Here is a 144179-nt window from a genome sequence, read left to right as displayed (position 1 = left end):
TATATTACAATTCATCTCAGTGTTGACCTTTCTAAACTGAAAAAGATATCTGTTTTCCTTTGGCTGTTTTTTCACTCCTCTTAAATTTACAAGTGCTAAATTTCACTAACTCAATCTTGAGTATTTTGTGTTTTGGCAACAAAGGTCTGCATAGAGGCATTTCTATTTGGTTTGCTATAACTTTTCCACTGATGCCCGTTCACTTATCTTTTGTAGCTATAGAAACACACTATGTTCATACTCTTGACTCAAGTTCCTCCTGCTTCGGTGGTGGAGGTTTAGAACTCATCATGTTTACAATGTTTTAGATTTATATTTTACCTTATATCAATTATCTCAAGTAGACCACTTTGGTGCCCACCAACTCCTTTTAAGTTCCACCACAAATACTTTTGAAACCTTCCTGAAATCTGTATCAGTCAATTTGGAAACTTCATTCCCTCTTTCTAACAACTTATTTGCAGATTTTGCATTCGCTCCTACCAAGTCATTGAATCCAGCAGGAATGCTTTTATTTCCCTTTCCTGAAGATGTATCTATTCATCTTTACCCCTTGTTTCCTGTCTCTCGCCTTGCTCCTCTCCAAGATAAAACAGTAACATAGAAAATAACATTTAGTTAACCCACTATGCTTTACAGCGATCTTTAAAGCACATTATATTAAAGCACATGAGGATTCTGAACTGCATACTGACAGAGCTGCAGGGAAGGAGGATGGGAGCCAGCATAGTCCAGTGGGAAAATTGCATTGGAAAGGAATAGAAAACCACAGAGAAAATCCAAATAAAACAAACTGGAACATGAAATGGAAACCTGAGGGAAGTGGAGTGGAAGATGGCAGAGGACAATGATACATTTCAAGATAAACACACTATAAGAGACTATATGAAAAAAAATCATAGTGGAAGTGAATGGAATGGAGAGAAGCCTAGGGGAGTTGACTGGTAACCATCAAATTTTGCAAAGAACAGAAGAGCAAAATGCAATCTAGCGTCCTGAGGAATTCTGAAAGAAGAAAGGAAATTGCAACATGGGAAGTCTAATTTCACAACTCAGCAACAGTTTCATTAATTTCATATATAAATTAATAAAAATAATTTATAATTCATATATAAATTAATAAAAATAGTTCAACATCAATTGGGGATAAAATAAATAGTTATAAAACAAATTCCCTGGAAATTATTTACCCAGTTCAGGTTTTTCATGAAGGTATTTTATTGGGTATGTAGGTGTAGCGGCAAGAAAGGGTCTCAACTCAATGATGTGAGACTTAGAAGACTCGTGTTTAAAATAGGTGCTTCTAGAGGGCAATGGTAATGTCAGTGCTTTGTGTTGTGTTTAAGTATCCAATATATTATATAAATTCAGTAAATATTCAATATTGAAGAAAATGATGATAAAGACCTTGCTTCTCCCTATAATGTGCTCTATAACCAAGTCAATCTGCCACATGGGTTTGTTACAAGGATTTATAACACACTTAGAATTCCTTACAAGATGAAAGATGCCATAATACAGGGCATAATGGGACATAAAAGTATGAGCTGCATAAAGACTGAGAGCTGGAAACTGCCTGAGGTGGGAGTGGGGCTTGGCAGATTTCTAGAGACAGAGGAAGGGGGCAAACCCAGCTTTACTTAGGACAAAGTCCAATCAGGAAGGGCACAGTATTTGGCGAAAATAGGGACAAGGCAGCTCAAACAGCAATGATGAGAATAATAAGAGCAGCATTAGCAATTTTTATTGTGTCTGCCCTGTTCCAGGCACTATACCAGGTCCTTTACATATTTGCTTTTGTTTAATCTTTATATTGTCCTGTGGTTAAATACCATTTGGGTAAGTGCTATTCCCATTTTGCAGATAAGGAATTCGAATCTCAGAGAAGTCAAGTAAGTTCCCCATGGTCACACAGGTAGTAAGCAGATTCAAATCCTATTTTGTCTGCTGGGTTAAAATCCCTTCCCAGTGCCCACTTAACCCGCATCGTGCAATCTTCATGTGAACCTCTTTCATAGCTCTAAAAGGGTGTGGGTGGAGATGAAGTTAACTCTAATTGACAAAAACAAGAGAGAACCACCAGAAGAACTGAATGTTATCTCACAGAAAGGAACACCATCCCAGTATAGTTATTGTTGGTTAAGAGGTCCAGCTTTGAAATCAGATGAGCCTTGCCCAAGTATGATCTCAAGGAAATCTTTAACTTTCAAAACCTCTGTTTCCACACCTGTAGATTGGAGATAATAATAGTGGGAATAATTCCAGAAAGTAAATATACATGGAATGCTCTCACAGTGCCTGACATCTCGTAAATATTCAATAAATAACAGCTTTATTCTTGCAGCTATTCATGCTGCTACTGTTATCAACGTTACCCTATCTAGGTTATCTGTGCCACTCCAAACTTTTCTCCCCCAATATGCTTATACTTTGGAGCTCATCTAAGGAAAGAAGAAATTGAGAACTAGAGGGGCTAGTGACCTGCAGAGTTAGGATGCAAACATGGTCAATAACAAATTCCAGAAGAGAATCTCTAAAAGTCACGTTGCCCAGGGCTCAGTCGTGGACTTCTCTTTTCTGGTTACCGAGGTCATCTCATCCAGTCTTGTGGTTTTCATATGCTGATTACTCCTAAATCCTAACCTGCAGCCTTGACCTTCCCCTTGGAATCCAGTCTCATATATCCAAGTCTTTATTTGACATCTCCACCTTGATGCCTAACAGGCATCTCAAACTTAACATGTCTAAAATTGAGCTCCTAGGCTCTTCAAACCTTCTCTTATTCCTCCCCATCCAAGCTGATGGCAAATCCATCCTTCTGGCTGTTGAGGTCAAACACTTTCCACCTTCACTGACTTTCTGTCTCTCACACTCCACATTGCTTCTGCCATGAGCTCTTGCTAGCTCTACCTTAAGAGACCTCCACAGTCTGATCACTTTTTACGACCACCACCATTGCTAGCACCCTGGTCTGGATCAGAATCTGCTCTAGTTTGAAATATTGGAATCATTTCCTAACGGGTTCTCTGCTTCTTCCTTGACTTTTACTGTATCTTCTTTTCATGTTAACCAGAGTGGTCATTTAAATATTTAGGTCAGAGTTTGTCACTTGACTACTCAAGACTTCAGTGGCGTTATATTCAACTGTCACCCTATCAGGGAGGTGACTAAAATATTAGCCAGGGTATCTGAAGATTATCCCACATCTGATTATGTCTGTGCCCTTCCCTTCAATATGTGTTTTGTTTTTTACCCTCATCACTCCTAACATACTATATAGTTTATTTTTTATTGTTTTATTTGTTTTCTTTCTCCTTTCTTTAAAATGTAAGCTCTTTGAGGGCTTTCTTTTTCTCCGCTTCCATCACTGCTTTTCCTTTTGCATGTAGAATAACGAATGAGTGAAATAATTTTAGCTCTGAGACTTATTATCACTCTCTTCAATTCTCTCCATATTTAGTATTTATACCATTGTCTGTATATCTGTCTCCCAAAAGAGGTTTGTTATATGTGCATGTACATTTGCATATGTGTATATTAAATTATAAGGTCTTCAGTCCTGGGGTTTGTTTAACTGTCTGTCTCATATGTATTGTGCTAAGAATAATTATTCTAAATGCACGTAATACTTAATAAAATGCTTATAATTGATTTTGATGAATCAACTACAAGCCAACTTCTTGATTGTGTGATATATGCTCCCATTCTCTCTACAGAAAAATGAGTAGGGTAAAAACCATGAACACATTGTCCCATTAGTCACAATGAATAAGCCTTCACATTTGCCTTCATTTTTCTTCTGTCTCCTCTCTCGTTCCGTTTGCTTTTTTTGTTATGAAACTTGTATTTATAGCCAAGGCAGGGCTGAGTAAGATGCAGTGATTATGGCTGATTTTATCACAGCTGTATTACTTAGCTGCAAGGTGAAGCGCCGTGGTAAAATGGATCATGAATCCCTGAAATTGACTATCCGTCACCTTTATAATCCTGATGGAAAGGCAGGTCAGATCAGGCCTGACAACTTCTCATGCAAACGAGAGCACCCAAGCAATGTTCCTGACTCAATTTGTCTGGAAAGGTAACTATTGAACAATAAGATAAAGAAGAAAAGGAAGCCGCAAATGTGATTGGGAGCATTATGTAGAGTTTACCCCAATACATGGACAGGATGAAAATCATCTGAGTTATAAAAGTGTAGACAATTTGGGTATTTAAGACACATACATTTGGAATTGCCTCAGACATTATTGATTCCTACATTTGCAATTCTTGTCCTAAACTCGGAACTTCTATAAAATTTTTGAGTTGAATATATCTTTGATGTTTGTAGCTTAACATCCCCTGACACATAAGCAGGAGCCAGATAAATATTTGTTAAATAAATGCATGGCTGAAAAAAATCAATGAATGGATATTTAACAGTCATCTACTCTTTGCTTTATCTTTGTAGTGATGAGGAGCTCACCACTTCATAAGAAAATCCAGTCCATTATTGAAGAATGTTTTAATTTTTAGTATATTTTTTCCTTATGATGAACTAAAATCTTCTTCATTGTAACTTCCATTAGGAATCATCATGGCTAGGAGTCAATAGTTTTGATTTGATTATCTCTTCCGTACACCAGTTTATTGAATTTCTTACTACAGAATTGTCTGGTAGATTTTAAATTCTTTCTTTCTGCACTTCATGGGATTCATCCTTCAAAAGTTTGCGAGAAATACCACTAGGGTAACTCAAGGTCTCATAGCTACTGACTGGAATGGGCCTCAGTTAGGGAGGGCCTCTCCAGACCCCTCAATAGTAGAAATTTTGTGCGTTCTTTCTTCAGTTGTGTGGTACTACATTCTTCCTCCCCCTTCAGCTGAGATTTTTGAGATGTGCTGCATTTCTACTTTAACGTTCTCTGGAAATTCAGTTCAGCATTGAGTGGCAGGTGTGTATTTCAACAGTGAGCAGTCTCTAAGAGCCCTAATCATTGCGTGTCTATTTCTGAGTTTTTCTGCCTTTGTCTTGGAAATTTTGCAGACATTAATCCTCATAATCCAAGGTTTGTTTATGCTTATCTGCTATTCTAAGCCTAAGATATTCCTCTGATGGAAATTCATGGAATTTCTGAGCCAATAAAAATGTTGTAGGTCTCAATCTCATCACATTTATGAAGTATTACAAGTTTGGCTCCATTTCTTCATACTGAAAAATTTAGAACTCTGTTATGTGATTGAATCACCAATTACTCAGAATATAATCTATTCAGATAACGATGTAACAATGAGCCCCATTACCCCAAAGGTACCTTTCATTTCTTTGTTCTTCCTTATGAGAAGATGGTTTGGTTCTGTTCTCTATCCATTGTGTGTGTGTGTGTGTGTATGTGTGTACGTATGATTAGCTGTCTTTGCAATCCATTTGTTCCTTGCTAATGAAGCCTCTGCGTCGTTAACAAAGCAGAAAATAAAAAAGGTAAATAGCACTCCCCAGAAACAATTTGTTTCTTGTTACATGCACTCTTGTTAAACACCATCTGAGGGACTCTCTGCAGAGCAAGGAAGAGGAAAAGGCTGCAAACACAATTAGCTGAGTCAAAAAGAAATAATAATTGCAGTCACAAAGCAGTCAAATGGCTATTGAGACAACATGTGTGTGGGCCAGGAAGGAAATGGAGCATTGCAGTCAGGGACAGTCACAGCAAAGATGATATATGAGGACACACACAGGTGCTGATTGCCAGGAAAGTCTTTGCACTGATTTTATTAAAGATCATAGGGGAGAGCTGCTCCTGACCTTCACAGCCAACCAGCTGAGGTCAAACCGACCTGGCATAACGCTCAGGAGGAAGAAATAATTGCTTTAAAAATATTACTGAAACATATTTTTTACTGAACAACTACTACATGCAAGGCAATGTACTGAAATGCTAATGACAATATGTTAAGATAGCAATGCACTGGAAAAAATGAATCAGATAAAGTAGTTAGGATAGATCTGATAACAAGCATTACATTCCTTAAACATTAATTGAGAACTGATGGCAATTCACCATGTTTGGCTGAACACAATTCATAAACTCTCTTGAAAGCAATTGAAGCAAAACAGCCTTACCCTAAACCCTGCAGGAGGGTGAAGGGGCAATATGGATGCACACTCATTATGCCGCGTTTTCCCATTGGTCACATACCCAGAACAGAATCTTTTAATGGCTGGAAATAAGAGACTAACGTTCTATTACGTTTGAGGTGCTGTATTATAGCACCAGTTTTAAAAACTACAGTGATCTGTACCCATCCGCCCATGTTTGGAGCCATGACTGAGTTATAATCTCTTAACTCACAGGGTGGAGAGCGGTGGTAATGAAAAACCTTCACTCCACCGAGGGGCACAGGGACCGCCTTAGTAGGTGCTTGGCAGTGGAGGATGTTTGTAGTTTGACCAAGATTCAGGAAAGATTATTCTTCATCCTGTATCTACTTTGCTATAAAGTTCTGTAATTGGAATCCATCCCATGAAGGTTGTGATCTGCTTCATAGAAGGCATAATATCTTTTTCTCTAGAGCTTCCACAGTGCCTGGCAACTAACATGGGGTTCAAGAAATATGGGTTAACTGAAATCATTTCTGCAAAAATATACATGGTTATTCACAGCCCTGAACCACACCATTTTCCATATTGTTTTTTTAAATGCGTGCTTCGTGGGAATCTGTGAAGTGAATAGTTCAGTCTCTGCTAAGGCTGAATAAGCTGAATGTATAGCAGTGGTTTTTAAAATCATCCAGACAACAGAAGAACCAAACATGTCCTCTAGATTAAATTCTCAATAGGCATCTTCAAGATTGATATTCTTGAGAATTCTGTTCCTGGAACGTTCTCATCTCAAACCTTCCAGATCCCTTCTTCCAGGATCCACCAGCCACTTGCATGATAGAGCCCACTGGGAACCCTAAAAATGCAATAGGAGATCTAAGCTAAAGTCCCTGGCCAAGAGCTCTACAGCACATACAATGAATGCCTTGCTAAACATCTACGCCTGCATCGTCCTGACAGATACAAGCTGAAAGTCTGAAGGAAAAAAAAGCTATATTTCTTGGACTCCTTTGCAGCTATTGCTTGTTACCTGCATCACCAATCACACAAAAATTTGAGACTTTGACTGGGGACTGAGACATGTTGAAGGAGTGAGGCACAGGGTATCCGTATTTTTAGTAAGGATCCAGGTAGAGAAAATGTGGTTTGAGTCAATCATTTTAATGGCAGCTTCCTGATGTCACTACTTCCTCATCAAAGCAGACTGGAGGCAGTTCTGGAGTTAGTGGCTGTGATAACAGCTTCTTAATTGCGTGGGTGGCTTCCTGATTCAGTGGCTTTCTAGAATCTAGATCATGGCAAAGCCAGCAGTTCACTTGGTGACCTAGTTCTATGGTGTGATTTTAGAAGTTATTCTTGGGAGTTCGGCCTGGAATTTGTTTCTTTGGGGTTCTCAATGATTCTGAGGTATTTCTATCTTCTAATAAATTCTTCCACACTTAAAAAAGGTACACTGGGTTCTATTGTATGTAAATAAGAGTACTCGTCACAACATACAGTCCATTTTTCTCTGTTTGCCTTGGTGAGGGGGCACTCTATCTTCTCAGATATGTCTGTAGCGATATCAATTTAAAAAATATAATAAATATTTCCTGCAATATTCTGGCCTGACTCCAAGTCTCTTCTTTGAAAACCTCTTTGCTTTTTTAGAGGATTGTAGTTGACTCTTAATTTGGTATAGCCTCAACATAGAGACATACATTCCTACATTATAATTATTGCTCTAATCTCTATTTTTGGAATTTCAGAAATCTAATGCTGATTCAGAGAACTAGCTCAACCTCACTTAAATTCATTATTGGGAAAATAATATCATACACAGAGTAGTAATTATTCATGAAAGTTAATCTTCTAAAATGGCTAATGGTGAATTCAAACAAGAATATTATGGATTACCCACATATCCAAAAGAATTCCTGATAACCTGTAAGAAGATGCCCAAACGATGAAGAATGTAGCACCCACATATCTGGCTCCAGACAACTGATAGCTTTCATACATTCAAGGGAGATTCTCAAGAATTTCAACTGCTGTACACACTGTCCAAATTTGTTTAATATTTGCTGAACTCTCTGCTTCACTGTTTCTTCAGAGTTATGTTCATCTATAGTTTCATGAATCCGATTTGCCCATTTAAGCTAAGCATAGCATTTGTAGAAAGGGCTTAGAAAAGATCACCATCTTGAGATTTCGACCCTTTTAAACCTGATATTTAGTGACTTTTGGAATGGATTCCTCTTCCGCACATACCAATGGAGTATTGACATTTTTGATTCAGGCAATTAATAATTGGCACAAGAACCAACCTAGTGCCTGATGTCACTGCCTTTCTGGACTTAAGGAAACATAAAATGTTCAACAAACTCTTCCTCTAGAAGGGAAGGATTTTTTTTTTTTTTGATAATTATATTACCTATGTAGTTGTGTTCTGCTTTTGCAAACCATTCCAACATGCCTATACATGTTCTTTACTAGCACTTATTATCAGTAAAGATGAGCATAGAAGATGAGAGGTGTTCTTAATCTACTTCATAAAAATGCCATTTCAACAATAATTGGAAGCTTTGATATCTATGTCCCCTGTTGATATTTTGTTTTACCAAAAGTTATTTGGGCTATGGTAAGGTTGGCGAGGTCATTTCATTGAAAAAAAACAGATAACTAACAGAAATTCACACGAATTTAATAATGTTTTATTAAATATTTTTTGAATAACTAAGTGTTGAGCTTCATAATTGCAGAAGCAAAGTTATGTTAAATGTTTTCTTGTTTAACCTGTTGAGGTTGTGGTCCATACATAGAACATAAGTTTTCTTCATCTCTATAACAGAATAGACTTTTTTTATTGCTAATTGTACTTTCAGAGAAATACTCCAATGCCTTACTCCTTGAAAGCAGCTTATGGCATATGTGAAATCAGATGAACACCTTCTTTCATCCTAGCTGTAGTTTCCCTTAAAATCTCTTGGGATTTCCAAGAGATTTCTTTAACCAGATTTGTTTCCTATAAGATCTTAGGCTGTGAATATCTATTCGATTTGATTCATTTTAATGAATGGTGTGGGTCATTTTAGTCAAGCTTGTTGTATTAGTTAAGGTGAAGGCTAAGCGGTTGTTAAAAAAAAAATACCTTACACAGTGGTTTAAAGAACAAAAGGTTTGGAACTGGCCTGTGGCATAGCAAGTAAGTTCCCACGCTCTGCTTTGGTAGCCTGGGATTCACGGGTTCAGATCCCAGGTGCGAACCTACACACCACTTATCAAGCCATGCTGTGGCAGGTGTCCCACATATAACATACGGAAAGATGGGCACGGATATTAGCTCAGGGCCAGTCTTCCTCAGTAAAAAGAGGAGGATTGGATGCGGATGTTAGCTCAGGGATAATCTTCCCCAAAAAGAAAAAGAGAAAAAGATTTGCTAATTGCGCACTGAATAATCCCAAGGTAAGTGGTGCAGGTTTGGGGGCAGCTTTGCTCCTTGCAAACATTCAAAGATTCAAGTTACTTTGCCTTTAGCATCCTATCCTCATCTACATAGTTGACATGAAGTCATGGGCACCTCCATGTTTTCTCTTGTGGGAAGAGGGCAGAGAGAATACTGGACCAATGTCTCAGGGCAGAGACTAAGAGTTGACACTTACCACTTCCACTGATATTCCTTTGGCAAGGACTTAATCACTGAAAAAAGAGGGGAAATAATAGGCTCTAAATGAGCAACTATGGATCCAGCTACATCTCTATTACTACGGAGGAAGCAGGACATGGATTTTAGCAGACAACTAGCAGCCTCTGCTACATTTGCCAACCTTATCGATCAATTGAGTTCAGCTAGTTCACCTCAATTAAGGGGAAGAGATATTTTCTAACTATTCATGATTCATACTTGGATTTCATCCTTTACACTTTCCCCACAAATGTGCTCTACTGAGGGATATTTAAAGACAGCCCTTCAGGCTTCTTACTGACTAGTTAAGAATCTGAATAGTTCTTATTTTACTGACTAAACATGGAAAATAAAGTTAAAGGATAGAGTTAGGGGTTAACAATTTTTCCACCACCTCCCTATAATTCATAATGGCTCCAGAGAAGAGAAGCTTGATGTGAAAAAGAAAATCCCTTAGCGTAAATACATCAAAAGTCTAGCTGGCGGGGCCAGACTGGTGGCACAGCAGTTAAGTTCACACATTCTGCTTCAGTCGCCTGGGGTTCACCAGTTTGGATCCTAGGTGTGGACCTACACACCACTTGGTAAGCCATGCTGTAGCAGGCATCCCACATATAAAGTAGAGGAAGATGGGTGCAGATGTTAGCTCAGGGCCAGTCTTCCACAGCAAAAAGAGGAGGATTGAGAGCAGATGTTAGCTCAGGGCTAATCTCCCTCCAAAAAAAAAGGTCTAGCTGGCCTATGTCATACTCAACACTGACCTTTTGAGTCTTCAACCCACTTTATAAAGGTTATCAAGGACATACTTTATGAATTTCTTTATAGCATTGCAAAATTTTTAATAACAAGGCAACCACAACCATGCTATTAAAAATAATTAATACTTCACTTGGTCCCTATTTAACTCACCATGGCTGCCTAACTTCACATAAAGAGATCAGGCTTCAGAGGTGAAACAAGGCATTAACAGGTGTTGCAGGATCACAAAGGTGATTTCCCATTAGCCACATGGTAAATGTTCTGGAACCAGCAGCAGGAACGCTGCAACTCAATGCTGCCGATGCATCAAGTCGTTATGTTAAATGAAGTCATTATTTTGGTAAATAAATTCCAAGCCATTATTATAAACACATTAATTAAGGTTTATGGTGTAATGAAACAGGTTTACTGATAACTTCACACACGTTACATAGGTGGAACCTGGAACAATTCATCTCTAATAAACGCCTAAAAATGATGCTTTGAACATTAAAGGGCACTGCACCTGAGACAGAAATGTATCTTCTCTTTGCATAGTGTGAATGTCCAGATCCAGAATTAGTAAGCTTTTGCCAAAATAATTTCACACAATGATTAAGAGCACAGGCTTGAAAATGAGGATGTTTCATTTTTGACTAGAGGCTCTGTTGCTTATTTCTGTATGACCTTGAGCAACATTACTTAGCATTTATAAACCTTAGTGTCAACATCTGCAAAATGAGGGTATTAGTTGTTGTTTCTTTATACAATTGTTGCAAGAATTAAATTAGAACTCCTATGTTAAGCACTCTGCATGATACCTAGAACAGTAGAGGGCTCAATAAATATTAACACTTATCCTTTGTATTATTATCCTCAAAATGTTTATATTGCCTGCCCACTTATATTATTAAACATCGGAACTTATGTTTGAAACAGAGGAAGAATTGTATGATGTTGTACATAGTTGAAAAGAATAATAAACATATTTTTCCAAGGGGAAACACATTTCAACTGTTAGATACTGGAATGGAGGCATAAGTAGTATTTGAAAATGGAGATTAAAATGGAGGACATAAATGGATGGCACATGGGTGAGAGTATGGTTTGAGGAACCAAATTGATGATTTTACAAACTATCAGAAGAGATATTCTAGAGGTTGGTGAGTAGCTCTTCACTTTTAAATGAGAGCTGAGGAAATGAGTTTTAAACTACAACTGAATCATACATATGGAGAATAATTTTGTCTGTACATCAATAGGTATAATTGGAAAGAGGAAGAGAGTTTGGATCATACATGTTCGGCACGTTTGAAGTAATCATCTTTGTGAAATGCCTTCAAGAACTGACCTCACTGAAAACTTAAATGAATAAATAAAAGTCATTGAGACTGTTAAAAAATATATATATATTGCCCCTGGGTTTGCTATAAAAGGATCTCAGGGGTTATTACCATCTTATCAAATATTCCATTAAGACTAACAGCCCTAAAAGAGAACTGTCATTTGCCAAAATTTCCTCTGAGCTCTAGGAATCCTTTTGTCAGTGTCATGCCTGGACTGGGATTCAATATAGAGAAGAATGAAGTCAGAACCTGGTTAATATATAATTAGCAATAAAAGAAGTTGGGGAATTTGAATAATACATCACATGGTCACATGAGAAGAATACCAAGAAAATGGAGAGAACATGGGCTACAGATAAATCATGTATAAGTGGTCAGAAGGGAATTGGATGACAAGTAGAAAAGAAATGACAGCAAGTAGGGATAATGTCTTCTATTTGTATCTATTCTTTCTTAAAAGTTGTCCCATGTTAATACTTACATCCTCTGTGAGGGAAGCCCAGAACAAGTACCAAATCCTTACTTTGGAAATAAAATAATGAGGATGGCGAAGTGACTTGCATAGGGCTTCTCTAATGAGTCAGGGGCTCAGCTGGGACTTGTCCTCAATCCTGTGCTATAGCCATTAAGACATACTGCTTCTGAATAGTCACGGAAGAAACATAAAATATACTCCCATATGCAAGCACACGCATGTTCCTTCTTATCCGGTAACATCGAGGTGATGTCAAAGTTTAGAGGTCCCTGTTCACTATATCTCCTTGCACTGGAGGTCCTATTGTCGCCCCAGAATGGAGTAAGTGTTGCTCTAAATCTTCGCTGACGTGATCTGAGAACCAGCAGCATCCATATTATCTGCAGCTTCTTAGAAATGTAGAACCTTTGATCGTGCCCTCGACCTCCTGAGTCAGAATGAGCATTTGAGCAAGATTCCCAGGTGCTTTCTACGCTCTAAACCACTCTCAGCCAGTCTTCCTTTGGGTGTACTATTCAAATTGCCTCAACTCATGTTTCTCTATTTTAGTTTACTTTTACTCATACTGACACCAGGCAGAGAAGGAAGAATATATTTGATTTTTTTCTTTTTCTGAGATGCTTAAGGGTGTGTCAACAACAGCCACTCAGTCTGGCACAGCAGAGCCCCACAAGAGTATTCCTACCGATGCTTAGAAAAGTCTGACTCGATGTTACTCCTTCTCACGCTCCACTACGTTCACATCTCCAAGGCTGCCCCAGTAACAGAGGCCTTGAAGGGCAGAGTTGAGAGGGAGGACACATTGAAAGTGCTTCCCTACGCCTCTCATCCTACACCTGCCCCCCCGCTTATCACCCCCAGTTCAGCAAGGAGAGTAACTTTGTAAGTCTTCATTTTCGAACAAGAACAGTAAACTTAGTGATTGAGATAGACCAAGTAATAGGTGAGACACCCTAAAAGATACATTTATGGAGTAGACTGAGGAATGGCCCGGCCTGAGCATTTTGCACTTCCCTCAATGAAGAGGATAAGCACAAGATTGTTATTTCTCAAAACTCTGGAAAAAGAGAGTGGTCTGCATAACACATCACAGTGTTCTGAAAATTCAAATGTATGAGAGCAAGTTACTATGGAAATTCTAATGATACAAATATAAGTTAGATCAGTTTGCAACTTGAGTGATTCTGCTTTCAAGGAGTTTAATATCAAATTTGAAACCAGAATGTAAGATTTCATACATGGCAAGCACAATAGGTATAAACAGAAGCACAAATAAAGTGCGATAGAAGTTCAAATATGACTCATGTTTGAATGAACTCTCTATAAATCATTCAATAAATCCTCCTATAAGTCTATCTAGCCCATTCTACATCATCAACCCAGGCTCAGCAAGTAACATTCTCTCAGCATGAGAATGAAGGAGATTAAGAAGATAATACTCATATGTAACTAAATTAATTAATAAAACATTTATTGAGCAACTGCTATGAGTGGGCTCATGCTTTCATAAATGGACGGAGGAGGAAAAAAAATCAGTCCTGAAATTAAATAACAATAGTTATATAAGAGTGTATCTAAAGGTACAATGATAGTGAGCACACAACACAGTGCCTTACTACTAATGGAAAAAAGAGTGGAGAGAGGGATTATTTAATAAATCTTCTTTGTGATTGCTTTTAAGTCTATCTGACCTCTTACCTGCTGTAAGAGATGTAGGCAGAATGATGGCCTCCCAAAGATGTCCACGTCCTAATGACTAGAACCTATGAATATGTTACTTTACACGACAAAAGGGATTTTGCATGTGATTACAGATTTTGAGATGAGGAGATTGTTCTAGAATATCTGGGTGAACCCAATATAATCATAAGAGCCATTAAAAGAGAGAGAAGAGAGAGTTACACAAGAGAAACAGAAGGATATTAGACTATAGAAGAGGAAGTCAGAGTGAGGAAATGTGAGGAAGCTTCAACCCACCATTGCTGGCTTTGAAGATGGAGGAATGAGGCCGTAAGCCAGAAAAGGCTAAGGAATGGATTCCAGGGAGCTTCTAGGGAGAAATGCAGCCCTGCCAGTATCTGATGTTAGCCTTGTGTGACCTGCAGCAGACTTCTGACATACTGTACAATAATAAATTTGTGCCGTGTTAAGCACCTAAGTTAATGATAACTTGTTACAGCACTAGTTGAAAACTCATACATTTGCTTAGTCTATTGTACCAGCATTGAGAGGGCTCTTTCACCACTTTCCAAGATCTAGTTGTCTGCTTCAGTTAAAAAAAAAAAAAAAAACAAGCAGGGGGCAGATTGTAAATTTATTGATACATATTTTTCCTGTCTTTACTAAGTGACATCAAGGTTTGTTAAAAACACGTACACAAAAAGGACATTTATTTAACAGAATTCGTAGTCAGAAATCTACATCTTGTTGATCTACATCTAGAACCCTCACAAGTCATCAAAACAATGGTGTCATGTTTGAATGAATATGATGACAGAATGAAATTGTTGAATACCAAAGATGACATACATTACCCCACTACTGTAAAATGACTTTCTCGTCGCGTGAGATTCCCATGAGGTTACGCGGCTCTTTGAGATTGAACCCTCTTTTCTGCTCTGGTAGGCCACAGCTGACTAGTTTACACTGCAGCAGATTCAACCTGGTTTGGATTGATTCGAAATGTAAAATTGTTTTAGAGAGTGATTAGTCTTGTGGTGCCCCTGAGAAATCCACAACACTCAGCAATCGAGATGGCTGGAGGAACACATACTCAAGTCCTTACAGTACTCCAGGGAGGACTTACAAGCAAGGGCCAATTTGGGACCAGAGGAAACCTTGCAAGGATACGCCAAACTGAAGCAAGTTTCTTGAGCTAATTCTGGTCTGAATTATACTCAGAGGAACTCTGGATGAAGCGCAGGCAGCAAGAATGACTAAGTCTAAGAGAATTTTATGACAAATCTATTTCTCTTAGTTAATATGCAACGATTACTGCCTTCAAACTACTAGCTCCTGCCAAGAAATCAGTAACATTTCTATAAACAGAGACAGACACATCAAATTATAGATCACAACACAAATATTCTGACCATATTTCAGGCAAAAGTAAATTGCCTTTTAGCAAAATCCCAGCAATACCTGATCCCAGCACATTTTCTGTGAAGATGGAGCACACAAGAGTGGTGCTATGACAAAGCTAAACTGATTAGAAAGCCCATCAATTATTTCAAATGTAGTCTCACTTATGAAAGAAAACACTGCAAGGAAATGATATAGCAGAGATGAGAAGTGAAATTTCATATGATACAGAAGTTTATTAAATGTCATAAATGGTGACACCCTCAAATTTTATTTAAGTAATCTTCAGTCTTACAGCATATTTACTAGTAGCTAGCACATTCATGACAAATTTTTGGAGCGGTGATAGAAGAACAAGATCTCTCCGGGGTTGAGTTAAAAAAATGCTTACTTTCTTTATACCAGAAAAACTCAATTTAACAGAAGCAATTCAAATTAGAGAATATCTGTTTCATCCAGGATGCCCATAGCCCTCCATAGAGTAAGTAACATCTCCCTGAACAATATTTTTGAAAGTCAAACTTCATAATGTATCGATTCATTTTAGAGTAGAAAGGTAATTTCTGTCATTTTTTTTTATTTATGAAATTCCATTATTAGAGTCAACAGCAATTTACAAACCAGGCTAAAATGGGGTTATAGAAAGTGGCCTTGACCAAGAGGAAGACAGAGAAAGTCTTCATAGGAACGGCAGAGCTTGTTCCCAATTGAACGTCTTTTAAAATATCTTTGCTGATTTTTTCATTCAATTTTTTCATCCTCTTTAAATCATTTTTAGTGAATGGTTGGTTGGTACAGATGGAAAAAATGCTTAAAATATTTTAAAAAAGACACTTTTGTCAAGCATATTTTTGAAATGTTGATATAACTTTAAGGACGTCTGGAGTGAACTTACACTGGTTTCCTCCAGGAGGTAAATGGGGTACGTGTGCGTGTGTGTGTGTGTGTGTGCACACATGTGTATCAATGCTTTATGTCTTCTGTCCCTATTGCCCTCCAAAGATTTTTCCCCTGGTCTGATACGCTATGTAGTCCTGCTTAATTTCCATCTTAGTGTCTTCTGTATCATCTTTAGCATCAATAATGAATATTTACTGAGTGAATATTGGAAACATTGCACGATTCTTGTACTAATCTAGTCAGAGGGCCCAGTTCTAGATAGCAAATTTTATAAAAGAACAATGTTATACTTTATTAGTTCCATGGTCCATTCCATTCTGCAATTTATCTCTGAGAAGAACACCAAAAGGCATGTGAAAGCAGGCCTACTAAGACCCGTGACAGACCCAGACTGCAAACACACTTCGCTTATCCTAAACAGTTTGAGCTATAAATAACAACAACAAAAAAATTAACCTAGGTAGGGTGGCATATGAGAACACTAATTTGACATCAGTTAGAATTGGATTTCAATCCTAAATCCACCATGTACCACTAGCTAACTGACCTCAGTCTAGACTATAAATTTCTCATGTACAAAATGCATTTGTTAATACCTCTCTCATCTATTTGTTTGTGGAATTAAATGAAAGAACACAAGTAGACTGCAAATTGCAGCGCCTGAAATTTACTTGATATTTAATAAATATTAGCTTCCTTCTCCGTCTCCACGTCTACCTTTAGGAAGTATTATCTCACTGACTATGTTTATAAACTTTCTTCTTCTTAAGTAGAGTAATTTTTGTTGATTAAAGAGACATTTATATATTAAAAATAATCTAATTTTAGTATAATGAGATTTAGTAAATAAATACATAAACCGTTTGTTTCATGATTTTAATTTGTCTTCTCTCTCAATCCTTATATTTCCAAACTAAAGAAAAATAACTCTCTTCATTTATGCTCAAAGGAATAGTCCTTATTTTCCTTGATCATTTTTATTGCATTTCTCAAATAATTATCTTTGATTTGTAATTTTCTTTGTTATATCATATATTTCCTGAAGGGTAGAAACATGAACTGCATGAGAAATTAAAAGTATAAACTCCACATTTAATAAAAGTTAAGGAGAACTTTATTTTTCCTGAAATTCCTACTTGTTTGTTTATTGATTTTGTCAATGGGAAATCAGTCTTCCAGGTACTTCCCAACTTTCTGCTTGAATCTCTCTTATTGAATCGTATCACTATATTGACAAATCTGAACTTTGCTCTTTCTTCTTGTACTCTTGTTTACTGCTGAGTCTAAATCATGCTTACCTGTTCCTGTTTTTTCCCTTTCCCCGTGTACTGTGGAATCTCTGAACAACTGGAGGCAAATGCCTTTACCTTCAACGTTTTCCTGGAAAAGTCGTTCAATAGACAGGGGTTGGGCATAACTGAAATTTAGCATCAGGGTTGTTCTGTTACAGGAATTTGCATAAGAAAGATCCATAAGCTAATGAAAGCATATAGAAAACAGATGATGGTGGTGGAGCAGAGTAAGAGATGCTAAATTTGGTGGTGGTGGTGGTGTTGGTAACAGTACAGGTAGAGAGTGGGGAATGGTGAAGGACTGAGTTCGGAATCAAATATTGGTAGTTCAGTTATTGTGGCAGAAAGCATCCAAAGCCCAGGACTAAAGTTTTAATGGAAGAAGAGAAGTAAAAGTTTTATAACTAAAAGTAAAGTGCATAAAAATACTAAGTGAATCCTCATAACAACTCTCTGAGCTATGGTATTCTCACATTGTAGTTGAAGAAAATGAAGAGCAGTAAAGCTAAGCAACACATCCAATATGACACAAACAGCGAGTGGCCAGGCTAGGACGTGAACTTAAAGAGTGTTAGGGATTGCAGAAAGAATCAGCAATCTCTAGGAAAATCTCCTGGTTCAGGTGCTTCCTATCTTGGTTTGCTTTAATTGTGATACTTGAGGCATAAATGGAAGTCTTCCATTCTAGCACACCTTAAAGATATTTTGCTGTTTCTAAGATTGGTTTTTAAAGAATCTGTACCGGGATGCTTCAAGACTGTCTATTTAGTAAAACTCTCTTTAGCATCATCCGATCCTTTCCCTCAAACTCATAGTCAGGAGGACATGATGGTCAGGATGCTTATTCCTTGTTATTTACTACTATAACCAATCATTGGCCTGACCAATCCTAATATCTTCTCCTCTTCTGAAATTAACCACATTCATTTGTACTCATATGTTGGCCATGAAAACATGCTGCTTAGGTCTCCTGATGCGGAAAGCAGAATTGACTGATAGTCTAGCTGCTGTCCTCTGGATCTACAACCACATTTATACCAAAGTCCCCCTTTCTCTGGGCTGCTTTCAGTCAGAAACTGAGCATGGTGATGATACTAATCCACGTCCATTTCTGTGGGATATGGGACTCCTCGTATGGGTGACTTTGGACCAAGGAGTACCCATCTGTCTGGCCAAAACTTTTTTAGAACTGTAGTACAGTCTGAGACTCTGACTACTCAATTCTTCTACCTTCTTCCTCTCCTTTCAGAGATACCAGATCGACATTGCGGTTTGAAGCCTTTTCCTGTCTATTCAGGTCCCTAACAGCTATCCTTCAAAGATGTTGCCTCAATGTATCTCATATACATCTAAACCCATTTATCTGCTTCTTGGAGGACCCAAACTGATATAACTATTCAAATCCCTTCTTGTCCCACACTTCTTGATGGCTCTGATACTTGACTCATGTGTGTTCTTTTGACTCCTTCCACTGCCATTATTCTATTCTTGACTTTCTGTTATCTTCACTCCAGATTTCCTCAAACCCTAAATCATAAAATAGATCTCTCCATCTTGATATATGTTCAGGAGTATTCTCTCTCTACTTCCAATCATTACTGAACTCCTTGAAATAACAGTATATACTTGCTATCTACCTGCCCATTAACAACCATTATTATCTGGCTTCTAACCTGACTGCTTTTTTGAAATAAGATTTTCTCCAAATTCAATAGATATTTTCTCCATTCTTATTTTCTTCAATTTTTATGCAGCATTTGATAGAATGGATCACTCCCAGCTTGAATTCCTCTGGATCCCCTGCCTTTTGTAGAATTCTCATTTACTAGATTTTTTTCTACCAACTCTATGACTGAACTTTCTGTTAATTTATTTCCTCCTCTGGATCCGTAAATGTAAATGATCCTCAAGAAACTAATTATCAAGGGAGGTAACATAAGAGGTGAAAAGAGGGTAATTTTATTCAGTCTCATGGCTTTCATTATCACCCATCATGGATGACTACAGGATCACAATCTCTGGCTTGTTTTCTCTCTGGATTGCCAGTTCTATATTTCAATTTGCCTGTTAAATATCTGGCATATGTTAAGCCCCACAAACTCCTTTTATACCAAACTGAACTTACTTTATTACTTCCTAAACTCATTCTTCCTCTTGAATTCACAATTTCTTTTAATGGCACCATCTTCCTACTCAAGTTCCCACGTAAATCTTTACTTAATTTGTGACTGTTCTCCTGATTTCTGCCACCCACCACACTCCCTTCCATTACCTAATCCAATTAGGGAAAAATAGGTGCTGTCCTGTAATAACTCAAAGCTCCAGGCTCCTCTCTATTTCCACTGCTGCTTCTCAAGTTCAGAACTTCATTTTCATTCAACTAGATAATAAAATGCATCCCATTGCTTTCCTTTACTCTGTTTACTCTCATACACAAACTCATTTACCTTTAAGAACTGCAAAACATTCCTGAAAAGCTGTTCTAATTATGACAGACTGTTTCCATGACCTGTAGCAGTGGACCTTAACCCTGTTACCTCAACATAGTAGAGTGTTGTCATCTATTTTGACATGCCTCAAAAGTAATTTGCCATCATTTAATTAAAAGACTGATGTTTGAGAATGACTTGCATTAAAACAGTTTGGTGACTGTGCTTATTTTGAAAAATCACTCATTCACTCACACGATGATATAATTTCTTAGGGAGTTAGAGTTATTTGTATATAACTTTTACTATGACCACATCCTGCAAGTTGAAATGTCATGTCATGTGTGCTGTGGAAGAAAAATGCTGAGAATTCTTAGTCTTCAGATCAAGGCCAAATTCCCTAACTTGACCTTTCGTAGCTCTTCACAGTTTGGCCCTAATCATGCTCTCTACTCCTGCTCATATACTTTTTGTGCTAACAAGAAAACAGCAATAGCCACAAAAACTTAAATTCCTTCTGGCTCACATATATAATTTATATCTGCTTTCTTCCACTCTAACTTTGCCATGTTGTTCCTGTGCTTAGAAAGCCCTGGTGCTTTATTATGTAGACTAGAGGTCTAAAGTTGAGGTGTAAATGCCATCACCTTCATGAAAATTTGACTCTCCTCTTCCCTTAAGCCAGAAGTAAACACTTTGCACTCTGAAGCTTAATAGCATTTTACCTCTTCCTCTGGGAGGACAAGGTAATACTTTCTGCTTAGTTTTCTAGTTTTAAAAGTAGTATTTTAATCATATACTCTAGTATAAGTGACTTGAAAATAGAAACTGCTTATTTGTATCTCCAACAATGCTTGGTACATGGTTGATGTTCAAAAAATATTGAATAAACTATGTTCTTTGTTAAGTGTATTCATTGGCTTGACGTGTCTCTCTGAGAACCTGGAATTCTCCCTATGTGGTATAACAGTCCTTCTAAATCATTTATTCAGGTATTAAGCCCAACTAATCTCAGCACTTTTTTCCCCAGGCATCCCCCTGTTATCATTTCTTCATTCAAGGAGAAGAAAATGTATCTCTGAACTTAATTTTCTATTTCTCAGCTCATTTTATTATTCTCTCAATCCTCTGATGCATGGGAGTGACAAACATTGTTGTGGACATGTCTTAATTACAGGATATCTAATGCTTTTGTACTTATAAATCACCTGAAGAAAACTAGTTGATGGTCGAATATAATTTTAGCTTAAAGAAATTATACTTACCTTCTCATAGCACATATTTGCAGAAGCAAAAGCCATGTCTGCTGGTTTCCAGCTCAACATTCTTTGCCCACTCCACCCTTAGTCTGTGCTGGAAGTAAGGTCAGTTCAACTTGGGTGAGGCTGGGCCTGACACAGTGTTGAGAAGGTGCTTATAAAAAGGAAGAGAATTTCAAAATTGAATCATAATCAGATAATATCTGTTACTGCAGAGGGTAGCAGGGACTAAGAGAGGCCACTTAATTAATTCCTTTGTCCTGGGGACAGGAATGCCACTCAATTTTTCTGGAACAATGGCTATCTTCATTAGTTCTTCTAAAACAAGAAACATAATATATATAGTATAGTTTCATTTTCTTGCATAGATTTTATTTTTCTGTGCTGATTAGCAACAAGAAAAATTTGTGAACAAGACCCTTCTGACAGAAGAGGTGTGTTGAACCCAATAGCCTGAATTATAACCTTGAGTTTGGCATAAAATATTTGACAGTGTGATTCACTTGGCCTTTTAGCAAATAGAGTAAGCATTTTTTCCACCCAAAGAACTTAATTTTCTAAGACTTCAGTAGAAAGTTTTGACAGAATGTGAGAGACACATGACTATTCCTCTTTGTGAGAAGAGATTAAAAATTCAGAGGCAGATGCCAAGTGGACATTTATAGCAAAGGTTTGGTGTGCACCAGTGCCTTCCACTGCTCCTCAATGACTATAAGCTTAGAAAAGTGAAGGTGTTTGCCTAGAGAGAAAAAATGCTTAAGTTAACTAAAAGCAACTTTTGATTACTTCTCCAAAGGGGAGATGGGTAACTAAAACCTCCCAAGGTTCTCCACAACTTTAGCAATATGCATTTGTGTGATAGAAGGCATTTGGTAGTTAGAAAACTGCTGATCCTCAATGGAGGTAAAGAAATTTGTCACAAACATTATGATTTTCTTGCATTGGTGGGCTTTCATCAATCATTTCTTATTGCGGAATCCATGGACAAATGCCACAGAAAAGACTGAAGGTCTTTTTCAGTCTCACAATGGAGTTTGTTTCTCAAAGGCAGAAACCATCAGCAGAATTTTCAAGGAGAAAGGGCAGTCTCTGTGCCAAATCTCCCTAGATCATAAAAATAATATAAAAGAAAAAATCACGTCATTGAAAACTGTGCACTTGTATGCATGTACACTCTCTATCGCTTTCTCTCTCCCTCTGTTCCTCCCTCCCCCACTTCATACACACACACACACACACACACACACACACCCTTATACTGCCCTGTCCTTTTTCAACCAGATCAATATTTCAGACACAAATGAGGTGAGCTCAGGGGAAGAAAGATTCATATTGAAGTGTGAAAACATTCCAGGAAGAAAGAGACAGATCCATTTAAGAGTACAAATACACCCAATAAATCACCGTGAGCTTGGTGGGGTGACTGCTCTTCCTTCTGGCAGCTTTGTAATTACTCTCTCAACACGGCAACAACTTTCTTTGGAAACAGACGTTCTATATGCAAGACAATTATAGCACTGGGCATCACTGCTGGCCAAAGCCCAGGCTACATATGTCACAATCCATTAGTTAGGAGATATATCTGAGTAGCCTGAAGTTTATTAAACCCAAGTGTCACTTTTCCTGATCACTTTTCTCAAGGTCTCCCAAGAGAAGTCATTGAGTATTTCTAATAGTCTATCAATCCAGTCTGCAAAAATTTGCTTCAAGTCCAGACTTTATGAACTACTGTTAACCTGATCTGTGGGATCTGGTAACTCTAAATTCAGCTGGTCCCAAACAATCTTCTAATCCTTTGTTACAGCTCCCAATTGGAGATCCTCAGAAGACACTACCGTGGAGAACATTATTTCACTTTTCCCCACGGGAATCTGATTTGTCTGGATTTGTGTTTGAGCATTTAAAGTATATCTTAGGAAGTTTGGGACAGACAGAACAGTGACACTAAAAGTGTAGAAGACAGCCTTGATTTTTTGCGAGCCTGAGCTCTCCCTTCTCTGAAATACCTGAAATATGTCTCATGCACACTTATTATTTCATATTTAAATATGTAGTGCCTTGAATTATCCTCTAATTTGTTCGCCTATAAAAGCATCATTTTCCTGATTACTTTGTAAGGGAAGAGGCCGCGTCTTGAATGGTCTCATCTTGCCGGTGGTGGCGTACTGGAGCTGGCTTGAACAAGCTTGTGAGAGCCAACTTCTAAATTTTCAGAAAATTCTGCCACCCATTAAAAAGAATCAAAATATATAGAATTACAATGAAATAAATTACATTAAAAGCAAAGGTAATAAATACTCATCACTCCTTAGTTATTTTGCTATATTTTACTATTATCTATGGCCTGAGGTTATTTACATCTATGTTGAAAATATGACAAAATGGTGTGCTATGGTGCATCTTTTCACAGCTTCATGTTCAGTGACATCACATTCAGTGACTTCACCTTGGTAATCTGAAATTAGTCATGAAGGGAATAATTATACTACAGAAATCAGCAAATACTAGAAATCTGCATTCTCCCCTTTCCCCTAGAGCTGGTTATTAAACACTTACCAGCACACCACTAATCATCGTTAAAATCACCTAAGCAGTTTAAATTCAGAATCGTCTTCCAGAAAGTGGAATAGGAAACTACAACACTAGACAAATCCACCCTTGTTTCACTAATTCCCTCCTCCTCCACCATTCTGAGGATAGCTGCTCCATGCGCAGCTCTTGCTTGCCGCAGCCATCTTCTATACTGGGTGTCCTTGCCTAGGGTCTTGCCTAGGGTGACCTTGCCTAATCACAGGTGATTATATCAAGTGTGGGCCCTATTTATTGTAGCTGGAATTAGCTTTTGTGGCCAATTTCGTTTCTTGGAAAACTGGAACTGGAAAACATGAGTGATTGAGATATGAGCCAAATGGTCACGAGGTCAACTCAAGGACAGGGATGTTATGGTCTGATAGTCCCTACGCTGGTCTCAGAGAAGAATTCTTTTGGCCTATATACACCAGGATAAGGTACAACATGAGCCTCAAAGACGAATTCCTCATCTTTGATTTCTTGGAATTCATTTTATGCAAAAATTGAGGCCATAATTCAAGTTGCAATAATTAGAAGTCTGACTAAATTCTGTCCTTCTTCTATGAGAGCTCCAAAAGAGTTCACATCTTAATAATAATAGCTAACATCTTTTGAGGACTCACTATATGCTGAGCTCCGCACTAGGTACTTTATATACTATTCCATTGGACTCTAACAACCTTACAAATTAGGTGTAATTATTATGCCACTTTGCAGATGAAAAAACAAAAACTTAAAGAGCTTAGGTAATGCACTTGTTCACATAGCTAGCAAGTGGTAGAGCTAGGCAAATCTAGTTCTAGAAAACTGCAACTCAAGTCAGTAAAATATTTAAGTCTCAACAAGAAACTGATAGTTGAAAACTTAGAAACTTTAAGAACAATGGTGAAAACAAGGAAACACCGCCACTAATGGTATTTTTAGTTTTCTGATATCCAAGTGGCTGCCGGATTTCTAATGATTGGAAACTGATAAGAGACTCAGCAATATTTCAAAAAATCACATGAATGCTCATTCAGTTGAGCAGAAGCTTCATTATTAGAGAGATCACATCCGGGACAGAGGAAGAAGTCTTCCCAGTCTACTCTGGCTGATCAAATGTTGCTAACATAGTATGTTTGTTTCTAGGCAAGAAATGGAACATCAATTAACTGAGTTAACTCAGGGGAGACCATTCACAAAGTGAAGTGGACATCCTGAAGATGAGGAACACTTGATAAAGAAAAAAAATCAGCATCCTTAGTCTGGCGAAGAGGAAATTTAAAAGATACATCAGAACTGTTTGCAAATATTTGATAAGCTGTCATGTAAGAAAGATATTAGATTTACTTTTGATCTTAGAGAGTAGAATTATTAGATTCAACTTGGAAAAGTTAGATAAAGAAATATTTTATTTAAAAATTCTAATGATTTGAGCTTTTAAAAATAAAGTGATCTTTTTGATACAGGAGTGAGTTTTCTACATCCTTGGAGGCGTTGAAACAGGGCCGAATAATCCCAGCGTAAGAGATTCAGGATGGTGTTTGAGGTCATTTCAAACTGTGATATGTCCCTGTTCTAGGAAGAAAGAGAAAGAACTGAGATTGTCACACCTAATTACTCCCAGACTCATATCTTTGTTCACATGTAATCTAAGTTTTCCAAAAACAAGCTCATTTTTTCAAAGGCCTACCCTGAAGATGCGGCACGGACGGTGGGTGTAGAAGAGATGAACGAGAGTGGGACGAGCATCCATCATCTACGTTGAAAAAAGGAAACCTCTGACCTTGGAGTCAGAGATGGCTATTTCCACCAGGTAATACAAAACGTTATGAAGTTGTGAGAAATGTTATAGGAAAGAAAGTCCAATTAAAAAGAAAAAAAAGGGAATAGCCAAAGAAGAGGGATAGAAGTTATTTAGTCAGAAAGACTTTCCACGTTCATTGCAGCAGTATTCACAAAAGCTAAGACATGGAAACAATCTGAATGTCCATCAATGGATAAATAAATAAAGAAAACGTGGTATATACATACAATGCAATATTGTTCACCCTTAAAAAAGAAAGAAATCCTGCCATATGCAACAAGATGGATGAACTTGGAGGACGTTAAGTGAAATAAGCCAGTCACAGAAGGACAAATACCACGTGATTCCACTTTTATGAGGTATCTAATATAGTTAACCTCATAGAAATAGAGAGTAGATTGGTGGTTGCCAGGGGCTATGGGGAGAGGGAAATGGAGAGGTGCTGTTCAAAGGGTATAAAGTTTCAGTTATGCAAGACAAATAAGTTCTAGAGATCTGTTGTATAATGTTGCTCCTGTAGTTAAAAATACTGTATTGTGTATTTAAAAATCTGTTAGGGTAGCTGTCATGTTAAGTGTTCTCGCCACAATTAAAAATTGTGGGCTAGTGGTTAAGTTTGGCAGTCTCCACTTCAGCAGCCCAGGGTCAGTACGTGGTCACCGACATACACCACTCATCAGCACCCATGCTGTGAGGTGACCCACATATGAAACAGAGAAAGATTGGCACAGATGTTAGCTCAGGGCCAATCTTCTTCAGCAAAAATAAAAGGTAAGTAAGAAGACTTTCCAAGTCAATGGAATATCAATTCCAGAAAACGTATCTTGAGGAATGGGAATGTGGTATACTTTCCATTTATAACAGGAAGGTTACCAAAAGGTAGGAATAGAATGTAGTTTTTTTCTCAATGCATACTTTTTAAATATTGGATGAACACTACAGGTATTTCTTTGGCAACCTCTTAATTGTCACTGTTAGCATCTCATTGCTCTGGTCAGCAAGCGTACTATTGTAGTTACAAGGGTAAGCCCTAATTTTCTTAAGCCACAAATACAGTAACAACTAACGTGACCGTGGAATCAGAACTTTTCTGCCGAGGGTAGTTTTTATCTGTTGTTGAAAACTAAACAGTTTAGTCATCTGGTTTGTTGCTTCTGACCTGCATGAGGTGGGCTAGATAGTAATTACAAGCTCAGGCTCTGTGGCGACACTGCCTGCATTTGAATGCCAACTGTGGCTGACTCTGGGGAAGTTACGTAACTTCTCTTTGTCTCCTTTATATGAGCAATGAGTATAAAAATTGTACTTCTCTCTCAGCCTTGTTGTGAGGAACAAATTAACTAATACACATAAAGTTAAACATTTAAGACAGTGGCTGGCTATAATAGATACTTAATAAGTAGTATTAATAGTAATAATAGTAGTAATAATAATAACTATTATTTTTATTACCGTCATCATCAACCTTAAACAAGCAATTTCTAAGTTTATTTCACTGATCAAACTGAACTGAATGATTTCTTTCAGTATTATTATTAGGAAAGATAGATAGACGGATAGATAGATATAGCCTAAGAATACCTTAACTCTTTTCACTAGGCATGGATAGATTTACAGATAAACAAGAATGGTAATGTTGTTGACCTTAATTCATTTTAAACATTGGTAATACGAGGTTAAAGAATAGGAAGTGTGGTTATCTTAGATTTATTGAAAATCCCCATGGAAAATTCACATCAGAAGTGATTGCTCCTGCTCAATGCACATCATTTTGATGTGAAGTGTAATCGTGCTTCCTGGCACCTATTTGTTAGCTATTCGGAGAACAGTAAAGTGAAGTTAAAAATAATGCCACATTTTATCTTCTGAGTCTTCTGCAACTATAACTGCTGACTAGCAAGGCTGAGATTTGATGACAAATGATGATGAATGATTTGAAATGATTAGAAAAGTTAAAAGAACATATTCTTAGAGAATAAAAGCATGTGTATGTGTACAGACTTATGCATTCACATTGCTTGACAGTTTTGGATTCCGGAACAGTTTCGTACTTTGAAACTTTCTGCTAACATTTTCAGAGGTTTAAGCTGTGCTTTCCACTGTATTGGACAGTGCAGATATAGAACATTTTACCATCACAGAGAATTCAATTGGATGGTGCTTGTAGAAGGTAAAATCAGGAGAGAGTTTAAGAAAAGGAAACATTCTTGGAATACAGAAAATGACGCGGCTGAACCGAACGCTATGGTTGTTCTTTCGACACTGGAGATGGAGAAATAATTAATAACACGTTAAGCATCATTTTCACTGTGTGGACAAAAAGACTATTGTACGAAGGGTAATCAGTTGCCATGATAATGTGCTTCTTCCCCTCTGCAACGAGTCAGCCTCGAAGGGCCTGGTGTGAGTGAGGCAAACCACCTGGGACTGTTGTGATTAGAGAGAAATGCATTTCAGCAGGAAGCTGGGCATCCAAAATGCCAAGATTAAAGAAAAAAAAGAAACACAAAAAAGTCTCCCACAGTTTCAGCCAAGAGACCTAATCACAAATTCTTTTAAAATGCAGTTCTGTGAAAGAGATCTCTGTTAGCAATAAGCTGCAAGCACTCCTCGTCTTCTGTCAAGCCACAGATGAATATTCATACCAGGTTATTTTAATCATGTTTTTCTTGATGTGACATAATTCTACATAATTTATTTTCCCTTCTTGGGGGTTAAAAAAAAAAAGCCGCTTTATATTTTTTTCCCCCTACTGTCAAGTCCAAAACTTTTTCCTTTCCTTTTCTGGCCCTGAAAAAGAACAGGACACAGGATGACACAAAGGTGACTGTGCTGGCACGTTACCATTGCAAATCAATGCCCATGCCCTTGGCCTGTTCCGTGGAATGTAATGGTCTGGAACACTAAGCACTGGGATAAGACACAAGGTACCTGAGGGACTCTATGGGGTAGAAATATCAGGCTATAGCAAGTCTGTGTGGGGTCTAATACTCCGAGTGTGAGGGAGTCTTCCAGAGCAGACACGCTCTCCGAGTGAGGCTCAAGGCAGTGTTTTTAGCAGTGAAGCTGGCATCCAATGTAAATCCACCATTCCACTTTCATTATGGGGGAAGAGGAGGTGGGAAGCAGGGCTTCCGGAGAAAAAGACACCAAGATGAACAGAGAGAAGGGCAAAGACAGATACACACATGCACTAACACATTCAACTACGCAAGGAGATAGACACACAGACAAATTGAGACAGAGAAAACAATATGATTCCTGGTTTATTTTCTTTTTCTGAACTGTCAATAAATCCCTCTCTACTAGACGTTTTTCACTTTGTTCAACGTTACCTTTACTCTAAGTAAGAACTAGGAAATTCTGTGTAATAGGCAAAAATCAAAAACAAGGAAAAAAGGGTGATATTTTCAAGAAAGATGTCCATTAAGTTTTAATTAAGAACTAATGCCGTTGGAAAGATAGTAATAAACGCCAGCAGAGAAATTACATCTGTGTCTGAATGCTGCTTTTTTCTCATTCCAGAAACACAAGCTCTCGATTTTCATCATGCTCTGACAAGCTGTTTGCAAAAAAGAAACAATCCCCAGAACCTAAACTAAGAACAATTTCACGACCTGGCACTTTCCTCGTTTAACTGTCATTATGAAGTGAATAAAAATCAAACGAAGCACAGCGACGTTTGCTGGTCTTTGCTAAGTGTGGACTAATTATTCCCAGATGAAGGCGTTGCCTTTCCTTTTATTGGTTGTTAGTTTCCACCCTTCTTTGTTGTCTTTTTTTTTTTTTTTTTTTAATTCCTGAAGGTATAAGCAGGGAATTCTGGAGCATTATGGCAAAAGTTGGGCTCAGTCAGGGTTATACTGACTTCTACTGTTTGCCTGGGGCCATTACAATATCTGGACAGAATAAGACATTGAAGAAGATATGGGGCTAAGTAGAGTGTTAGAGATGTTGCAATTTGGACCAAAGCATTATCTGGTGTATACTTTTAGGTGTCAAACAGCATTAGGCAATTCTAGGATGTCTGGAAGTGGCTTTGATGGCCCAGCTCCTTTCAATCTTAAGAATCTCTTTCTTTCTATACTTATCCAAAGTTTATTATATGCCCATCATTAACTAGACATAATAATCTTTGGGTTCCACTGGGAATAACACATAACATTTGTGTAAGAAATAAGATTCATATAAAACCTTTCTAAAAAGGCCAACTTCACAGTGCTGCAATATTTGCATTTTATAGAAAAAAATTTAAAATTATTTTAGTAAGTGGAATCCATTTTCCTCCGTGAACTGTTAATACTGAATTCTTAATAGCTTCCCCAGGGTTTTGGGTCTTGCTATGAAGCCTTTAGTGATTTCATCATTGTTAATGCACAGTAAACAATCACAATTTATGCTTATAAGCATAAAACTCTCAATCTATTTCTTGCCCTAGTTTTTACATTCTTAAAGATGGAAAACTTATTTTCCACGCAATCTGAATATAAGACAATGCTAAATTGGTTTATAAGCCTGGCGAATATTGGTATAAACATTCCTAAATTGCTTTAATGTATAATATCAGCATTCTAACTCTTATAGAGACAATCCAGCTTTCAAGTTTTTCAGGTTTTTAAATAAGACACTGACTATTCTTTTCCTTTGTCAGAGCTAGTTTTCATTTTTGCTTCTGGTTCTTATTCTTTGTTGATAAAAAGACCATGTCAATTTTTCCCTCTTACAAGTAATACCTCTAAACCCATCATCAAAATCTTCAACTTCCAGTCTCACATACAAACATCTTTTAAAAATATATTACAGATCTCTATTTAAGCCTGCACCCAAAAAAGAGGTCACATGTCAAAGGTACCAAAGAAATTATAACTATGAAATATGAGTCTATTGTTTTTTTCCCAACTATGAAATGTATGCTTACTGTTAATAAAGGAAATATGAATATATAAAGTAAAATTAATATATTCCTTAACCTGTTACACATACGACTCTCATATGGCAGTGAATCTCTCTCTGCTCATTTTTCACACAATTATATAAATGCTTAAAAACCATGATCATTTAAAAATTTGCAGAAGTAAAATGAAATATGAAGTTGGATACACTGCTTTTTATTTTAAATCCCTATTATATCTTAAGCACTTTCTCACTTTATTTTCTGTTCTTCATAAACATGATTCTGCATTATATTTTGCCATATGATTGTGCCACAATGTACCTAACTATATGGCTTTTGTGGAGAATTACATTGTTTATAACCCTTTTAAAGAAGTGAATACAAAAATAACCTTTTTCATAAATTCTACTAAACTTCTGATCATCTTACTCAAATACATTTCTTAAAGAGAATTAGAGCTCTAGAAAGTATCACATTCCAATGTAACTACCTGTTTACTGAAATGATATTAAGTCTACAAAATAATATGGAGGAAATTTATATTCTGAATTTCTATTCATTTTTAGTCATGTCTGATAGATTCTTAACATAGTTTTCATTCTTAATCGGATCTATTCCCTCTTACAATCTTTGATAGGCTTATAGGAAATCTATAAATTTTTACGTATTCATTTTGTATCTGTGACTCATTGACTTCTATTCTTGGGGACTTTGTTATTTAACACATAATGGCTCATTGTTATAGCTTTATTGTAGAACTGTTATGTGAAATCAAGCTTTTATTTTGCCCTCATCTAGAATTTTTTTAAATTCTTTTATTTTTAACCATATTTTTTTGTCTTGTTTCAATTCTCCTTGTTTCCAAGTATATATACATGTCAACAGCAAATCTATCTTCCTTTCACTAGATGCAATAAATAGAATTCTGGCTTTGATTTTGATTTTAATGGTTGTTGTCCTAGAACTTCTACTGTGACACCTCTTATACATGAAATAAGCTGACTAGGCTGATGTTTTCAGATGCTTATTCTTTATCAGGTTAAAAGGACATCTTTCTTTTACTAGCACACTAAGATATTTTTTGTCATTATGCATGTAAAATTTTAATCAAATTAATCCTCCAGAGTCTGTCAAGATGGTCATCAAGTGTTTTCATCTGATATATTGATCTTTCCTAAGAATGGAAGAAAAAATGGAAAATAATTAAGTAGATTCTTTCATATTAAAACACATTTGTATTCCTGAATTAAATCTTACTTGTATTGTTGCGGAATGTTTTTCATATGTTGTTGAACCTATTGATAATATCTTACTTATGTCTCTTATATATGTATATATGCACACACATAGATATGATATAAAGCATGTTGAATTTTTATAACTATTTTGTTCAGACTTCAGTTTTTGAGTTTAATACTTTTGAAGCTGAGAAGTTTCATTTCTTGTTTTGGTTGTTTTTCCATACTATGAAAAAGTTAAAAGTTTATAAGTGTCTGATCTTTGTAGGGTTGTTAGAATTTACCTGTAAAATTGTCTCGACCTAGAATTATTTGGAGAGCTAATTCTTTGACAAAATACTAACTTCTCCCAAAGTTATAGGTTGGTTAATTGATTCAATAGGTATTTGTCGAGCCTAACCTATATGTGCTATCTATTGTACTGAGTGGAGAACCAGAAAATAAGACATTTATGGTCCCTGTTATCATAGAATGTAAAACCTACTGAGAGACCCAAACATCACAAAAGTGATCTCAAGAATATAATTCTAGGTATTTTCCACTTAGAACTTTGTGTACACACTATATATATATATATATATATATATATATATATATAAATATTTCATTGATTTTTGAAAAAAGTGTGGTCTCATTATAGGGTACAAAGATATATATACACATTCTGGGGGAAGTCGTGGACCTCTTTTGAGGGTATAACGGAAGTCCCATGTTTCCAGAAAAGTTCACTGTCACATACACATACAAACAATAATTTGCATAGAGCTCTAGGATTTCTAAAAACTCAAGAAGTTCATTCATAAGTTCTAGGTTGAACAATATTTTTCCATATCATTATTTCGCTTTTTTTTTCCTCGATCTAGAAATGTCTAAAGATATTGAATTCACACATAAATTTTCTTGCATTTCTAGTAATTTTGAACAATTATTTCAGTGTTATAGTATTCAGTATATAAAAGCTTAAAATTCTTAAATATTCATCATGGAATCTCCATTTCATAAATATAAAATTAATCTCTACATAGATTTGATGATTTTTGCCTTGAATTCTCTTTTCCTAATGTTAGTATTTAATGATATCTGTTTTCTTTTTCTTTTGGTTGTAAGACAAAAACATTGAATAACTTTTTTAAAAAAAAAGATGGATCTCTTGGTTGAATTATTTTTATCAACAATCTGTGAGACTTACAGATAGTAATACTTTATTGATAAAGTGTCATGAAGATTAAGGGACACAAAACATTTAAGTATGCAGAATAGCATATAGCATAGTGCTGGGCACATATTAAGAAGTAATAAATATTCAATATCATCATTATCATTATTACTGGTTATTTAATAACGAGGTTGAAACAATTTATAGCAATTCTCATAAAGTATCCATAGTCAGCTTTGTCACTTTGTTTTGAGTGCTTTTCTGATTTTTCCACATTTTTCTATATTTTCCTATACTGTACCTTCCTGTGTAGTACATAGCTTGCTTTTCTCCTTTTTGGTTGATATACTGGTACATATTTTGTTTTAAATTCTACTTAGTGGTTACCTTTAAGCTTCCCAAAGTAATCTTTTAAGATGTAAAATATTACAAACATATGGAAAACTACAGAAAGTAATATAACTGACAACAGACACTAATGTTGCAGTCAGATTTAACAGATGTTAACATTTTGCTCTACTTGTTTCAGATCTTTCTCTCTCAAAGAAATAAACCATTATAAATAGAGCCCAAGCCCAGTTCCACAATTCCCATAGAGAACCGCGATCCTGAAGTTCGTGAGTATAAGTCCCATGCATGTTTTCATATTTTCACCACAGGAATCTATATTTCTCGAATTATCTAAGCTAATACTTAAATAGTGTTCTTGAGTCACCTTATTGTAAAATTAGGCACCTAGTATTTTTTGCACTGAGCTACTCTATTTCTTGTTCTTGCAATAACTCCAAGATTTAGATATAGAATATTATGCTTTATTAAATTATGATTTTCATACCACATGCCTTTTCATTCAATAATTATCTTAGATATTTGACTTTAGTTTTTAACTTAATGTACTGTAATTATTTAGCTCTGTTTTTAAATGGTTTTAATGCTCCCTACTGATCTATTTTACGCATGACTTCCCTATGATGGACTTCTTAATTTTATCTCTTGATCAGTTGCTATATATTTTAAAGTAGGTTTAAATTGATGTGTAGATATTATATTTTGCAAGTCATTGAATATCTGAGAATAACTTTTTCAAAAACCACTCCCAAGAAAAATTACCTGCGAGGGAATAAACATCTCCCAAATCATTACTGCCCACTGGAGATATTGTGGACATTGTTCCATCGTCCATCAGTCTCTGGCATTGCAGAGCAGGCAGTCAGCAATCAGCACTCCTGCTATCAGGCCATTTGTAACATTTATTTTTTCTTCATTTTGTGTCTCACAAATCTTTTCCGTATGTTTCTAGACAAGAATATCTTTTGAATGATTTTGACATATTATCTCAATTACTTTTTCTTTTTTGTTTTTTTGTTTTTTGAGGACGATTAGCCCTAACCGCTGCCAATCCTCCTCTTTTTGGTGAGGAAGACTGGCCCTGAGCTAACATCCGTGCCTGCTTTCCTCTACTTTACATGTGGGATGCCTACCACAGCATGGCTTGCCACGCGTTGCTATGTCCGCACCCGGGATCCAAACTGGCAAACCCCTGGCTGCTGAAGCAGAACGTGGGTACTTAACCGCTGCGCCACTGGGCTGGCCCCTATCGCAATTACTTTTGATTTGTTTTCTCAGGTCATTTTTATGCTCTACAAAATTTATTTCAATTATGTCTTTAATCATTGCCTCTGATCAAGAGTTTCAGTCTTTTTCCTAATAAACACACTTATTTATTAGTCTGGATAAGAGAGATCACTCGTTGCCCCCTTTATCTATTGGATTTTCACACTTTTTCCTCCCTCCACCCCACAAATTTACGTCTTCAATTTTTTTTAAGTACATTATGTGAATTTCTCAGGTTAGATTACCATATCATTAATTTGACTTTTTATTGACTTGTTATTTCAAATTATCCAGTTCAGAGTTTCATTCTGACTATTGTTATTTTTCTTTGCCATCAGTCCTCAAGTCCTCCACCAGTTTTTGTCAAATAGTCCACAATTTTTAATCTTGATCTATTGTCTTCTTGTTGTCTTCTTTTCTGTTTCCATAAAGACAATGCGCACTGGTGTACTATTGCAAGAACAAAGAATTTTCTAAAGTTGACTCTGTTACCTAATATTAATGGTTGTTAGAGATTGCTCTCCTTCTGCCTCAAGCTAATCTTCTCTTCACCAAGTTTGTATTATTTCCTAGGCTGTGACTTCTTTTCTCTAACCTCTTTCTATTTCTATTTAGTCAACCTCGAATAGAGGGCAAACTGATTCAGGTTCTGTGTTTATTAACAGATATGACAGATACGCCGTGTAGATTGCCTTTGTCCTCACTTTCTGTTCACTTGTCTGCTGGTCAAATATTTTTAGATTCACTTATAGATAGTAAGTTGATATGCATAACTCTAAGTCTCATTCCTGATGTCTTTTAATCTTTTGTCCTCTGGAGCTCTACTGTATTGAAACTGGATAGTATCTTATCTCAAGTGCCTGATTGTCCAACACAAAGAACAGATGAAGTACATGGCAAAACCAAAGTCCCCAGTATCTGCTGATATGATTTCTTCTCTTCCCTCTGCACCACCCCTCCACCTCGCTCTTTACTTGTTGCAACTACACATATCAGAATACAATGCATTACAGCTTGTCTCCCAGTGCAACTCATCTACTCATTTTCTGGAAGATACAATTTCACACTGCATGTAGAAAGAGGGGTAGATATAAAGTGGTAGGAGATAAGGAGAGCATTTGGCTGCACAAACCAGCACCTATTGAGTTATAGGAACCACTTGGTTGTCTGATGTAAACTGTTTTGTTTCTGATCCAGGGGACAGATAACAAGAGTGGGAAACTGTTTTTTCTATTCAGATTATGGGGGGCAGTTGTCTTCTGTTTCTGGCTCATCACTGATGCAGTCTCTTGACCCAATTCCATCAGTCTTATAGTTTTAGACGACAGAGAGAAGACTGGTAGAGAGGTCAGCTTTTTGATGGCAGCCTGTTGTTTCAGTTAACATTAGTCTCAGCTTTGAGTTAAAGAGATAAAAACAGAAGAGAAGCTTATTTCCTTGTTATGTAAGAGTCTGGAGGTAGATTAGGCTGGTAAGGCAACTTTCATCTCTAAGTTCCCAGTGTCTAGGCTCCTTCTATCTCATTCCTCTGCTGTGTGTAGCCTCCATTCTCAAGGTCATGTCTTAGCCCAACATGGCCACTGTCACCCAATGCACTCCCATTCTAGTCAACAGGAATGAGAAAGGAACCAAGAAGAGAGGACAAAGGGCAAAGGGCAAAGGGCATGTACTAGCTGCCTTTTAAGGGAGGCTCCAAGACATTGCCATGACTTTCCTCTTAGCTTTTACTGACCAGAACTTAGTTACATGGTCTTGACAACTCTGAGGGGAGGATGTAGCTGAAAATAGAGTCTTGCTATGAACGATCCTGCATCCACCTAAAAGTAAAGGCTTCTGCTACTAAAGAAAAGGAAAAGAAAGATTGAGGACAGCCAGCAGGCTCTGCCACAGTTGTGGCTTTTCACCTTGTCAGGGTATACTGTCATACCATACCAGACCCCATTTTAAACCAAAGTAGAAACTCATTTTAATCCTTTAATATGTAAACAATTTTGTTTTCTCTTTTAATAGCCTTATGTCAGAAGATGTTCATACAACGCTAATTACATATTCTGATTAGGAGAGTTTCTAATACCACATCTGTTTGGTAGCACTGAGATCCTGATGTGCCCAAGAGAAAAATATTTGTGCATCTTTAAGAGAAATGTCTTTTTTTTAATCTTTCTTAGAGTCTTTTTATTGTGTCTGAAACAATTCTTCAAACCAGTAATATATGAATGCCCCATGCTTGTCAACATTCTCAAGTGGTCCAGTCAGACCCAGCTGTAAGAAGCTGTAAGTAGAAGAAGAGATCACAGGTGAGATGTGATCCTGGGGTGTTGGAAATGGTCACTGACTCCTAATCATTTCTTATCTCTGTGCCCATAATTCTACCTGAGAGTCTCCACCAGCACGTTTAAGTCACGCAACTTTATATATCAACCTGTCTTCCCGAGAAAAAGCAGTTTTAATCATGAAAACCTTTCCTTTTTTCATGTGACCATTTATCTTTAATTAATGGCTCCATTATCTCTCTAGCAGATACCCTGCATTTCATGAAGGCAAAATCTCCATTGTTAATACCTGAAGAATGATTTCCAGCAGGTGGTCTCTACTGTCTAATTATTAAATGTGTCCCACCTATATTATCATCATCTATTTTACACCCAAGCCACAGACTGTTGTTGGAATAAGCCTAGAACACTAAAAAGTGATCTTTTTTTTAATGTCAGCTCTGTCTTGGTGGTTACTTGACTATGCTATTCATCTCATGGATACCACAGCTCGCACCATACAGTCGCCATGTAAACTTTCTTCAATTTATTGCCTCTCACCTCCTTAGTCATTGGTAATTCATCCTGCATCGGTTATGGAATTAATTTTATACTGGTTCTCTTACTATATTTTTTCTGTCCACTTGCCCAATGTCCTCATATGCTTCTCCTAAACACCTTCTTAAAACAAGGAAGGAGAATAATATTGTGAGGAGTATTATTATGGACTGAATGTATACATAGATATAGATACATCCCCTGTTGGGTCTGTTTCTCTGGAGAACCTTGACTAACACACCTTATAAGAAGAGATTCCAGGGGCTGGCCCCGTGGCCGAGTGGTTAAGTTCGCGCGCTCTGCTGCAGGCGGCCCAGTGTTTCGTTGGTTCGGATCCTGGGCGCGGACATGGCACTGCTCATCAAACCACGCTGAGGCAGCGTCCCACATACCACAACTAGAAGAACCCACAACGAAGAATATACAACTATGTACCGGGGGCTTTGAGGAGAAAAAGGAAAAAATAAAATCTTTAAAAAAAAAAAAAAAAGAAGAGATTCCAGTGCCCTCTCATTCTCTCTCTCTCTGCACATATGTACTGAGGAATGGCCATGTGAGGACATAGCAAGAAGGCACCCATCTACAAGCCAGGAAGAGAGGTCTCACCAGGAACCAAATGGACTGGCAGTTTAATATGGATTTCTAGCTTCCAGAACTGTGAGAAAATAAGTTTCTGTTGTTCAAGCCAACCCGTTTATGGTATTTTGTTATGGAAACCTGAACAGACTACTATAGGTACATAAAGGTCTTAAGGAGAGAGTCACCAAGCCAGACCTTGGCTAGAAGAAGATGAAAGGGAACATTTGAAGATCTCAGCTTGATGGGAAGTAGACCACATGGCATAAATACTATGACAGCACAGGCCCTGTTAATCTATTCTCTGCCATCACCTAGAAGATACTGGGTACCAGGTGGTCCTTAGCCACCTCTGCTTGGACTCAAGTGACTAAGGGAGTGCACTGGAAAGAGATCTGAGGTGGCTGTTTTCACTCCTTGGGAAGTGCTCGTCCCCATTGCCCTGATATGGTGAGGTTCTGTTATTATGAACATGTTATTTTGTAAATTTTGAATGAGAAATGGAAATGAAGAACAGTGTAGAGAATAAGAGGACTTGGTGTCAGACTCTAGCTGAATAGGACTGAGGGCCAAGATTTTAATAAGAAGGTGGGAATAACGTGAGTCATGTTGTTACAGAATCAGTGTTTAGCCCATGTCTAAAGTATTTGAAGCACTTATGAATATAAAAGTGCACAGAAGAAAGGCTAGAAAGAAGTCTTCTAACACATTAAGAAGGGTAATCTATGGATGATTGGCTGAAGGGTTGTTTTCTAGCTGCTTTGCTCTAGAGTGCTTTTGCATTGTTCCATTATCAGACCAAAAGCAAAATGAAAACATGACATGTTGTACATCGGTAAAATTTTAATATTAGGGACTAATATCTCTAAATCCTAACTTTTCGTGTTATATGAGTTTACCTTCTTGCCTTCACCTTTGCAGTTTTGCGACATTGTAAAGCTCACATGTCTGGCATACCACATGTACTTGTGTGATCACCAGTGAAGCAAACTTAAGTTTGATTAAGCTTTTGCGTATTTTCATGTAATAGTACACATGGTTTCACAGACCTCTCTTTCCTACTTCCACCCCAGGACTGAGGAAGCCTGGTAGAATGAAAGCTTTCCTAAGAGCACACCCTGTTTTGAATGCGGATCATTAGCATTCTTAACAAGGCGGGAGGTTGGCAGAATTTCTGTGCATCAACATCTTTAAAAGATCTCCTTCTCCACAGGCAGATGTATAAGGTTGAATGTTTAGCACTTGTTATTAGAGAGAGGATTGCAGCTTATATTTGTGATGTAAGTAGTTGACTGCTTGTTAGAAAGCACTCTGCCACTCAACTGACTTAGTTATTGTTATTGTTGGAGCTGTCTTGGCAAACACCTGGTTATTTTTTCCAAGAGGAAATGGATGAATATCAAACTGGCATGTGGTCTTCACATAGAAGCCCCGCAGCATGAGCTCCTGACCCCAGGAAGCAGGCTGCAGGAAAAGCTCAGGTACCTTAGACTCCTTTAAATGGTCAGCAGTTTAGCCTTTTCCAAGTGGTAAGCAGTAAGGACAGTTTGGTGGCCGCCCTAATTGCTCCCACCACCCCCTCAAAAAAAAAAAAAACACAAAACAAAACTGGCAAGTACTGATAATGTAAGCTCTGCTGTCAAAAACAACTCTGCAAGCAACAGACTGAAGGCACAACTGTGCAAAGAAGTATCTCAAGAGGGATAATTAAAACACACATGCACGCCCAGAGAGAAATAGATGACTTTCTTCCCCCCCTCCCATCTCCATCCCAATTCTCTCGTATTTTCAACAAGTAGTAAGACAGAAGAAAGTGGTTGTATGCTGGAGTGCTTCTGCAATTGGCATTAATAAGGATGCTGCTTTGACTGTCTAAGATTTCCTTCCTGCTAAATGTTTAAGTATATCATTCTGTTTGCCTCTGCCCACATTCTGTCTGCTTCAGGGAAGAGCTCTTGGTCCTTTTGACTTCCCTGACTCCAGAGGTGGACAGGGGACCTTTTCCTAAATGAAAAGATTTGTCTCTGCATGTAGTTGTCTTCGTAGGAATAGAATTCTTTGCAGGTGTGTGTCCTGGGTATCTGTTGGGTTTCTTTTTAACCACTCATCTTTGAGATGTGCCTTGTATATGTGTGTGTGTGAGACAGTGAGAAAGAGAGAGAGAGATTGAAAGTCATAATCTCCCCCAATGTCTTGCTCCTGTTACAATTTATTACGATGTGGCTCCAAATGGAGGGTCTCAGTGCTTTCCCTACAAAGAGAAGCTTGTACCTGGATCAAGAAAGAAGAAAAACCTAAAGGGCCAGTATTTTTCTTTTTTCCTCTCAATTATGTTATATCTTGAGTTTGGGATTCTCACTGCTGATAATAGGGACACTGTCATTCCAAGTGTGTTTATTCTTTTCTCTGAGTAAAAGCCAAATGGGAATGCAGAAAAACTGACAATGGTGGAAGGGTGGAAGGCTGGATGAGGGCTAGTATTCCCATTGGAGGTGGAGAATGTTTTTAAGACTTCTGCCATGTGATGCTGTTCATTATCTAGATCACTCTAGAGAAGGCTGAAGACTGCATCCATCTAAATGTAAGCTCTTTTATAAATTGATTTATTCATTCAATAAATATTTATTGGACACTTACAATGCGCAACACATTCTGGAGGATACAAAATGAATAACATAGTCTTTTCTCTCAAACAGTTTATGATTGCATAGGGGAGGATAATATATATGCAAATAACTATATTATTTTATTCAGGACTTTTTCAGTTGCAAATGACAGAATCCAAATACAAAGTCACTTAAACAGCGAAGAAATTTATTGGCCCCAGTAACTAAAAAGTCTTTGAGTACATCTTCAGGCACGGCTGAATTCAGTCTCAACTGATATAATTTCCTCTTACTCTCACTCTCTTCCTCCCTACCATCTCCCTGCCACCCCAGTTCGGTTTTTTGGGATTTGGACTCTTTAGACCAATCCCTGTGGACAGAAGTGACAAGGTCGCTCGGTAATGGTCACATGACCTTAGCACCTAAAACAGCGCCTAGAGCTTGGTGAATGGTTATTAAATATTTGCTAAATAAATAGGATGTTTTCAATAGCTTGGTGGCATTTGATGAGATGAACCACAGATTTCAGAGGTTGATGAATGGCCTCGTGGAGAGGAAAGGAAGACCTGGAGCATAACCAATATCTTGAGAATTTCTTACGTCAGAGGAAGGCGGGCAAGGGCTATAGTCCTATCCATATAGACTATTCTTTGGCTAGATTCTGTTTGCTTTTGCACATAAAGGGAAAGCATGTTGTACTTCCAAGCTTATGAGAATAATGAAAATTAATATAGCACAGTCTCGGAGGAAGAGTGTGTGTGTGTGTGTGTGTGTGTGTGTGTGTGTGTGAATGGGGATAGGGGAGGGTGAGAGTAAGAGCACAGTGGAATTTCACTTTGGAAATGGGAAAAATAATTTTCCTCCAAAACAGGAGGGAAAGAGAGAAGATCGGTGAGGATGTTAAGATTTCAAAGGGTAGTGGAAGGCAGCTGAATGGTTCAGAATCTAATGGTGTTTGTGTTCTCAGTCAAATGGAATAAGAGAAGGAAATAAGAACTGCAAAAGACCGCTCAGCCACTGTGACCAAAGGGATAGGATGACATAAAAGTGGATTACAACACTTTGGACAGTTAGATAACATGAATTGCCATAGAATAAGTGGTCGTGTCCTCCCCAAATTCATATGTTGAAACTGACTCCCCAGCATGAAGGCATGTGGAGGTGGGGCCTTTGGGAGGTGGTTAGGTCATGAGTGCAGAGTCCCCTGAAGGGGATTAGTGCTCTTATGCAAGAGACGCCAGCGAGCTTCCTTGCCCCTGTCACTGTGTGAGGACACGGCAGGAGGCAGCCCTCTATGAGCCAGGGAAGAGGTCCCCCTCAGACACCAAATCTGCCTTATCTTGCACTTCCCAGCCTCCAGAACTGTAAGAAATAAATTTCTGTTGTTTATAAGCTACCTCATTTGCAGTATTTTGGTGTTGCAGTCCAAGATAAGACAGGAATTTAACAAACTCTGTGACAAAACAAACAAACAAAAACCCCTACTCCTCTTTGCAGACCTCAATCCGAACAGAGAAGGAGAAGGTATAGGAGTCCAGAGGTAGAAAAATTGGAAAATATGGGAATAGAAGCTGATGAAGAACTGAAGTGCCTACGATGGGCTCCACATTGGGTAAAGAGATAAATGAGGACAGAAGCGAGCCCACGAACTGTGAGACCAGGAAAGTGGCCGAGGGATTAGAGGTGATGGGGAAAATCAGAGCAGATTGAATGGGACTGAGAGAGTAGAGGTTAAAGTGATTGTGAGCCCTGAGGGAAAGGAGACCCATGCTGGTCTTTAAGTATGGCTGTGTTGCTAGGCAACTGAAACAGAGAAGGAATGAAGGTCACTGGAGTTGAGGGGACTGAGGTAGCGAGAGGTCAAGGTTTTTGAGGAGTCTTGAACTTGCAAATGTAAAATCTTCAATCACAGGGAGAGACCCAGCCCTAGTGATCAGGGGTGAAGAGACTTGAAGCGAGGTGAAAGAGGACAGGATCATCCTTGGGGGTGAGCAATCTCTGGGCCTGTGTGTTTAGTCCCTTATCATTTGTAAACAGTGCTAACAGGACTATGTGGGCCAGCCCTGGCCAGAGGCAAGTGAGCAGGTTCTTAGCCAGACAGAGGTGTGGAAGGGTAATCAAACATTGCCTTGTGTCCTAGGAGGCCATGGGTCAGTGAGCGGCTTTATAGTGTATCGTTTTGTGTTACAAGCCTTAAATCCCTGACAGAGATACCTTCTCCCCTACAATCCTAGAGCTGTCCCCGGGGGGTGCTCCAGATCTGGGGGGACTTTCTCCAATTATGGTATCCTGAGAAGAGATCCCCCCTGGTTTAAATGAGTAATAACCTACAAGATGGCATCTTTCCTCAGCCTCGCCACTTTCTAAACATGCACAGTTTTAATTTGTGTGATGCTTTAGGAACATGTGATTTTTAATACATTTTTGTGTTCACTCATTCATACAGTTATGTTATGCCGGCCTCTCCCTTTAGAATGAAGGCTTCACAAAGGCACGGATCTTCTCGACTTTCTTCCATTTTATATTCCCAGTTCCCTGGTCTGCACCCTTCAATAGAAGTTGAATACATACACATACAAATACACACAAATACACACTATACACACAAATACACAAGCTATATATTTCCAATTGCCTGTGCGAAGTTTTCTAGCAAATTTTGTAGTGCAAAAGGATCAGAAATAAAGTTGGTACAATACTAAATGGATTGAACATTTCCTCCTCTCTTACCAAGTTGTTCCCTGCACCGTTTGCTTTCGTGGTATTTAAAGGACACAACAATGCGAAACAGTAAGGAAGCGAATTATGTGGTTTGGCCCATGGTCTTTCCACACCTGTAATTATCTCTGCTGTAGTGCGTCTCTTTTGCCTAAAGAAAGCGTCATGTGCTCTCTCTCTCTCTTTGTAGTGTTCTCTCTCTCTTTCCCCTTCCTTTCTCTCCACACCACACACACACTCACATACCACATATTCATCCTTAAACCTCTTTGACGGATCTATGATTTCCATGTTAGTACTCCAGTCTGCCCTCTCTTACACACACTCCTCTGATTAGCATCACTAATTGGAATAACAAAATTTCTAGATTCAGTACTGCTCTTGCTGTATCTTTATAATCATCACATTATTAACAAAAATAAAATCAAAATGCTCAGCTGCTTAGAGTGCAGCTCTAATGAGGTCAGGTATCAGTTCAACCTCTGGGCAGGCTACTTAGTATTTCACGCAGAAAAAAAAAAAACATGGTTTCATAGCTATGGACTGTACATTTAACTTCTAGCCATCTTACAAAGGCATACCATTGGTTACTAGCAGACTATGGTGAAGGAAAGGGAATGAATTTAGGTGAATCCACAATTTAGGTAAGACTAGGGCCACTCTCATAACTAGCCCAGTTATCTTGGAGCCATAATCAAGGAGTCAAGTTTAGCAAGCCAGTAGGACTAACCTTAACAAACAGCTAGTAAATATATTTCAAGAATATAAGGGCAAATTAGACAGAACTAGTCAAATGTGAAGGCATATATTAAACAATAAGTACCATTTAGGGATAGCAGTGCCAGGCATTGTGCTAACCTCTTTAAAAATATTAGTTCATTTTAGGGCCCTCTCATACAGCTGCACAGGTTGTGCACTGCACAATGTTAGAGGGCGCATTTCACTTATACTATGATGTGATGGGCCACATGGGGCATTGACTGTTTAAATTTTATATCAGATTTATAATGTAAGCACTATTATCTACCACCATCTCCTTAAACATAAAGAAACAAAAGCTGTTAGAGAATAAACAACTTTCCAAAGTCATGCAATTAATGAGCTTTAGAGATAGGATTCAAAGCTATCCTGATTAAGTTAAAGAAATCTTCAGAACGAGGAAAATAAATATCTATTTAATTTGGGCACGATAATATACTGAAACTTGGAGAAACACTCTGGGATCAGAAAGGGGAGTATCCTCATTACCTTCAGAGAAGCCCCCAGGGAAAAAAAGAAAGACTATTCCAGGGTCACAGGGGAACGACCTAAAGATTCCAGAGCAAGAGACAAGCTGAAAAGCATTGCCTCTCACAGTCATACTTGGCTTATTTTCCAGACCTGGGATTTTTGCACCCTTTCCTTAGGATGGAGAAGATAGACAGGATAGTCCTGTGCTTTTCATGTTTCTCTTTTAGGTGAGAGGGATGCTTGCAAAATGCAGATTAGTGGGCCCCCCTTCAGCTACTCAATCCCCAGTTCCCCAGAAGATACGTAAGCACATCAAAATTTGGGAAGCACTGCCCTAGACGGGTGAGGTGATAAAATGCCCTCAACCCCGAAAGCCCATATACAGGCAGAGGATTGGGAACAGATGGAGAGAGAACCCCAAAAAGGGAAATCAGGCACACCACAAATGCCCAGTCTCCTTCTTGGACACTCTCCTTTTAGATGGATGCACAGTTAGGTCACTACTAGGCTTCTCACCCCGGCATCCATGTCCTGTTAGCAGAGAAGCAGCAACATCTGCCCTGGGGGAAGACCAGGCACTTGAAGTCACAACAATTCAGATCCAATCTCGCTGCTCAGCCGCTCACCAGCTGGGTGACTCTGGGCAAATAACACAATTTCTCTAGCCTCAGTTTCCTTATTTATAACATGAGGATAAAAATATTCTCTTGCAGGAGCTGGCCCTGTGGTCCAGTGGTTAGGTACATGAACTCCGCTTCCGTGGCCTGGGGTCTCACTGGTTCGAATCCTGGGTGCGGAAATGGCACGGCACATCAGGCCATGTTGAGGCGGCGTCCCAAATGCCACAACTAGAAGGACCCACAACTAAAAAAAGTATACAACTATATACTGGGGAGATTTGGGGAGGAAGAGCAGGAAAAAAAAAAAAGAAAATTGGCAACAGTTGTTAGCTCAGGTGCCAATCTTTAAAATAAAAAAATTCTCTCTCAGAATCATGAGGATAAAATGAGATGATTTATGAAAAGCATCTGGTATAATGTAAGTTTGCACTGATGATAAATGTTGTTGTGGTTATTGCTGTTGTTGTTAGGAGACTATAGGAAGACCATGGGACCTAGAAAGAAAATCCACAGTTGTTTCCAGATTGTGCAAAAAAATCAGCCAAAATGGGTTCCTCTTTGTTAAACATAGGCTTACATTACTCAACTTCAAGTCTGAAACAAATCTGGCTTCGGTTACATCTTAATAGCATTATTTAAAGTAGGGTTATTGTAAACAAAAAAATATATTTAAGAAATCCAGTGACAGGAAGGGAAAGAGTACAGGAGCCTTTGACCCCAATGAGCTGCTTAGGTCTTTCTGCGTGTTCCAGGGATGGGGAGCTGTAAGAATACGATTTTAAAGACAAGGGAGAACCTCCTTGGAATCTCTGAGGAGGGGAGGACAAGGCAGCCGAACCATTGTGAGTTGGCTTCATTTTCAGAACTACGGTTAAAGGACAAAGACATCAGCATGGGATTGCATCAGGATGGTATTGTGGAAATGTTGCTGATAGAGTCAATGACTTTGATTCCAAGATATATTTTCTTCCTGATTTTTATGACAGGGATGAAAGCATCTGGTATAAGCTTCAGGAAAGGTATAATCTTTTAGTTAGCTCAGAGGAAAAAAATAAACAGCAACAAGTTAAAGGAACTGATGCTTAGACTTGGCAAAAATTGCCACTTAGAGGAGCGTGATTGAGAGAGGCTGCATGCACACAGGAGTGTACATTGCCACAGATTCAGGATGTCTGGGAAATGGCGGTCTGCTGGTTAATTGGACATTATGCTTTCCCAAGAGTTTCCATCATTATGCAGCACATATGGATTACCAATTTTCAAATAAGCAAAATGCACGTGGAATCTTAAAATATTCAGATTGTGTGGTCTACTGCTTCCATTTTATAGATGAGGATATTTAGGCCCAGTTATGAATAATATGTGTGAAGTCACAGCTAATTAGTAATGTAGCCAAGATCAGAACCCAGCTCTCCTCACTTTTAACTCAGTGTTTATTTTCACTTTCATGGGTGGTTATAGAACTCAACATTCTTGAGTATTTTTTGGTGATGGAGAATTTTAAGTACCTTGGAGGTCATCACTTTTGATATCTGTCTTCTCTGGGCTAGGCTAAAGGATAGAAGTTATAGACACAGGAGATTGGGCTGAATTTCTGCCCACTCAGTACAGTACCCCAAAACTTCCTGCTTTAAACAAGCGGTTGATAGTCACTTGTTCATTTATCATTTGCTTCTCTCTCATATGCTCTCGTTGTGTAAAATATGCAAAAGAAGGCAATTAGGCTTTGTGGGTGTTTTAGAAACTGTAGTTTTAGATGGAAATTTAGAAATGAAGTAGGTGCCTAGGAAAACATTTTAAAGTAGTATGATTAAAAGAAGGCTCATTGCATATATTGGAGGCAACTGCTCACTAGCTTAAATTTCGATATTGCAGTTATCATGGTGCAGGTTGACCTGACACTCAGTTGAAATATTGGAAGGCAGAAGTTCATAATATGCTGGAGATAATTTTTGGGAAAATTCTCATTTGTTAAGGCCCCCACCTCTGCAATTCACAAAACCTGTAATCACTCCACTTTGAGATCAAGACTGCCCTGGAAATATCATTTGGGGGCACTACTTATATTTGAGGACACAAAGTGGAAAGTCATTTTAGTTCTTACTTATGTGCCTATGCGCAGTCTCACTAAATTTATATTAGTCGCTAAAACATAGAGATAGAATTTAAGGTTTGGGAATATAAAGTAGATTTCTAGAACAGTCTTCTCAAATCCAACGTGCATATGAATCAAGTAGGGAACTTGTTAAAACTCAGATTCAGACTCAGTAGGTCTAGGGTGGGAACTGCTCTTCACATGTCTAAACTTCTCCCAGGAGATGCTGACTATGCCGGTCCATGGACCACATTTTGAGTAGTAAGAGACCAGTGGGGAGAAAGGGGAGGAGTTATAGAGCTCTATTACTTAGAGAAATCGAGTCTCTACAGTTGATCTATTTCTAACTAGAAACACAAATCATAACTACTATAGATCAAAATAAAGAGACTTTGACTAAGGACTTGTAGCTCAAAGCAATACATTTTGGTGCTGGAAAGAATATATGTGTGTACATGCGAGTGTGACTCTGTGTATGCATGTATTTCAGATTTTCCCCCAATCCTGCTATTACCACCTTTCCTCCATACTGGAGTCAGAGTAATCTTTTTAAGACCCCAAATCATGATTTCACTCCCTTTTAAAAAATCTTTCAGTAGCCCCCTTTGCTGTACAGACAACGTGCAAACTCTTAAAACAGTTTACATGGTTCTCCTGGATCTGGCCACTGCCTCCTTCCTTATCACACCAAGTATCTATTAGTCCTTCAAATAACATGTATCTCTCCCTCCTAGATCTTCATAGTACTGTTCCTTCTTCCTGAGACACTTTCTCTGCCCCTGCCACAATTCTCTTCTTTACTCGCTATTCCTTTTTATCCCTCCGGGGAAGTCTTCTTTGATGCCCAGAGTCAAGTGTAAGAGTTTCTCCATTTTACCCTATCATAACCTATATTGATGCAGACAGTTTACTTGAAAGTCTTACCCACTGTGCTCAAATCTTCTTGAGGACAGAGACCATGTCTTTTTTGTGCATTATTTTATCCTCTTTTCCTGGTTGATCCTCTTTACACAAACGGTTAATAACTATTGAATAAATTAATGAATGAGTAACAATTGCAATCCTGGATGGGAGAGTGGGTGAGGGATGATGTAGAGTATTGCCTAGAGAGAGCACAAAATATTTTCTGGGGGAATCTAAAGAGGTTGGGTAACCAGAAAGCATTTTTCTAGATGAGGAGGCCCAAGATCAAGAAGCATCAACATTGGGCAAATGGAACTGGGAAAGGAATGCAGAAACAAGGAAGTTTCAAAGGGACGGTGAAGAAGAGTATAGAAGACAAAATACGCAGATCTAACTGTGGTTTTCCTGGGGCTATTTAGACAAAATAATATACATATTTGGCAGATAGAAAAACTGCAGTGGGAATAGAAGGAAGGTAGAGGCGAATGGAAGCTGGAATAAAATATCTTCCCAAAATCCTTGTAGGAGCAAAGGATCACTACACTGGGAATCAGAAGACCACTGATTCATGGATTTAGGAGGCATTTAATTGCTTAAATACTTTAAAATTTGAGAACAGGCTTGTAGTAGCTTACAGAACAAAAATAACACCGTGTGTGACCCATGTGACAATTAAGGGCATATTTGTGAAACAGCCTAAATCTGGAATAGAATAGGCAGGAAGAGAAGAGATGTGAAGGGCTCCCAGAATAAAACTTGCCTGGGGCCTCGTGCACGCAGGATGATTACTCATATACAAGACTCAGGAAATGCTTGTTAGTTTTCAATGGTGACACTTCTGACACTTGGATTTGATTTCTTAGGATATCCCCTAAAACTGTTGTTTTCAAACTTTCTCATAAGCAGTGACCCTTTTGTCAAATAAAATGTTACCCCATGGGACAGGAAAGGATAATTGGGTTGAAAAGAAACCTGTGGAGATGAACATCAAGTCCAGCCTCCTACACCCTTCCAGCATCGCAGCATCGGCAACCTCTTAGGTTCTTGGCAGATCCTCGAGGCTTTGGAACATACCCCTATATCCCAAAATATATGGATAGAAATCCAATCTGTTGTATCTATCAGGACAAGAAATGGTCCTTCCCATATATTTAGTGACTTACATTTACACAGACCCCACGGAATGCTTATTCCATTGATATCTTGAAAGTTTAATTACAGTTTTGACTCCAAATGATATTTCATGTGTATAATTCACATATGTATATGTACATAGATGTAGATAAAACTTCATATATATACATATCCACATATACATGTATGTATACATCTATATCTATATATAGATATAAATGGTTGAACAATTTACTATGACATAAACAAAGATTTAATACACATTAAAATTTAAAGGAAACAAAAGGCAATAGTAGTAATTTTTTTCAATTTTAGTTTATTATCAATCAATTCCTAACAAAATTTTGTGTTTCTAATTTACTCTGGATCTTTTTAAGTCAGTGACCTTGCCAGTGAGTGATAAATACTGATCGATAATGCATCTGGCCTTCATGAAGACACCCTCTAGAAGAGATTTTTAATAAGCTGCTTGACCTTAACAGAGTACATAACAGGCACTCTTTAAATATTTGTAGAAAGATGGACTGAATGAATGAGTCTTGGATTTTGCTTTCTTTTTAAAAATTTTTATTTCCTCATGCAAGCCCTGATAAGGTCTGAATTACAGAGTAAATTGCCGTGGATCTGGAATCAGAAGGTCTGGCTTGAGTGCCAACTCCAGACAAGCTCTTATTTGACACTAGGCCCCATTTTTGTTTTTGTAAAGTAGGGCTAGCAAGCAACTCCTTCAAAACTATTGATTATCTTTGATAATATCTGCACTCCTTTGAGCCCTACGACACATTTTCCCCAGGAACTCCAAGGAGAAGAGCAGACTCTGGACTTTGTTCTTTCTGTTTAGTATTTTCTTTGATCATATCTATTCTCTCTGGAGATAGCAGGTATGGTTTCATCCCCTGATATTCTCCCCAGTCAGCAGTGTTTGTCTTAGATATAAAGCAGCCCTCGACCCCTACTTTCTAATGAGAATTTCATTAACGTTGAAAAGATTTAATTAACTATCTCTGCTTTCTAGCAAAAATTACACTTTTACTTCCCTCTGTAACTTATAGAAAAGATTTTTTTTAAGCAAGACTAACTCTTGAAAGGTCTGTCTGTGCCATAGACTAAATGTCTGCCTCCCCCACCCCAAAATCCACATGTTAAATCCTAACCCCCAATGTGATGGTATTAAGTGAGGTGTTTGGGAGGTGACTAGGTCACGAGGGTGGAGCCTTCACAAATGGGAGTAATGGCTTTATAAAAGGGACCCCAGGGAGCTCCCTTGCCCCTTCCACCATGTGAGGACATAATGAGAAATTGGCCATGAACCAGGAAGCAGATTCTCACCAGACACTGAATCTGACAGTGTCTTAATTTTAGACCTCTCAGCCTCCAGAACTGTGAGAAATAAATTTCTGTTGTTTAGAAGCTACCCAGCCTATGGTATTCTGTTTTAGCAGCTGGAATGAACAAAGACAGTCTTTAATCAAGTGTTTGACTCGGGAATATCTGTTGGCCTCCCTGTTGATTGGTTAGATGCCTGACCTTTTGACTCAGAATAACAAGAGATAATTTCTGTCAAAGTGCTGTAAAGTTGAACAGCATCATATAGTACATATACCACACTACCAGATGCATTTCATAAATTGTACCTGCATCACAGGATTTAGGAACTAATGCCAGAATATAATATAGCAGAGTTTGATTAAATGGTGGCATAACATTTTGGGTTTTCTTTTTTTAAATTATTCTTTACCCTCTAGCTATGCCCAGATTATACTTGAGCAGAAGGCTGATAACCTAAGATTTTCTGATTGATTTGGAGAGAAGAGTGTAGGAAGCAGCATTTGTTGAGTTCCTGTTACATGCCATATGAGTTTATTTAATCTTCATAACAGCCTTGGGGAGTAGGTACTATCATTTCCATTTTATATCCTAGACTTTAAAGCTCAGTCAACTTAATAACCTGCCCAAAGTTATGCAACACAAAAGCTGTGTAGTTGGGGTTTGACTTTAGATGTGCTAGCTTTAAATCACAATCTCCTTCTCTAACATCATTCTGTTTCCCAAGAGAAAAGAAGACAGTCTGAATATCGAATTTTAAATTTTGATATAGAACATATTTATATATAGGTTAGATTTAGATCTAATATAGAACACTAGATTTAGACCAAACTTCAGCTATAATAGGATACAACATTAAACCCAAATAGGAAAGTTATTAAGTCATTAAATACATATTTTGTAAGTGCCCTTTGCATGGCTGGTAAATACTAGTTACTTGATTTACAACTGTAACCAAGACACAATCTGTCTATACCATTCCTGGCAGTGGTCATCCAGCATGAAGTATTCCTAGTACTCAGGCCGAAGCATCTGCCAGCAAGTCTATGTAGATAAAAGTTGGACATTATATCTCTAAGACCTTGTTTAACTCTAATGGTCAATAAAAATAATAACTAAAGCTAACACATCAATTCTTTATTCTAGTTTAAGCCCCTAAAAATAGAACTATATGCTCTTTAGTTTATTATATTTTCTGAATTTGATGAACCCATCCTCCCTTTTTAGAAGAAGGAAGGAGACATCAGGAATGAGAGGTAAACCTCATGAGTCTGGGACTTAGTCCCTGTCCCCGTCTCATCTTCTCATCCATCTCAGGCAGCTTGGGGCTAACATTTGAGACAGAAAACAAGCAGAATGACTAGTCACACAGTAAATCATTGACTCACTCCAAGCTCTGATTTCTCTAGCTAAACATGTGAATCATGTGTACTATGCCCTTCATTAAAATGGTAATTCACCCTTAGCATTAGAAACATGCTGAAGTTCCACAGTCCAACCCCCACTTCAGTAGCAATGATGGATCAATATTGGTACACATGTATTCTCACCCAAACCCAGTAGGGATACAAAGTTGTGAAATCATTAGGTTCTTATTTCAGGACCTGTCCCTAGATAAAGGTAGCATTATTACATGGGCGTTGAGCCTAAAATAAAGATAATATCTGAACATTATTTTGCCGAGAACTTAGAGAGACTAGATATATAGACTATAGATAGATAACCTGAAAATTCTAATAGAGTATATACTGTATTTTAATTATTGTGAGAGATTTCATCAATTTTGATCCATGTAAATGATGTATATGAACATTTAACGGAGAAAAGCATCTGGCAGCCTTTCCTGGAAAGCTGTTGTTGTCCATGGAAATGGTATGTGGGATGGTGTATGCTTAATGCTGCAGGAATGGTGCCAGTGCCACAGTATAATAAAACATCAGATACCACTCAACAATAACTGAATAAGAAGACACAGGGTCAAAATATGGTGCTTCTGATACAGCCTCATTAGCCAAAACTAATAACCACCATATTTTAATGAGTATTTACCATGTGCCAAGAATTTTGCATACATTTCTTCCTTTGTTCTTAGAAAAACATTTCAAAGGCAGCCATATGATTCCTATGTCTCAGATTAGGAAACTGAGACCCCTAGAGTTTACGAAATATGTACATATGAATGACAAGATTATTGGATGAAGTGTACATGTCTATTTTCCAGCACAGTTGGAAACACTTGCCCTGGCTCAAAGAACACAGGGCACACATTTCCTCTAGGACAGAGCCTGCTGAGAGGAGAGAACTTGTGCACTTGTGTTTAATAAAGGCAGAGCTGAGAATCTGACCTGTGTGAACTTGACTCCAACTCCTAAGCTTCTTCATTATTCTGCTTTATCAAATAGCCACCTCTTCGCTAATTTATCAGCACAGACTTGTCTGCTCTTCACACATTATAGGTTAATCGTTGCCTCTATTCCTCATTTTGCACTCCAGATTTTCTTAATGATATTACTCCACATTTGCTACCCTGTCTTGTGGACTGTGTCCTGGAGGAAATGTGCATCCTGTGTTTTTTGAGTCAGGGTGGATGTATTAAACTTTAGCCAGAAAACAAATATATACACATCTACCAATATTCTTTTATCTGCATTTATATATGAACCCTCAATTTATCACACACGGGTATTAAAAAACTACGTTCTGTATTTTATTGACAATAAGATGGCATTGATTATAAGACACACCATTATTTTATGAGTCAGCAAGAAAGGAACATAGATGGCTAATTAAATTATAATATAATGCTTTCTTATCATCAACTCTAAGATATAATTCAACTTCAGAAATGTTAATTTGTGAATATAATATGTGCCTTAGAGATGATGAAATGTGGTATGTATGTGTTATGTAGCTCTCATACCCTGTTATATTGACTAAGCATTCCTCTCATGGATGTAATTTACACACAACTCACTACTCATCTACCTTTTACATAATTCCAGTTCTAGTGTGTATGCACAGGCAGGCTGGCCCTGTGGTTGATCATATAGACTCTGGAATCACCCTGCTCGGGTTCAAGATGTGCCTTTACCACTTACTAGCTGTGTGACCTTGGGAAACTTTCTTAACCTTTCAGAGGATCATATTCCTCTTGTCTAAAACACAGGCAATAATAAAATTTAACAGGCTTATTGTGAAGATTAAATGAGTGAAATTCCTTTGCATATATGAAGTTCCTAAAATGTATTTACTATTAATATAGTTGTTATTATGCTTACAGAGTACATGAAGATGTGAGTCATACTGAACTCCCAACGCAAATCCTCACAATGCCCAAGGGAGTCCATCTCAACTTCAAGATGCAAACCTTTACAAGCATGCAGCTGTCCAGACATCGTGACTGCATGCACAGCCCATAATCATGCATGTAAACTGCTGTGCAAGCCACATCCTTCCGAGTCATGTATCCCCAGAGGGTATACACAGTTATGCACAGAGAACCTGCTGTCTCTTAAGTATATCCAGTTTCCATAAATTTTCAATTAATATTAATCCTGATCTTGAAAATAAGCTGTGAACCAAAGCAAATTGCCTTAAAAACAGATTCTCATTAATGAGGAGATTTATTCTAAGTTCCTCCCCGCCCACCTTCCTTACTTGGCTTTTGTGAGAAATTACAGAGCATCTTTCCCTGGTGAGATCCACACCATGACTACTAATACACGGTTGAGAGCACTTTTATACTTAATTAGTGGAGAAATACGAGTAAAGGCAGAACCTCATTCACATCTCTCATCCATTTCCTCTCTGACCACTTACCACGATGCTGCATACTGATACAGCACCTACACACAGCTACACGTCTAAAAAGTGTACCAGCTCAAGGCCTAGGCAATCTTTAACCTTCCATCCCTCCTCGTGCACCGCTTGGACATCAACACATACGTTTGCTCACCTCAAGCAGTCATTTAAGGTCAAGCACATTTATAGAGTCCCCAACATGTCCATTCCTGCATCTTGCATTCCTCCTCCCTGACTCATTCTCCTCCACCATACTTGCTTGAGCTGCATCTCAGAGAGGTGGATACATTTACCCATGGTGTTGGTAAGAATTTCCTCTTCCTTTTTCTATAGATGCTGCATTTTTGTTAGATATTCAGCAAAAATAATATATCTTAGCACCCTGTTGTCAAATAAATCTCAGATGGGCCCATGGAGTTTTATCATGGAGGAAAAACCAAAGGCACTTATCCAGAATATATAAAAATAAAGGCACAATCTCTTCTCTTCCTCTTGTTCATCTCTTCTCTATTTACTATTTGTAAATAAAAACAGAACAGGGAAAGATGGCATGGCATAGCAGAGTCAAGTGTCAAACGTGTCTATCTTTGTATAATCTAACCTTATATCTTTTCTTACAGAAGTAGGTAACAGGTGTAAATCATGAATCATGGGATTGTTTAACTGAGTCTATATCCTAGCCCAACCAACACTTCCTTATCTTTGGAAGTATCCTTCTTCATAAGAGCCCTAATCATCCTAGAAAACAAGGGAATAGTCTCATTTCTTTAGCATTTGCCTTGCTAGCCTAAAGAGAGGGCCAGTTGGTAAGGCAAATAGCAGCTCTGAAGGTGGTAAGGATACACATGGTCACAGACTTATATTAGTATGTAAGATCTCCTCAGGTGAGTCACCATAGCAGGCTATTATCCATAGTAAAATGGAGAATTGAAGCATCTGTCATTCATTGATAACTACCAGCAGAGACCAGGGCCCTCTGCTTTGTCAGTAGTGTTTTGAGGTCCAGCCACTTCTAATTTTACTCTTTAAAATTTAATTCACCTTTTCCTTTATCTTTAGGAACCTCTTTCCTGAGTTTTCCCATCTAGCAATCCAGACAGCATGCTCCATACTCTGGATTCTACTAAATCATCTATGATCTCAGTTTTCTCAAAGATCTTATAACTGAAACAAGCAACCATTAGACAAACACCAGGTGCACAGAAATGATTTCAGTCCCCAACCAACACAAGAAATGATGAGCATTTTTATTGGTCTTTGTTTTTCCCATTTATAGTACTCTTTCTGCCCCTGAAATTTTTCTTACTCTTGTCATGTTGAAAGTGTCAAATTCTAGCCATTTAAGAATGGATTTCAGACTTAAGACAAGGAGCTCTGAGGACTGTGTCCTTTGTTCTGGTTTATCACATTTAAGACTCGGGCCCTCATATTTGAAGTAAGCCACTGAAGCAAGGATCTCTTGTCCTGAGTCTCTAGCATCTGTCAGTGTCTTGAATGTGGTTCTAAAGGGCCAGCCTTATATTAGTGAAGCTCTGAAGCATGGGGCTTAAGAAAGTCTACCTAGAGGAGTAGGGACAACACTGAAAATTGCCTACCACTTTTATGGGACTTACAGGGAATAAAACTATTCATTTATTCATTTTTAATGATGTAGCAATTATTTAACAAGTAGTTGCCATGTGCCACCTCTGGGCTGGACCCATGAGATATGCATCTACATCATCAATATTATCATAGATTTTGAGTATTTACTATGTGTCAGACCCTGTTCTAAGCTCTTTACCTTTAGTAAAATCTAAATAAAATATAGTTCCTATACCCAAGGAATAACTATTTTTCTCTTTCTCAAGCCCAAGAATATCCCTTCCAGGGACTTTGAGATTGAGGAAATAGCTGGGTTTTACACTAATTCTCTCCAGTTGGAATGACAAAAGAATGTATTTGGGATCTCCCACCCTATAGTCAATCTTATCACTGGCGACCCATTTTGTGTATTTAATCTATTTTCTTTTATTAAGTTTCAAATTTGTCAAGATGGGACATGTAGAGGCAGCAAGGCAAGAACACCATGGCAGAATCCTGAGATACCTCTCAGTTCTCCTACTATTAATCACAGATGCCACCTACACTGGGCAGTTGAACATAAATCAGAAGACACATCACACGCATCCTTGGAGGCATATATTTTCAATAGTACTTGTATTGCTTTCTTTAAAGAAAACAAACAAACGAATCTGAATGGAGAAAACAATCCTATCCTGGTTATTTATTTCGAAAAATAAAGTGTTAACTGTGGGACATAACATATAGCTCAAAAACCAGCCAAATTTAAAGTAGTTCAGAGGTGGCTGCTTTTGTCTTTATCACCCTTTCCAGCAGCAGAGCATTTCTTTCTGAAAATTAATGTCTGAAAAAAAATATAAACAAACAAAAAAACAAGAGATGAGATTCTGCAGGAAGAGCTTGAAGCTGGTGAGATGTGAATAAGAAATGCTGAACAACTCAGCAGGACCATTATCTATTTGTTTATGAAGTTTTCTAGTATAGTAGATTGATCTGAAAATAACAGAACGTTTATGAAGCATGAAGCGTTTCCTAAGCTTTCAATTAAAATGAAATAAAATAAAATGCTGGATGTGTGTTCATTGTAGGAAATCTCATTAGGGCATTGGTCATCACAGCCAGGCATGGCCTCATTACCTTGTGCCCCTACTTCAGCTCACTGCCCACCAGCTCAGCCCAGGCACCAAGTGTAAGTGTTGCTCTTCACTAACGTGGGCTTTGCTCTCTGGGGTGGAACACACCACTGTGATCTTTTAAGAGAAAGGCCAGCACCATGACCCCACTTTATAGATGGAGAAAATGAAACACATTCACTGGCTTTCCATAAGATCCATTGTAAAAATTAGGAATAGAACATAAAGTTCAGGAAATGATGTTAACTCCTTGAAATACTTGGCAACTCTGTCCTTGTATCTTGTGGTTTCTTTTTGCAAGGGGTTTGAACTCAGAGAGAGAAATGGAGAAAAGCAGAGAGCATTAAATGAGGAAGAAGAGGTAGAGAGCAAGCGAGAGATTGGAACAGATCACTGATGCTTGTCCTGATAGCTCAATGCCAGGGAGCATTGTGCAGAGCAGGGTGGAGCATGAGCAGCGAGAGATGGCATGGGAGCTGTGATATTGTGACGTATAATAAGAAATATGTATTTGGTCTTCATCCCTGTTTCTGGCACAGAGCTCCTAAAACCTTTGGAATTTCCTAAGTGATAAGAGCAATAAAGTTTATTGTTGATCGTTATTCATAATAAGCCCTTTACAACCACACCTGAGTTTACGTTAACTGAGGTGACTTTTGGAAAGCCCCTAAATGTGGGGGCTGGATGCCAGCAGAAGCAACCAAGTGCTTAGAGGGTTGGAACTTCCAGCCCTATCCCTGACCTCTGGGGAGGGGAGAGGGGTTAGAGATGGAGTTCACTCACCAGTGGCCAATGATTTAATTAATCATGCTTATATAATGAAGCCTCCATAAAAAAACAGCAAGACGGGGTTCGGAGAGCTTCCAGGTTGGTGAACACATGGAGATTTGGGGAGCGGGTGTGGAAGCTCCACACCCCTTTAGACGTACCTCATCCTATACATCTCTTCCATCTGGCTGTTCCTGAGTTATATCTTTTTATAATAAACAGGTAATCTACTAAGAAAAATGTTTTCCTGAGTTCTGTGCTCTGCTCTAGTAAATTAATTGAACTAGAGGTGGGGTCATGAGATCCTCTGATCTCTAGCTGGTGGGCTCAGAAGCACAGTTAACAATCTGGATTTGTGATTGGAGTCTAAGGTAGGGGGAGAAGGGTAGTCTTGTAGGGCTGAGCCTTTAAGCTGTGAAAACTGATGCTATCTCCACGTGGATAGTGTCAGAATTGAGTTGAACTGTAGAACACTCAGCTGGCGTTGCAGAATTGCTTGGTGTTTGGAGAACCTACAGGTCTGGTGTCAGAAGGGAAGTTACATTGTAGTGGAGTGTGAGAGAAAAGGAGACACACAGAGAGCGCTTTTCCTTTACAGGAGCTTTGACTCTCCTCTCAAGAGTCAGACAAAGGGAAGATCGGCAGGGTCAGCTTAATTTTGGAGGTTCAGGAATAGTTAAAAAAACAAATAAATGAGTCCAAATTAGGTAATCCACAAGCAATCAGGACCAAAAAGAGCAGCGAAAACCAGCTTGATGATGGTTTTCTGTTCTCAGTTTCAGTGATTTTTGTATGCTCTTTTTGGACTAGTAAAATCTCACTACACTATATATCGAGACTACTCAGCTTTGCTGTCTGTTCACTATTGTCTGTCTCAAAAGCACTTCTACTCTTCCCAGTCCTGTGGAAACACGAACTGCATTGAAATCATTTGTAGGCTGAATTCCCATTATACTTGGAGAAATTCCAGTTGTGGCCAGTTCCCACCACTCCCTGAAAGGCCAGTGGAAACCCACATCCTATGGAAAAATTACATATGAATAGCACATATTTATAACCTGAAGTGACTCCAAAAGAAATGCAGGGCCAGGTACAAAATAAAGCCTCATATTTCCCATTGTTCTTTCCTAGTGTTAGGGCAAGATTTTTCCAATCCTCTAAAGAAAGCAATGGCTCAATAATGAAGTTTTAAAATAATGAACCATTTACCCATGAGCCCAGAATAAATCCTCTTCTCCTCTTCCTGAACTTCATTCTTCTCATCTTGTTCATGAATAACAGTGGAGTTTAGTCGGAACAACACTGAGTTAGGAGTTGACTAGCCATGAAGGCACTGTATTTCAGTCCTAGCTTAGCTAGTGAGTAGCTGTGTGACCTTGGGTGAATTATTTAGCTTGGTGTAGTACACGGTGTGTACTTAGCTGTGTGACCTTGGGTGAATTATTTAGCTTGGTGTAGTACATGGTGATATATAAAGATCCTCCAATCTCCACAAGAACATGCTAAACAAGGAGGCAGCTCTGGTACCTCGGGTATGTGGTTTAGGTTCCAGCACTTCCTAGTGATTGAGCTTGGGCAAGTTACTTACCCAGCTCCGCCTCAATTTCCTCAACAGCAAAAGTGCACAGACCTCTTGGGGGTTGGTGAGGATTCAAATGGATAAGGCCCTGAAGAACTTACAATGGCACCTGGTGTATACATAGTAAGTACTCAATGACTTTTGGCTATTATTGTTATGATGATGCTTCATTATCTCCAATACTAGTAATTTCCTGTGTTCCTGGTGGGTGTCTCTAGCCAGACACTTTACTAACAGATGGATTGGGGAAGTAATGATTTGGCACAATCAGCAGTGGAGGCAGGTTTAGGAAGGAGAGTCTGGCTGATTGCCATTGTGTTATTTTTCTTTCTTTTATGACCCATAACCAGTACTTACTGGAGTAATATGTATTCACAAATTGCCATCCCAGAGAGTTGGAAGGGGAGTTGCTATTTAAAGGCGGCTCACAGGGTCTAGATTGGCATTTTGGGGTTACTGCACAGAAATAAACTGCTGGAGAAGGGTGGATTTAGCTAGTGTGGTCTGCTTTCGTGTCTCAGACCTATTCCAGGTACTTGGGGAGACAGGGCCAAGTAAATAAATAAATAAATAAAAAGCTAAAATATTTTTATCCTAGAAGTGCTTAAGTTTTCCTCAGGCATACAAAAGACACACAGTCGAAATAATGATGGCTACTGAAACAGTGTATATCTATGTGTGTGATATTTTTGAGCCAAGTCTAATCACACATTTGGGGGATATTCTAGGAAAGGAAGTTTCAGTGAAGTATAAGTCTTTTCAAGGAATCTTCTTGCTTAATATGAATTGTGTGCAAGTACTTGGGGGACGCTTGGGCTTTGTAGGGTATTTGGAAAGGATGAAGACTTATAAGAAAAAAGAAAGGAATTTAAAAATGAACATTTCAGAGGAAGAATGTGCAGTGTCTATAAAGGATGCCGTGGGAAGGTCCTTCCTGGCTAAGCGAAAGGGAGCAATAACATCTGTTAGGTAAAGGGGACTCATGAGTTCCACGTTTCAGATTTTGGGTTTTAATCCGTAAAGTATTAGTGAGACATTATAGAGTTTTGTGGGAAGAAACATAATGAAATGAGTGATGAATCCAATTGAACCATATGAAATTGCCAATATTTGAGCTTTTGTGACCTACTGAAATGGTAATTTCATATGGTTCTATCTAATGTTTTAAAATCAACCTGTCAGTTGGATAAGAGGGAGGGAGATTAGCTTGGAGGCTAAATACATTATACAGAGGTGAAATCTCATGGGCTTTGATAAAGGTGGATATTTTTGACAAAGAGAGAAGAGTGAATTTCACTGACATTTTTGCTGGAGTTTCCTTAACCTCTATTTTCTATTTCTTTTTTTGACCTTACTATTGGGAAAACAAAGCATTTGTTTTCTCATATCCTTTTGAGTCCAATTATGATGATTCTGATGTCTTAGTTTCTTGACCCGTGGACCCTCTACAGAGCATTGTGGGGCCCCTTCTTAGAGGAGCAGTGGACATGAGCTTAGTTTTCTAAGCTAGGATTGTTATGCTGGATTTAATAGCTGAACTGCAAAATGCATGGATGAGCACAGCTACCAAGAGCAAACGTCCCGTCTCATTATCAGAGCTCTTTGTTGTATTTTGAAAAACGCTGTATGTTTAAGAAACCAAACCTTCTAGGGATAGTCTTAGTTTTAAACATACCAGAAAGAGAAAACATTGGTTGTTATCTAAGAGGGTTCATAAGGCCTCATCCTTGGAATAGTCAGATTTAGGAATTATGTAACTAGGTATGTGTAATTAATAAAATTTTAGGATATAGCCACTCTAATGTTTTCAACTTCCAAAAATGATTTGGGGCTCTGTTTTGGGATTAGGGAAACAGAATTTCTTTGAACAATTTCAACCCATGTCTAATTCTGCAGTATAGATGTACAGTACACAGCATGACAAAATTAGGTCACCAAAGGATGTATCCAGTCAAGTGAAATGCTTATAAAGTTATACCAAAAAAGAACACTATCCAAGTTTGTAGAGTTTGGATGGGAGAATATTTATTATTATTATTATTTTTTTTTTGCTTTTTAGTTACATATTATACTTAATGACAAAGATTTGGGCCTATTTGCTGAAAGTCATTAATCTAATGATATACTCATCATTAAAAGTAGTGGAAGTTGTAGGGAATCCTTAAGACTACCACAGAGATTTAGGATAAGGCTGGAAAACAACACTCCCTCACACCATGCCTGTAGTCACCAGCAAAATCTTCGCCATCCTTATCATCCATTCAGACTTGATTTTCTTGTTCTGGGTTCCAGGTACGCTTGGAGGAGGGGTGGGGCAATGTCAAGTAGGGATAGGGCAAAAATTAGACACCTCAAGTGTATCTCTGGATCCCCTGTGGCACACTTTAGAACCATGGCCAGAGAAGGAAGGCAGTAATCTGCTTGGTCTCTTTTCCCCTCTGGCCTAACTGTAGAACTAACTTCCTTGCCTCCTAGGAAAAAATGGATTTCCTGTCTTTGCTCTGGTCAGTAACTCTGAAGCCACCATAACACTGGGTGTAGGGGGCCAGAAGAAATACCCTTGCTAATCCACCTGCTAAACAAGTCGGTGGAAAAAAAGGGGCATCCACGTGTGTGGGTGTGTGTTGATGCTTCCTCTTTATCTGCTCAGTACAACACATCTTCCCTCTTTCTCTCTCCCCCTCTCTCTCTCCCTCTTTTCTTAATTTACAGAAAAGAGAAGGGGAATAAATGAGAAATGCAGGAACTTATCTTTTTAATAATATAGTATAATCCATTAGTCAGGCCAATGGGCTCCAAGTGGGTTCCAAAGCTCTGCCTGGCCCTGATGATATGTTTGTGAGGATATGTGCCAAGCTGTGTCTTTTTTGCTGACACATTAAACTCTGAGTGGTCCTTCACAGGCTGAGTGAAATGGATTTAAACTTTGGCCCAGAGCCACTTAGCAGTTTGGGAATGTGGGCAGTTGCATTCATAACTAGAAACACGAAGAACAATATAATTGCACTTTTTGCTTCACGTTTCCCTCACACATCTTAGCATCAGACTATTGTTTGTTAAATGAGTCATGTTTATTAGTTTTGTCTCACCAGCTTGACTATGAGCTCCTAGAAGTCAGAGCCCTGCCAGACATTTCTTTGTATCCTTCACAGTGTGTTGGGCAGAGATTAAATAAACATTGAAGTTCCACAAAAGTGAAACAGAGAAAGAAAGAAAAAACACATAGAAGATACAAGAAATTGGAGGCAAGGGAGAGTATGTGACGTAAGATAGAGAAAGGCAACTTGGGGAATACACCCAGAAAGAAGAAAGAGACGACAAAGTCCTTGCGGTCGGTGGACAGTATAGAACACTATTTACTTAAAGATGTTTTCCTTCGGTTCTTCCTCCTTCTTGCTCCCTCTTCACCTCCTTGTCCTCTCCCTCTTTCTCTTTCTCTATGTATAGCCCCAAAAGAGAGCTGCTCAACAGCAACAGACAAAAGCTCAACAGGGCAGCCACACCACAGGTCAAAGGTGTGAAGACTGGACAGCTCCAGGCTCTTTAACGACAAACAAGGACCAGGTCTGCAGTTCTGATGGAGACTAGAGGGCAGCAGCGCTGCATGATACTGGAAGTCCTAAGGCAGACCAAGGCCACTGATTTCTACCTGTGGCTGACTTGAACCTCACTCTCTCGTATTATCTGCTCTAATACTTGACCCTTCTCTGTGGCCCCTTGAGGATGGTGAAAAGAGTTAAGAAGTGCATCCTGGGTTATTAAGAAACTTTTAGTAAGCTCATTAAGCCCTTTCCTTCTCAACCCTAAGAAACAATGCCATTTTTGCTTCTGACACTTTGAAATCATTGTTTATTAAAAGGAGACATCCTTTCTCCCTTAAACCCGCTCCAAAGGGACACGTCGAGCCCAGGTCTACGAGGTATCCCTGTGTGTGACAGTCAGCTTGGTTGAGAAACAGATGATTCTGTGGTCTGACCATGTTACAAAGGACAAATAGGAAAGTATGATGCTCAGCCAATAGTGAGGCTGGAACGGGACTATTGGTTCTCGGCAGAGACAACTCCAGATCAGTTTGACTTCCTCTTCCTCTCCTTTAAATCCTCCTTTCTGTTCTTAGTTCTCTCATCTGATTGTTGCTGGAGGATCCCTTTTCTTTCTTTAATATTTCCTCTCCTTTATTTTCTCAAATTCAGTCTTGTTCCTTCTTTGTTTTTTTGCAGTTCCATTTCTTTCTCTGCATCTGCCTCTGCTTTGTCTGCTTCCCTGGAGATTTATGCAGCTTGCCTTCATTAGCTCATTGTTCCATTGAAGGAAAACAGTATTGGGAGCCAGAGCAGGTGGGGAGGGGGCTTTATCTTACCTAGTAACTATGTTAAGAGACAGCCCATTGTTGTGGGTATGATGAGTTCTGGTCTTTTCTTAGTCCTGAATAGCAGCCTAACAACTCCATTACCTCTGCAAGCAGGGGGATGCTGTTTGCTTTCAAAGCAGCAGGGCCTGGCTAAAAGCTATCAATCCAATAAAAATCTCAATTGTGCCAGTCTTCTCCTCCCATCTCATGCTTGTGAGGTTTTTGACACAGAAGTTAATGTGAGTCATCAGAATAATGCTTCTTCCAATCTGCTTCGACTGTGGTACCCCGCTAACAACATGGGGAGAGGAACGATTTCAGGGTTGCCCTGTCTTCTATTTGAGGCATTCTCCTAAGAGGGACCTGGGCTGAGGAAGAGGGGTAAAAGATAGACCCTCATAAGAGTCATATGTACCTTTCTGTATTGTTTTGAATTTTACCATAGCTGAGACGCTGAGAAGAGGCCTGTTGCTCTTCAGAGAGCAGACACATTGCTTGACCATTCAGATCACTCCAAACACGTTAATTCTATTTTCCTTTCTCCTGGTCTCACTGTCTGTCACTGCCATTCTGTCTTGGTCTCTTTCCTTCTTTCCTTTCCTTTTCTCTCTCTTCTAACGCCATCATTAACTCAAGGCTCTGAGGTTCTTTTCCTCTCAAATTATGAAAGAGCTTGTATGGATGAGCTAAAGTTGACTCAATACTTAACCTTTTCACACCAAGCCTATTGTTAAACTCTGTATGAGCAGATGAAGAGTCATTTCTTACAGACTTGACTGGGAATACCAATCTTCATGATGCTGTAGGGGTTGTAATGACCTGAGGATAGTTCTACAAAAGATGCTGTGGGGAGCTACACTGATTGTCTTAGTCAGATCAGGTTGCTATACCAAAATACAGCAGACTGGGTGGCTTATAAGCAGCAGAAATTTATTTTTCACAGTTCTGGAGGCTAGAAGTCCAAGATCAAGGAGACAGCATAATCATGTGGGGTCCTCTTCCCGGTTGCAGACTTCTTGCTTTGTCTTCACATGGTGGACGGGGTTGGGGAGATCTGTGGGCTCTCTCTTATAAGAATGCTAATCCCATTCATGAGGACTCTACTCTTGTCACCTAAGCACATCCCAAAGGCCCCACCTCCTAATACTGTCAATGACATTGGGCATTATGATTTCAACATATGCATTTTGGGGGAGCATAAACATTCAGATCATGGCACTGATGAGCCCAAGCAGAAAGGTGAGACTGGCTTGGAGTTATGTTTGGACGATAAACGGTTGGCAGCACAAGGGGAAGCAATAAAGAGATACGAGGTATAAGACTGTTAATGAAATAAATGACTCCAGAGAAAGCAGAAGGGGAAATAGATGAGGAGGAGAGTAGAGGAAGAATCAGCGAATCCTAAGCAAGGGCAGGCCTCCGGTTATCTCAGTGCGGTCCTCTGATCTGGCACCTTCTGGCCTGGGCAGCCCCTCCTCACTGGTCTATCTGGGTATTCACTTTCATGCACAACTTCACAGAGATAGATCCCCTATTGTTGGGAATGATGTCTCTGTTTTACCTGAGAGTTGTTTGATTTTGAAACCCTTCCTCATTAACTTTCTCTGCTTGAATCTAGAAGGTGACCCATTCTTATCAGGGAGCATGCACCTGTCCCTTGTTCTTCATCTTCATTAGCAAGCCCCCAATTTAATTCTCAATCCAGGCTTTATTCACATCCTACTGGTAACGTGGAGACTGTCACAGACATCAGCTTCCTTTGCCAAAGATCTATTAAACATGCTGCTGGAAAATACACACAGAAAGCTGCTTAACAAATACAATGAAAATGAAGTTTCCATCGTATTTCCACAGAACCCTAGGCCTTCATTACCTAACCAAACCTAATGCCCCGACTACCTCCATTTCCGCCACATTATCTCTCTTTCCAGGGCGCACGTTTCTCCATGAATGATTTTCTCTCAGATCCTTCATTATCTTCCATCATTACGTCTTCTCTCACCCTCAACGTCTTCTCCATCCTCTCTACGCATGGCCAGCAGCAAAGGCAGAGAGTGAGAGTTGCCTCAAGTCTCCTGGGGGGGCAGATGGTAATGCCATGTTGGAGATAGGACAGGGGTGGGAGCCCTCATGGAGTCAATTAGGATTCATGAGAGAAGAGCAAGAGTATTAGTTCTGGAACTGTGGGTTTCTCCATTAGCAGAGAGGTGCAGACCACTGAGAAGGAGAGAATGAAGCAGAAATGAAGGTTTTTTGTGTAATGTTTTTCACTCAGTTCTGGCCAAGGGTTTTGATCCTGAGCACTTTTCTTGTTTCTCACTTTTCTCCTTATTTCTTTATTTTCTACCCCCACTTTCTCTCAGTATGCATTTTACCAAACAGAAATTTGAATCTAAACCCAAAAAACCTAAAAACTCAGATGGGTGCTTTTCATGATCTCTCTTGTCACTCTCTCTGTTTTTTTCCTCTCTGAATAAAACATTAGATGGGTTCATAATTGGTAGGAGCTGAGTTCTAAGTAAATACATGGAAAAATAATCAACAAAGATTTAGAATCAAGGATGTATTCTGAATTAGGTGAAGAGAGTTTTACATTTATTGGGTATCAAAGTCGGCAGATACTGAAAATAGCAACAGTAACGGCAACAGAAGGATAATTATATAGCATTAAGATTATGAGAAATCATCGTGAACTGGTACAAAAGAGTATTTCTTGTTTATTTTTGCACTCTCTTTGACCTGATCTCTAGATCTGTCTAGACAAGGTGACTTTGAGGAGAGTCAATAATTTAGTTAGCTTTTAGCTCAAATCCTGATTCTGCCACTTAGTAGGTGGATGATTTTAGATAAGCAAAGAAATACCTCTTAGAATTTATTTCCTCATTTGCAAAATGTAGATGGTCAGAGTGTCCTTATAGGGAGGGTATTATAGAAGCTAGTAATGTAAAGATTATTTGTTATGATCTCCTGTATTTCCTAGTAAAATATTTCCAATGGAATATCTACTAATTGAAATGATGACATGTATATTTGAATGTGACTATTTTGTATTAATCCATTCTGGGAGAAGTTTCCTTTTTTTCGATATATAGTTTGGCCCACTTGAATTTACTCTTGCTATCGGTGATAGAAGGGGGTCTCTTGTATTCAAGGAGATTGATTTCAGGGCTTTGCATCAAACATAAAAGAAGGATTTCTATGGCAAGGGCTTCTCCTGAGATGCTTCTTTCTGGGAATTTCCTTAATAATTTTGTTCTTGTCATTTTCCTATAATGAAAACTGACTCAACCAATCAGGAATGCCATTTGCTCTCAAGACCTGCCTCCATCTACTTCTGTTTGATGCTCCCAACTTGTGCTGTTGTCCAAGGCAACACTTGGAACCAAGAAATTTTGACAGGGTTCGTGCCTCAAATAATGATAAAAACTGAGCCAATAAAGAAAATTTGGGTTTTCTCTATTGGGATGAGGGCTTGTGAGTCGCCAGACCCTAGAAGAGCCTTTCCAGAAAACTAGAGAGAACTCTGGGGCAGTTCCTCAGGGCTGAGGGCGGAGTAAATCTTCATACGTGGCACATTACCGTATGAACTATCTTACTATTTGGGAATATCACTACAGAATTGATAAATTAGTTGTTTATTGTTTTGTTAACATTAAATAAATTCCCTATTCTCTTTTGAGAGATAAGCAGTTTGGGTCACAACTTTTATTTTAAGTATCCGACAAAGGTAGTCCCCAGTCTGACTGGAATTTCATTTTATGGCAACCAAAAATCGGGGAAGAAGGTTAGTAAGGAAATTTTTATTCACAAAAGTCAAAAGCTGGGTCTGTATATGATCTTACTAATGTAATTGAAACCAAGTGAGCCCTCCATTACTGTGCATGTGTAATTCTCCTTGACCAAATGGTGTTACGTTCTATTAAGATATGTTTAAAAACATAGAATCTGTAAGGATAAAGTGAAACTCCAGGAGTTTAGGGAACATATCTTACTTGAAAGAGTTTAAATAATTTTCATTATTCTGGGGGGGGCAAATAAAAGGAAACAATAGAGCCACAAATAGGTATGGAAGATCCCTCTAAGAGGTAATTTCAAAGCCTCAGCAAAACAAAAGTTTGAAAAAAGAAGCCCAGAAGAGTTTAGAGGCAGGAGCTGGACAAGTGGAACACTTTATGTATTAATAATGGTATTAATTTGGTTTTGTACTTGAAAGGGAGTAGGCAGAGAATCAAATACAATGGCAGGAAAAAGAAGACAAGAGAGTAGCGATAAAAATAGAAAGTTGAAGATATACATTAGCAGACTAGATCTCATGTTTTCATAAAAGAAATGTTTAGGAACAAAGGTGACTAATTGTCTATTTAAGGTTTTTTTTGCACATTCAGATATAAATCCCGCCATCTAAAATTCAGAAACACAAATATCTTGTGTGAGTTGTTTTTGTTTATTTGTATGGACATTTTTTCATTTGGGGAAAATTAAGAGTAAATTCTAGTTTGGAGGTCCACATGCGGGTTCACACAGTGTGGAACAAAAATAACTGATGTTGGAAGGTGAATTGGACTACAAACTGTACTAATTCAACAGAGGCAGAAGGTTGGAGTGAGATGCGATTATGAAATCACAAGCTCTCAGGAATTTACAGATATTTGTGGAGGGCATTGGACAGCCCATTGGAACAAGATTTCTAGACAATTATCTGTGTTTAAATGGACAGTACAACACCAGTTAATACCTGGAGAACAAAACCATAAATGTGTCAGAAGTACAAAAGAGAACTCTTGGTCAATAGGAAACCTCATGCCATCACCCTGGGATTAAAGTTTGGGCATCTTGTAACATCAGGGTAATGTTTAAAATAAAACAAGGTTTTGCGTCAGTTCTCCCTAATAAGGAACAGAAACCTGTGTTTTATAAGCACAACAATTTTTATGTCTCAGCACCCATTGCTCCTTTGTTTCCTTTGTATTAGTGAAATCTATTGGAAAACAACAAACTATCTTGTGAAATATGTAATCAAGAAAAGGGAATGACATCGTATTTGAGCTGGAGCTGTCAAATTGGAGCTGCACACCCAGACGAGCAGAGGGAGAAGGAGAAAGGGGGTGGAGGGAGAAAGAAGGAAGAAAGAGAGAGTGTATGTGAGAAGGCGGAGAAGGGAGGGAAGAGAAGCAGTAGAGGGAAGAGGAGAAGGCAGAGGAGGAGTAGGGATTGGAGGCAGGAGAGCAGGGAGGGTAGGAAGGAGAGGAAACGGGAGAGGGAGAAGAGCACTAGAGCCCTGTGGCTAGACGAACTAGCCTTCCACCCCGTCCTTGTTTGGTTTCTTCGAATCTTAGAGCAGACCTCTGCTCTACCGTTTGCACCATACCATCCGTACGAGATCTAGAGAAGTAACCAAATGTCGAGTCCTAGATAGGAACAGCAAACAGATTCTTTTTTAAATATCTATTTTTTTAAATTCTATTATTAATCCTTGGAATGAAGTAGAACTTTCTTAGATCATCCCAAACTCTTTTCCCAGCCAGAAACAAAACTTACAATGACTTTATGCTCAAAAAATTGCAGAGCAGAATTGTTTGGGGTGAGTTCCTGTGGCACTTATGTTTTCAATTGTCATTGACTTCTGCTCAAATAATTAACTTTGTGCAAATTTCTGTCACTTGTTGATTGACACTACACTTAAAATTTTGACTGCTTATAAAAAAACTAGATATATTAACGCTGATATAACAAAGTTAAAAATCAAGATGGAATAAAAACAAAACCAGTATTAAAACCACTTATAGAAAGAAATATACTGAAAGACAAAATTAAGGTTTAACTGAAGCAATAATAAGAATAGAGGCAGATTAGGGGAGACTTGTTGATGTTGCAGCTGTGCGGCTGGTTTGCTTCCACACTGGCAGAGATTGTCTTTCTTAATTGATAGGAAAAGATGCAAAATAAGACATATAGTGTAATAGGCAAATCTTCTGCTGAATGAACTCAAAAAATAACATAAGCTACTATTTAGAATATCAGCAAAGCACAGGGATAGCAAATAATAATGATGCAGATAATATTACTGATGAATATCTGAATTTAAGAATATCTGAAATTTCAGTATAAAGGTGTCAATGCAGACATCATAGGAAAAGAAGCTTTTTGTACTTCCTAACATACTTATGGCAGTTTGACTACTGTTAATGTTTTGAGTTGGGGTGGGAAAGAGGGTACCATAATGCTTTCAGTATTTATAGTCCTCAAAGGTCTTATTCTGACCCTAACCACAGAATCTGTATAAATTAAGTAAAGGCAAATATTACCATTTTAAAGCTTATGAAAAGACTTTACAATTCCATAATGTATATCAGAGGTCCCCATTATAGTACCAATTTAAGTAGAATAAGGATGGCATCCTCATTATAATGACAAAGACATGCCAGGTATTAAAATGTATGTGTGGAATATGATTTAATCTGCCTGAAAATCAAATCTTTGCTACATCAAAGCAGTTTGTAAATTTCAAGTAGATTCACCATTCATAGTCTAAAATATGCTTTCAAATTCAGTGATATTAGAAAATCGTTCGTTTGTTCCTTTGCTCAGAATGTAGATAATGCTACTCTGGAAATCTGCTAACATTTTGTGGATTTAAGAGTATTTGTGGATTTAAGAGCGTCTCCAAATACTTTTTCTTGCCCCCAGGGACCTTGAGTCTGAGGTCTGAATGGGCAGCCAGTAGAGAGCAGCAGATATGTGGGCCACTCTTCAGTTCCACGTATTTAGGAGGCACAGGGATCGATCTACCTTCCACGCAGCAAATCGTTAGCACATTTTATATATGCCATCTCAATTATCATGACATACTAATACAACTCCCAATATCAAAAACAAAATTAATTCTCTTTTGGAACAATCATAGAAAAGAAAAGAAATTCTTATATGCAGAAGACACTTGCACTTTCTTACTGCCTGCTCTCTATTCCTAAGAACTGGGGATCAGTCCATTAACTTAGAGTTCTCACTGACTCTTCTTTCAAAATTGAAGAGTTGAAGTTGTTAAACCATCTTTACTTTGAACTTTGCATGCTGCCTGCTGGATTTGGGAGAGGCAAGAGTATCTTTATTGATGGTACTTAACAGTTTCTGCTAATTAAGACCTGTTCACCTGAACCAAGCAAGTGGCCACATACCATAGGAGAATAGGTGTTTCTCCTGATCTTACCTGCCTGACCACACATTAGTTAAGATAATTAGTTGATGCTGTTTGACTGGCAAGTTATTCTGGGATGATTTTTTTGCTCCACCAGGAAAAGAAACTTGAAATAGAGGAGATAAAATATTTAAGTTCTTTTCTTTGCTACAGTCTGTTTAGCTCATTTTTTTTCATGTAAGGATGTGTAAAAATTTAAAGATGCATTTAAGTTTTGAATTGATGACCTCTTTTTTCATAAATATAACATAAATAAACCACATCATATTTTTAATAGATCACTAATTCAGCCACTGCTTAGACAATTATACACACTTGTTTTAAAGAAAAATAGGCTTAAACTCAATGTTATAACATTTTAAATATGTTTTCACTAAAAATTTTAATTCTTATTAAATTCAGGAAACACCTGCATGACACACATATGCATAAGTGCTTTGACATCTACCACTGAGTTATTTAAATTTCCATTTCCAAATCCATCTTACCACAATCAATCAAGTCTTTCAACAGTGTAGAGAGAAAATAAATATCTCAAACTGTATATTCAAGTGCTCTTAAAGCTGAAAGAGACTTAGATAGGATTATTATCAAAGAATGAAACAGTATATTAAAATTTTGAGAATTACATTGCAGAAAAGTAATCTTTCCACGCAGAAAACAAATCACTTTAATACATATTCACCACAGTTGTGTGTAGACACACACACACATATACACACACCACAGTTCATCCAGGGAATATATTACAGTTAAAGGAGAGCAGCCTAAAGGGATGGTTTGGGACAGACTGCAGGTGATTACTCATTCTCTACAGGCAGTTGAACCTCCCGAGTTGGGATAAGTGGTAAGTGATGGAGGGTATGGCAAGACAAGAGAGCTCAGAGATAAATGAGGCGAACAGCAGCTTCTAGTGCTCCTGCAGCTCTCACACTCATGGAATCCTGCTGGTGGGCAGAGAAGTGTGATCAGTAGCTTGGACAAAAATGACATCTTTGATGAAACTACTAACTTGTGACACCTGGTCTCACTTTAAATCTACACTTGCATAACACAAGAGTAACCTAATGGATTTATAGGATGCCTTCTAAACTGACATATTTCAAGGCTGAAGCTTAGAAGATAAATGTCGGCCCTGAAGGCAATTACTTTAGACAATTCTAAGAGACTGAAAAGATGCTATGATCACACAGTCGTGACTATGGAGCCACGAATTAGAGACGATCACCCTCATTTTCAGGCCTCCGTCTTGCTCTGACTATGGTTTTTCTTTACTCTCTCTGTAGCTTTGCTCCATATTGCCCGCCTTAAAAGCAAGAGATCCCTTGTTTGAGCTTTATCCCATTTAACAGACTGCCTCCTCCACACATCCAAAGCTTACTTCATGATCTTGATTCCCAGATTCATGTCTTCCCAAATATTCTCTCTCTCAGGGAAAGGAAGCACCATAGTTCAAGCTAGAAATCTGGGAGTCAACCTTGTCACTTCCCTTTTCCTAACCCCAACAACGAGTTCATCACAAAATCTAGCCAATTCTACTTCTAAATTAGTTTCCTAAATTCCATTGACATGTCCATCCACAATACCGCCAACTCAAACTGCTTCAACCGCCTGTGTCATTATTGCAATGGTCATGTGTTCCTTGCTTACTCTTGCCATCTCCAATCTGCTTTCCAACTGCACCCAGAGTAATTATTTTAAAACACAAACATTAAGCATGTCATTGCTGAGAGGGAAGGATTAACTTATCCCAGAGAGATCCCCTAGGCCTTTTGCAAAGATCCACGGGAACTGGGTAAGGCCCTGAGTTTAAGGCAGTCAATCCTGGCCAACCACAGGGCTTGAGCTCTAGGCTCTTCTCACGCCAAGGAAGGGGCCAGTGCTTTCCCAAACAGGGAGAGTGATGGCAAGAATTCTCCTACTTACTTGCTACATCATATACCTGCAAACTTTAGCGCCCTGATCAAGTCATAGGAGCAGCTGGTTTTACCACAAAGAATGCTGAATAGCTCTGGGGCCAAGTTTCTGCCTTATAATATTGCTATCATTTTTCGGCTCTGGGTCACACAGTCCTTCCCTAGTCATGCGGTTTCAAAGCCCCACACATCAAGGGTAGGGTTCCTCCTGAAGTTTAGTACCTGGACTTGCTAGACCTCTGTGGCATATTCTAGAATACAAGTGTACCTGTTACTGAGCCTGTCTCCATGAGTTTAATTTGGGGTTAAACTTTAACCCTTAAAATGCTGTCCTAGCAGGTTTGGTGTACTCATTTTCATGACAATTGCCTAGCTTAAAACTCTTCAGGTGTGCCACACTACTTTTAAGATAAATACCAAAATACTTATCATGGCATACAAAGCCCAGCATGACCTGGATCCTGCCTCCTCTCGCGGATTCTCTTTGTACCACTGTTCGCTGTTTCAACCAACTGGACTTCTTTCATTTTTCACAAAAGCAAGATCTTTCTTCCTGCCTCAGGGCCTTCAAACTGTTCTTCCCTATGCTGGAACATTCTTTCCCACTCAGCTTTCTGATCTGAGATCAGAAGTCACTTCTCCAGGGACGCTCTCCCTGATCTTCCAGACTAGCATGGCTGCCCTTTTATACATCTTAAACTGTTTAGCAAAAAGATAAAAACAAACAAAAATCAGGAGCCTTTTCTAATTTTCTTTTTCATTGTAGCTGTTATTCCTAATTCGAAGTTGAATCCTAATAGGAAAGGCTCATGCTATTACTCAATAGTTGCAGAAAAATGTGTTATAGCAATAAAAGTGTTTTCAACATCCACATTCACTCCAAAAAAAGACCACTTCGATTTCCTTAACTGAATTCTTACTCCTCTTAATAGAATGTTACATTCTCTTCCCACAGCATTTGATACTTATTCCTGATAATACTTACCATAGGTACAATTATATGATTAAGCATGAAATTTTTATTTATTTCTAGTTTCCTCTCTAGACTATATTTTTTGCATGCGAGATAAAACTTTGCCTATTTCCTTACATTGTGTTCTCACTGGGTAGCATAGAGACTGTCACATAATAGGCATTCCATGCTCTTTGCTGAGTGAATAAATAAATTTTAAAAGATCAGTGCCATTTCTAGTAAGAAAAAAACCCAAGAAATAAAAGGCATTAAAATAAAAAGAAAATATATGATAATTTTAGAAAGTTAGGAAAAAGAAAAGAATATTATCCACAATTCCATTAGTCAAATATATATTTAGTTTTTTTGTTTACATTTAATGAAACATAATTTCTTCATCACAAAAATATGCTACTTCTTCACTCACAAAAAATGGGAAGGAAAAAATGGGAAGACTGAGAGGGTAGGACTGGGGACCCAGCTGACAAATGGAGGATAGAAGGTGCTATCACGTGGAAAGAACAAACAGAAGTGCATACATTCCTTCCTCTGCCTTATAAAGGAAGATAGTAGGCTTAGCCATTAAAGGAATTATTTGCTTCCCTTTTTTAAGGCACACGTTAGAGGGAGTCTCATTTTCTAAATGTCTTTGGAAACAGCCAAGAGAAACAGATGAGAATTATTAGATCAAATAGTGGTTAAGTACAAGATGTTCGACACCTAATAGATAAACAAGACGTAGAAAAATCACCAAGACCAGATGGCAGTTCTTATGTCCTTTCATATGTACGATTTTCCTCTCCAAAACAGAGATGAAGTACAAAAGTGTGTCTGGGTTTAGACTAACTGCAAGGAACTGGGGGAAGAATAAGTCAATCTGTTTCTAAGGGTGCCATCTTTCACTAATATTGCATTTAGAAAGAACCAATAGAAGTGTCACCCCATATCAAAATCTTCTGTAACTTTCATAACCACAAAATTCAGTCTGAAAACAAAATAAAGTATTCCCACACAGAACTGATTCCTAATCATATAATAATCTAAATAAAGTGAATATTTTACAGTAGCTCTGCCATTAGATACAATGACAACTCTATAATATAAACACATACTGTAGATTTGTATTGTTTCTTCATCTTTTCATACGGGATTATTCAATTCTAGTTCTGATATTTACAGCCAGAAGGGATCTAGACAGCTGGTTGAATGAGTCATTCCACATATTCTGAGAGACAGGCATGAGATTCATTTGCTCTTTGCTTATGGGGATTTATTAATGAATCTTCAATCTTGCTCTCACTGTCCCCCATGGCCATGATGCGTTTGTACAGAAAGCAGGTTTACACAGCAGAAAGGTTTCTGTCAATAGTATTAAACCTGTCGTTATTTATCTTCTGAGTCTTAGAATATGGAAGGGAGGGACAAGGCAGAAAAATATAAAGAATTTTGCATTTGTTTAGCAATAAAATATAGGATTCTCTTTTAGTGTAGTTTCCTCTTTTTTTCCTTGCGGTTGTTATTCACAATTGTGAAGCTGAATTCTAATGGGGAAGCCCATGTTATTAGCCAACTATTCTGGAAAGATGTGTTTATGGTCATTGAAGTGACTTGGACACATATTCACTCTTAAAAATGGCCAGTCTTTCTTTTCCTTAAACTTAATTCTTTCTTCTCTTAAGAGATTATATGCTGCCTTCTCTCTTTGGTGGGGGCTGGCTATTCTGAGTCATTTATTCTTATTAAGATCGTGATTTGAAATTGTACTGGAAGACAGGCATTTTGATCAAAACAAACAAGTTGAAGATTGGAGAAGCAGACAGAAGCAGGGCTTGTAAGCAGATTATACTACACCTAATGTCTAACAAAAACAGCCACCACTTTTGTCGGGCCTATGAGTGATCTCTTGTTTTATCAGGGTTTGTGGTGTGGAAAAGGGAGATTAAGATGGAGACAAGCAGTAATACCGAGGTGAGCCTGGGTTTGTGAAAAGCTCAAGGACAGGAAAAAGCAGGAGACAGCAGGGGAAGCTCTATGTTGCATTCTATTGCATTGTTCTGTGAGCAGTGCCCCCTGGAGTTGTGCAGTGCAGAAACTCTAGAGATAAGGGGCTTCCTAGGATGGTCTTCAACATTTTATTTATCAAGAGCCAAGGAGAGCACACAGATGCAGTCAGGGTACCTGTACTGTTTTCTTTCTTTTCTCTATTGTCTCTGACCTGAGGAAAGAATGTGCTGAACTAAGGCACACATAGGATGTGACATAAGGGAAACAGGGAAGAGAACCCAAGTTAAAGAACAATCAAATCCTACTCTATCCAGAAAACCCTTGGTACAATCCCACCATTATAAACTCTTCCCTTGGGAAGGTATCCATTCCAGTTGCTATCAAAAGATATTATGGTGTTAAAGCATCTCCCTCTGATGATTTGAAAGCCTGGCTGGGCTGCCTAATGGTGACTGTAAGGGGCGAGGTGTGAAAGAAAGAACATGCTAATGTCGAGATGGGAGACAAATAGTAGGAAGATCTTGAAAGCTAAATGTACCCACTTCCCACTCTGACTATGGCCAGTCCTCTGAAGGCACAATGATCAACCACATTCATGCAGTTTTATTTCTGCCAGCTCCCTTCTGTCCCTTCCCTTTCATTCCCTCGGCCATGGCAGGCTATTTTGCTATCCTTTTGGACTAGTGCAAAACCCTTTCATTTCCCATTTCTCTAATCCCCTTCCATAGGGTGACTTTCTATTTTCCTAAAATGCAGATTAGATAGTTACTGCCACCATCAGATATCTTTATGCCTCATAGAAGCAAGTACAAATACCTTACGGTGACAGTCAAGACTCCCATGACCTGGTCGCTCTCGAGCTCAACTTCCCCCACACCCTCTGTGAGTGTCATGCTTCAAGTACATTGAGTCATTTGCCATTCTCCAAATATGCACCATGAGCATGGAGGACACTGTGCCATGATCGTGCCAATCTTTCCTTTCTCAATTCTCTTTTCTTCCTGTCAAATAGCCCAACACTTCCCTCCCTGCCTCTTATACCTCTGAAGACACCAGCTGGAATGCAGTGCTCCTTGCACACTTCTTTAGCACACCATCTCTTCTATCTGGGTTGCAGCATTTTCCATTCTTCCCTGTATTATTGTTTGTTATTGCATGTGAATCTATGTAACTAATTTCAAGTTCCTTGGAATAAAATTCACATCTTATTCTTCTTAGAATATCTACAATGTTTTCCATCTAATATTCTCAGTGAATAGTAGTTGAATGACCAGCTAACTAATTAGCAAAAATAAGTTGATGTGAATGTCATCACACAAAAACTGAAGGTAATGGGACATAAGGATGATATATCTTTATGGAAGTGAAATTTCTTCCCATTGGGGAGTATATGCATGTATATGGAATGAAATTAAGTGAAAGTCTTCCTAAGGTGAACATTTAGGCTTCTAATAAAGACAAGGAAAATATTATGTCTGTAGGAGGCGATTCCATTGTCCATAGTGTGATATCACATGAGCAACCTCCTGAGTACAAAGGCATAGAAAGCGCAGAGGTTAAGAACATGGACTTTGGGGTCAGACTAGAGTTCAAATCCTGGAGTCATCCCTTACTAGCTTTACTAGCTTTTTGTGATCTTGGGAAAGTTTCTCAACCTCTCTGATCTCTGCAGATAATAGTACTTATCTCAAGGAATTATTATAAATTAATGTATAAGTAAAGTGTTTTGCATACAGCATGACACAGAATAATAGTTGCCATTTATTGAATAGCTGTTGCTTTTTTTTCATCTGAGAGAGATCATGCTAATCTCTGTAAACCTCTGAGGCCTTTAAATTTTGAATGCATCTTCATTACAAAAGTATAATGACTTGAAGCATATGATTTTAGTTCGTCTGGAGTTGGTTTGACCTAAACATTTTTAAATAAAGCTACTTCATCAACTCTACATGCCAAAATGGAATGGAAATTCTGGTGTATAAGAAACAGCAAATTAGGGGCCGGCCCCGTGGCACAGCGGTTAAGTTCGCACGTTGCGCTTCTCAGTGGCTCAGGGTTCGCAGGTTGGGATCCCGGGTGCGGACATGGCACTGCGTGGCAAGCCATGCTGTGGTAGGCGTCCCACATATAAAGTAGAGGAAGATGTGCATGGATGTTAGCTCAGGGCCAGGTTTCCTCAGCAAAAAGAGGAGGACTGTCAGTAGTTAGCTCAGGGCTAATCTTCCTCAAAAAAAGAAAAAGAAAAAAAAGAAACAGCGAATTCAAGACTGCATGGTCAAGAGAAAAACAGAAGAACTAAATGAAACAGGGGCTGGCCCTGTAGCCGAGTGGTTAAGTTCGTGAAACCCGCTTGGGTGGCCCAGGGTTTTGCCAGTTTGGATCCTGATCACAGTCATGGCACAGCTCATCAGGCCACACCAAGGTGGCGTCCCACATAGCACAACCAGAAGGGCCTACAACTAGAATATACAACTATATACTGTACTGGGGGGCTTCGGGGAGAAGGAAAAGAAAAAAAAAGAAGATTGGCAACAGATGTTAGCTCAGGTGCCAATCTTTAAAAATAAAAAGCAAAGAAAACAGACAACTCTTAAAAATATTAAAAATAGACAAAGTAAAACCACTTTTCTCTTTCTCATTCAGTTTCTTGGCCTTATAGACTTATTTAACATGCTTATCTCTGGTGCTTTTCTTGCTTACTTTTTTCAAATGAAGTTAAAAGTCACAGACAGAAGCAGTCCCATCGTACATTACTAATGGGAAATGCCAGCTAATGTCTTTTGTGCACTTGATGACAAAACTCAGCAATGAGCTGAGAGGATACTACCCTTCCTAGTGAAGAATTTTCCACAGGCATCATCAAAACAACAACAATGTCAAACAGTGAAGGCAGATATGGGACAGCTGCCAGTTAATCGCCCTTTCCCAGAGGGAGAAAATTTGCTTCCTGTTTATAACTAAACAGTGAGCTATGTGCATAGATATCCAAAATTTACTTCTTTTGGTTAGTTTCTTCATTTTTCAAAGACATTAACCATAAGAAGTAAATTTCTTAGGATTGTTTTCAGTGAAGGTGTCAGTGTAATAGGGTATCTCGCAGAAAACTGTAATACCCAGGAAAGTGACACAGGAGTTGGATATAAATAATCATGGTTCTCTCATTTTGCAGAAATAGGAAGATAATTTGACTAACTGGCCAGTCATGGCAAAGAGTTGTGCTGACTGGGCTGAGAGAGTTTTCAATTTCCTTTGCCTCTTGTTCATCTCCCAAATTCCATATTAACAAGCATTTACTGAGTACCTGCTCTGTGTTCAGAAAAGTGTACAAAAAGGAATAAAGAAGACGTTCTTCCTGCCTAAACTCTACAATCTATTAGAAATAGATCCTTCAGTCATAAAGCACTTGCTTTTCATTAAAGCTATCTTTACATTCCCAGTGCTTTAAACAGAAAACTTCCTCTCCACAAACACGGGGCAAAGCTTTGACATATAAATTGATTTTATATTTTTTGATGAAGAAGAAACTTAATTACGCTTTAAAAGAAAGGAACTGTAAACATGTGACTTCAGTAATTGGGGCTCAAATATAATAAGCCATTAGAAATAACGCTGCCTTACATTTTTGGTGACATTTAATAGTTTACTCATTTACATAATTTTTTACATTCATTTTTACATTTAATCATTATGACTTTCCTGTGAAAGCAAGCATTTTTACCGCCATTTTCTGAATAGGCAGGCTGCTGCTTACAGAAGACATATTATTTGCTCAAGAAATTACATGTAGAAGAATTAGATAAGCAAGAGAGCCAGGAATGAAAATCTTGCCCAGTTCCTATGTGTCATTGGGCTCCAGGAATCACCGCACACATGAGGAGAATTCCAGATCTTGGAGTCCAATCCCATGACTTCACTGTCTACCGCTTCAGGTTCTATATCTTGAAACCCAAAATAAAAATTAACGTTTTACCAAGGAGGGGCAGAGTATTCAAATAGTTAGATTAGTATTATAACATTTCAGATACTCTGTTTATAAATATTTCAAGACAATAGAATTTAAAATGCTTACCATTCTAAGTAAACTGAATATATTTTAATATTTATTTGACTTGGAAAGTCTTTTAGCACTTTGAAGTATCTCAATATTATATCAATAGAAAGAGTAACAAATCAAGTTGAATCTGTTTTTTGTCCCAGCTTGCGAGGAGCTTTTAATATTGTCAATATTAGTATATTTATTCAGCATTTGTTTCTTCCACATGGAGTTCAAACTATGCAAGTAAGAGGTTTTTGCCTTCCATGCTAGTTAATAGAAATATCTGGTTAATAGAACGCTAAGTAAGCCAGTTTGGCCTTATTTGACTCACAACCATTTTTAGAAATAGTAGGGGAAAATGATTGCTTAAGCAAACTGCCTGGTAATACTGCGTTCAACTTACGCCTATGTGACCTCATTTTGCTTCTTACCTAGAATGTAAGAATAGAAAAGAAATTTAGAGGCCATGTGGTCTACCCGCTTCTTTTTATATTTGAGGAAAGTTATATGCAAAGTGGAGAAACAACTTATTAAAGATCTAATAACAAGTCTTCTCTACTGCTAATTTTCCTGAATTGTTTGGGAGTTGGGATGGCCCAGACTTCCATTCCAGCTGTGTATAGATATTTCATATCATGGGTATATGACAGAGAATGTCTATGATAGAGTGGTAGAGATAAGCAAGGACATTTTTAAATAGAGGGTTAGGAAAGTTCTCTCGGAGTAGGTGACATCCTCAAATTAAATACAATGGCAATGATTTGATCTTATTAGTGTGTCTGCTTTAAATGATAAGTTCCTTATAACCAGTTTCAAAATCTACATAAAGGTCTGAATGACGCTGATCATGTCCAATTCAGTGCCTCTTAAATGATTTATGTTTATTCTTATCTTATTTAAAGGATAGACAACTTTCAGTCATGAAGTGGTTGGTTTTAGCATATTAACCACCTTGACCACTTGATTTCCTTGCTCTAAATTTTGATTCAAACATATTTTACTATTTATTATAATCCTCACATGGTTGGGTAGGAGAACTAAAGGAAAACAATCTAAATTAATTTCTTTCTTCTGGTAAAAAAAAAAAAAATTGTTGAAAATGGCAGTAGACTCTTGGCCAATGTGATGGTTCTATTTTACTTTCTGTTAATTAAATTTACCCAAGCTATCTCCATTGACTAGGGGAATATGGAAGGCAAATTCGTTTAAAGAGAAATGACAAATTTTATATTAAGTCTTTTCTATGAGCCTAGGGAAAAGAGGTGCGTACTTACAGTGATTGTCAATGGATGCACATGTAGAATATGATTGCTTAAGATCAGGATACGGTGATCAGGAATCAGGTGTCTGTATAGCCCAAGGACATTACTAAATAGAGGTGAATTGGTTCAGTCAAACCATGTGTAGGCCAATAGGCTTGGCTTTAAACATAATTATTTCCTGTTTGAAAACCAACACACATCAAGATAACATTTGGGTACTTAAACAACCTTAATTTTTTTTTAACGTAGGAAAAGTTTACAGAACATTCTTTATTTGAGGGCAAAGGAAACATTATTTCAAATTAATATCTTTAAGGCATTGTAGTTAGAGAAATTACATGCACACAGTAATGGAGCTGTTTGATCAAATGTTCACAATTAATTCTTTTCTAGGTAGCGTCTTGCAAATACTGTCTTCCAGTGAAAGACACTAGAATGAGATAAAGCTTTTATGAGAGTGAGTACTGAAACTTATACAAGCATCAGGCAAAATGGAGCCAAGGCAGACCTCTGAGTTATAATCAATAATGTTGTCATTTAAAGCAGTAAAATGTAAAAAAACAAATCTTATACATTATTATAGGGGTGGGATAAGTGAAGACGGATACAGGAACTGAGCAAATAGGAACAAGACTAACAGGTCATATATTCATGATTTGCAATTATGTGAATAAACCAAACCCACCCAAATTCCAATTATGCCTTAATTGAAAAAATGACTTAATAAACTAGGAGTTGTGACTGAATGCAACACTTGCAAATTTTTCAGAATATTATGCAAATTGTCATTTTTCTTTGACTAGGAAGATCTAACTAGATACTAGCTCATTAATGGATGGACCCTTTCATCGTTTCATCGTAAAGTGCTGTTAGGTGCCAGCAGTGTTGTGGCAGAGTGTGGGAGTGGCAAATAGAGCCGTGATCAAACCTGATGTCCTCATGAAGCTTATATTCTAATAGAACAGATAATAATAATTCAAGGGGGAAAAAGATAATTTCAAATTGTTTTCAATATCATCAAAAAAAAATAAAACAGGGCAGATATGATAGTGATTAACTGAGAATACAGGTCCTGAAGAGAGGGTTAACTTTATATTATGATAATAAGTGATTTCTGTAGGACTAATTAGGAAACAAAAATGAAAATCACAAATCAAGCATTATCTCAGTGTATGTAGCAAAGAATTTAGAGACAAAGGATAAAGAAAAAATATCATAAATGAAATAGTGAGTTTAGTAGGCAGATGGAAAGAATACAAAAATTCTAACACTGGAGAGAAGGAATGCTTGCCCTGTTTTCATTGCACTCCAGAGTTTAGATGTGCTCAGAAAAAAAAATGGAAACTACTGCTGAAATGCAGGAAGAATCCATATGAACCCTAATGAATCCTTGCACTTTCTCCCTGGGTAGACCTCCCCAACTGTTGTTACTACTTCTCTTTTTCTTTTACACAGACCCTTGGTTTATTTGCTTTCTCAACAAAATCTTTTTTTTTCCCCATTTTATGGGGTATGGTTCCTCTCAAACATGATTTTTCATTTCTCCGTTTTCTAAGTAAATGCACACTCCATCAATTATGGCCAGAGTAGGGCGTGGAAGGGAAAAGGTAAGTGGATAGAGAAGATGACTGTGATTTTCATGAGGATATCTTCATTCCTGTTCTAATCATCATTTTAGGGTTAAAAAGACAGCTGAGTAGGAGAGAATAAATGTAAGAAGGGAGCAAATGAAAAAAATGAAGGCTTCAACAATTAATTGAGCCAGCTCTCCACTTTTCCCTTCAAAACAAATGTGAGCACGGAGCAGGACTGATCATCAAGAAATGTATAATGCTTTGCTTTTCCATGGGTGTGGTGTAAATAATTGAAAAGGGGAGCATGATTGCCCACCTTTATTCACTCTCGGGACTTTTACGGGATATCTGCCTCCCAGATTTCTGACTCTTTTATAATTTCATCTTTTTGTCCCCAGGATCAGTATAGACTGGAAGCAAGGACAGCTCATGTGGGGCAGTTTTGAGTCCTGCATTCCTTTCTCAAGCACAGAATTAAGCAAGGTTGGTATTTTTAATAAGGATTAATATTAATACTAATAATCTAGCACAACACTGATGACATGTTTCTAACGCCAACAATTGCTAAATTAAAAACAAAAGAATCTGGCCTTGTATTTGTCAGTAAAAAGGTAAGAACTCTGTTCTTCAACTATACAATTCATGGCAGTGACACAAAGAATGTGTTGGGGAACGATGAGGGCCAGTTGACTCAGCTGAAGTTGAACTGAGGGTAAAGAGCTGAAGGTAAGAAAACAAGCTCTTAATTGAAGGATAAAGGTGAAGCAAGAAGGCAAATGGGTTTTGTTTAGTTAAGAAGATTAATGAGATCAAGTCAGGGAGATGCTATAGTTTTATTATGTACATTAAGTAGTTCCTATGTTAGGGATCAAAAAAGCAGTATAGCAGCACAAGCAAATGAGCCTGGCAAGCAGCTCTCAGGAGAAAAATATGAGCTCTGTGTATTACAAAGATGATAATGGAATTGAAAAAAAGTGCAGTGAATTTCCCAATATTGAATTAAGTTCATCAGCTGGAATTTGTACTAGCCCTCTGTTATTTGCTAGTATCTGTTAATGACATTCTAGAAAAGACCCACATTTTTTTTCATGGCATTTTTCTAGTTAGATAAAGAGGTTGGGCCAGATTATACTTTTAAACTATGCAGTTGGGCCTCAAAAAACTATTTTGGGTATCTATTAAGTGATGTGGAGAGCCTGTTAGGTCAGTTCAGGAGAATTACTATTTTTTTTTCACTTATTTCTAACCAGGTAGCTATAATAAAACCATTTAGCCCCCACAGATTCCTTGATCTATGCCAAATTCTTAATTGAAAAGTAGCAAACTTGCCCTCAATGTTAGTTCAATATAGATTTCATACTTTAAGAGGCCAGTGTCTCCTGTTCCTTGCCGCATTTTTGAAATACACGTAACATGCTGGAAGGGACCTGGGAATTCTAAGCTCTTCCCAATGACTTTATTTTCATTTTGTATCTCACCTACATCCAAACCATCCCTCTCAAAACATATAATCTAAGTAAGAATACTTCATGTCCCATGCACATTTCAGCATCAAGGCCATCTCACTTTCTTCTCATGACGTTGCCACTCGTAAGTGCCTCCTATGTAGAAATTTGTAAGACACCATTCAGCTAAGGAATGTTCAGAATGACAACTTAACATTCTGTTCAGAACCTCATGCTGTAGGAAAATGTTTTATGGTAAAAAAACTAAAGACAAATACTACCCAGAACAAGTTCCATCTACAACATGGGCATCGTTTACGTTAAAGAAAAATATTTCTTAAGTGTCTAACCCTCTTTCTAGCATTCTTTCCCTTATATAAACATTTGTGTAATGGGTTCATTTTAACTGTTTTTCAGAAACTGAATATACCTTAGCACTCAAGAAAAGTACACACACACACACACACAAACTCACACGTGCACAGTATCAATACTACCTAAGAGAACAAAAGAAAATAAAAGAAAAACAACCAAAGTGAAGAGTTGAAGGAGAAGGAAGTACTCCCGTCTCTCTGTAATCTTGCTTGCTTCTTTCCCACTGAGGCAGCTGAAGGGCCTGCCAGAGATTTCACCGCAAAGGGAAAGTTTCAGAGATGAGAAGCCACTTCACATCAACACAAGACTGTTTTATCTGTCAGTCAAGGCATGAGGTGAACAGTGGCATAGCAACAATGTCACTGAAATTACATTCCTTTTCTTCAAGTACATAAATATTTTATTTCTTTTCTTGCAAATTATTTTCTTATATTGATATGCTCCTAGATGTAAAATAGTGCTTTTTTGAGTTGCCCCTAGTTCATAATAAATATTCAAATCTTCCCATGGTTCATGGACATAAATTCTCTGAGTTCAAGAGTAGTGAAGTGAAAGGAGACATTGCTATTATATTGCTGTGGGCAAAGGCAACAACCCATTACCCCTGAGGTTGTTGCTATAGATCTGGAATTACTTTTGATGACTGTTTAGCTTTTCTATGGATGGTTGTGGAGTATCAGCAGCCTCTCCCACAAGGTGGAACAGGAGCAGGTGCTGGAGTGCTATTGTCCTGAAAGGAGCAGTGGTAATAAAACGAGGGATCAGCATCATCAGGGCTTTCTTTCCCCTGAGATTATATTTTCTGAGTCTCCAGGAAGTACGCCACCACGGGCTCTCTATACCCAGTTGCAAAAGTAATATTGTTTCCTGTGAGAGGTGAGAAGATTTTAACCTAATCTCTGGGAGATGTGGCAGAAGGAATGTTTGTAGGGAAAGACACAAGAAAATCTTAAATTTTAAACCTGATGAACTTTATATTGTCTAACGCTGATCTGGGGTCAGTGGGGCTCCCGGCAGCTGAGATAAAAGCTGGGTTTTATTACACATAAGTGAAGAGATGAAGAAGAGTATGTACAAATGTTTGTTGAATCTATAACAATATTATGACTCAGGAAAAGGAAAAACCTTTATATGCCAAAAAGAATTTGAAGCTGGAGAGAAATAAAATATTTATCATAACAATACTGCAGACACAAGGTAATTTCACATATGTCCATGAACAAGCTGCTTCAAAGGGTATATCTAAACAACACATGGGAAGATGACAGAGGGATTGAAAGGAGCAAAATCTATAAAAGCATTAAAGATAGCATAATAAACCAAGCCTTACTTTCTTTGATTTTTTTCCTGAGATAGGAGGAGATCATTATCATCATTCTTGCCATTTGTTGAACACTTCTTGTATGCAAAGCAGTGTGCTAGCCAGCATTTTTTATTACTTTCTACAAAGGAAATAAGACACCTCATCCCCAGCTTCCACAGACCAGCTTTAATAAGGTTGTCAGGGCAAAGTCAAAGGCACCGTAGGAAAAACTTAAAGCAAGTAGATCAATACATGATTGAATCAACTGCAGATGTGTGAAATGATGTGAAGCCTGCCTTACCCACATTACCTCCAGAGGGAAGAATTCTGCCCCCTCCAAAAAAAGGGGAAAAAAAGAAAAAAAAGCACAATCCTATATACCCATTAAATTCAACATATGTTTTCTAGCACCTACTGTGTATTTAACTTTATGTCGGACCCATTCCAGTCCTCAAAAACTTTCAATCTAATTGAGTAGAGAAACTCAAAAATCAGTCAAATGGCAATACAAGACAATTAGGTACCTAAACTAATGTTGAAAGGAGTTTAGCACTATTGGTATTGAGAGGGTGGCTCTATCTCTGAGGGTAAGAATAAGAGTGAAAGTAAGATTTTGGTACCCTATTGAATCCACTGGATTCTTCTAACAACTCTCTTTGGAGGATTTTGAGCTTTAGGTGTGCAGATTGGCTTTTATTATAGTGGGAATCATTTCCTAAGGAGTAAACTTTTCTCCACTAACAAGCTAGGGATTAGAAGCAAGAAATGAGAGCTGATGAGAATATTTTTGTCAAGAAAGAGACAAGAGCTATTTAGTGAGGAATACATAATAATGAGGTTCTTCTATGCAGACAGAAGGTATTCTATCGCTCCTCAAGATGGCCCTTCTCTCTGGCCAGCATCATCTCTGATATTTCCCTATGTGTGTGTCACCATCATGTCTTTATTCCTAGTATCCCACCTTAAATCATGGCAATAAACATTTTTTTCTTAGAGACTTTCAGCAAGAAACTGCAATGCTCCTTAACGCGGCATCTTTCATTAGCAATTCCTGCTGCAATGTAATATCCTTGAATTTCTTCTCTAATTGTTCCAACTTTTCTTCCCAAATATATTTAATTAATGAAGGCCAGAGAACAAGTCTACCTCACAGTATCCCTACAACACTTGAGTCGGTGCTGAGTAATCAAGAGAAATTTAGAAATGGATGGACAGGTGATAATGGAACAGAGGTGGATATAACTAATGTGACTCCAGAATTCCTTCAGGATTATTAAAACTGTAATATATAATACATATTTGTACCTTTACCAGAAATTCAAGTTAGTACCACAGCTGGTAAACTCAGTTATCCCTGTTCTCCACCTCCCCTACCCCCCAGGCCACTGTAATTTCCACAGGGATCTACAACAAAACAGTACTCAACCCCCCTGTGGCTTTCTTAATCAGTATAACACTCTGAGGCTATGCTGGTGGAACCCTATTCCTTTTCTGGCTTACTTATTTTCTTGTGGAGGTTAACAATATTAATAAACACAGACACAGAAATATATTTCAGCAAAAGGCAATGAAAAATGTGGAAAAAGATGCCAATTTGATTATACGCCCAGAAGAGGAAACAAAGCAATGAAACATTTTTATACCAACTGTCAATTCTCTGAGAAGATTAAGACTTTTTTGAATTGGAGAGTTCAAAGAAAAATACAAAGGAGCTTTTCTGGAATACAAGATATTATTCTATATTGCCCATGACTGTCAAAGATGGGCGTGTAAAGGAGTATAAGAGTATTGCTGTCTTTAATGTGTAAAAGCGATTGAGGATTCATCACACAAACCAACCCTGGCTAGCTTACTGCCATTTTGCTCATCTCTTCATTTCTTCCTTTTGCTACACCTTTAGGTCACACCTCCCTTGCTGAATTTGAATTTACTTCTCCTAGAGCTGTCGGTATTGTGAGATGGAGGCTCGATATAAGCAGCTGAAGAGGACAGTCTAACCAAAGGAATAGCATCCTCCAAATTCGTAATTAAGAAATACATGCACAGATTCTTCGCAAAGTATCTATACAACACATGTACATGCATTCACCACAAATTTAATGATAACGTCTTAATGATAATTTCTCAGCCAATATTATTTCGAATTTATTAGATATTTGAGTTATTTTCACAACTGTTTTAACAATGGAAAATAGTTTTACATGGTATTTATGAATACCTGTGTGGTAAACATAGTTTAACAACCACCTTAGCTTTCCCAAAAGGTATTCAAAAGAATGGAAAAAGCCAAGGTATTTTAATACATCTGGCATTAAACAGCTCAAAATTGAATTAAATGTAATACATGCTTATGGTATACTCAACCATAATGTAGAATATGAGTAATTTGAGATGGAAAGTATCTAATGTAATGTCAAATCCTTTCACCTCTTACATGGCCTCCCATCGCTGTCTTGAATGTGTTTGGAAGACTTGTTTCAGCATTTCACTTCAGGTCACCCACCACTTTCAAATCAATGTCATGTCCAAATTATTTTATCCACAGAGAAGATGTCATTAACCACCACTCAATTTCCACCAAACATATAAGCTAGTTTCTCTTTCGAAGCCTATTTCACTGTACAGTTCTACCTGTATCTTTTTTATTTGAGTAAATTATTTCTTCCTCCATTAAGTGTTTATGGTTTTCAAACACGTACACACATACCTTCCTTAGCCAAGCTGTATAGACATAATTCTTTCACACTTTTCCTGTAAGTCAGCTTCTTTCCCCTAATCAATTGTGAAACTCTTCTTTGGATTCCTTCCAATCTGTCTACTTATTTTTGGTAGTCAGACAAACCAAACTGAATGGGGCATTCTGGAATAGGTCTCATGAATGTCATTGAGACTGGAACTGTCACCCTCTATTCCATGATGAAATGCTCTAAATAGAGTGCATCCAAAAATAACATTAGCCTTTTGGGTGCCATATCACACTAAAAATGTGCAGTCTTTTCCTTTTTTCAGCCTTTTATCTCCAGATGTCTCCCTGGTATCTCTGGGATATGTCTTCATCAGTTCAAAGATCCTAAAGAGAGCATGCTTTTCAATGTTCCTCATAAACATTCCCATTTTGTCTTTTTAAATTTTAAATCTCATTTTCTTTTATATAATCCCTTAAGCCCTTTGTGATTTTCCTATATACATGTGTACATCCACTGCAGAAAATTCCCAGGGGGCTTTTTTCAGAACACATCTATTTCTTAGTATCCCCGTTGCTTAAGTCTTTTGCAAATTATACAACTTTGTTCTTTGACCCTTTTCAGTTTAGTTCAATAAATATCTATCACATTCTTCCAATGCCATCCACTCTATTAAAACACTGGGAGTCTTGCAGTTTTGAAGAAGAGATCATTCCTTTACGAAAGACAATCCCAAAAATGTAATTTGAGTATCACTTAATTCCTTTGAGGGCACTCTGAACACAATTCCTCCATGGTTTGCTAATGCCCTAACAGCACCATACATTTCTATCTGTATTGTTTCCACATTGGCTTAATGAATGTCTCTGAATGACACAGTCAATGTTTCTTAGCCTCAGTAACTGAAAATCAGCATATAGGCCCCAAGGACAAAGACAGGGAGTGTTTCATCAGGTCTGTGGTACAGCTTACATCCTGGGTCAGCCTTGCTAGGAGGGAACACAGCCCTAGGCGAGCCTGCGCCTTGGGCTTTGGTAAACAACTTTGCTTCCAGAATGTTCTGGAGAAACAGAATCTTCCTCCAGGAATTCTGACTGGCATTACATGCAATTCCAATCATTGCTTGCTTTGCGTGTTTGAATCTGCCCGTTTATTTTTCAGTTTATTTTGTCTGGCATTGAAATATAAAATTTCACTCTCAGAATAAAAAATGTTTCATTCTGGAGAGAGAATTTGATAGGAAAAAAAGAAAAATACTATAAGAGAGGCAACTCGGATTCTCATCCAGGTCCTGGCACACATTTACCATTTACCCCACAGCATGATTCTTATGAGTCTTGTCTTTGCCCCGAAACAACCAGGATTCAAACACAGCACAAAAAGGAAAATCACTCAGCCTCTGCCTGCCTCAGTTTCTTCATGTGCAAAGTGGTGACAATAATCGTGTCTCTCTCAGAGACTGCTGCAAAGATTAAAGGTGCTGTAGGATGTGCCTGACCACTAGGCCCCTTGAACCCATTGGCCAAGGTCTTCTCTTCTGCGCCAGGTTTTTACTTTTATCCCTCAAAACCCAGAGGCATCGTGCTAACGAGCTTTGCATTTCAGAGTTGACAAGCTATCAGTCGATAAGTTTTATGCTGCTGTTGTTTTTCTCCAACCTAGATCGAAAACCTCTAAATCAGGAACTGTGCCGTTTTGCATTCCTTGTCCCATATCACATAAATCATCGACAGATAAATCATCATAACGACACCGCCAACTAACCCTGGGTCATGCTGCCAGGCTCTCCTTCTTTCAAGAGGTGTCCATTTTACCTCAATTGGCTTCTAATTGCATCTTAATATTTAAATGAAAATGAATTAATTTAAATATTAGAAACCTTGTGACATAGCCTATTTAATTCTAAAATAAGAAGCATATTTCCAGTATCTGTTTCTATAAAAACTTCTTTCCAAAGAAATTATCCAACACGTTTAGACTGTTTTGATAAAACTGTTTTCTTTTGTCATTCACATTTTCATCACATCCAGAAGAAATTTATCCTTGGCCTTCTCTTCCCTTTCTTTATAATAAAATCTCCTATATAAGTATTTATTCACCGGATATTAATAATTGGTATCATGCTTCTTACTCTCCAGTCTCCTAGATTTATTATTATAGCTCCCTTTTCTTACTTGCCATTTTTAAATTTAAGCACTCTGCAGTAGTCTGCAAATGACTTATTAGGTGGGTTACATTATTGCTCCATTTCCCATGAATATTCTACGTGTCAATGTTTTAAGGAGCTGTTTCTTCCAGTTTTTGTTTTGTGTTTGTTTGTCAGTTTTAACTTACAGATATTCAAGCATATTCGTATTTATCTGTCAGGTATTTTGACAGGTAAAAATATTTGTATATAATATTGTTACACGCAAACCGTATCAATAAAATATTTACCAGAGATGAAATTTTTATATGCCACTAAAATATTTGCCTGACAACAATTTCATAGTTCAACAATTTCTTCGAGAATTGGCTTTGACCTCAAAATTTTAGCCAATTAGCATGTTTACAGAAATCATTTCTTATTCACTTAACATAATTACAGAGCCATGTTCATTGCTGTGAGTTAAAGGCACATTTTCACCCAGTGACTAGCCCCTTCTTTGACTCTCTTTTAATTTTAATAGATGGGAGAAAAACCTGTTGTTAGTCTAAATATCTTGTTCTTTTGTAAAATATTAAGACAATGACCTTGGCAAAGAGCCTCTGGGAAAAAATTTGTAAGTGAGTTGCCTAAGCATTTGTTGAGGTCTTCTCCGAAACCTTTCAGGAATAAGAGAAAAACAATTTTACACCAAATTTCATCAAAAGGACCAAAAGTATTTGTATTATTGTCTTTAAACTATTGAAAAAGAAAAATATATCAGGCAAGAAGGAGTCCAGAGCTTGTCATGGGGTAGTCACGTAGTAGGTATTGAAGAAACAAGTATTTGCTGAACATCGGAACATAGTGTTCATGCAAAAGGGAGCAAAGGCCTGGGAAAGCATGGTAATACTAATAACAAGTAATATTTATTGAATTCTCTCTGTGTGCCAGACAAGTTATTAAGTGTTTTATAAGCTTTATTTCATTTAATCCTTTCAATGAGTATAAGAGGAGGCGATATTATTAAACCCACTTTACAGATGAGGAAACTGAGGTTCACAGAAGTCATACAGCTAGAAAATGGCACAGTGGAATTTTAACTCAGGCCCTCTTGACCCTAAAGCCAGCACTAACAACCAGTAGGTTTTCTTCCTCTCGTGACCCCCACATCTAACAGATGGAGGAAATAGAGGGCAGGTTCTGGACAAAGGATCTGGAAAATTGGCACAAAACATTTGGAGAAGAACTGAAGCTTGGTGTTGCCAACTGAAGTCTCCGTCAAAATCTTTTCATAGTTCTTTTTTTGAGTCCAGGAATGGTTTCTCAATAGGAATGCATCTTAATCCAAAAGTAGATATGAATAGCCTCAAGGGGAAGAGAGGAGTAGCAGAGCCTGGCAGCAACTGCCACAGGTTCTGTGTAAATGGTTTAGGGGCTCAACTGATAAAATTGAGGGGGAAAGACAGTCTATAGATGACAGGTGAAGAGCAACTCTTCAGAAATGAAAATTGTAAGCCTAGTCAAAAGTCATCCTTAGTTTAGAAAATTACTGATGGCTGCAAAAGCTATCTATATCTATTTTATAAACCTTTCTGCAAATGAAATTAAAATAGTACTTTGAGACTCACTGAAAACTTGGGCTGTACAAGGGACACAATATAGACACAATTCTCCTCAAAGTTGCTTCTATTTAGGTCAAACTTGTTCAGGAATTTTGAGCTCTGTTATCAGCAAGATAAAGGATTTTATCAAACTATGTTCTGAATAACTAGGAGAAATCAAGTAGAATCTCATATCCCTTTAAAACTCTGGTGGACAAAAGTAGGCTTGCCTTAGTCACTGAATGTCCCTCACCTCTAAACCAAGAGTGCTCTGGGCATTGCTTAGGGCATTAGGGCGTTGGAACACAGCAGGACAGTACCCAGGGAAGTGCTATTCCTGTCGTGGAGGTCATGGAGCAAATGCAATCCTTGACCCAAACTCAATCCTTCTCCCTTTGAAGAAGCTATGGGCAGATTCTGCTCACCTCCACACCGCCTCTGAATATATAGCTCCAAACATGTTGGCCATCTGGCTGTAGGGACTCTGGTTGAGCTGGAACCAGTATGAGAAGCTAACTGAGGTTTAGGGAAGTATTTTTATACTTGCCCCAGGATGGAAGTAACCCTCCTTGTGATGGCGACTTAGAATTAGGCTGCCAATCCAAAGAGTCTTTCATTTAGTTTTTATCATACAATCCATTTTCTTCCATAGCTTAAGCTCATTGGCACAATTTCTAAATTCCATGACACCCAGCACCAGCACTGTATTCTGTAGTTTTTAGGTGTTCAGCCACTTATGTGCTATTATCAACATTCTAAGATTTTGACACTGTGTTCCAGACAGTGACATTTTTTTTTCCTTGGGGAGGGTGGGGTAATCAAGAGCAGTAATTGAGTGCACCATTATTTGTCACTGATAATAGTTGTACAAATCAAATATCACTCTACTAAATGTTTTCTGTGGTTTGGCCTATACAGAATTCCAATTATGACAAAATATTTAATCTCTGGAGGGGTGATATGTGTGCATGTGTCTCTGCATATATAAAAGTAGACAGCTAAAGTCCTTGAAACATTCAACATCTGCTCAGCCAACATTTCAAGGACATTTAAGCTTAATGTCACCAATATTAATTCACATATAATATAAAAGTTTCAGCCTCAACATTTGCTTAACAGTTTTCAGTTGGCTATCGGCTGTACACTAATGTAGGACCAGGCTGCTGGCAATTGTGACTGAGTACAATGATATCAGCAAAGAAAGTGCTATAGGTTTTGACTGGGGAGTAAATGTCCAGGAAGAGGCCTGGTAAGGGCATTTAAAAAGCAAAGAGAGGACGGGGAAGAGAGAAGCTCTAACTGGGAGAGAAAATGGAAAGCAGTGTTCACAGAAATGCAGTGAAGAGATTTGTATCAGGAATGCAGAATGGAAACGGAATGGATAGGAGAGCCTTGTTACTTCTCACATTGGGAGAAGCACCCACAAAGAGAGTAGTGACTATTTTGAAACGTAAGTTATTTCTCTTACTGGCAAAGAGGAAGTCTCTATAACTCCACTTCCTGTGCAACCAAACTGCCACTTCCACTGCCTTCTAGGTAAGTGTCACCTTCATCTCCAGACCTTGTCTGTCCCTGGCAATGGCTGAAAGGCACTTGCCCTGGACTCCTCTGAGTATGGCATCTAATGAAGACATCTATTAATATGGGCACATTACAGCTCGCCATCTGGCTCTGCCTCTTGGACTGCTCCCCTCCCTCTAGATCTGCACACACAGAGCACACTGTGCCTAATCAATTATTTATCCATTTCCCTCATTGCTGAACAGACCCAGCCTCTGCTCTCTGCTGCAAGGCTGCTGAGGGCTGATGGCACACATTTCAGGCCTAAAAGCATTTTTCCACACAAACCAAACATTGAGCACCATAAAGTCCTCATATTGCCCTTGTTCTCTCCTTTTCTCTGGGTCCCCATCTTGCATATATTGTGGTAGGCCATGTAATATAGTGCTCCACACCACAGGCTCTGAACCAGACGGATTGGGATCCAACTTTTCCTCCCACTTGCAACCTTGGCAAATGGGTTAATTGTGTTTGCCTCAGTTTCCTCACCTGTAAAATTGGGATGGTAATAGGACCTATGCCATTATAATAGGCTCATGTTGAGTATTAATGAATAAGTACATGTAAAGAGCTTAGGCCCGTACCTGGTCCATTGTAAGCACTATTAAGTTATTGTGTTGTTATTTTTTCCCCTTTTATCTGACCGTACACACTACTCTGCTCATTCTTTTTCACATTCATCTTCACTTCTCTTAGTGTTTCTTTAACAAAAATAGCCTTTGTCTCTTTCATATTATGCTTTCTATACCTTTTCAGCCTTTCCCTTCTAAACAGTAATAATGCAGTGTCCCTCTAATTTGCTTTTATTCCTTCCACTATTTTCCTTTTCAACTTTACTGTTTCTTGCTCACCCTTATCTTAACTCTCTAATATTCCTCCTTTCCATTTCTTTTCTTCAATTCAAAATCTTTTTCTAGGCACAAACCAAGAATCAGCTAAACTGCTATAGTGAATTTCATTTTCATAATATCTTGTAGTGACGGTTCTTTGTTGGAAAATATGAATACTTGTCCTTGTTCAGATTATTAGAAAACATTAACTAATCTACCCTCAAATAAAGCTGAGATGGTTTTTCCATTGTGTCATGAGGAAACAGTCTTGTTATGAAAACCAGCCAGTGAGATGAGTACTCTCCTCTCTGTAGGCTTGTCTCCCTCTGTTTTTCCTCCCTTGCTCCAATTTTGTAAGAAATATGCTTTTTTAGTGAAAGGTATAAAATATTAGTCTTAATTTCAAACTTTCTATTCACTTCATTTAAAAAATATTTTATTGACCAATCATGTCTCAGAAAATAAATTGTCTTGACTTAGTGTTACTCTGGACCTTTGATTGAATGACCACTGCTCCAACTCAGTCATTCTGGTTACAAAGCAAGAGCATGAAGTCAGCTCTACTTTTTGGATATCATCCTGGCTGCTTTTTACCCACCTGAGAATTATAAAAATTGGTAAGAAAAAAAGTTCTCCAATAAAGGACTCTATAGTTCATTGATGCATTTATTCAAAATTCATTCATTCTAGGATATATCAAGATGCTCCCTGAGCACTGAAGAGGACATTGTAAAAAACAGGTGTACCCCTTCCCTTGGATTCTTCAGTCAGCTTACATGGATAGGCCTGATTTTAAGAGACACCAGACATCAGGGGCAATATTCTCAACTTGGCAGAGTAACTGCTCTGCAGGGAAGAGAGTGGTGATGCCAAAATGCAAGTATCTACTGAGCACTGTTCCTGAGGGCATGCTGCTCTATCTGTGTTTAATGAAGATTGGGATATGGGCCTATGTCTGAGCGAATGGCTGGTTCTACGTATTTTTGCAAAATGATGAGATGGGGGGAAATGAATATTTATTCCATCTTTGATTCTTCTAAATTTTCCACCCAACTGCCTGACGGTGCTATAATATTGCCATTAATAATACAAATTAGAATAATGTAATTAAATGCCCTTGGGCATCACCTGAGTGTTTCAGTACAACTGTGATGCCTGGGGCTAACTGATCCTAATGGCCTCGTGGCTAGCACTTCACACGAACATACCCAGGTTGGTTCTTTTATTTCTTGCCTGCAACTGCCTCTCTGCTACAGTTCTTTGGCTCTGACTGCAATTAGAGTCACACTTTGCTGTACTGTAAAAATCTCATTTGATGATCCATATCCATCTTCTATAAAACTTGGTTCCAGCAGAGGCAAGAGAAGCCCTTCACCCATGACATACAAGGCTACATTCAGAGCAGAGGATTTTGACTTTCTGTGCCTGATGAGGCCATCAGTGACATTAATGTCTCCATGCATTAGGAATGCTCTACCCACATTATATATTACAGGATCACTGATGCTGCTTTGAGTAGAGGATAAAAATGCCATTCATTTCACACACTGACACCAAATGTTTTACAAGCCTACTCCTCCCAGATTCAGAAAGCAAGACCAGATTCTTTACATGTTGAGGGAAAGACACAGGGGCAAAACAAATTGAAAAGAGTTAGAAGTCCAGGCTGCAAAGGGAAATCAGACCTTCACAGAAGGCTTGAGAAACAGTAGAGGTGAGATATGGAAGTATTAGGAAGATTGAAAAAGCAGCATAAACTGAAACATATAAGAAGGACAGATCATAAAATGAGTAGTCTTAAAAAGGCTGAAAAACATACAATCAAAGGGGCTGTGGGGTAGTGTTTTGAGGACACTGAAGTACACAGTCTCTCTAACAGATACGGAAGGTAGAGAATCTTTTCTAACCTTTTCTGCTCTCCTTCCACACCCTTCAGGGATGACTTTCCAGACTCAAGGTTATTCCCTTCTCTCCTTATTCAACTTCCCTCGCCCTCCCTGTACAATAAGCTGGAGACTGAGACTAATGCTCTGTGTGACTTTCCTTGGCCAGGAGAGCAGGGACTGCAGAATGATGACTGCTGTTGGCAGAGGCCCAGAGTGGAAAATTTATTTACTGCCTTGTCGATGTCTAGCAAGATGGGCTGCTGCCTCCCCACATCCATTATCAAGCGCTCATGGGGCTAGAGAGGAAACTTAAAAAGAGCTTTTGCTTTAGTAGCCTAGATGAAAATCCTAAAGCTCATAGGCTAAGGAGTGACAACACAGGACCAGTCTGGAGATCTGCCAGCTGGGGGAATGGCAAGGAGAAAGGGACCCACCTCATTCTTGTTCTTCAGGGTAACAGTATCTGAACATTTACCTAAACTAAACTAAGACAAAAATGCATACTTACTTGTAGGATATTTTAAAGTAAAAGGAATGACATTTGAATGATAGCTTTCCTTTCAGTTTTGCTGGGGAAACACTGCAAAAAAAAATGTATGTAGCAGTTTTCAAAATGCTTTCACCCTCAGCCCTCATTTTAAAGCTAACGGGAGTTTGTGATTCATCAAGAACTTTTAAAATTAAGGATCATTACTTTTGCTACATTTAAATTCAAATTACTTGGATACTCAATTAATCAATCTTTAAACAATATTAAAACAGTCAAGGCCTGTCACACTCTTGTCTCTGATGGAAGATGATTCAGATTTCAGCCAAACTGACAAACCGCTGTGAAGGGAGGTAGCTTAATACATTCTCCCAGTGTTATCCACTTGGCCTTTTTTCTTCCTTTTTTGTAATGAAGGAGAGACATATGTCTGCGCTGAAATGTCTGTTGCCATCTTACTCTCCCGTCTGGCTGTCACATGGCTAATTGTCCTAAAACAGCTGGATGAGGCAATAGCATCTTTAACGGCTCAGCTTAAATACGGTCAGGCAGAAGGAGTACAACTATATGCCCTGTTCCCACACAGCAAAATATCTTCCAAGAAAATAGGCTTTCAATAAATTTGGTAGCCTTTAAGTTCTTTTCTTTTTCACATCAATATTTGTGCTTTTCGTGATACTCTCATGTAATGGTTTTAATTTCTTTCAGAGATATCCAAATAATTGGCCTTTCCAGGAAAAAAAGTATTATCTTTTTCAGGATGTTGAGCACTCTAGTTTGTGATCAGAGCTAGGAATATTTTAGACATTATAATAATGTTTATTTATCTAGAATTTTGTAATCCCCCAAATCAGCAAGACTTTCTTTCATTTTCCTGTAAAAGCCTAATAGATGCTTATGTAATAGCAACTTCAAAATTTTGAGAGAGGGCAATTTGTGAATAAATGGTAAAATCCATTCACTGATTATGAGGAATATTCTTATAACCAGAACATCCCATCTCCAGTCATTCTTAATACAGGCTGTTTAGTATATAAGGCTTAACATACAAGATGCTTAGTTTCTACAGAGGGTGTGGGCAACACAGATTGTCTCTTCTCTGAGAGTTAAGCAGCTTATTCTCTAAATCAAGACTTACGAATGCACAGACTGTTATTCTAGATTCTAAAACTGCCTTTGTTAATTATATTCCTATAAATGTTCAATCCCCTTTTAGAGTCTTCCTAAATTACCTGCTTAATATTGTCCAGCATCAGTGATTTTCATAGGTTAATTATTCCCCACATAAAAGACCATGAGCTTTGTCCAGTCAAAATTTGTTACCTTGTCGTATGATTAACTTTCCTCCTCTGCTTCAAAGAAACAGAATAAGGTGAGGAGTCACTGGCCATCTATCGAATAACAGTACCCCACCCTCAAAGGGCATCACGTCTACACAAGCTCTGCCTATCTACAAACACAAGATTGCTCTCTGGTTGCAGAGAGACAAAGGGAGAGGCAGAAAGGTCACCAGTTTTACTCCCACTCTGGGTCACTCCAGTGTATGTAAAGAATACTCTGACTTCGGCGCAGCCTGAAAGTAAAGAGTGAGGCAACCCAGAAAGGGCATGTTTGATTGGGTGAAGAATCAGAGGGAAGGTCAGGGAAGGACAATGGCAGGTTTTGCATTTAGAAGGGGACAGTCAACTTCCAGCTGGCAGATCCCCACAGTATAATATGCTCTTATGCTGTGTCCTTTTCTACAACCCTACACTGACATCCAGAAGTGGAGGAGCCTTGTTGTCTTAAACATCCCATCTGTAAAAGTGGTCCATCAGTTCACAAAAGACATAGATTTCTTTTGCTCTCTCCATCTAAAATCCATCCCCAGGACCAGAGAACACTCATGCCATTTAACTTAACTTCTAATTTTTCTTTAGTCCTCTAATGTTCTTCCGCCCTTCTAATGCTTAAGCTCCTTGAAGCTGGAGGTGAACTATTGTTATTGTTTTCTGAAACATAGTAGTTGCTTAATAAATACCTGTGGGAATGAATTTCAAGGTCAAGTCTCTAAAACTTGGCACTCAAGGCCAGCCTATCTAACTACATTTTTGACATCTTCATTTGGTTGATTCATAGATATATTCAATTAAAATGTCCAAAATGGAACTCTTGATTCCATTTCTAAGCCAGTCCCTCACTCCAAATTTTACTCACCTCAGAAAAAGACATCATCACCGACTGAGTCACTTAGGCTAAAAAACTGGCAGATACTCTTTTTTCTTCCTTTTCTTTCATCAGCCATATGTAATGGACCATTAATTTCCTTTGCTTTCAGCTCCAAAATATTATATTGAATCTGTCCACATCTCTCAATTCTCAATATTGCCTACATAGTTTAGAAAACTGTTATGTCACCTAGACTCCTGGAATACCCACTGCATGATTTTTCTCTCTTCTACCTTCTCTTTCTGTCTTTTGTTCTTTTTTTTGTGAGGAAGATCAGCCCTGAGCTAACATCTGTTTTCAATCTTCCTCTTTTTGCTTGAGGAAGATTGTCCCTGAGTTAACATCTGTGCCAATCTTCTTCTATTTTATGTGGGATGTGGCCACAGTGTGGCTTGACGAGCAGTGCTAGGTTCGTGCCTGAGAACTGGGCCTGTGAACCCCGGGTCACTGAAACAGAGAATGTGAACTTAGCCACTATGCCACTTGGCTGGCCCCTCTTCTACCTTCTTTTCAGTCACTTTCTCACATGTATCTTTGTCATCACCAGAATACTCAGTTCGATGGATACTGTCCTCCTAAAGCTTACATTCTTCTGTTGGGAAGAAAGGAAAAAGTTAGAGACAAATAATCATAATATTCACAATCTGTGGTTAAATGCTATAAAGAAAATGAATAAGCCACTCAGACAAAGTATAATGGGAGATATCCTGATTTTTCTTCTCCTTTGAGTCTCAGAAAAATTACCTCCTCAAGGAAGACAGTGAATAGCCTTTCTTAAACAAGGTCTGTTATCATTGTCTCAGCACATAGTGGAAACTCAGTCTTGGTTATTGTTGGATGGATGAATCTTACCCTCAACCTTGCTCTCTAATTTTACCTCCCTGGTAAAACAGTTTTTATTCTTCACTGTATATACTAAAATGTCAATCTTGTTACAAAATTTTTAAATAAAGAAACCAGGGACTAAAGTGCATGTGTGGGTGTGTGTGTATGTGAGTGTGTGTATGCGTGTTTGTTCTGTTGAGGTAAAATCAACTTGAATTTAAATCCAGCTTTTTTACACCCTGAATTACTCGTTCTTTTTGCTTCCTGCCTCAGGGATCAGATTCTATATTGGTTTATTTTCAATGACCAAAAATTTAGAGAAAGTTGTCAGATGGAATAGCTGAAATGTCAGTTACAATAGAGCACAGGTATTACTTTAAAATTTGTCTTTTGGCTCATATTGCAGGTAGTTTAAAAATAAATATATCATTTAAGGTTTGGGGCTCAGAGATATATATGAGGATTTATATTTTGTTTCTGTATTTTAAGATTGGCAATCACCATTCAAGTGGCTTGACAGTCTTGTTCTTAGCTCAAGATGTGCACTCTTTCTGAATTATAAAATCCTAGGTCTTCACGTGTCTCACGTTATCCATCTATATTGTAAAAAAAAAAGGAGAAATAATTAAATTATTTCATCTAATAACTCTCCTTTAAATTCAGATAGCATTTTGAATTGGACAGCGTAGAAAGATACAGCTAGAGATAGAGATAGTGTTTCCCATTGGTTGTTAAATCAAGAATGTCTCCTCTCCTAACATCATTTTTTTCTTTTTCCTATTTCAAATGACTCTTCCCAGGGAGCTATTTATAATGAATCACCCCATAGAATACAGCAAACTGACACTCTACCTCTTCCCTTTGATAATCTCTTCCAGCCTAAGGATCTAGGGATGAAGTAGAAAATCAACACTTTCCATAAATATAGTTCCACTATTGACTACCATGAAGATGTATGTCTCTCACACTCTTTTAGGATATCAGGAAGTCCTGTTTTTTACCAACTCTGTCACAGAGGTAGTGAAAATAACACTCAATAAGTCAACACATAGTTATGTTACACCTTATTGATGTACCTCCTACCAATGACGACATCTGAGTAAATACTTGTCACATGTTGTATATTGTGCTATGTAAATAAATTTGTAAATTAGTTTGCTCAAGTGTCAAAAGGTATCAACTGCATTGCAGTGGGACTTATCAGAATAAAACATTAGAATAACAAAGAAATAGAAGAATACGTTATTCAATGTCTATTCTTGGAAATAAAATTTTCTTGATCATGTGAAATAAAACTCAGAATACAAACTACACAAAAACACACACACATTCACCCATAAAAAATGTAGAATACATAAAGACTGGAGTATGATATAAATATTAACTAAATATAAATGTACATTTATTTGTGCATATATGCAGAGGATAAAAAGACTGAAGGAAAATGTAGAAAAATACTAATATTATGTTAGGATGATGCTTTTGAGATTTTTAACGTCTCAATAGTTTTTCGTATTTGCCAAAATTTCTAGATTGAACATTGAATATAAGCTTTTTGAGAAGTTGAACTACAACAACCCACGAATCCTGATTAATCACAGTGAGCAGTGTAAGATAAAATGAATCATCTGGCTGTATGAGGAATCTGATTAAAGACCTGGACTGAAACTATGACATGTCACTTACACCTTCAACTTTCTCATAGTTAGTATGTATGGATGTCACCTTTCCTTGTTTTTCTTCCTTCATTTTCATCACTGAAGTGATATCAGTACACTGCATTTAGGAAGCAAGATATCATTCACCAAGAACTTCCACATTTAACATTTACAATGACTGTTCATCACTGAGTTAGCAGAAGAGGCATTCTCATCCCCATTTCACAGATAACAACTTGCCTAGCTTCACCCAGCCAGGGCTCTAACCTCATCTGAGAATCCAAGTCTAGCATTATTTATCTAAGACAGCCTGTGGCTAATGGCCAGACTTCCAATCATTTGCCCCTAATTCTAGCTGAAAGCAATCAATACAGGTCAGCAAATACATGTACCAAGTATCTATTGCCTGAGACACGGAGAGGAAATGGAAAGGCCTACTCTTTTGATATACTTAATTTTCCTAGTCTGCAATCCCATGTCCATTCTAGAAAATAGAATACAAAATCATATAAAATTTTCAGGGTATAGCTCTGGCTTTTGACCAAAAAATTAATTTAAAGGGGAAAATAGTATAGTAGGATCCCATCGAGGGGACAGGGAACTGTTTTCTTACATGTGCCCAGAATGAGTCCTGGCCTTACCACAGTTCTTGCAGCAACCACAATAATATAGATTTCTGCTTAAATATGTTAAAGTGATTGACATTATGGATTTCATTCAAGGGCTGTATGTGACTAGAAATCACTGGGGGCTATCAGAAAATAGATTAAAACAGTTAGTTAACTAATTTATAAACAAGACTTTAGGAACTGCTCAATCTTACTCACAGGGTAAGTAGATAAAAGAGGCACAATTCTAGCCCATTTTCCCTATTCAAAAATCCAACACTGATTTTCAATTTTTAGAGATTTCCCTGATCTAAGGGTAATGAGACAGATTTGTCACCCTATGGTAGGGCATCTGTTGTGGGGCAAGACACTTCTCACTTGTTGCAGCTGCTTTGCAAATCAGCATGGGCCCAGCTCAGAGCACTTCATGAGGATTGAAACTGTGGGCCAAACAAAAGCAACTGTCCTTGCAGGGATCTCTTGGGCCAAAATCCAGCAAATCTATGGCCTTCCTAGGAAGATCTTCTTTGTGAATTTTCCTTGCTATAGGAAAGGCACAGGAATGAAATGTTCTCTCATTGAGTTAAGCATAACCCCAAAATAAGAAGATAAAAAGCAGACTTGAAACTCTTTTCATCAGGGAAACATAGGTATTGAGTTACCAAAGAACAAAGACAAGCTAATTCATACTTCACTATTTTCCAGTCTTATCTAATACTTGCAATTATTCCACCTTTGAGTTCTTATTCTTTATGATCCCCAGGGTCTGATTATTTGTAAACCATGCTGTCTTCTTTTTTAGTGCTCTGCCTAGGGTTGTCAAAGTTAGCAAATATGAATACAGAATACCGAGTTAAATTTGAATTTCAGATAAACAACATTTCTTTTTAGTATAAGTATATCTCAAATAATGCATGGGATATACTTGCACTAAAAGCTATTCATTTTTTAACTAAAATTGAAAATAACTGGGCATCCTCTCTTTTATCTGGTGACAACAGTAACACTGCCTCTTCTCCTCTTCAGTTTAAGCACCAATTTCTTGCAAAACTGATGAGCTATAGTCATCATCTCTGCAGATTTTCTTTGGCTCTCCTGGATCTGCTTATGTTTGGCACAGTAATATGCTGTCGGAGGCCCCATCAGTGTGCCTCGATCTGGGAGGCAAGAACACACAAAAATGATGAGAGACAGAACGTGCCTCTCCACTGGCTGTACCTGTACCCAGGGTTTCTGAGCTAAAGCCTCAAACACTGATTCAAAATGTCATCAAAATGAACAGTAGGGGGGCTACATGGTGGGAACCAAATAGCTCCTTTATTTCACCTGAATTGCATCTACATAAAATTCACCCCCATTGAGATATAAGGTGTATGAATTTGGATTAATTCAAAACTGTGGAACTGATGGAGTTTATCTTTGCTCATTTAGAATTCCCTCCAAAGCAGAGATTCAAAACCTTGGTTGAGTATTACAATCACCTGAGAATTGTCTAAAACTATAGTGCCAGACCCAACCATGTATCCTGGTTTAATTTGCCTGAGTTGAGGCTCAATCAATATTTAAAAAGCTAAGTCTTTCTAATGTAAGGCAGAGTGCAGAGACACTGCTTGTCAATCCATCCCTTAATAATTAGCATCTCCTTTGAAGATGTCTACTTTTCTTCCCAAAACATCATAATTATTACTCTTATAAAAGTAGTAATGGTAATAATAACATCTTTAATAACATCTTAGGTGCTTCATGAACTTCCATAAAAATGAGGAAAGCATGTTATATTTGTAGATATATAATACCTACATATATAGAAATCAGTCTTTCAGTTGCCTCTCTGAAAAAATTCCATAATGACAACTCAGGACTAAGGTAGAATTCATTATCGTTTAAAAGTAAGGTACCACAGGTTATAACTGGTCAACTTGTTAATGTCTGCCAATAAATTGTTTTGCTATTTGTGATATCTCCAAGTCTCCTATAAAATATAAAAAAGAGTTTACTGGAAGGTAAGAAAAAGAGGGAGAAAAATAGAAGTGGTGGGGGAGGGGAGAGAGGAGATGGAGAAAGGTGGAAACCGGCAGGGAGGGAAGACAAGGAAACACACGGAGGAGGAGGGAGAGAGTGGAGGGAGAGAATATAATAGAGATTATTAAGAGGAATTAAGGCAGAAACTTTCTTCCTTTCATTTACTCAAAGGTGACTTTCTAGAGCCTGCTTCTGAATCCAAATGAACGGAAGAAAAGCCAGTTCAATTAGCAAAGAGTCTCTTCCTCAATGGACATAAATAAGCTCTTTTTCACTTCTTCCCTCTTTCCTTCTCTTTTTTTTCCCTATAAGAGCTTCAAACAAGAACTGGCATTTGATGTCAGTGAGTTGGCTTCCTGTCAGTTTTCAGTGTCATTTCTGGCCCACCAGAAGATCCAGTCACTGGACATGCACTGGCCTAATCAAATGCCTGGCTTAAAGCTTGGTCGACAATGTACCACATTATTCACGGTGTTTTTTTAAATGAATACATTTTTATGTGCCAGGCTGAAAATTCAACATCCATTTCAAAGGCAGGAAGAAAAAAAGAACAATTTATACCAGATCATAAAAAGATATAATAGCTATTGAAAATAATGTGTTAGAAAAAGAAACATTTAAATGATGACATTAACAAAGCACAATTAGAGCTGGGTTGGTCTCTACTCTCCCCTAGAGGTTCATAAACCCACAGATGAGGCTCTGAATTAAGAACCAGATGCGGCAAGATCATCCTAATTATGTCTTGTTTAACTTGACCATGAAATGCCTTGGATCAGATGTCATTTTATCTTTTTCTTTTCATATTTCTTCTTTTAATAAATAGTGACTTTCAAAAATAGAAAGGAAACCATTACAAAAACTTGGAATTTGGAAACCCAAAAACAAGGTTGAAGGGATATTTTTTCTATTGAGGGACAATAACAGGGGATGGGGAGGGAGAAAAAGGGGGATCTGTGAGTTTCATGGGTTACGTAAGTAATAAGTAGCTAATTTCATTGTTGGTTGAGAAAGCAACTAAGAGCAAATTACCACCTGCTCATTATAAAATGAAGAGTAAGTGTGTGTGTATATATACATACACACATATACTCACTGATCAATATACACAGACCAACTGTAGACATTTGGGGAGGGGATACATGAAAGAAAACTGAGAAGTCAATAACCCAGAGGCTGACTAGAACTCTACTCAACTACAATTAAAGTTTATCACTGGTTCTTCAGTTAAAAAATAACTAGAAGTTATATCTTTAATAGCAGTTCAATATGTATAAATATATATTATAAAATGTACACTGTTCTTAAAAGACAGTGGATTCAGTTATTTTCAACAGATTTTTATTATCTTTAGAAAGCCTTAATATATCTCTCCAGGTATGTGCATACACACACACACACACATACACAAACAGGGTGAAGTAGAGATGCCCTGTTACATCCAAGATTCAAGAGTCCTGAAGACGCAATAAGAAAGAGGCAGCTCCCTTTACAGAATTCTATTTTAACGAGGCTTATTCCTGTCCGGGTGTGCTACATTTTACATGAATTCATTTATAAAATACTCTCCTTCAAGGGTCAGGCGGTACTAGAATAGAGCAGAATTTCTTGGTAAAACTAGAACCAGGCAAACTCTGACATTTTTGTAGAATACTTTGAAATGTCACAAAACTTTTTGGAAAATATAAGTTTCTGCCAATTTCAAAGGAAATTAGTTTGTCTCAGGTTTAATATAAAAGTCAGGTAAAACTTAGAGATACAAGTCGAGTGTTACACTGAGGTTTTGTGGAAGGTCAAACTAGAAATTAAAAGAGAAATCTAGATGGTACAAAATTGTAACAATGGAGAATCAAAACAAAATTTACAAAATCTCTGGGAATATATACTCTGATGATTTACCCCTGTCTATGATGTAATAAGAATAAAACAGGAAGAGAAGAAAATAATATAAAAAGGAAGAAAAACAATTGTGCTGGAAAGAAATATATGAAAAACGAGTTCCAAGATTTCTAGAAAGTTCTGATTGAATGGCTGCAGTATATTATTTGAGTGGTTTATTATATAATTCAAAGCTATATAATTACATAAAATTTCAAATTCACTGTCACCAATAAAAAATTCAAGAGTGTCGGGAATAAAAACAAATTAATTGCTAATAAATTCAAATAATGAGTGGCTCTTTACTGTGCATCCAGTGCATACAATCCTTTTGTAGTAGTCAAGATGGTCATATCTACAGAGAATATGGAAGTAGGACATACTGTTCTACAAGTAGTTACTGATGGTGTAGCTATAGTTGGCGATGGTGTACTGGAGTATCAACGTTACTCTTCTTAAGGAATTGAAACAGTGAAAACTGATACATAAGGGTCTTTTCACAGACAACAATGTCTTCGGCCTAGTGGCAGAAAAGTAATTGATGAACTTAGTCTCTTTCCCTGCAAAAGAGACAGAAAGAAAACTTGGCAGTGGTCGTGGCAACTACTCATTAAGATGACCATGGCCAACCGAAATAGCAACAATATGCCCAGTCCTTCCTGGGGAGATGAATTCTTTTTCTCCAATCTGACTTTACATCAATTACTTCATCGAAAACATTTCTGTAGGCCTCCAATCACTTCTCTGTATACATAAACCTTGATAGTTCATTCACAACCTGATATCAGCATGCCCCTTGGATAGGGAAATAAGCAGATAAACAGCAGGAAGAGCTCACACTGCAGTAAGCGTCAAAAGTGTTTAGTGCAGGTGGGTGCGTAGTAATTAATACATTTTGAAAAAAGTAATTCAAGCTCTGTGGACAAAAGCCACGTTGTAACTCAGGAAAAGAGGCAAAGTAATTGTCACAAATTATTTTCTAAAGTCATCAGCCAAATATGTTTTTGACTGAAGTCAGAAGAGCAAATAAAATCATTATACATTTTTGTTGGTAAACCCATGTTAGTTTTTATACCTATGGGGCTGTACACAACTTTGACCACCACAACACAAAACAAATAAGTGAAATGATAAGATAGGAGGTGAGATAACATAAATGCTCAAAAAGAAGGGAAAGTAGTGGGGCTTGCACACCAACTTCCGGTCATCATCTCTCTGTGAAGGTCTTTTACTGAAGAGAACAGCTCTGAGTGTAATATAAGAAAATAACCCCTGACGAATCAACTCTGGCAATCACTCTAAGGGAGCGATTGCAGGCAGAAGGCCTTCAGAACTGGGTGCTTAAACAGCTAGATAGGGGACCATTTATAAAAGTAGGACTTTTGTGCTTAGAAAGACACACAATTAAATTTTATAAAACACAGAAACCACTTAGATTTAGGGATCATAAAAAACATCACTTTAGGATAAATTTTTTAAAAGTTCCCATTTACTCAATGAGTGATCAATGTAAAATCATAGCCTTTTAGATCTAACAGAAAGTTCAAATACTACCTAGTTCAGTGTTCTCATTTACAGATAAGAGTGATGCGTAGCGACTTAAAAAATGCTGTGAGTAGCCAAGTTGTGACTTGAACTCAAATATTCTGATTCCTAATGCAGTGAGGTTTCGAATATTCCACATTGCCTCTCCTTATCCCGAAGACATCATCAAAAGAGGAAAATAAAAGTAGGTATACAAATGTTTCAAATAAGTACATGGACTATATAGATAATAGATCTAAAATATGTTGTTTAAAAGATTAAGTTTTGGGAGTTGGTAAAGATCTAATATTTTCAGATAAAGGATCATTGTTATGTTTAATAAATCATACCTATATATTGCATTGAAATCAGACTATTAGGCTTGGTATATCATGAACCTGACATCGTTTTTTCAAAATTTTCACCATAGTTTTCTTTCCAACACTTTCTGATTATCTGTTTCTATATAGTCTTCTCTCACTGAAGTGTCAACTCTAGATATTGATAGTTTTAAGTATTTCAGTGACTTGGCTTTCAACTGATGAAATAATTTTATGATGCTATTTATGTATAGTTAGAATTACTTAATTGCCCTATTAAATATCAAGAAATTTTCTATCTTCAATTTTTTTCCTCTATTTATTTTCAAAAATAGTTGTAAATGGCATACTGTCCTAAATTTAAGAGTAATTCATAGTGACTTTTCCAGATCTAAATATTGATAGAAACCCTATAACTCTACAGTTACAAAATAAGTTATGTAGAAGCTAAAGGAAAGAGGATTTTGAGCACAATGCAAGCAAGGGATTTGGAACAAAATACAGTTCAAGGAGACTTGAGATATATCAGAATGTGCAATTGCGACATTCAATACGCGATTAGACTAAGGAAACCCTAGGCTCTCACTTGGTCTATCATGCCAGAATTAATGGAGGTTCATGAGTGTCTTCCTTTTCCTTTCCTCCTGATTTCTTGAGCATGTACTTCGGTTCCAGTATTAAACATTTTCCTCTTCTCTTTCTCCCCTAGTCTGAAGAGGTTTCCTAGTCTAGACTTGAAGTCTCCTTCATATCTTCCTCATCATCAATTATCCCGTGTTTATATCCCCTATATTTAGTTTTGGCTTATAGAACGCAGATGACTATGTCCTCCTTACAGTCCTAACACCCCTTCTCTCCCCCACCCCTTTTCTATCAGATTATGCATAAATGGAACACGACAAATATTCTTGCCACTTTCCCATCTTCCTCACCTCCTGGTCACATTATGAGAAACAATAATATTTAACAGATAGGATAAAGTTTCAGGGCATGACCTTGACTGTCCTTTTCTGCTCTGAGATTTAACAATTTAAATTTGTGATACCAAAACCAGTTTGAAATTCCACTCTTCATCTGCTATCACAGGTTTATTCAACCTTATATCTCTCATCTACAGCAACTATAATACTCATTGTAGATTTGTATTTTAATGCACTTTTTGCCTACTGCTCTATAGTGTTCCTGTATCTCATGTATGTTACCCTTGTAAGTCTCTTAAGGGTAGAAATTATAGTTTATACTGCTGTACTTGGAGTTATCAGAACATACTTGTTGATGTCTTTCTCTCTCTGTCTGTGCCTGCTGCTATCTTAAGCCTACTTATATCATTTGATTTTTTTTCTTGAGCAATCGTAATCTGCTCTGTCCAATTTTTCTGTTTGAGGCTACTTCCCATCACATGTCAACCCGATTAAGCTCATGTTATTTTTCACCGAAGTGTGTACTCAATTCTACCTCCTCCATTGAACCTCCCCTGTTAAAAAAGTGTAGATTCCTTATCATCTCAAACAGATACAATAAACCATACACCTCTGTGGTAAAATGTACACGTAAACACAAACACACAACCCCCTACCCCGCCAATATAAACAGAACAAAATATGCGTAAATTTTTTCTTTTTAGTTCATGATTCCTAGAATGGGGAGAGGAACATCCTCTCTAATTCCCAATATGCTGCTCTGACAAAATGAGTATCCAGTAAATACCACTTAATGTCTCCAATGATACAAAAATAGCAAGTAATTTTTTTAAAACATAACATTGTCTAGTTAAATATTCTTAAATCTAATCCACACCAAACATACTTATGAGTCTGAAAGATGTGACTGTTATCTGAGCAGAATCTTCAACTTTCAGAAAATTCATTTATCTCTTATGCTTCGTCTCTGCAGAGCAGGCAATATGTTGGAAAGTTTCTGCAGCTGCTGCAGCTGCCATAATATTTTTACTTTGCAGATAAAGAATTTCAGCCTCTAGGGCAGTCAAACTTGCACCTTCCACCAGTGCTAATCTCACTTCATTACCCTTTTTTCATAAAAGGTCACAACTCTTTTTTTGTCATACATTGCTATGGGCATATTTTCATATATTTAATTTGACGCAATATAACAAATACCCAACTGTGTCAAGAACTCTGTCAAACCTATCCTCAAACAAGTATTATTTATTGTCTTCATTACTAAAGAATGGGAGAATTGGTGTACATGAGCCACACAATGCTTGCCTTTTATTTTGTTCTCCCATAATTTCTGATGGGCCTTGTTACATAGGACGCAGAGCAGGAAAGAGGGTTCTAAATCATACTAGGATTGGAAAGCTTCAACCATAGGACTGATTTCCAAAGAAGGAGGCACAACCAAGTATCTTTTGAATCTGTGAAATGCTATCTGCTAAATTCTCAAACGCCATCTGAGCAACTGCCAGCTGGGAGGAATGAGAAGCAAAACATTCTTCTTTTTCACATGGAACATGTAGTCTAGTTCATACCATGAGTGTAGACTATAATAAACATGACTTTATTCAACATGTACTGTTCTAAATGCTTTATTTGTATGTACTTCTCATAAAATGCTAATGAGGTGTGTACTGAAATTATCCCAATTTTACCCATAAGGAAACTGAGGCAGGTGGAGGAAAGTAATTTGCCTAAGGTAATCTATATAGGAAGTATTGGATACCTATAAAAGAATGGGTCTGAATCCTGTCCCCATTATTATTACTACCTATGATAAAAACGGGTATTATTATACATTCCAATGTTTACAGTTCCTAGGGATACTGTACTATGAGTATCATAGTTTGGGCGAATTCACTTAACTCACTCAGAACAGTGTGCTAATGAAGACAAGTAGAAATCAATACGTTACATAAGTTCAACTGTACTTGGCTCATTATCCCACCATTGAGAGCTTTGCTAAAGTGGAGTAGGCATGTGTCTTTTGGGAAGAGGTGAAGTATTCTAGAAAGTTCCTTTGTCTGCCCCTGCTTCCACAGAAAGATCTCCTTTTACACTCAGGTTTGAAATATTTCCATTGAGAACTCATTTGTTTCCAATAATATTAACAATCCCGTCACCAGGTGTTACCTTCTGAAATAGGTGTGTGACCACACTAGACTAGTTATTGGATAAGCCCTCTTGCACATAAGTGCACTAGCCCAGAAAAGGCAATCAATAAATATTTGTTAAATGAACAAAAAGAGGATTGGGGCAAGAAAGTGTGGATGATTTTGTTAAGCGTATCACCTCTACTAGACTAACAAATTAATGTATGAAGGAGACATATCTAGTTTACATTTATGCACTGACATCATATTTCATCATCTTATAATGGTGGAAATGATGAAGAAATATGATTTCACTGTGCAATGAAACTTTTCTTAAAAGAGGCAAATCTGGATATGGTATGTATCCTGGTAGGGGCACAGAATACCAGGGGAATTTTGTAGACACCTCATCAGAAGTGTGAGGATGAGAGGACAGCAAGAGTGTAGGGCAAATCAAGGCAGAGCAGGATAAACTATGACTAGCATAAGACTACTAGTATTAGCCTACTGATCCTAGGTTACCTCTCCATTCACTAGTCCTAGACTACCCCTACTGCGCTACATTTTCATTTCCTACTTCTGCCTAACCCCAACCTCAGTGTTCCCCTAAGAGTCATTTCAAGAGAGCATTTGTTATGAACCCTGTTGAATTATATATAACATGGGATTCTTGGTACCGGTATGTAGATGATAGAGTGTATATATTATTTGTTCAACTGGTTAGACCAAGATGCAAATGAGGCCCAAGTTTAATTACTACATAGGTGCCATTCAGTCCTATGGACATTGATTGTACACTGCTCTTTGATTGATTAGATTACATGCTTGAGGGTCTTCTTCATACTAAAGCCAGCACAGTCAGCTATGTTAGCACATGACTTGGCCCCACTTCATGTGTCTTATCTACAAACAAATATTCCTGGTTTGCTCTCTCTAGGCTGAATACGGCTATGTCCTATCTTAGTTTCAACACTATTAAGAGATACGAAAGACACTATCTCTTTAGAAAGTTTGGTTAGCATGTATTGGTGGTAAAAAGCTGAACTTCCTTTTATAGGATGATTATGATGACATGTAATCATGTATTGACTCTCCCTTTTACCAGTAAATTAGCAGTTTCTGTAGCACACAGGGAAACTTACTTTGTGTCCTAATACCATAGAATGAAGGCATGGTTGCAGAGGAAGTATAGCAGGAAGGTCTGTTGTTCATCTGAAGATGTATGCCCTACCCTCATATAATCTTCCATGCCTAGCTAGAATTCTCCACTTTCATTTGGGAAAGTCTATCAGATAGGACACTACAATTATTTTCATGCCATCCCCTTTGACCACTTCATTATCTTTCCTCACTTCTTTCCTGCCACTGTTATAGGGGCAGTCAGTTCCTTCTTACTTCTATCCTTAGAGACTTTCATTGGCCCATTTTATTCCACTGCTTCATGAATATTGGTTCTGATATTCTATATTCCTTAACTAAATTAAATTAAAACAGGATGATTTCCCTTTTTATTCAATGATTATAAATATTCTTAATAGGTCTGAAGGCATAAGTGGGTCCAATAATGTTTGCATTTGTTAGACAAAAATCCTGTATATTCATTGTTCAAATACCAAAAAAAAAGAAATATATTTATATAATCAGCAACTGGAGGAAATAGAAAATATTTTGCAAATTAAATCAGAGAAAATTAAATTTTGCAATGGAATCTAAGTCATTCGGTCTAAAAGCACAAAACAGATACCCATTTAAGGCAGTAGTTTTGAAATTTATTCATACCTGAGAATCACCTGAGGAGCTGTATAAAATTACGGTTGCTTGAACTTCACACTTAGACACACTGAATCTGAAATTCAGTGGGAAGTCATAAGAAATCTTCCTTTTTAAAGGCATTTAATATAATTCTAATGCATAGGCATGTTTAGCAACCACTATCTTATAGAATTCATGTGACTCTGTGATTTGTCTGTGGAATACCTATAGCAGGGAGCATCAAGCAGCCCAGGTGGAGTGGACAAGGGCAAAACTCTAAGAAGCTGGAGGTTAGCTGTGAACAAGTGGTGTCTAAGGAAAGGAGAGGCATGGCCAAGGAGAGAGAAAAGTTTTGCTCAGATTATCTTGGGCAAAAGGAATTTATTCTCTTAAAATGAAAACTGCAACTTACTTTAAGAGTATGCTACAAAACTTAAGAGATACTTACAGATACTTAAATTCCAAGTGAAGATATTAGTAACTGATTGCAGCTTAATGTGCTGTGGCTGGAAGAACCGGGTAAGCAGGTATGAAGTAGGGAGGGCCACCATGGTGGCTTTGCTGTCTTCAAAACACAAGCCACTCAGCAGCAGAAGGTTGAGGAAATGCTTTTCAAAGCCTTAGCATCTCACTTTAAAACCTAACTCTAAGCCAGGTCTCCAGCGCCAGCAACCCTTCTTGAACCAGGCTGTCACCAAAGGAAGATTTGTTTTCTGCTGAAATTTCCTCTTTGCTAAAATTCTTAATTTTAAACCAAAGCCTCCATTTACATTATGCAATCGATAATGTATAAGTGAAGAAGGAATAACTCCAAGACTTTGACGATCCTAAAAAAAGACAGGACTAGTCGGAGAACCAGCTCAACCCATACTGGCAAACATGAGCAAGTTCCATGGTCATTAGGAGAGAGCAGGGAGTCAGTAACGATGTGGTTACTGAAAAAATAGCTGGACAGTTGGACTAGGAGAGTCTGGAAGAAAATGTGTTTAAAAGACATTGAAAATGGGACAAAGTTGCTCTGTCACCCTGAGGAGCCACTTATACCCAGTATCAAGCAAATCTAATACTATAGCTTTGATGAAGTTACTTAAAAAATGAAATTTGTAATGGAAAGAAATTTTGTAAAATCAGGATTTTGCTACACTGACATTCATTCACATTCTTCAGATAATGAAAATGTATTCAACGAATTATCCAATGGGAAACAGTCAAATACATGCTTCATGAAATGGCGCTTGAAAGAATCATATAGAGTGGTAACAACTGGGAAATCTGGGTGAGCTTTCTTCGCTTCTTTGAGCATGTCAAAGAGAGAAAGAAAAAAATCACTTGTTTTAGTGCTTGTCATTAAGTACTATATACAGTAGTTAAGTATTAATAAATAAGTAGTTAACATTTATGCAATGATTCATTTCTGTTAAAATATGCATCAACTGCTCGTTTATAATTTATCATTGCTTCCACAACAGAAAATGAGACTAAGCGGTTAAAATTGCCATTGTTTTTTAAATATTACTTTGATTTTGACTACCCAGATCATAAATAAAGGATTATTTTCTGCACTGAAAAAATCACAATGATGAATTAGCATCGGCCTGGCCTACTTGTGCACTCCACATGAACTACGCTTCCAACATCGGCTTCCGTATTTAGAAAAACAGAGTACAGAGTGCTGCTTGGGACTGAGAGGATCATAATAATGAAAACAAATGCCCTGATCAGTCAAATTCTTCTTGCCACTTCTCATTTACAGGCATTTGTACCATGGTCAATTTCTATCTCCTCTATCTTTCCACGTTACAGTCAATAATTTGACCATGCTAGTATTTGCTCAAATACATGTCTGAAAATGAAAGAGGATTACTGAATATCCTTGTGAAATTCAGGGTTGTTTTTTCTTTCAAGGTTTCAAGAGAAGTAAGGGGCTTACATTCTCTATATTATTTGCTTAATCTGTAAGAATTTGTAGGTTTTGATTTTGTATTTCAAAATAATGTAACTACCATTGCTAATGGTTAACATTCATGTGGCACTTTCAAGTTCTGTATTTTATCTGATTCAGTAAGATAGCACAATACTTCCAACAAGGACATGGTATCACTGGGAACTCAAGCTAAGATCTTTAAATGTGTTCAAACAGATGTGAAGGTGTCCAGTGTGGCCTGAATCCTGACTTTGTGAGCCATGTCCATGGCAGAAGCAGCCCTGGACTAGAGTTCAGAGGGACTGTGTTCAAAACCTGGCTTGTGTTTTTACAGGAGATTTGGACAAGTCACTTAACCTCCTTATGTTTAAGTTTCCTCATGTGAAAAATGGAAATGATAATGCCTCCATCAGAGACTTAATACAAGGATTAAGCAAAAGTGTTTTGCAAACCATAAAGGGCCATATAAATGCAAGGAATTATGATTTAATAAGACATTAAGGTAAATATCCTTTTAGTCAGTTTTGAAAGCTGTGATCTCTGAGACTCAGGCCTATCTTTTCTTACCACAACAATATCTTTTCTGTGAGAACCATGTCTTGGGAGTAAATATGTAGATAGTGCCCCTTGGTAATGCAAGAACTCATGGCAATGACCCTTTGTCAGTTCCGTAAGCCAACTAGCAAGGCTTGGGCATGTCTTTCCCCTCCCACACAACACAGTCTGCACAGTCCTCAGATGAATTTCTCAGAAAGAGTGTCAGAATCCTAGAGCCCTACTGATAAAGATGGGAAGCAATTAAATATGTAAATCAAGGAAATTACACTGCACTGATGACATTCAGCGCTGTGTCTGCCCCCACCTCCTCCTCCTTTTTCTCTCTGCTTCTATTCCCCCTGGGACTGAGGCAAGTGTGAGATCTCTTTCTTCCACTCTGCTCCCTGCTAAATGTTTTTTATTCTCAACCACCTGCCCCAGGCCTTCTCATCAATTATTAATCGGGTGTCCATGAAAACACATAAAAGCCTATCTCTGGGTTTTACTAGATTAAAGAATATACATAGGAACGTGCTCTGTGCGATGATTAAGAAAAGATCACATGGTGGCAGAGAAGAAGAGGAAGGGATAAGTTTGAGGTGTATTTTTTCAGCCCACTGCGGGTACAAACATGTTGAGGTCACTGATTATGCAGGTTTCTTTGTTTTGCTTTTCATTTCAAATGTGTCTCTAAAATAATAGCTAAAATGGTTTAAACTCTGGACAATGGTTTAAACTCTGGACAATGTGCCATTCTGGAATCTGCTTTCTTTTGATAGATATGATCCTTCAAGTCTTGGAGGGGATAGTATTGGCTAAGAAGCGACTAGACAGGTTACCGAGATATTGCTCTACAAACATGCCTTGTACTCCCATTCCAAGATTTGTCATCATATGCATGTGGTCCTGAGGCAGGGTTGGTGATGGGAGAGAATCCATGAACCCTAGAGTCCCATCTTCTCTACTCTATGAGGTCATTTAGTCAAATCCTTAATGATTTACATTTCCCTATTTTCCACTTCAGTTGAGTCTTCCTTTCCAAAGAGAAATGATGTCTCCTAACCGTGAATGAGGCAGAACAACATGTCGGTGGATGCTCTTATGGCTTCCATCTCATTAGATAGGTTTTCCATCATCACCTTCTCTCAGATAGCACACCCCTACCCTGTTGTTGGTCTTATCCCTCCTAATGTGCATCATGATTTGTTTAGTGCTTCTTGATTCCTTCACCTTCTCTACCATGAATACAAGCTTAATAAGAGCAGGGATTTTGTCTACTTTGTTCAATGCCATTTAAAATTTTTTGAATAAATAAGTGGATGAAAAGTATAAGGATACAATTTTTTAAAAATTCTCCTTATTGTTAGCATGAACATCAGGTATAAACAACTTCTATGTCTAAGCGAACTAACTAATCATGATAGCCCCAGTGGGATTGCCAATGCTTCAATCAATGTTCCGTCACTCTTTTTCCTGTCTTCTGCAGGTGGTTTTACTGCACATGGCCAGCTGATCCTGATGCAAATGAAACCTCAGTGTATTATTATATCAAAAATTACGTGTCCTAATAAAAGAGTACTTGGAAGTAAATTTTATTTTGCTGGTTGCTTGTTTTTACCCATATCATAGCCACATAGAACAAAATATAAATTTATCTAGCCAAAAGTAGAGGTGGAAAATGTTGTGGTTTGTGTCTTCCATTCTTTATTCACATCATATGATGCCTTCCTCCCACATATCTTCCCGTTTTCCTGCCTCCCATGCCTTGGCATCTTAGCCATTTAGCATCAGTAAGCCTCGAATATTTTCTCCAAACATAAAATAAGATATTCAGATTAGACGAACTGCAAGGATTAATAAAAAATGAAATCAAATCTATAGGAGCAACTCAAGAAGAAAACAGAGAATTATTTTAATTATTTCCTTGCTCATAACACTCAGTTTCTTGTTTGTCATTAAACTTAATGTCAAATCAATAGTTACATGTTTAGTTTGGAATTTTATACTTTGTTCTACTATTTATTCTTCTTTCTAAAGAATCTCAAATTTAACCTATAATGTGCTCACCTAATATGTTATTGAAAAATTTAATTTTATAGAGTGCCATTTGAATAGAAATGCCAATTTTCAGTAATAAGGGTCACTATAATAATGTTTAATGCCTCAGTGACTTTTTACCAGCTAAAATGCCCTTTAAACATATATGCCTCCTTTATTTCAAATTCAAGAACGAATCATTACACTTTGATGAGCATTCCATCGCACTGGACTTTACAGCTAAATTTTACTGTTTCGCAGTTTCATTAATTTATCACTGCTTTCCCCATCTCCCCAACGTATTCACTCAGTGAACAGCTATTGTGAAAACAAACACCAATGGCCACAAAGCTCTAATAGAGGTGCTATTTGGGGTAGAAAGATGCAGAAGTTCTCAAGGATCCATCAATCTAGAAAAACCAATAGGATCTGCAGACAAATATCTATAATATAAAGTAGAATGGTTTCAGTGTCATGTGAATGATGCAAAAAGTCTTGTCATATGGCTGAGGAAGAAGAGATTCCTTCTGGTGGGAGTGATTAGGAAGGTATCAGAGAAGAGGAAGATGTGAAGAAGCTCTCAGAGGATGGGAAAGGATATCAAAGGGTATAATTGTAGATCAGGACACCTGAAGCACATGTTCTACTTACGGTGCTTTGGATGGTATGAATGGAAGGGATGTGAAAGGCAGATGAGAAAGTTCCCCACATATGGTTCTGTCTTCCTGCCTCTCATGTCCATGAGTGGTCAAAGGATTTCAGAGAATAAGAATGTTGAGAAAGTGATGGGGATGTAGAGGAAGTAAGACCATCGGCACCAGAGAGTGAGATCATAAAGTCTTCTCTCCCAGGTTTCAAGAGTGTCTGAACCAGACCCTAGGGATTGAAGTTGTCCCAGGTCTCCTAGGAGGAGCACAGGAATACTCCAAAGAACAACTCAGGAGTCTCCTATGGTTAAGATTAAATAATGCACAGATCAGAAAACTCATTCAGTGTTTACTTAAACTGTCAGCATTTTTTAAAGAAAACCTTCCTTTCCCTTTATGACCTTTGTCCCAACTCAATGTATATGTGTGTATATGTAGAAAATAATTCTGCTTCGCTGCTACATATACATACAAACACATATCACATTTCAGGGAGTAGGTAGCTTTAGGTAACGGGAATATTTTAAATAAATCATACTCATGAATACATCATTGTCAAATACTTGGGGATTATTGTGTACACATGGAACTGGTCTGAACCCCAAGTGTGAGATTTGTCATCAGCAATGGAAATGGGTCTGAAAACAGGAAGACGGTGCAGCCACACAGAGCACGATGAGAAATGAGGCAAGAGGGCTTTGAACATGCAGTTGCCCCAAGCATTCAAGAGAGATGATTTTTCAATCTGACATAATGGAAGTCCCTAGAGAGATCCATTTTTCATTCGGACATGACTAAGATAATAAGTCAAAAGTTAAAATACGTAATATGAGGCCCAACATGAAGAAAACTATTTCTATTCCAGAAATGGCAGAGTACACCCTGGTATGTGTTGGCTTAAATGGACATTCTTTTCCTTATATAAGCAGCCCAGTGACTTTAGCTCAAAAGGACAATTTTTTAAAAGTAGACCTCATTGAAAAAGACAAGAAAAAAGTGTTATATGAAGTCTGACTCTTTGCGCATGCTCTGAGATAATCTCACTCTTTGAGAAATTGTTTTTAATGAAGAAAAATAAGGATGATTGAGCAAAATTAAACAAACAAAATCCTTTGGGGTGAGATGGGAAGATCCTTATCCAAAGGTTAGGCCTCACATTTCACATGCGTTTTGTAGGCCGGCAGATAAGAAAATTGTAATTGATATTATCTAATAAAGTCTTAGTAGACCAAATTTGGTATGTAATTTAATTTTGATGCTCATGAACAATATATGAAACAAATAGAATCTATTAAAATGAAAATGATAAGTCACAATAAATTTCACTTTACATTGTTTATTTTACTGAAACTAATCTAGAATTACAGAGTGTTAGAAATGCAGAAACAAAGAGAATGAAAATAGGACAAGTATTATGGATATAATGATAAATGGGATATTTTAAAAGAATTGTTTAGAAAGCTAAAGCATTAACACTCTGGACTACCTCCCTATCTCAGATGTTTAGATTGGAGCCAGATTCAAAATGAAAATCATTTTGGATTATGCCACTGCCTGTCATACCGCAAATTGCAGTTTAAGGGTTTTTTTGGTTTTCCCTCTTAGCTAAATTGATCTTAGTAGGGTAATAAAATAAAGGTTTCCAAAAATTCCCTACAAAAAAAGCAAAGTTATTATAAACCTCCAAATCCCAACTGCTCTGAGAGGCAGGACCAACACAACCATCTATGATTAACTCCCCAAATCAGCTCCCTCTGCAGACATTTTTGAGTTTTCACTCTTTCCCTGGGACCCAACTCATCTTACAGAAATAATCTTACATTCTCCTCCAGTACGTAACTTCCGGAACGAAGTTCTTCATCTCGGTGTTTATCCAGACACTCATCAGACAGATAAGGACAGGAATATACTACTGCATATTAACTCCAGAATTCCCCACCTAATATGCATACTATTTACCAATCACATGTTCCACTACAATTCAACATGATTCCTCTAGACCACCCCAAATTATTAGTTTTGTCTCATTTTTTTTTTTTACAGGATTTGCTCGTTCTCACCTCTCTGCTTCTGTACTTACTTGCCTATCTTTACCCCTTGTAGAGTTTTTCTTCTTTCTATTACATTGTGCCTGTCTTCCTATTCAGAACACAGATTTTAACACAGATCAATAAAGAAATCTTGAACTATTTAACTTATCTGCTTCTCCAGCTTCTCCCTATTTCTTTATTCCTTTTTTTTTTTTACTTCACAACACTTCTTCCTTCCTTTGCCAAAACATAAATTTGTATGGGATTTTGTGTATGCTTAATTTTTTATTTAATTTTCTTTTGTTGGACACCCTTGCAGTTCCCCTTTCTCTTGTATCATCCATATGTTCTGCAAGTGTATGGAAACTCAACATCTAACAGAGTAAACACAGACAGCAACACCACACTGCTGTTCTCTACCACTGTCTAGGAACTTACACTCATATCTATTATAGCTATTTTTGCCTAAGAATGGAATATATCAGTTCATACTCTGCTGATGAATCAGTCTTCTCTCTACTGTTGCTGATTCTTGTTTTAAATGAATCCAGAAGCTATAGGGTTCATCCAAGACTCAGCATCCCAGAAGTTATAAAGCTTTCCCTCCAGGTAATCAGATTTTCCATATCCTTGCTCTGCTACCATTAGACCTTTAGTTAACACTCTCCTGGGTGTGCCAGCCCCATGGCCAAGTTGTTAAGTTTGCACACTCTGCTTTGGTGGCCCAGAGTTTTGGGGGTTCGGATCCTGGGCACAGACATGGCACTGCTCATCAGGCCATGCTGAGGCGACGTACCACATAGCGTAACCAGAGGCACTCACAACTAGCATATACAACTACGTACTGGGAGGCTTTGGGGAGAAAAAGGAGGAAAAAAAAAAAAAAGAAGACTGGCAACAGATGTTAGCCCAGCTGCCAATCTTTAGGGAAAAAAAAAAAAACCCTCTCCTGGGATCCAGTCAATCATCCTCTGTATCCTTAGTTTTTAAGGGTCTTTCTGGGAGAAAAGGTCAGGGGGAAATAAGGCAGGTGGATAAGCAGCAACTCAGAGTGGAAAGGGTCAGAACTAAGGGACGTGCCTCCTTTCTGTCACCCATCTAGACAAGGACAGATCTTGTCAAGTCCACGATATGAAGCTGAAGGTCTCACAGAGTCTGGGATCTATTCAGTTTGACGAAGGGCAGAAAAACAAAGATTTCCTTCCACTGTGATCAGGAGGGAATCCCTTCTTTTGTATCCTGTAAGTTATTCTCACTTCCAGAAAAAATAAGAACCCAATATGTCCCAGGATCTCTAGATCCAAAAGTACAAAAACAGCCAAATTCCCTTTCTTTAAGTGCTGCTTCAATGGTAAGCAGCCAATGAACTCAGGCCATGAGGGTGAACGCAACTACTGGAACTCCCTTTCTCCCATGAAGGGCAATAAACCCTTTCGAGGCACAAGGCCCACTCCATCTTCACCCTTACATCCCTTCAGACTCGTGCTCAAGTCCAAAGCTGGCTCACAAACATAGCATTCACCCCCTCCACTCCCACCGACCTCTCCCTGCTCCCTTCCACTTCTTCCTCTGCCCCCAAAACACACACTAACTTCTCAGAGGCAAAGAATAGTGAATGCCATTAAATTGCACAATTGCAGACCTGACTTGACCAACAAAGCTGCTACTTGGGAAACTACAGTGGGTAAGAAGAAACTTTAGTTCTTGTCAATATTTTTTCTCAATGACTGAGTTTTCCCCTTCACAATCATTTCTTTTGATTATTTATAAAAGACAACCCCATAGACCCCCATCTCTCCCTGCATATCTAAGAGCCCTTTTGAGTTGCTTTAAACTGCAAGCTGGTCAGGAGTGAATAGAAGTGAGTGATAAGAATTGGCATGGAAGAATGCTGTGAGACTATGCGTGTAGTGTGGCTTCAGTAAAGTGTTAATGGTCGTCTCTGCCATCTTGCAGAGTCACACCAGTGAAAGAGGATGCTCATTTTGTAAAAAGTCTGTAAAGCTTCAGACCAATGCTATACATACTTAAATAATCTCTGTTTTCTATTTGAAATTGTGTCCATAGCAATCAGTTATTTTCTGATGGTTAGAGGATGCTGCTCCATTAATTGCAAAAAGTATTCTTTTCTACTGGGCAGAAGTAAGCATGCAGATTACAGAAGCTGAGGTCTATAAGGGGAATGAGGATAAATCTTTCCTTATGGATGGAGAAATGGGGCCCTATGAGACATGTTAGAGCATTTTCCTAGTACCTCCCACTCACCCCTCAGGACTCTCACGGCCTTTCTTGGTTCTGCACGTTACTTCCTCTCATACAATAAAACACACAATTTGTCTTGCAGACATCACTAACTCTTCAGGGCCATGGGTCATGATGGGGTCCTAACCCCCAACTCTGAAAAATATTACCATAAGGCTATAGCTTGGAAGGTCAGTGTGTCTTTTGAACTATTTTATCAGGAAGCTATTTCCAAAGGCCATTTTCTGTGTCTGCAAATCATTTTTCAGATGCTCTCATTTGTCATAGAAGTCACTTCTTCCTTATTGTATGCTTGTTTTCAGATACTTGCATATTTCCCTGTGATTCTATGCTATTAAATCCTCCAGAAAACATAATGGCCCACTGGAAAAGAATTGTGCTAACTTAAATTGCTCTCTGCCATTTCTTGTCCCTCCTAACTACGTTAATTCCCTTTATTTTGTTTATGAAACAGTGTTATTAGCCTCCAGAGCTTTCATGACATGATAATCCTTTGATAAGAATTTCACACTGAACAATTTCCATCACTCTCATATCATTAAAGCAGGATCAAACTGTAGAAATGTTGAGGTAGCCTGGCCCAGTGTTTATGTGTTCACATTCTGGAGTTACACAGACTCCTGGCACAGTCACATTAGCTGTTAGATCTTGGGCCATTTTGCCCTCAGACTTTCACTATTTGTAAAGTGAGAAGAATGATTTCACCTCTTATAATTCTTGGGACAATAATGTCCTCAAAGCACAAGCATTGTTCTTGCCCTGTATTAATGCTCAGTTCATTGTCCACAGCCTCCCTCCCTAATTCAAATAAACACTTGGAAAAATGTTGCAATTAACTAGTTAGTGACAAACAAAAGAAAATAAAAACATCAGTGAATTATTCCTTTTCAATTATCAGATTGGGAAATATTAGGAAAAGAATTATAATTCCTAAGGAGCTCTATAGTTTAGGGAAACAGGTATTCTTATATTCTTGCTGATAGGATTCTTTTGGCATAGACTGTTGCTTTGTTTGTTTTTTATGCATCTCATCCTCCTCCCTCTCCATATCTAAAGCCCATATTAATCATCCCACTGCTTCCTCTTATCCTTTTTTATCTTATTGCTTATGCATACATGTAACACACACATATAACTGCGTATATCTATGTATGTAGATAGAGAGAAAATGCACGAGCTCAAGAGAGAGTGAACACATTAATTTTGGTTATTTTTTTTCTTTAGAGATGTGGAACTTTGCTTTTTTCACACACTATTATACCGCCAACAATCATTTGTATTGTTGCATGTCACTGTAATTCTCTCATATTGACTGTTGTACAATATTTCATTGGGAGGATATAACACATTTTATATTTCCACTCTCCAGATGATGGGTACTTGTGATGTTTTCTCATTTTTATTCATATTGTGAGCATTCTTGTATATGCATCCTGTTGCACACATGCAAGAATTCTCCTAGGTACTTGGGAGGCAAGTTGATGAATTAGGTTTGTAAATGTTGAATTTTAGAATTTAAGGCTGGACTGTATTCCCAAGTGGATACACCAGGTTAAACTCCCAGTGGCAATATCTGAAAGATCCAGTGCAACATATCCAGCACTTGATATTGTTAGACCTTCAAACGTTTACCACTTGAATAGGTGTAAAATGGCCTATCATCATTGTCTTCATTTGCATTTCCTCAATCATTAATTTTCATATGTCTATTGGCCATAGTATTTCCTCTTTTGCGAAATGCTAGTTCATGTCCTTTTACCCAATTTTCTTTTCAATTGTTTGCAATTTGTGGCAAATCTCTAAAACTGTGAGTATTTTTTGGCACAGCATTTTTAATTCTAGGAACTTATCATATGGAGGTAGATTTTCAAAGTATTCTTGAAGGTATTCATTAAAGCTGCATTTGTAACAGCAAAATGCAGTACACAAGCTAAATATCCAATAAATGGGGACTTTCTAGTAAACTATGAAAATAAATTTTTAAAAGGAATACTTTAGATACGTTAAATAATAATGGCGATTATGTATATGGAATCAAAGAAATATATTCACAGTCTTATATTAAGAGAAAAAATTGGCCATAAATGTATAGATACCTCATGATTCTACTGTATCTGCGTGTGTGTGTGTGTGTGTGCATACTTATATGCTAAAAGTAGAAGAAAATGCACCATGTTATTAATAGTTCTTTCCTCTGAGTGGAGGGATTTAGAATGACTCACATTCTTTGTTTCTGTTGATGTAGTTTTCTTATTTTTCTACCGTAAAATTAATTATTGCATCATTAAACTATGTCTCTACTTTAGATCTAGAAAGTCGTAGCTCTTAGATAATATACCTAAATGCACACAGCCAGTAAGTGGTAGAGTTAGGACTAGAACCCCAGCATCCCCGGATTATCAAACTCTTAGCTTTTATTTATTCTTTACTCAATTCCCTGGGGTGCTGCTCCAGGAATGTTAATAACTGTGTCCTTCTGGTCAAGTGTTAACCTTTGAAATGGTAGTAAGAGTGACCTCTCCCTGCCTAAGAATGATAACTGGATACATGGGCATAAATATTATGGGATGATACTAACCGGGAGCGGAGTAGGTGAGAAGAAATCTAACTCTTCTTGTGCATCTACTTAATCTAAAATGAAGAGTTTATGTAAAGCCAATCTAGGGAATGAGGCTGTTTCTCACAAAACTCAGATATTTTCTGGTATAAAGAAAGATTTGCTATTAGCATAATTACAAAAGCATCGCCTCATATGGTCTTTTAATAGTCTGATGAAAGATTAGTAAGACTATCATTAACCTAGCATTTGGCTTACATGATTGGGTATGAAAAAGCCAGTGGATTTTTAAGAGAATGAATATCCAGGTGCTTTAATTTTAATGTTATTAAATTGAATCATACTATTTTTTAATTCTTTATTTTCATCAGTCTATATTCCTTCATGCCCTTTCTCATTATTTTACATAAAATTCTAACCTTAGTTCACCATATTCCCATGATGGCTCCTGATTAAAGCACAATAAAGACCAAATTAAGGGTAAGTGGAATATAAAAGGTGACTAGGTATCCAGGGGGCCGTTAATCTATCCTCAGATGAAACTGCTAAATCTACTGAAAATAGTTCCTCAAACCCAGTATCACCCTGGATTACACCATAGCAAGGGCAAGGGGTGTCAATGCCGGGACTCCTCCTATTCTTCTTAAGCCGGGACCTAAGTATCATCTAAGTCAAGTTGTACCCAAGGAGTTGAAGAGACAAAAAGAGAAGACAAACTGGAGTGTAATATTGAGTCTAGCATTTAAATATCAACTACTGCTATAAGCTTTTCCCATTGTCCTAACTTTCCTATCATTATTACTGTTTCTCCTTAGTTTATTTCCTTAGTTTTAACAACGTTGGTGATCAGACCCTTCATGGCTTTTGCCACTGCTGCCATATATGAACCTTCATCTAGCAAGCATTTGGTATCTTTCTAATATGTCGATAACATCCTCCTCTTCATGAATAACTGAGGACCCAGCAGGACTGAAACAGACTATATATAATGAAAAAGATGTGTAAAAGTCCTAGCTTTCTTATAAGCTATTCGGAAGTTACCTGAAAGATTTTAAAAGCATTATGTTTTCTCACAGGCCGAGATGTTTGTCAATAATAAATTCCTTATTACATTATCCTAGGTTTTTCTTGCTAGAATTGGATGATTTGAGAACATTAATTGCTTGTTGTATCAAGATCTATTGATGATTGGCTAAGTCTTTGCTTGGTCTCTGAAAAACCCCAAGCTTCCTTCTCTATCTTTGCCTTTAACCACCTATGTTTCAGGCACTCTCAATAACATGTTTACTACATTCATGAGCCCTAAGGACTATTTTTAGATTAGACTAATCCTATGTTTTAAAACCAGACAATCCCGCTTTGATATAAAAGTCTTATGGGAGGAGAGGGTGATGTCAGCAAGATAACAGAATAAGAAGCTCTTGCCCTGGTTCCCACCGTAGAAACACCAACTTAACAATACACAGACCAAAACTCCAAAAACCAGTGAAGAAGTCACAGTATCCTGGCAAGCACAAAGCCGAGGACAGCCGTATTGGAAAAGATAAGAAAAGCCATTTCATTGTATCTGTGATCACCCTCTCCTAAGCTGGCACAGCTCAACCTGAGAAAACACCCAATTTGAAAATTCTCCCTTGAGAGGGAAAGAGAAGAGCTTAACATGTGTCTAACATTCTGACTTTTTGGAGGGCTGCCCAAGAAACTAGTCTCTGTCTCACCTCCCTGGGAGAGCTGACCGAACTAGAATACTTTGGATGCCTGGAGACCTCTGAGCACAAACCAGAGCTAAGAGTTTTGCCGTAGCACCAGAGAACCTGCAGTACCGCAGACAGACACCAGAGGGGGGAAGAGATTCTGAGCTCCCAATAAAGAAACGCAAATCTCTCTAATAGGGAAGTTATACCCACAAAGCCCAGAGAAGAGAAAGCCCAGAAAAGTTTTGAGAGGCCCCCAGCATCTCTATCCAGGCTAATTGGTGAAGGTCTTCCCCTACACAAAGCGAGTCTATAAAGATTGGGAGAGGTGGCTCCTTTATCAAATGCCCAAGTCTCAGACAAAAAAAACCCAAATCACAATGCATATGAACAGGAAAACATGACCCAGTCCAAGCAATGAAATAAATCTCCAGAAGACAACCCTAAAAAAACAAAAGTATATGAATTACCTGATGGAAAGTTCAAAATAAATGTCTTGAAGTGGAATGATCTTAAAAAGAACACAGATAAATAACTAAACAAAGTCAGGGAAACAATGCATGAACAGAGTGAGAATAACAACAAGAGATAGAAACTTTAAAAAGGAACCAAACAGAAATTCTGGAGCTGAGGGATACAGAACAGAATTGAAAAATTCCCTAGAGGGGTTCAACAGCAGTCTGACTGAGTAAGAAAAAAAAATCAGAAAGTTCAATTAGAGATCATTTGAAATTATCAAGTTTGAGAAGAAAAAAAAGAATGAAGAAAAGTAAAGCAAGAGGGAAGCAACTCCTCATATACAAGGAGTCTTCAATAAGATAATCAGCAGATTTACCAGGAGAAATCTTACATTCCAGAAAGGAGTAGGATAATATATTCAAAGTTCTAAAAGAAAACAACTGCTGACCAAGAATATTATGTCTGGAAAACTGTCTTTCAAAACTGAAGGGGAAATATACTTTCCCAGATAAACAAAAGCTGAGGGAGATCATTATCACTAGATCTCCTTAAAAGAAATGCTAAAAGGAGTCCATAAAGTTGAAATGAAAGGATGCTAGACAGAAACATAAAAACATACAAAAATATAAAGCTTTCTGGTAAAGGGAAATAGATACACAAACACAGGATCCTAAAATACTGTAATGGTGGTGCATAAATCATTTTTAACCATGATGTAGAATTTAAGATAAAAGCATTAAAAATAAGTATACCTATAAAAGTATGTTAATAGATACACAATATAAAAAAACGTAATTTGTGACATCAATAACATAAAGTAGAAGACTGATATGAAGGAGTAGGAGTTTTGTATAAAATTGGAATTAAGTTGCTACCAGCATAAAATAGATTCTTATAATATGTTTTATGTAATCTCATGGTAATTACAAACACACACACACACACACAAACCTACAGAACATATTCAAAAGGAAAAAAGAAAGGAATCAAATCATATCAGTACAAAAAATCAATGAAACACAAAATAAGGTAGCAAGACATACAAAGAGGGACAAATAGTTACAAGACATACAAAAAGTAATTAACAAATGACAATAATAGGTTTTGCCCTATCAGTAATTACTTTAAATGTAAATGGATTAAACTCCTCAATCAAAAAACATAGAGTATCTGAATGGGTAAAAAACAAGATCCAATAAGAGACTTACTTTAGATATTAGGACACACATAAACTGAAAGTAAAGGGATGGCAAAAAGATTTTCCACGCAAGTGGTAACCAAAAGAGAACATAATGGCTATACTTGTATGAGACAAAATACACTTTAAGTCAAAGCTGTCATAGGAGACAAAGGAGGATATTATATAATGATAAAAAGGTCAATTCATTGGAAAGATGTAACAATTTTATATGCATCTAAATCAGAGCACCCAAATAAATGAAGCAAACTTTGACAGAAGTAAAGGAAGAAATAGACAGTAATACCATAGTAGGATATTTCAATATCTCACTTTTAATAATGGATAGAACAACTAGACAGAAGATCAGTAAGGGAATGAAGGACTTTCACAAAACTACAGACCGATTGGATCTAACAGACATTTACAGAACCCTCAAAGCAACAACAGTAGAATACACATTCTTCTCAAGTGCATATATAACATTCTTCAGGAAAGACCAGGTTAGGCCACAAAACAAGTCTTAACAAATTTAAGAAGACTGAAATCATACCAACTATCTTTTCTGACCACAATGTAATAAAACTAGAAATCAATAATAAAAAGAAAACTGGAAAATTCACAAATATATGCATATTAAACAACATATGCTTGAATAACCAATATGTCAAAGAAGAAATAGTGAGAAATACTAGAAAATATCTGAGACAAATGAAAATAAAAACACAACATACCAAAACATGCGGGATGCAGCAAAAAAGCAGTACCAAGAGAAAAGTTTAGAGTGGTAAATGTCTAGCTTAAAAAGAAATAAAGATCTCAAATCAACAATCTAACTTTACATCTTAAAGAACTAAAAAAAGAAGAACAAACTAAATCCAAAATTAGCAGAAGGAAGGAAATCATAAAGATTAGAGCAGAAATCAATGAAATAGAGAATAACAGCACAACAGAAAAAAAAACAAAACTGAGGTTTTTTTAAAGATCAAGAAAATTGACAAATATTTAGCTAGACTAACAAAAAGAGAGAAGACAACAAAAGTCAGAAAAGAAAGAGGAGACATTACTAATGATAACACATAAATAAAAAGGATTATAGAAGTCTACTATGAACAATTATACACCAACAAATTGGATAATCTAGAAGACATTAATCAATTCCTACAAACATACAACCTACCAAGACTGAATCATGAAGAAACAAAAAAATCTGAACAGACATGTAACCAGTAAGGAGGTTGAGTCAATAATCAAAAGCCTGTCAGCAAAAAAAGGTCCAGAACAAGATGGTTTCACTGGAGAATTCTACCAAACATTTTAAAAAAGAATCAACACTAATCTTTCACAAAATCTTCCAAAAAACTGAAGAGGAGGGAACACTTCCAAACTCATTTTATGATACCAACATTACTCGATACCAAAGCCAGATAAAAATACTACAAGAAAACTATAGACCAATATCCTTGATAAACATTGATGCAAAAATCCTCAACAAAATACTAGCAAAGCAAATTCAATAGGACATTAAAAGAATCATATATCATGTTCAATTTAGATTTATCCCTAGGATGCAAGGATGCTTCAACATACAAAAATCAATACAATACACTGCATTAACAGAACAAAGGATAAAAATCACATGATCTTCTCAACTGATGCCAAAAAGCATTTGACAAAATTCAAGGTCCTTTCATGATAAAAACACTAAAAAAACTAGAACTAGAAGGAAATTACCTCAACATAATAAAGAGCATATATGGGAAAGCAATGGCTAACATCACACTCAGTGGAAAAACTGAAGGCTTATCCTCTAAGATCAGGAACAAGGCAAGGATGACCACTTGCCACTTCTATTCAACATAGAGTCCAAGAACTTTCAGTCAACTTGAAATCCAGCAAAAATAAATAAAATGCACCCAAACTCAAAAGGAAGAAGTAAAATTATCTCTGTTTGAAGATGACATGACCTTATATATTATACAACTATAAAGATTTAAAAAAATAAAAATTAAAAATAAAAACCTATTAGAACTAACAAATTCGGCAAAGTTGCAGGATACAAAATTGACACACAAAAATCACTTATGTGTATATACAGTAACAATGAACTGAAAAGGAAATGAAGAGAACAATCTTATTTGAATAGCATCAAAGTTATAAAGTGTTTATGAATAAACTTAACCAAAGATACGAAAGCCTTATACATTGAGAATTATAAGACATTGATGAAAGAAATTGAAGAAGACACAAATAAATGGAAAGATATTACATGCTCATGGATTAGAAGACTTAATATTGTTAAAATGTCCATACTAACCAAAGTCATCTACAGATTCAGTGTAATCTCTATCAAAATTCTGACAGCATTTTTTAAGGAAGTAGAAAAAAATTCTAAAATTCACACAAAGCCACAAAGGACCAAAGAATCCTGTGAGACAGAACAAAGCTGGAGGCCTCACACTTCCTGATTTCAAATATATTACAAAGGTACAGTAATCAAAACAGTATGGTACTGGTATAAAGGCAGACATAGATCGATGGAATAGGATAGAAACGCCAGAAATAAACCCTCAGATACATGGTGAAATGATGTTTGGCAAGGACACCATGACTAAACAGTGGGGAAAGGACAGTCTTTTTAACAAATGGTGCTGAGAAAACTGAAAATCCACATACAAAAAGAATGAAGTTGGATCCTTACCTTACGCTACATACAAAAATCAATTCGAAATGGATTAAAGACCTAAATGTAACATTTGAAACTATAAAACTCTTAGCAGAAAACATAGAGAAAGAGATTGAAGACAATGGATTTGGCAATGATTTCTTGGATATGACACCAAAAGCACAAGTGGCAAAAGCAAAGATAGACAAATAGGGTTACATCAAACTTAAAAACTTCTGCGTAGCAAAGGAAACAATTGAAAGAGTGAAAAGGCAATGGGAGGAGAGATGTGCAAACCATACATCCCATAAGGGGTTAACATCCAGGATATAAAAAGAACTCCTGCAACTCAATAACAAAAAAAACAACCCAATTAAAAAATAGACAAAGTATAGTATAGGAATTTATCAAAAAATTAGAAATAGAATTATCATATCATCCAGCAGCCTCACTTCTTGGTATATATCCAAAAGAATTGAAGACAGGATCTCAAAGGGATGTTTGCATCCCCATGTTCATTGCAGCATTATTCACAATAACGAGAGATGGAAGCAACTTTAATAATGTTCATCGATGAATGCATAAAAAATGTGGTATACATACAATGGAATATCATTCAAACTTACAGAAACAGGAAACCCTGTTATATGCTACAACACGGATAAATCCTGAGGACGTTAATCTAAGTGAAATAAGCTAGTCACAAATAGACAAAGACTGCATGATTCTACTTATATGAGGTATCTAAAGTAGTCAAATTCATAGAAAATTAAAGTATAATGTGGCTACCAAGGGCTGGGGAGGAAGAGAAAAACGGGTGTTGTTGTTCGATGGACACAGAGTTTTGGTTTTATAAGATAAAATTTCTAGAAATCTGTTGCATCACAATGTGCGTATAGTTAACACTACTGTACTGTATACTTAAAAGTAGTTAAGATGGCAAGTGTCATGTTATGTATTTTTTACCACAATAAAAAAGTGTTACAGGAAGGGAACATTAACATAGTGGTTATTAGCACAGGCTTTGAATTCCAACATCTAGGCTTAAGTCTGGATTTAGTCTCATACCAGCCATGTAAGCCCAGCACGTTACTTAACCTCTCAGGCAGCCTTCCTATTTGGTGAAATGAGGATAATAACTGTTCTTACCTTGTATAATCGTTATTGGGAATTTTTTTTTAGGTAAGGGTGAAACATTGACTTCAGTACTAGGCAGTTTGGTAAGCCCTGAATCAATAGTAATTTAATTGTATGATCAGCAGGTCAGGAAGAGAAAGTATAACGAAAGGATTGGGGATGAGACTGATGGCTCCCCAAAAGCTTTCATGTTGGTGGAGATTGTGGGTAAATGAGTATTTCAAGACTTGCTATTCACATTACTGTTGCACCCAGACCCTGGGATGGATGCATTAACCTAAAATTAGGGTAGAGAGTGTCTCCACTTCTCTGTCCAAGGTCCTGAACTACTTTAGGCTTACACTCTCTGAACCTAAACACCAAGAAACTTGATCTTTCTATTCCAAAATGCGCTTTGCAAAAGATCATAACCTGTTTTTAAAAGCAAACTGAAAAGAGTATGATTACAGAATTTCCATTTGCTTTGCATATTTGATTTTTTTTTTTTGGTCATTTCTAGGGAGAGTAAAACAGTGTGCTAAGTTTAGAGGAATAAAACAATAAAAATGTGGTTGGGACTGGTTTTATGTAGGTAAGTACATGATTAGAGCTACCCACATCCTCACAATCAATTAACCTTTTTAATGAGGTAGATATGTTGTTTAGAGAAGTCAGAAATCAAATCAGAGTTTTTAGTGGTCTTCTTAGAAGAAAGCATTTCAAGAATAAATCTTCCAAAAGGTACAATCTTTTTCAGTTCAGCCGATAAAACCAAAAATGAGGATATGTAAAAAGGCTTTTTATTTTCTTATAAAATCTCCGAGTTGATACTCCCAAAGGAAATAAAATCTGACTTATTTCTTTGCCCATTTTCAGTGAACTTTAAAGTCGGTCTATATGTATTGAAGAATCTTAAGTTCATTTTCCCTTTGGGATGGATTCAGCATATGGTCTGCTCCTAAGGCAAACATTTATTTAAACTTTACATCTAAAAGGAATTCTTCCATTTTATTTCTAGTTTTGTTTCCTTTGATCCTGAAAGTAATTAACTTTCAGTGGCAGCTAATTATAAGTGAAAAGAAATCAGAGTCTATATGGTTGTTTGTTTGGTGCAGGCTGGGTAAAGTGTTTTTTAATTGGAAAGTCTTCTTACTTTATGAATTTCAATCCACTTTGTACTGTATTTATTATCCACGATTCATATTATAACCATGACCTTTCATTTAATGACAGAATCTCACACAGAGAAAAAAAATAATTATTTTAACAAAGACAGTAGGGCTACAAAAGAGAAATGCAAGAGGCTGGGAGGGAGTATAAAGTGACACAAGAAGAGCCACAGCTAAGTCCACTTCCTGCCCTTTAGCATTGCAGTACCATGGGAACTTCATTGTACCAAAAGATGGAGTCCTCTACATTTGAATTGGGAAATTCTCCTCCCAAATTCCGACAGAATCATTTTCAGAATCAGAATCAGACTTATTTCAGACAGAAATCAGCTCCTAAAAAATAATACAAGAATGGAAAGATAGAGAGGTGAAAATAATTGAGGTCACAGCTGCTACTTACTGTTCTTGTTAATATAACCATCGGGATCATGGAAGAATCTGAAAGCTAATGAGCTGCCAGTCAAATGGTCCTTACCACACTCCTCACTTCCCTGAATATGACCCTTACAAAAGCTCACCAATTCTCTCTGTCATCAGCTCCTTCCTTTTCAAAAGCAAAACCAGCCATCTTAAAATAGGTATTGTATTTTTAAAATAAATATGCTGCTGTGTGGGCCAGCTCCATGGCCTTGTGGTTAAGTTCGGCACACACCACTTTGGCAGCCCAGGTTCAGTTGGCAGCCATGATGTGGCAGTGACTCACATACAAAATAGAAGAAGATTGGCACAGATGTTAGCTCAGGACAAATCTTCCTCAAGCAAAAAGAGGAAGATTGGCAACAGATATCAGCAGAGGGTGAATCTTCCTCAGCAATAAATAAATAAATAAATAAATTAGTTAAGTAATTAAAGACACTGTAATGATTTTCTTTTTTAAAAAAAGTAACTGAACATAATGAGGCAGCTTAAAGTCTCTATTTCTGAGAAAAGACCCTAAGCTTGCTGGCCTTTCTAAACAACTCCTTAACCAAACAAAAATAATCACCATCACAGAATAGCAACCTCTACCCACTACCCAGAGAGGGATCCTGACCTAACTCTCTTCAGTTAGAGTAATAATTCAACCCCACAAAGATAGTCTAGCAGGCGTGCTATCCATCATCTCGTCCAAGTTTGTATCAAGTTAGAGCATCAGAAAGCTGTATACTCAGACTCATTAGCTTACACTCTTGCAGATCCACCTGTTAGCTCCTTCTATTTTGGCCTAATCAAGGGTCAATGCATAAAACAGGCATTTCCCCACTTCCTACAAAATTATTGATAAAGGAATTAGTCTCTATGTTTTTCAATATGCAACATGAAAATTTTGTTTCCAAGTACAGTACAAGGAAAAATGTCACTTCGCCTAAAGAACTGACATGTTATCTTTTATTAATAATACAAACTTTATAATATATTGCATTTGTCTTTATTGCCTCTACTTCTGGGAATTTTAGGGTAAATATCCAATCACAGTATGATCCCATCACAGTAACTAAATTAGCTTAGTGAAATGTATATTTAACTTACTCCCGCTCCTTGAGATGAGTTTAAATTTTCAAATTGTATTTTAATAGATTTTAAAGTATAGATTTCATCCCCCTACTTTTGGAGGAAACTACACTGAAAAAAGATCTTTAACACTCATAACTGGCTTGAGAATTTAATGACATGGAAATATTTTCTACTTCTACTTGGAATTTCAAAGATACTGACACAAATCTACCTCCACTTTTAAGAAATGTATTAAAAGTACAGATCATTAGCAGTAAGCATGATAAAGAGGTGCAAAGTTGTACACATATTACAAGGGAGTAAAGTATCATACTAATGAGGCAAATATCACATATTATAAGCCCTAAGGGGGGTTACTCCATTGTGGAGTTTATTTTACATGGTTAGCTACCTCACAAATGTGGCTGATTGACCCCTAAAGGTTAAGTGGAGTAATACCCATGCGTTAGTAAACATCCATCCACATTCCTAGGAAACTAAAGTATATGCCATTGTTAGGGCATCACTAATATTTCCTTTACATATGTACATAAAATTTTTCATTTTTAAAAAGTAGAAGAAACACTTGCATATCAAGCCTTTAAAGCTCTTTAAATGATTTCTCCCTCTGAAGATTGAACTGTCCTCACAGCTATCTCATTCCCACGCAGTCCTCTTCCATCTTTATTCTTCCTTAAATATCTTGAGAAGTCAATCTTAGACATCATGGAAGGGTGTTCTGGGGTCTATACTCTTGCAGATATTTATAAAAGCCCCGCTAATCAGCTGCCTTACTCTGATCTGCCATAGCCTCCAACCATAATCAATTGTTGAGAAATAAGAAACTGTAGACCAGATCACACCCATCCTTTCCAGTGGAGCTAAGTGGTGTTTTCAGAAGAGCACCACGTTTCTCTACAACAGAACCTTGAAAGCAACTTCAGCCTTTAATCTGTTAGGAATCTGTCATACATGAATTTTTAGCCTCTACCATAATTTCCAACAATAAATTCTATGTGTTTCAAGACCTCAATATTCCATTCTCAAACATGCAGAATAACATACCTCTGGAATTTGATAAATATCTCAATGTCCTATTTACCAATATTAATAAATTGTATAAAGTTTAAACACATTCTTCATCTTTATAGAACAAACAGTACAAAGTTTTAAAGCGTGTCATTGTATGAAAGTCCATCTGAACGAAATCTCATTTATAAATATAATTTCCTTCAGTTAGAGTTCTTATCCAAGATTTGCATTAAAGACAGCATGGGTACCCACCAGGGTTTGTTCGTGTTTATATTGTTGGTTGGTTGTTTTGCATAATAATAGCATCCCTGGCAGAATAGGTCAGATTGTTTTTTCTCTTTAATGAATGATTCGTCATGCTCTTGCCCATTCTGAATTGTACATGCTCACTTATATGTAGATCATCTGTATCTATATTGAGCTAAACATAAATTCATACTGCTATCTTCAACTCTGATTTATCATTAAACGGATCATTACAGCTCCCTCCTCCTTATTCTACCATTCCCTTCCATGAAGTTGTTTCATACATTTATAATTATTTTGTCACATTCTGCATTCCATCCTGGGATTCCTCAACCTACTAAGTTATGTGATTAAACCTTAAAAAAAAAAATCAAGGTTCACTTTTTGTGCTGTAAACGTCTATAGGTTTTGACAAATACTTAATATCTTCTATTTGCCATTACAGTATTATCTGTAACAATCTCACTCTAAAAAGTCCTCTGTGCTTTACCTGTCCCTCCCTCCTCTCCCTCACTATCCTGACTCTGGCCAACCACTGATGTGTTTACCATCTCAATAATTTTGCCATTCCCTGAATGTCACATAGTTGAAATTTGGCAGTGTGGAGTCTTTTTATATTGGCTTATTTTACTTAGCAATTTGCATTTAAGATGTACCATGCTTTTTGTGGCTTGGTAGTTCATTTCTTTTAATAGCTGAATAACATTCCATTGTATAAATGTACCACAGTTTGTTTTTCCATTCACCTTTGAAGAACATTCTGGTTACTTCCAGTTTTTGGCAATTGTGAATGAAGCTGCTATAAATATTCACATGCAGATTTTGTATGGACATAAGCTTTCAAATCAGTTGAGTAAATACCCAGGAGAGTGATTTCTGCATCCTATAGTAAGACTATGTTTAGTTCTATAAGACACTGCCAAATGTTTTCCAAAGTGGTTGTGTTATTTTGAATTTCTACCAGCAACCATACAAGTTCCTGTTGCCCCACATCCTCACCAGCGGTTGGTATTATAGATTTTTGGATCTTAGTCATTCTAACAGATGTGCAGTGTTATATAGTTGTCATTTTAATTTGTAAATCTCTTACGACAAATTCTGTTGAACATCTTTTCACATTATTTCCATCTGTACATTTTATTTGGTGAGGTGTCTGTTCTGATCTTTGGCTCTTTTTTTAAAAATTGGTTTGTTTGCTTTCTTATCACTGAATGCTAAGAACTTTTGTGTGTATTTCGAGAACAATTCCTTTATCAGATTATGCATTTTATAAATGTTTTCTCTCAGTCTATGGCGTACATTTTAATTTTCTTAACAGTGTTCTTCTCAGAGCATATGTTTTGAATTTTATTAAAGCCCAATTTATCAAGTTTTTCTTTCATGGATCATACTAGTGGTGCTGTATTTAAAAACCCATCACTAAACCCGTATATTTTATATACTTTTTCTCTAAGTTTTCTACAATAAGTTTTACGGTTTTGCACTTTACATTTAGATCTATGACTTATTTTGAAGGAAAGGGTTTTATTTCTCCCCGGTGAGTATGATCTTAACTGTAGGTTTTGCATAGATGTTCTTTATCAAATGTGGAAGTTTTACTTTATTTCTACTTTGCTGAAACTTTTTATTGTGAAAGTGCATTGGATTTTGTTCTATGTTCTATATCAATTGATATAATCATATGCATTTTCCTCTTTAAGTCTGTTGATGTGGTAGATTATATTGATTGGTTATATTATATATCATATTAAATATATGAAAAATTATATATATACATATATATTGATTGATTGATTGATGGCTTTTCTAACACAATGGATTTGTGTTCTAGACTCCGGAACTGTAACAGAATGAACTTTTGTTGTTTCAGGCCACCTGGTGTGTGATGATTAATCATGGCAGCCCTAAGAAACTAATTCAGTTAGGGTGTATAATTCCTTTTACACATTGTTGGATTTGATTTGCTAGTATTGCATTGAGGATTTTATGTCTGTGTTAATGATAGATATTTTCAGTTTTCTTTTAGTTTTCTTTTCTTGTAATGTCTTTATATGATTTTAGTATTAGAATAATGCCAGCCACATACAATGAGGTAGGAAGTGTTCCCGCTTCTTCTATTTTCTGGAAGAGATTGTGGTGAATTGGTATAATTTCTACCTTCAATGTTTGGCAAAATTCACCAGTGAAACCGTCTGGGCCTGGTGATTCCATTTTTGGAAGATTAGTAATTATTCACCGAATTTATTTAATGTATAAAAGGCTATTCAGGTTACTTCTCTTGTGTGAGTTTTGGTTGTTTGAAGGGATTGATCTATTTCATGTAACATATCAAATGTGTAGACACAGAGTTGTTCATACTACTCCTTTATTATCCTTTTAATGCCCATAGGTCAGCAGTGGTCACTCCTTTATTCCTGATATCAGTAATTTGTGTTAACAATATATACCGTTTTTCTTAGTTAATTTGGTTAGAAGTTTATCAAATTTATTGATCTTTTAAAATAAACAGCTTTTAATTTCACTGACTTTCTCTATTACTTTCCTGTTGCCAGTTTTGTTGATTGTGTTCTATTTTTCCATTTTTATTTTCTTCTGCTTGTTCTAGGCTTAAAATGCTCTCCTTTCTTTACTTCCGTAAAGTGGGAACTTAGGTTATTGATTTTATATCTTTCTTCTTTTCTAATATATGCATTTAAAACTCTAAATTTCTTTCTTGCTGCACCTCAAAATTCTTAATTTGTATTTTAATTTTAATTTAGTTCAAAACATATTTTAATTTCTCTTGAGATTTCTTATTTGGCCCACACATTATTTATAAGTGTAATGTTTAATTTCCACATATTTGGGCATTCTTAATTAACTTAGTTTAATTCCATTATGGTCTGAGAACATACCTTGTATGATTTACATTCTTTTGAATTTCTTAAGGTGTGTTTTATGGCCCAGAATGTGCTCTATCTTGATGAATGTTCCTTGTGAGCTTGAAATGAGAATGCAAGCATGAGAAAGATATGTATTCTGTTGTTGGATGGAAAATTCTATAAATGTCAATTAGATCGATTGTAACACTGTTCAGGTCAACTATATTCTCACTAACTGTCTGCCTGCCTGGTCTATCAATTACTGATGGGGAGATAAGATATCCAACTTATAATAGTGGACTTACCTACTTCTCCTTTCAGTGCTATCAGTTTATGCCACATCCATTTTGCTGCACAGTTTTTGGGTGCATACACATTTGAAGTTAATATGTCGTCTTGTAAAATTGACCCTTTTATCATTACTAATGCCTCTCTTTATGCTTGATAATTTTCCTTGTTCTGAAGTCTGCTTTGTTTGAAATTGCTGTAACTACTCAAGCTTTCTTTTAATTAGTGCTAGCATGGTATCTTTCTTTACTTTTAACCTATTAAAGTCTTTATGTTTAAAGTGAGTTTCTGCTAGACACCATATAGTTGAGTCTTCTTTATTTATCCACTCTGGAAATTGCTGTCTTTTAATTGGTGTATGTAGACCTCCACATTTAAAGTGACATTGATATATTTGTACTAATATTAACCGTGATTGTAATTGTTTTCTATTCATTGTCAGAAGCTTTTGTCCCCTGCTTTCTCTGGTTTTAATTTTAATTGTGCTTAACTTTTTTAGTGATTTCCCTACAGTTTACAGTACATATTTTGAACCAATTCAATTCTACCTACAAACAGTAATATTCCACTTACATTCTCATTTTCTCCTTCTCATCTTTTGTGACATTGCTGTCACAATTTTTATTTATCCTTATGCTATAATCACTCAATACATTGTTACTATTATGGCTTTAAACATTTATCTTTTAGATCAATTAAAAATAAGAAAAATAAAATATTTCATTTTATCTTTATTTATTCCGTCTCTAATGTTCTTCCTTTCTCTATGTACATCTAAGTTTATCATCTCTATAAATTTCCTTCTGCCTGAGGAAAATCCTTTAACAATTCTTGCCAAAAAATCTGCTGGTGATGGATTTCCTCAGTTTTTGTTTATCTGAAAAAAGTCTTTATTTGTCCTTCACTTTGCGTGTGTGTGTGAGGAAGATTTGCCCTTACCTAACATCCATTGCCAATCTTCCTCTTTTTGCTGAGGAAGATTAGCCCTGAGCTAACATTGGTGCCCATCTTCCTCTATTTTGTATATAGGATGCCACCACAGCATGGCTTGATGAGTGATGCATATGTTCACACCCAGGATCCAAACCTGTGAACCCTGGGCTGCCAAAGTGGAGTGCACGAACTCAGTGACCACACCACCAGGCCAGCCCCTCTTCCTCACTTTTAATGGATATTTTCACTTGATATTGAATTCTAGATTGGTGGTTTTTTCTTTTAACATTTTAGATATTTCATTACATGATCTTTTGTGCATGGTTTCTCATGAGAAGTCCATTATAATTCTTGTCTTTGTTCTTATAACTTATAAACTGCTTTATTTTTCTCTGGCTCCTTTTAGTATTTTCTTTGATATCCTTCAGTTTGAATATGATATGCCTAGGTATAGTTTTTTGGCAATTTATTCTGCTTGGTGTTCTCTGGGATTCCTAGATCTGTGCTTTGGTGCCTGTCATTAATTTGCGAAAGTTCTTTGTCAATATTACTTTAAATATTCTTCGGCTTCACTCACTCTTTCTTATTCTTCTGGTTTCCAATGACATGTACCTTTTGATATTGTCCCACAGTCCTGGATCTTCTGTTCTGTTCTTTTTATTCTTGTCTTTCACTTTGCATTTCTGTTTGGGGAGTCTTTTTACCTATCTTCCAGCTCACTGATTCTTTCCTTGTGCCAAGTCTACCAATGTATCCATCAAAGGCCTTCTTTATTTCTCTTCTACTGTTTTTGACTTCTAGTACTTCCTTTCAATGCTTTCTTAGAATTTCAATCTTTCTCCTTACATCACCTATCTGTTCTTGCATGTTGCCAACATTTTTCATTAGATTCTTCAACATATTAATCATAGTTATTTAAAACTTTGTGCAATTATTCCAAAATATGTGTCATATATGAATCTGGTTCTGATGCTTGCTTTTTCTCTTCAGGCTGTGTTTTTTCTTGATTCTCATGTGCCTTGTAATTTTTTGTTGTAAGTCAGACATTTTGTTTCAAGTAATAGGAATTTAGGTAAATCATATGAGGATTTATGTTAATTTAACTAAGAGTTGAGTTTTGATTGATGTATGCTGTAACTATAGGTGCCAGAGGCTTCAAATTCCTCTAGTGACCTTGTTTTTGTCACATGTTTTGATTTGGGGATACTAAAATAAACACTGCTCAATCTGAGAGAGTTTGTGTCTTGTAGCTCTTTCAGAGTAATTAGTATCACCCACAATTAATATACTAGAGCCCTGTTGGTATGGTGGTAAGGTATGAGGGAAAACATTCCATCATCTTCCAATTAAATCTTAGTATTTAGGTAAGCCTGTGTCTCTGGACTATGAATTATTCAAGTATTTATTGCAGTATATCCCCCCCACACACACTTAGATGTGATAGAAAGCCTGGAGAGGGCTGGTGTAAGAGGAATGACCTTCCCTCATGGCTCTGGGACAAGGCTCTGGCAGTTTTTCCCCTTGGACGGTAAGCCATTGTTATGGAAAAGGCTTTGGGCTTATTTCACAATGATTACTCTTTTTCCCTCTCTGCCAGTACGACAAGGGGATCTTTATCTGCTCTTCATTTTGAGAATCTGATATACTTAATGGAGGTAAATCCCATTGAAAGAGTGAGAGCCCCCTATAAGACTACAGCCTCCAGGAGTTTCTCACTCTGTGGCAGTCCATACTCAGCCTCTAACAATTTATAAAAATTACCATTTACGTATTCCTACCAGTTTAATTGTTGCTGAGTCTCATAATCTGAATATGTTATAATTTTATGATTAGAAGAACACGCACTTTTTTATTATTTACATTTTCAAATTTTCTCATATTTTATATTGAATTTAGGTATAAAAATATGTCTTCCAAAAAAGTCATTTATTCATTCCTTCTTTATAACTTTATTCACCAGTTAAGAACACAGAGTATTTACTATGTGCAAAACTTGGTTTAGGGTACTTTGAGGAATGGAAAAGTGGATAGTTTTCAAGCAGAATTTTATTACTGATATATTTTAATAATCCTATATCTAATGAGAAATTATGAAACATGTATTTTCATCCTACAAAGTCATCTTTCTCTTCAAAAATACATTGTGTAGCACTTTAAATGGAGAAAATATTAATGCAGTAAATCAGTTTTTATCTTATTAACCTCACATTTACATTATTACTTTTGGCATAATTTCCCTATATTCAAAAGAAAAATGGAACTTTTAAAAAGAAAAACATTAACCAAAAATGGAATAATCTAGATCTTATGAAGTACATCATCTTTCAGAAAGATTATTTAGGGCTTCCACTGAACTGTGTAGTTTGGCTTCATCTAGGTTAACAATGTTCAAAGCTGGTATAAAAATGTCCAGTTTCATCCAAGGGGGCTGCCAAAACCTAGAGAGTCTACTCTCTAATAAAGCCTATAACATGTTTAGGAATTTGCTCACTGCTTAATTCTCTAGGTAGTGGTAGTTTACATTTTAAAAGAAACAATCATCTTTTTTTCTAGTGGCAACCGGAGCACTTTGGGATTAAAGTCTGGGATCTAGAACATCGGCTCTAAGATTTTGGTGCTGTACAATTCCAGGGGCACTAGCCACATTTTGTAAACTCTATAGGATTCCAAAGAAATTTAAAATAATGAATTTCTCCTTTAATTTGAAAAAACAATTTCCATCAACCTATAGTGCCTGGATACAAACCTTTAATACAAGTAGAGAATAGAAAGTGATAATTAAAAGATGTTAAAGTCGACAATTTATGGGTTAACAACTGCTATGTGTTCAGAAGAAAGTTATTCTTTTAAGTTAGCTTTCATATGTGAAACAAACTACCTTTAGATGCTCTGTTCCCACACACAATGTTCTTGTATTTAATGACTTTATCTTTAAAACAAGAATGACATCAGAAGCAGAACAAAGTCTCAACACTATTTCCTTATTTTATTTAGTGATCATACAAAACATACAAAAGATACAAAGAAGGGCAGAAGAAAGAAGTAAAAATGATTAAAATATGATGCTTTTATCTACCATTTCTAATCCCAGGTTTGTTGGCTCAAGTATTTTGGAACAAGTCAAAGAAATATTAGAAGTTTCCACAGCCGCATCTCACTACCTTGCGTACCCTGCTTCCTGGCCACGTCGGTGGTCAGTTTTGATGGAATAGAACCAGTCAAGTTCATTATACCATTCCAAAGAGGGGAAAGAGAATCTTTTTCAAAGAAAAAAATATGTAGTGATAAAGAAGGCAAAGTAGATATTTTTAAATTTATTTTTGGCTTCTTAGCATCTACTCACCTTAGTGTAAGCAAGAACAGTTTGAGGATTCACCCCGTTTTCTTTTGTCCCCGAGTTTGAGTGGATTCGACCCACACTTTGGTACCAGGGATAAAGCACAGAACTTTTAGATCTAAGTCCATTAATTCTCTGCATTTTTCGTAGAGATAAATGCATGACAATGCAATTCATGACAAAATCAGAGCCAATGAGATGCAATGGGTTTCTGGCTGGGACTACTCTCAGAGTGATTTTCTTTATGTTTTCTCCATGGGATTTGAAATTGAGTTTATAGAAACCAAGAGGCCAACCCAGAAGTAACACATTTGAGAGGCTGAGACAAATTAGCTAGGTCCTCATGAGATTCTTTGAGTATTTGCTTAAAGCTATGCCTGAAGCCAGATTTATCCCCAGACATTTTAGTTACATGACCCCACAAATTCCCTTTTTGCTTGAACCAGTTTCCACTGAACTTTCTATTACCTGCAACAGAAAAAGGCCTAAATGATATCAGAATAAAAATACATGGAGAAAAGATGGTCTTGTGGGTGTAAGACAATTGAAAAATAATTCAAGAGACCTAAATAATAGAGCACACGTTCCAGTTAATTTTGGAGTTTTCTATTCAAAGTTACTTTTTAAGAGCTACATGCAAAGGAGTCTCCCCATCGTCTGATGAGTTTTCTTTAATTGGGTTATTGGAAACAGTTATTACAAAATATATGTGACTTAATAACATAATACTATGTAATATACATGCCATGTCCTAGTATCTAAATGTTAAGGTTTTCTTTTTTTCATTCTTTCTTTTTAAAGAGAATTATAACTAAAAGCATGAGAATTGAAACTCTTTTATTCTATTTCTCATGGTCGCAACTAAATCTCCTTTCATGTGCTTGTTATTTTGTTTTGATGCCATCAAAGAATGCTCAACCT

Source organism: Equus przewalskii, chromosome 18 (genome assembly GCF_037783145.1).
Source record: "Equus przewalskii isolate Varuska chromosome 18, EquPr2, whole genome shotgun sequence".
In the NCBI taxonomy this organism is placed as follows: Eukaryota; Metazoa; Chordata; class Mammalia; order Perissodactyla; family Equidae; genus Equus; species Equus przewalskii.
This window is presented reverse-complemented; position numbering follows the sequence as displayed.